This window comes from Patagioenas fasciata, chromosome 4 (genome assembly GCF_037038585.1).
Source record: "Patagioenas fasciata isolate bPatFas1 chromosome 4, bPatFas1.hap1, whole genome shotgun sequence".
In the NCBI taxonomy this organism is placed as follows: Eukaryota; Metazoa; Chordata; class Aves; order Columbiformes; family Columbidae; genus Patagioenas; species Patagioenas fasciata.
Genome location: NC_092523.1, coordinates 42,537,602 through 42,660,234, shown reverse-complemented (window position 1 = coordinate 42,660,234; position 122,633 = coordinate 42,537,602). Strand labels below are relative to the sequence as shown.

General features: G+C 37.6%; 1 protein-coding gene across 1 annotated transcript; it reads left to right on the top strand.

The window, feature by feature from the left end:
• The first annotated feature begins 6,914 nt into the window (after positions 1 to 6,914).
• Positions 6,915 to 66,004, top strand: CPE (carboxypeptidase E). The gene is made up of 9 exons (XM_065836795.2): positions 6,915 to 7,244; positions 45,905 to 46,101; positions 47,939 to 48,106; positions 49,028 to 49,145; positions 50,112 to 50,294; positions 57,122 to 57,261; positions 59,646 to 59,745; positions 62,031 to 62,149; positions 63,273 to 66,004. The coding sequence occupies exons 1-9, from the start codon at positions 6,956 to 6,958 to the stop codon at positions 63,369 to 63,371; spliced, it is 1,413 nt and encodes a 470-aa protein (XP_065692867.2). The 5' UTR covers positions 6,915 to 6,955; the 3' UTR covers positions 63,372 to 66,004.
• The last annotated feature ends 56,629 nt before the right edge of the window (positions 66,005 to 122,633 follow it).

Below are 122,633 nucleotides of genomic sequence, written 5' to 3'. Positions count from 1 at the left end.
ACTTCCTGAATTCATATGCACTGCCAGCCTGAACTCTCCATGGTGGAGTGACCTCTTTAATTAGATTTCAAAGATGGCCATTATCCACCTTGTGTTGTCAACTCCCACTTTCTTCCTCCAGCTGCAACTATACTTAGCTTTATTTTACAGAACCCCTGGGCTATAAACACAAGGAGCTTTCAGTGCTCTGGATTTTCCCTGTGTATACGATTCCATTCACTGGTTCTCATGCCACTGGCTTGTGCCTGGGCATGGACCGTTGCAAAAATTCTGTACAACTGTGAGCCATTTGCTTAAATACTCCAGTAAAGGCATTTGTAAAAGCTTGGTGTCTCCAGCTACTGGAGAGCTCAGTTGGAACACTACAGGTTTGTTAGGGTGACTTTAGAAGTTCCAATGTATATTCCATTCTTCAAGAGGTTTTGAAAATAAGGAATGTACGTTTAACACATTACTTATGCCCTCTTTTTAGGTAGCATGCATGTTGTTGTTTGTGTTATGGTTTGTTAGTTTTTTGTTTGTTTTCTTCATGACTTGAATCCATATTTTTCTGACACCTGATGCTATTTCAGTTTTTTGTGTTATTTTATGTATATACTTAGTGTACAATGTGATCACATCATTGCTTTTGATCCTTTCTTTAACAAATCCCTAGAGAATTATGCAAGTTGTGCTTTATTAATTTTGTTTTTCTGGAAAAATGTGCCCACTGGACCTCTCTCAACACAGGAACCACAGGTTTTTGTTGCAGGACTCAGGTAGACCTGCATTTTATCACCACCCCACCACCTTTTCAAATGCAGAACCTTGTATTTATTACTGAAAATGATGCTGTCTACTAAGTGCCCTACCTCATTACTATGTATCTTTTGTGCATATCAAGAACTATATTAGGCAATTACATTTTTGAGATTTTAGGCCTTTATTAAGTAAGACGTCCTTGATTTTATTTATTTATTTATTTTACCTATTTAGAAAGAGAGACTATAGAATATGCATAGTATTGAAAAGTAAGATGGTTTTGTCCAATTGAAAAAACAAAAATAACATATGGGTGACAGTTTTTGGCTGTTCACAAGGCACAACACAACCTTACACAATCTGTCATCCTTTATCCTCTTTAGCAAGGTGACAAAATTAAAAGTGGTAGATAGGAGAATAAGTGGGAGAGCGACATTTTCCACAAGTCAATCTTTTCCTGAAAGTCCAGTTTAGTTTAAGTAAGGCTCATCTGTGGGCAATAACAGCTTGTACTGTTCTTTTGGAGAAGACAAATCGTGAAGTCCTGTGAAAGCAATGAATTAGTTTCTTGGGTTTTGTGTCAAAAAAAAACCTGTGGAAACTTGAAAATTATAATAAATTGTTGAGATTAGGATTGCAAAATAATCAACTGCTTTTGGCTGCTAATATGAAATACTAAATGAGGAGGTTTATATTGCACTACAGCACAGCTTGCCAGAAAATAATGATTGATGCTATATTTGTAGATTGTTATGTATTTTCCTCACTGAGTTAATAGTAAATGACCGCTGAGTGTTTTAAGATAATTTTAAAGAAATGTGTGCTATGTTTCTAGATTTTCCACGTTTATTTTTATTGAAAAATTATATTATTGAAACCTACATTATGGCTACAGATAAGTTGTTGCTAACTACAGTGTCTGGTTCATGGCCTTCAAATCTCCATCCCACCACTGCTGCCTCTCTCAGCTGCAGCCTTTGGTAAATCTCAGCCATTGGAACATGTAACTGGCAGGTCCAGGGAGGAGACAGCTTTTTACTATTGGTTCTTGCTATAATTTTCTGTTTGTGAAGGTAATGAACACTGCAGTCAAATTGCTTTTCAATTGTATTTTTCACCGGCTAACTGGATTATATCATGTCCTTCTGCGGTAAGGCGTTTCCTTTATTTTTCTAATCACTTCTGTGTCTTGTCTCTGGATTTTCCATGTCTTGTTTCAGCTGTGTCAGAAGTGCATGTCCAGATCATTCTCTCTAATACCACCTTGGTAGTACAATCACATCCTTCCTCTTCACCATTGTCCTTCTGTCTAAACATGCTAAGATAAAAATAGCTGTTCTGCAGCATTGCACTGGAAAATATAGTCAAGTTACCCAACTATTGTGATCTTTCGATGCTTCTAGCAATACAGTTTGGCAGACTGTTTTATATTTCTTGCTCTTAAGTATAATTTGCAATTTGCTGCTCTGAAATATTTGAATGTGCTTGATTTACCAAGTAATCTAGATCACATTCCAGAGCTGCTATATCCTTATTATTCACCATTCTTTGTCATCCACAAATTGTAATCAGTTTTGATTCACATTTATGTCATCACTGAATAAATTAGCCCCGCGACTTCAAATATCAATCCCTGTGGAAGATGAGAAGAACACTCCTGTTAGATAATGACCTGCCATTTTTAAAAAAAGCAATCCTGTAAGCCAAATTTGCACACTCTCGCAATGATACTGCATGGTCGTTTCCCTAGGAGAGTGTTCGCTGGCTCTCAGAAACAGAATTTGCAGTTCAATATGCAGGACCTTGTATAGCCCCAGGAGCAGTGATTGCTCCTGCGGTTTGAAACAAGGGGTGGAAATAAGCCACTGCCAGTTGTGTAGCTATGCAATGTGTAAGTACGAATGTCAGGTATGTTTTGTATGAAATCTAAGCCACAGTCTATGAAGAGGCTCCACACAGAATTGTTACGTCTATAGGATGTTCACCACCCCAACAAGAGCAGAGGGAGTTCTTAAATACCCCATAGGGCTGAGTTTCGGTAACATGGGTGAGCCATCTAACACGTGGAGACAGTAAAAGATTGAGCCTTGCAATATGTAACTGGAAGGTGTTTTTTTTTTTCTTTTCCCTTTCTGTATCCTCCTGTGTAACTGCCTCATCTGCATTTGGATTCTTAAAAAAAAAAAAAATCATTATTTGTTTATATTTTCTTTGACCTACTTTATGTTAAGCCTGTTCTCAAGGTACTGAAAAGATGCAGCTTTCCATATCTCAAGCTTGTTTTGCAAGCATCCAAGAAATAGAGCCACTTTGTGCAAGGTATTTTGGATGTTGGTAACAGAAGCTTCTGTCTTGAAGATAAATCTTCAAGGGACCACACCTGCCAGGTATGTGTATGTAATCAGCATTCAGGTAAGTTTTGTAAGAGCTTCTCACATCTCACAAGTTATCTTTGCCTACTTGATTGATAATTTGTTAACACCAACATCAACTCTTCTCTTTTTAAAATTGATTGGAGCTATTCTATTCCTATCATTATTTTTTTTGACTGAAACCCTTACCAGCTTTTACCTCATCTTTTAGGATACATATGGTCTATAGGTTTGTTTTTTTTTTTTCTGAATAGTTGTGCTGCATTAATACCCTAATTAGGCTTTCAGAATTGTTCAAGGGCTTGAAAATGTGATAAAACAGAATATTAGCAGGTCAAAGATAGCACTCCTGAGAGGGGGGTCTTAAAGACCAACTAGTGGTTTGGTCTTGCTCATCTGAAGACACCTCTCCCTTATGCATCATGTTCAGCATCCTACTTGGTTATTTCTCTGTTAGAAAACACCATCTTCCTCATGCAGGATAGTGCAACCTCTCACTTCTTACCAAATATAAACCAGAGAAGTTTACTGAGGATTTCTATGGTGTCATTATTAACATTATGTTATTTTTATTAACATAATGTTACTTTTTTATTCATAATGTGAATATCTGATCTCTATCATAGAATGTTTTTAGGGTTTCTGTTGTTCCTAGTGGACTTCTATTGTTCCAATGGTCATAGCTTTAGGGTTCTCATTTTGGGTTATGAAAGAAAATGGCTGCCTCAGCTGGCTTGTCTTGCCACACAAATTGAAGAACTGCAGAGTTACTCAAGTCTTGTAAGCAGAACTCTGTGAGTGTGAGGGTTTTTTGTGTTTGCGTCTTTTTAAGATTTATTTAGATATTTGCTGGTAAATCATTATTTGCTGAAAAAGACAGATTCAGGCAAGTCAAAAGTGTTTGAAAATTTGAATCACATTCAGCAAATTGTTTCGGTCTAAAGAATGGAGTGATATGTAAAGATATATGAATATTATATGTATGTTTCTATATGTATTTGTCTGTACATAAGTACTTTAGAAATGTCAATGAAGTTTCTTTTGCCATTACCAAATTATTTAGGCTGTGTCTGGTGGTGAAATATAACCTACTATTCAGGGTAATATACAGGCAGAAGAGAGAGATTTGAAATGTGCTGATCAGGACATTTTCTGGACATGGAGCACTTGAGCTCTCCTCCCTGCTTTAATTAGTATTATTAGCTTACAAGGCCATACCCAGGAGCCTGATTATGCATATAGCCTGAGAATGCCTTTGGGGTTAGAGTATATTCCTCTGCAACGATGGCAAGTGCAAACCCTTTTTCCAAATTATAAGAAAATTTGGCCTTTGCCTGTGACAATAGTTGTTTTCTCCAAACTATGGAAAGTAAGAGGAGGGGTTGAATAGAAAGGAAGTCATCCATTTATTTCTCTCGCTCAGTTCTGCAAATGCTCCTAAGCTCTCCGAGAATCAAATTGTTGTTTCTTAATCCCTTATTAAAACTAAATTAGTATGTGTGGACTCAAAATATTTGAGACTATATAAATTGCTGTTTTACACAAAATGTGCATGTTCATGTGTTTATAAGTACTCATTCTCTTAATATATCTTTTTTGGGGGGGGAGAGTTAATAAGTATGGAAATTAATGTAAATCCATTCAGACCTAGTTGTGAGACATTTTGTGTAGTGGAATAGGAATTCACTCCTTGAAGAGAAGAAAAGGAATAGATGATTTCTTAGCCTACTTTATTCTTTTAGTGACACTGTATTTTGGACAAATAAATTGAAGGGAAGCCAAGAAGAGTTGCTACACTTCACAAACGTTTTTTTGACTGATCAGACAGTTCTCCCAGAAAATGATACTATAATTCTAAATCACAGCATCAGCAGGTTTGTTTACTTTGTGTATAAGGCACAAGAGAAAGTGATGAAGAAAACAACAAATATTTAGCCTATGATGAATGTAGCCAACAAAACTGATGAAGAATGTGAATCTTATGAATGCTAGGTCAGCTACCTTTGTTTGTAGTTCATTTTGGAGCTCTGAAAGTGTTGCACATATAATTCTAAAATGATATGAAGTCATAATATAATCCATACTGTTAGGGAGAAATCAGAAATCTGTGATCCTAAATCTGAGCAGTGATCTTAGTAAGAGAAAACAACATACAAGGCAGTCTCTCTACATCCAGGTCTTGCAAAATGCTTACAGCAAATTTGCATTGTCATAAACGCAGAGCTAAAGTGCCCTGTAATGATAGGTGTCTCCCAAAGTTCTCTAGGCAGTAAGAATGGAGAGCTGAAGGCTCCCAGAAGTGCTCTGAAGGTGCCTTTGCACGTAGTTGCGTTCTTATAACCCTGGAATTAAGCTGGGCAGAGAAGCTTTTGAACCTGGTTGGCTTTGAAAGATGGTGAGAATCTGGGTGAGCTGACCTTTGCTGGTTGCTATGAAGAAATGCACCAAATAATCCAGGAATAATATTCAAGACACTGAAAGATAACAAGTATAGGTGAATATAGACAAATAGATATATAAATGTTTATATATAATAGTTGCATTTTTAAGTCTGAGTTTCAGATGCTAGATATGTTTCTGAGCTGGTAAATCACCAAGCACTAATGAAGAGGTTCTCCTAGAAGACGTTATTTCCATTATCTTCTTTGTTGGAACTAGACAACACCTAATTTAGGAAAATATCTATAGGATCACAAAGGATTATTAACAAATCTTCCTGAAAATTGATTCAGTATAAATTGGTGATAGAAAGGGATGTTATACAGACCTTTTAGATTAGAAGATCAGGGTAAAAGTATTAAATTATTGGGGACAAGATTCTATTTGTAGAAGGCTGAATTGGATGTGTGATTTTCAAACTTTTCAAAAATTTTAACCCCTCAAAACTTTCCAGTGAGGCTTTTTGTCCTTTAAAAATAATAATTAAACTGATATGCAAGTTGTTCGTTAGCATTTAGCCTTTTGCTTTTATTGGTGGTCCTTTACAGACTGCTTCGATGTAGTCTAAACATCTATGCCTATAACAACAGGTTGAAAAAACAGATGGCTTCAGAAGTCCTGTAGTATCTGTGGTCTAGAAGACACTCATTAATATATTGCAAATGGTTCCTCACAAGAGCATTCCAATTGAACATAACAGAATTTTCTCTCCAAGTGAGTATTCTCAGAAAGTCTTCCTTTATCCTTTGCTTCTGTAATGCAGCACAGCTACCTTAAAGATAATGAGCTATTTTGTTTACAATTTTACTTGAGAGGTCGATCAAATACATTTGTGTTCTTCTGCAGTAGTACTATTTGAAGGTGCTGTGGACCGGTCTGCCTGGTCCATTTAGGTTTTTGCCAGTGGGTTAACTCTTCATGAATGCTGCTGCCATGTGGGATAAAAGTATTTTGCTGGAGCAGGTTCCCCAGGGAGACAGCCACAACTCCAAGCCTGACAGTGTTCAAGAAGAGACTGGACAACGCCCTCAGACACATGGTGTGAACTGTGGGGTTGTCGTGTGCAGTGAGAGGAGCTGGACTCCATGATCCTTGTGTGCCCCTTCCAACTGAGGACATTTTATGATTCTGTTTCACCAAATAAAATAAATAAATAAAAACAAACAAAAACGACAGTGGACATCCTGACCCCGGACTCGTGCTTTTCTGCACCTGGTTGACGACAACAGCTTTGGTGCCTTCGCTACCGCGGGGCCCTCCGCGGGGCGCTGTCTCTCCCCGCACCGCGGCCCGCGGAGCCGGGCGGAGCGGTCGGTCCCTCCCCTCCGCCCGCCCCCCGCTCCTCCCTCCCTCCCTCCCGCCGGGACCGGCGGCAGCTGCGCGGCCGCGGGAAGGCGAGCGGGATGGCGCTGCGGCTGCTGCTGGTGCTCTGCGGGCTGCTCGCTGCCTGCCAGGCGGCGGAGCCGGCGGCCGGGCCGGGACTGGGGTTGGCGGCCAGCCGGCGGCGGCGGCTGAGCGCCGAGGAGGGCATCTCCTTCGAGTACCACCGGTACGCCGAGCTGCGGGAGGCGCTGGTGGCCGTCTGGCTGCAGTGCCCGGCCATCAGCAGGATCTACACGGTCGGGCGCAGCGCCGAGGGCCGGGAGCTGCTAGTCATCGAGGTGTCCGACCGCCCCGGCGAGCATGAGCCCGGTAAGGGGGGCGGTGGCAGCGGCGGGCGGCCCCCGGCCGTGCCCGCACCTGGTGGCAGGTAGCGGCGGGGCGGAGCGGGGCTGCTGCCTTGGGTCTGGGGTCCGGTGGCACTGAGGAAGTGCGGTCCCTAAAATATTCTCTCTGGTAGAGGCACCGGCTGTCAGCGTTCGCCTTGCACTCAGCGCAAAGCTGAGTCCCTCATCTCGCTGTCGTTGGATTTAGCGCCCTATGCTAAAATCGCAACGAAACATCCGAAGATGCAGCAGCAATCGGGAATGTACACGCTCCCATCAGCTCTGCAGGGAAGCAGCTGGTGCAGATGTGCTGAAAGGGAAGGCGTCGGCCTCCCCGTTCCCTGGCACGAACCAGACTGCCGTGGAAAAAACCATCGAATCTGAATGTGCCTATGTGAGGTTTGTAACACGGCCAGGCTGCCTGGAAACCCTGTTACCGTGGCACACTACAGGCGTTTGCATAGATGTCTCAGGGTATGTGGTTATGTGCACCTGGGGTTTGAGACATTTTTTATAAAAGAGGATGTGATCGATGCTGTGCCTTTTGATGCTGGGCACACACCTATGAGTGTGCATTTTTCATCGTTTCCAATTTCAGATTTGATAGTATCACTTATGTCTATACCCGAAAATGCTCAATCTTGACAGCCGCTCAGTACCTGAGGCCCGACCATAAGCCACCTGCAGTCATAGCCTCACATTTCCCTTGGTAGGTTGTAGAACAGGTCTGGAAGTCCAGGATTTTTAGGTGGAGACATCGCTTCTGTGGGGATTTGGTCTATAAAATTAGTGCTCAATGTTATGCTATGTGACCTGAATATAACCTTGCTTTGCATCCTCAAGAGACTTAGATTTTTACTGATTGCATTAGGACTACTGATAAAACCTAGAGGTTATACGATATTGGACATAAGGAACACAGAAGAGGAAGGTAGGGTAGCAAAGCATTGCATTGAAATGGAAAATGTAGGAAATTTGAAAAATTTCTTCATGGTTTCTTGCCATATTGATATAAAGGGTGATCCTGAAGCTAACTATATACCACCACAATGTAATTTACATTCTAGAATTACGTACAATTGCTATTGTGACTTTGTGTTACTGTCAGGGTACAGTTGTTATAGCTCATTTTGTTGGCACTTCTGTCAGGCCAGCTGAAACAGGGATAAGAACCCTCTGTGCTATCTGAGATGGGGCTGTAGCTCTTCCTAGAGAAACGGTCCTTCTCTTTTTGGTGTCAGGGGCATGAGAAAGGGTTTCTCATTGAAAAACTTAATTGCTCACGCAAAAGAGAACCCAGCTTTATATCAATGAGCAATAACAAACCGCAGAAAATTTCCTACGGATTGCATCCACGTACAAACTACAGTGAATGTCAGTCATTTCCTAGAATGTGCTCGGTCCCTCACAAAGGGAACCTTATAGAGGAAAATGCCACATGTTGTAATGTCCAAATCACATGTCAGGGAATGTGATGAGTCCTGACAATCTTTAGTGGTGGATGCTGAAAGTGCTGTTTTTCGCAGAAGATTAACCAGGGTTTGAACCAGAGCAAATTCATTGTTTTATTTAAATCCTCCGTTTCATTCTGCGAGGTGCTGAGCATTTATCGAAAAGTGGAGAACTACTGCAGCTTTTGCTATTTGCAGTGACGCATGAGAGAAACTCAGGATCTTTTTAGGAAGGGCAATGATCCAGGCCCTATGCCTAGTTATGGTTGTGCTCTTTGAAATAATTGTAAAGGCACTGCTAACATCCCTGCTGCTTTGTTCCAAAGTCTAAGCACCTAAGGTTGTACTAGAGGTATTTTCTTCTTAGTAACATACTCTTTCTTCTGCTATGTAGTAAAAGGTAACCCTGTTTGGTTTTCTATGTGAGTTTTTTTTTAAGCTGTGCAGTAAAAGAAGTGAAGCCTTGTACCAGCCTTGGCAGGAAAAATGAGCCTGATTCTGCAGCTCTTACCTGAGGGAGGATCCTGGCTTACTCTGAACGTCCACACTTGATTCCCAGGGCAACAACAGGAATAAGGATATTTTGTGTGATTGAAGCTTACAGGATCAGGACCCAATTTATCTATTGTTAAAAAATAACAGAGAGATTCACAGACACACACACATACACATAGTTATTTTTTATTTTTTTCACAACAGGCTAAGAAGTTGTTATTCCTGAACATGACATGCTCTTACAAGATATACTGAGTGTCACATGGTTTATTTTAAATTATAAATAAGTATAAACAAAATATATGCTGTGGCTAATAGGTTTATGGTCTGCAGAGAGCTCACGCTTCTAGAAGCCTGGTGAGTATGCAGGGACAGTATCTGAATTATGTAGTGAGCTGCTGTGAAAACAAAAAAAAATGTTTCTGTTCACTTAGTGAGCAAGTTGATGACAAAATAAATCAGGAAAGTGTCAGCAGAGCATCCATAAAGACACTTTGTACTGGATAAAGAGGCTTTGTACTGAGTAGATCAACTACTGCATATACATGCATACATTGCACAATCACGCGTATTGCATGGCTGTGCAGCATTGTGTGTATGCATTTGGTTGTATGCAAGCACATAAATTAACTTTTGTTTTAGAATATCAATGATTTTTGAAAATAAATTTGTAATGTATATGCAATATTTGAAAAAAATATATGAGAGAAAATAGGAAATTTTTAGAAACATGCTTTAGACTTCCAAAGCAACTGGAACAAATACTTAGTGAATGAAGCAACTGGAACAAATTGTTAAGACCTCATCTTTTGCTGAGGTAAATATGGAGTATGAGGATTTTTTCTTAAGGACCTGAATTGGAAACAAGCATGACTGCATATGAGCCAGTCTGTTTTCTTGTATAAGCATGCAAAGGCTCTTGGCAAATCTTGGGAACCTGGATTAGTCACTTGGAAGATGAGCACAGCCTTTGCTGAGTTCTTCCCAGAGATGTACTAAATGCCAAAATCATGGGACTGCCTAAAGTTTCTGATCCTGCCTTAAGTGTTTGGAGAATGTGCTGCCTTCTCCACAGACTTGAACACCACAGTACCTGTGCTTCCCTTCTGGTTTATGCCAAACAGTGTTTGGCCTAATATTTTGCCTTTTTTTTTTTTTTTTTGTGACAGCAATTTCTTTAGGCTGGTGCTGCACCTGTATGGGATATTAGAGCTTGCAACTGTTGATGGAAATGAAGCTCTTGAATAAGGAGAAGCAAAACCCAGAAATGAAGATATTTGAACTTTAACAAACAGTTTTGTATAAAGGCCCCTGTTCCGTGCAGATAACCTCACTTTGAGTTGTTGGGTGCTAGGCAGTTAAGGCAGAAGAAGACTTGAGTGAGACATTATCAGCAGTTACGTGTAGAAGGTGTTATGCGAACCTGGACTGGAAGTGATCAAAACATTTTGGAGTAGCTTTGATTACATGAGAAAACACAATTTTGTTCCAATACTTGCCAAAAATTAGCGAAGTTGACAGAGATGGGGGACAGCAAGGTGATAAACAAGGAGAAGGAGATTGTGGGAAGTTGATGGTACACCACGGGAAAAGAAAGGATAGTTGTTAGTAAAGCACGGTTTATTTTTGGGACAAGCTAATCAATCTTTTGCCTTAATTCAGGTGCAAGAGAATACTGGCTTCTGAATTCCTCTCCTGAGAGTAGAGATAGGCTCTTGCTTTGGATATCTGATTTTCTCTTGAACAAACACCCAATGGATGCTGATCTCTTGAGGCTTTTTTATTACCATAACTAAAATTATTTTGAGCATAAATTTGAATTCTTTAATAGCAATGAAATATGTTTGGAATAGATTAATGCCAAAAGCAGTTCCTCTGCCATTAACATTCAGCCACTTGTTTAGGCGTGCTGCCACTTCTGACTCATTTGTACCATTGATTTTGGTGGTGTGAGATCAGTCCCCTCCATTACCATTTCAATTTGAATGTGAAAATTAAACATTCTGACACTTTCAAGACTCTTAGGTATTATTTTTCTGTTTACATAAAATTTTGTCTCAACTATCTTTTTTTTTTTTTTTTTAAATACTGAAATTTTTATAGTGGTTATTTTTCAGTGATTAGTTTTGTGAAGAAATCATCGAGTTAAGGCTTATCGATTGACTGGTTATGTGTGTTACAGATGCAGACTCTGAAAATTACTTTTGCATCAAATGGAGGGGAGAGAGGATGAATGAAAATACCGATTTTATGACAACAAAATGATCTGTAGATTCGTGATGTTTTCATCAAATTGTTCATGGTAGAGGAAAGGAAACAGAAATCCTGAATATATCAGAATAATGGAATTTTGGAAACAAAATTTTTTGTAGTTTTTCAAAGTTGTTTTCAATGTTAATGACAAGCATCTTTTATAATACTTCAAATAGGAGGAAAACATTTATTTGTAGTTGACTGAGACATCTGATTTTCTAGAAAATTGCATGCTTTGGACTTGTCAGTTTTGAACAACAATGAAACACTGTGAACCAGGGAAGCAGGTCTTGGGTGAGGCAGGAGCACATGGCGGCTGAGGCGAGCAGCACAGTTGTGACTCGGAGCATCTGTAGGACCCCACGGATGTGACTTCAGTCGGTTTTATGAGGTGCGACTCAGCTACATTAATCCTTGGACCCATCACTTCATCAAAGACCCTACTTGTCATGGTGAGGAAGGGGGTTAGGTGGGTCAGTGCTGGCACTGAGCCTAAATAAGCTGCTTGACCTCCCAAATTGCAGCTTTTCTACTGGCTCCAACAAAAGCCACCCATCCTCAGGCTCTCAGTGTCTCCCACTCCAGCCCTGCAGTGCTGGAACCATTTCCTCCTTAATAAACACAATTAAAGGCTGACTAAGAGAGAAGTGAAAATCGTGCCTTTACTGTATATTAATGAATGGGGAAGTCCAAGATCTGCTGCTAATACGGAAACCATACCTAGGGTTTTTTCTGTCATTGAAGTACTCCTTCATTCAGCTGTGGGCACCAACCATGTGAGCTGATACTTTCTGTGATAAGAAACTGTGATAAGTAAAGCCAACAAATTCTCAGGGAAAAAAGTTTTTGCTTGTAATGTTTGTATTTCACTTTTGCACAAAACAATTTTTTAATACTTTAAAAATTATTGTAATTTAAATGACTCTGCAGCCTTTCCGGAGAACTGTGAGCAAGTGCTGCTCTTTGAGAAAAAAAAAACAAAACAAAAAACCACAAAACCAAACCAAAACAGCAGCAACAAGAAGAAACAAACATATAGCAGGCTACTGTGATTTCAGCCCAGTGTGGGCAGGAATCTGCTGTACCCCTTGGCATGGTAGTCCTGGAGTGGGGTGACCAGTCTTCACCACTTATGGACCTGATGGGTGAACGCAGTGCTCAGGTGGGTGGCAGGGCACTCTAACAGTAATGTAAGAAAGCATGCGGCTCGTCTCTTGGTTACAGTGATGTCATCAGATGCAACTATTCTAATTTTATCACTTACAATTAATTTCACTTGATTTTGTAAAGCTTCTTTTCCTTATGCTTGGAATTTGCAAGTAAAAATCTTGTGAGCTCTTTGATGGGTCCTGTTAATGTTTCCCAGTTTGCAGAGCATCAACAAATTGTATATGGCAAGAGCTTGTTATTAAATCTAGATATTAGAGAGTAAGCCTAATCTTTGTATGCTTTAGGTTTAAGCAAGCATCACTTTTTTATCAATGGCCACTTGTTTAGTGTTCCCCTTCTGAAGGAAGGTGTTGAAGGATACAGACTGCTCACTGGTAAATGCTAGTGCACAGAGTTCATCTCCATCCAGCTACATTGCATAAAGGTGGGGGCTGTAAATGGGTGAATATAAGCAAAACACTTCCTATCAGGAATACAGGAGGTGCTGTGCTGAACACAATATGCTGTCACATTTTTCTGTCAGCTGTGGTTTATCTTCTCTCCTTCTCTCACAGCTTATGTTTGCAATCCTCTTTAAAGGTGAGCTGCTCTTTGGGCAGCGCCAAATTGAGAGCCTGAGCAGGGCAGCTGCTGGTGTCTCTGCAAGGACGTATAAAATAAAATGCAGAATAAAACGTGGTTGAGCCTGTTATTCACGTAGCTTTGTGCATTTGGATTTTTCTTTGCTTTGTGCATCAGGGAACAGATTTTTCTTTCAGAGCTTGTGAGGATGTTCTGGCTTTCCCATCAAACACTACAGGGGATCTGCTACTGACTTGCCTGTGGGAGTGCAAATCTGGGGCTGGTTGTACCTTACTCGTTCTGCAGAAGACAGAGAGGCTGTAATTAACTTTCCAGTGAGATCCCTGATGGGCTGTAGTGCACTTAGGGTAGTCCCCCGGAGTCTCCCAGCCAGGATTTGGCCTGGAGTAGTCTCTGGCAGCACAATTTTAATGCTGCCTGAATTCAGAGTGGGACGTCCAGTGTCCTTTGCAGATTCTGTAGGTTGCGTGGGTCTCAAGAGTGCTGTAGGATTTGCTGGCAATAAGATGTCTGGCTGGCTGTACATGCTGAGCAAGTTTCTCAAAACATCTGTTTTATTTTTAAGAGCCTTGGATAACTATATTTTTTCATCATGTACTTGGTAACACTCAGTTTTTTGAAAACAGATTTTTCTTCCTTAATACTTTCTTTCCTAAATAAATAATCTACCTGAATTCATCCTACCTTCCTATTTCAGTTTTAGTTTTCAGCTAAAAACAGAGATGTAGAATACCAAGACAAAAATGTGCTCACAAAACTGATGAAAGTCAAGGAGATGTATGTACATTTACAGATCACATTTGCAGCTAGTTGTTAATGCCATTCACGTTCCCCGTGAAGTCAATGGAAATTCACAGTAAGTGTTGTTAGGCAGCTGTGCTAGGCAGTGTCTGCAGTGCTTCCAAGAGATACAACAGCCTTACTCCAAATTGTTTCAATGGCTGAGGTATTTAAATTTCTTTTTGTAAGATCACTTAAAAAAGCATGGAGCGGCTGTGTGCTACTTGCGAAAACCCTATAGAAAGCCCTATTGGATCCCAGCTGCTGCATCTCAAAACTTTCTCTTTTATTTGCTGGAATAACACAAAGGACAACCAAGTTGTAGTAAAAAGGGTCATAATTGTTAAGAATAAACATAGCTTTACGGAAGGCAGTTATTTTTTCAGGCTTACAATTAGTCTGAGTATGTAGAGCATTCAGAATTTGTTGATTCGATCTAGGCTGGTTTTGACAATCTCACTGCTTTTGAAAGAGTTGATTACTTTGATTTCCTTTGAAGAAAAGAGTTGTCATCACCTCCCACATCTGTAGAATGCCTTAACAGTTTCCAGTGAAAACAGGAGGTGAGCCTGCTTTGTTGTTGATTAGGATTAAAGGGACGTTTTATTATGGTGACATTAACAAGAACTCCAGAGAATTGAGAAGTATATAAAGCACAGCGATTTCCTGAGACAATTTGTTAAGGCAGTAAATTGTAATAATGTGATTTATCAGAAAATGACCTTGCTATTGTATTAATTCTCAATTTACTTCATTCAGAAGAAACTGTTTAGTGATCAATATCTCAAGCCTTTAAATTACATAGAGAGTGAAAGTTGCAAGACAGGTCTTCCTATTTCATAATAAACACAAATTTTTGGTTGTAACAATGGACTTACTACTAGGCTCAGCCAATAACTTAGTATCAAAACTAATTCAGAATTAATTCTGTGTTTATTCCAGCTAATTTTTTGGCTTCAAATATGGTACTTGATTTAGAAGCCTACATGCTAAAATTTCTCTTTGCTCATTAGTAGGCAGACCACTCGATTGGGCTGCACTGTCCTCTGAAAATATCTCTTTTCTCTACTGACTATAAGAGGAGCTGACATTGGGCAGGCTTTTAACTTAGGAACATGTGCAAGAGCTTATGGATAAGACCTGAAGAATCCCAACCTTCATGTGTCATCATGTAAAGTACCTTGTTGTGCTTTATATGCTTGCTTTGTGAAACATACTGTTTATGAACCCTATCTGATCTCAGCAGATTAATTTACATTAAGTCTTCGAACCTATTTAATTCCTGTTCCTCCTTAAAAAAAGTCATATGTCGTCTTTTTTTTAGCCTACATTTTGTTTTTAAACAAAAGTCTTGCTCCTGTATTACCCACAGACTTTTTAAAATTTTTTAAATTTTTTTATTTTTCCTCTGATTGGATTGGCAATTAAAATGGAAAGAAGATTTGTAGCTGAATTCTCTTTAGAAATGTTGTGGAATCAAGGAGAAGTAAAAACTGCAGTGTGTACTTCAAAGCTTCTGGGTCAGTTAATTAAGGTAATAGGTAGGATCAGGAGCAGTGGAGTGAAGGGTGTATAGTTCATCTACCGCGTTTTGAAGTAAGTCTCAAATCAAAAGCCAGGGTTCAGTTAATTCAGTGGGAACAGAATGTTATATTGGAAGCTTACTTTCTTGTATGCTGAGGCTAAATGAAGACACCAAGACTCTTTGCAGTTAAAAGGCTGAAAAAATAAAAATCCTTATCAGTAAAATGGTAGCAGGGTAGGGAGATTTGATTTGTAATGTGATGTGAATCTGAGCTCTTTTGGCAGCCACAGATCTGCGTGTGTTAGCTCAGGTTTAAGGTTGAAAACTGGTGCTGCACAGAGAGTAGATTAGGAGCTCTGCAGAACAGCAGTGCTGGAGAAGGCTGCTTGACTTGCTGGGATTTGGGATTTTGGAATCGGAGTTCTGCCATATTATGAAGAAACTAGATGACTGGATCTCTAGAGGTCCCTTCCAACCCCAGCCATTCTGTGATTCTTTGAAACGATGGTATGTACTGTGACATGATAGCTGGCCTGTGTCACTGAAGTTGTCACCTTGCTTAGTCCTTTCAGGTGCACTCTTGGGGATAAGGACTCTAGGCTAAAAGTGCAGTCTTTGCCCTTTGGAGTGGAGGTTTCTTGTAGTGTGCTCATTTTGTCCTAGCTGAATCAGCACCAGACACATCTTCCCATGACAGCAGCAAATAACAGATTGATTGTTAGAGGGGTTTGGTTCGCTATGAAGGCATATGTTAAAAACGTGTCTGTGTAGCTACAATGGCCAGGTAAGAGAGAAACTTGAATCATAAACCTGTGGTTGGCAGTTTGTTCGAAGGCAGTAAACATTTGTTTTTAATTAATTATTTTTCTGAAGTGAGACATTTACAACTGTATAAGCTAGTAGCTGCTTCCTGGTAGTTGTTCATATTGAATTATGAGCAAAACCTGACATCCTTGTTTACTCATAAGTCCTGTGGAGCAAGCTGGGATAGTCATTCTTTGTATGGAGCTGTTAATGACCATGGAGCGTGAGTTGCCTGATTTATAACCAAAGGTACATCCTGCTTTGTCTGCAGAGCCTGCCTGCAGTGGGATTGGGAATACTACCATTGGGAATACTTATCCTTAGGTGTGGATCTGCCTTAATGCTAAATGGAAAGAATTGTTTGATCAGGTGGGACATCCAACTGGCCAAGGTATAATGAGCTGTTTTCTTGGCAAAGGCATCCTTGCTGTTATATCAGCCTAATGACCCAGTAGGTTTTTTTGGTGTTGAGAAAGTGTGAGGTTTCTGGCTATGAAACATGTCATTTGAATGTCCTTTTGTGTCCATCAAAAGGAAAAAGGAGCCCACGATGTGACTGTCTTTCAGTTACATATTGCTGTTCTTCACTGTTACGAACAGTGTACTCCTTGCACATGAATCATTCAAAATTAGCCTTTTTTTCCTATGCTAAACTGAAGGTTTTATAGTTTTGGCTGGCTCTGCATTTTGGCTTACTGCACAAGAGCACAGTTTTAGAACTGTAAGCAAGCCTGGGGTGAGTCTACAATATAAATACACACTTTTTACACATGTACAAGGTCATTACTTCGAAGGGAGCTTTATGGTTACGGTAAGCTGACTCTCCATGTCAGATTTTCGACAGATATAGACTAGACAGGGGTTTCATTTCTTCTGCTCAGCTGCTGAGCATCTACAGATCAAACCGAAGTCAGTGGGAGATGTGAATCTTGGTTATAAGCAAGAGGCTTATAAATTCTGATGCTCAAGCCAACTTGTGTGTGTGCCCTTAGAAAACAGGGCTAAATCTGACGTCAGTTCTCTAATAGCCTGCAGTTAAGGAATGAGTGATCAAAGTTTATGCCTTTCTGGATGAAATTTCTTCTTTCTTTTTGGTGACATCAATACATAGTGAGATGGAGAGAAGAAAAAGCTATGGGGTTGAGAGCTGGACTATCACATGTTTATACATTGTCATTGTAGGAAGTTGTTTCACAGAGAAAAAAAGTGGTTATGTGATAAAGGATGTCTGGCTTCTTTCCTGGCTCTACTGTGTATTTCTTAACTTTCTGGAAAATAACATCCTCTCACTGTGCCTCAGGTTCTCATCTATGTGCCTAGGTTCTCATCTTCCCATGCTGCAGGTTAGTGTGTGGCTATGCCATGTACAAAATATATAAATAGGTACTTAATAGATTGCATGTGGTTCAGCATTTGATCTACCTTTAAGATGCAGTTCCTACCTGCTTCCTGACAGATTTTTCCTAGTAGCAAGTAGCACCAATATTTGTGCTGACTCAGCTATGCTAATGGACATAAGGTGAGGAGGAGTCAAGAATTTCTCTCCCTGTTTACCTGCTGCAAATATACAATTTATTTTTGTTGTTGTTGATGATGTTTAAAAGTCTGCCTTGTTAGCAGAGGAGTGTGAAGAAAGTACTAATTCTCCCTTTTCTTCCAGTGCTGGTAAGAAGAGTGGCAACAGAGACATCTATATTTGTAAGGTTTCCACGTGTTACAGTTAGGGGAACAAATCCATAGTGGAAATAAATAGTACAAATCTTCAGTGGAAATCTTATAACATAAATCTTGAGTGGCAAAGTCTGTAAATAAATAGAAACAGAGGAGCATGAGTTCTTTGATACTCCATGGAGTGGCTGATAAAAATATATTCTGTAGTATAACAGTAGCCAATACAAAGTGAAAAAGAACCTGACAACATGCTCATCTGACTTGAAAACTGAAGAATTGACTGAAATAGATGTTGCCATGGAGACAAAGAGGATTAGCAGCCCAAGACTGATTTCATTGGTCTGCTGCAAGCGCAAGTTGCTTGTTTGAGTAGCATTAATATGTTGTCTCATGCTGCTTTATATGCTGAGACCATCTGGCATTAGTGGTATTTAAAGGTACAGTTCTGTTAGGGAAACAGTTGGCCAACGTGGTTTGATTTATGTCTCTAAGATGAGTTACAAGAGTCAAGAGGTCTTTAAAAAGCTGCCTCATGCACTGAAAATATTCTGAGAAGTCACAGCCTGTACAGAGATGAAGCAGGGCTTTGGGGAGCGGCATGGGGAATTTCAGAAGCTTGTTTTATATTCAGTGCACATTTGAAATATTCACTGCACAAACATGCACTTTTGCGTATTTCTTCAGGTGTGTTTGTGGAGGCAGCCATGTTTCTCTTCTAAAAAATAAACCTTTTCACTGTACACTGTGAAGCTTCTTGGGAGCTCCACCACCTAGAACAAGCACAAGATCATATTTCTCATTGTATTGTGTATTAAGGAAAAGTATGTCATAGTGTTAAATAAACAAAATAAGGTCTAACCAAACAGAGTCTCTTTAGGTTACTTCGGAGTCCACTCTTTGAAGAAGAAATATTTTCTTTTAATTTGACTGTATACCACTGAAAAATATTTTGTAGCAAATTATTTGATAAGAAAGGCAGTTTGTAAAGACCAAGATAGATAAACCTTATCTGTGATCTATTTATGGCTGTGAGTCTTCATCTGCTTTTCTTAATACCACTCTGGAGTGGGAGTTCTCTTCCAAAGGAGCTTATGTGACAGCGCTGACATTCTTCAGAGGCTTCTAAATTTTCACTATTTTTCTCTTTGATAATTATTATCTTGATACTTAATAATTCTCAAGAGTTTTTCCCCAGACAGTGATGGATGGTTAAAGAGTGACCAAATAATAGCCAGAAAATGTTCCTGTCTGAGGTTATGAGTTCCAGTGTAGAGGGCTGTCTGTGGTTGAGTGTTACAGGAAAAGTGGCTGGAGGGAAAACTAGCTGGAGGCTTTGTTCTCCTGGACTGACTTAAAACTATTTGATGATAAACACTGTGAAAGCATAGGGATGGAAACATTTTTACATTCTCAAGTTACCAGTGTTCTGAAGTTACTGATCAAAAGAATTCACAATGGTGTTCTACAGCCGTGTAACACTTGTCCACAGATACTGATGTGATATTCAATGGATATCGGTAGTGTACTGTGTAGTACAATAGTAAAATGAAATGAGGACTTGGGATCTATTTCACAAATCTTTAGGTTTTAAGCTTTTATTTTGGAGCTCTGACTTTGATGCCAAAATAAATTCTTTGTATAATTTCACTTCAAATGCAAGACCCAAGAAATACATAGCTGTGTATGTTCTAGCTCTTTCAAATAGCTTTAGCATGATTATATTTGATGCTTAATGTTTTTACAGCTTAGTTCTGTTTTAATTCTGTCAGAATGAATACAGGGCATATGAAGAAAGCCAAATATAATAACTTATCTCCCCAGCCTATTCTCAAGCACCGGTTACTTGTTTGCAAGTTGATTTGCTCCCTGGCTTTTTCTTGAAACTTGTCATCTGGAGCGTCCAACCTGATTCTTAGAATTCGTTGTTAATGTGAAGTGGAATTAACATAGATCAGTTTATCATATATTTTGTTATCTATTTTACTAAGACCTGCCTTATGGTGATGTGGACAGGACTGCCGCAGGACTGCTTGCTGCTGTGATCCCTGAGCAGTCTTCCGGTGCTACCCCATCATGTTTTAGAGCATCACGTACATCTACTTATTTTTGCAACCCACCCAGAGTGTGCCACACGCTTTCACGGTGTTGTGCTGTTAAAATCAGCATGAGAGGCTGTGGCACAGCCCTCATGTGATTGCAGACACTTCAAACTAGATAAACCCACAAATAATTACTTCTTAAAGACACCTGGTAGGGCCCATTGTAGCCTTGTCCCACTGTGGGGGTGTTCAGAAGGGACCAACCCTGAGGAGTGAGAGTGTAAGCCACCAACACCACTTGGCGCAAGAGGTCTCCTGGGTGCCCTTAGCAATGCAGGCATAGCTGTAATTGTTGCTTTCCAGTTTTATAATCAGAAGTTATAGTTTCTTGGAAAATATTTATACTTAAAAGCTTAATTTCTGGAGCCATCTATTTTGGCCAAATGCTGCTTCATACTTTCACAGTGTCTGGTTTGTTTCTGTTCTTCAGATACTGAAATTTGATGTATCAATATTTACAGTCTGGGAATGAACTTTTTTTTTTTCTTCATTCCATCAATTTCTAGGATGGAATGATGCTTCCATCCTTGCTGCATTTCCATAGCACTTAAATGAGCCCAGGTTCTTTCAGTGTGAGGAAAGACTGAGAAACGATACCATCTGGAATGGTGTTTGAGCTACTTAACATTATACTGAGTTGCAAAGTCTGATGACTTGGACTGTCTGAAATTGAAATAGTTGCAACCGGGCTTTGTCATCTGGAGCGTCCAACCTGATTCTTAGAATTCGTTGTTAATGTGAAGTGGAATTAACATAGATCAGTTTATCACATATTTTGTTATCTATTTTACTGGTAGCCCTGAAAATTAATGATATGGAAATGTGCATTTAAAATAACCAGCCGTAAGTGGCTAATGACAAGTTCTTCTCACAGTACCATTACAATAGGTCTGTAGATCTAATAGATCTATTTTAACAATACATTTTCTATATTCAGTGGGTTACTTTAATTAATATAATTCCCTATTATGGGGGCAATTTCAGAAACCTGTAGTTAGAAACAGCTGACTCATCAGAAGGTGGAATGTCTCCTGTACAAAGAATCAATAAACAGCTCCAGATATGCTCTGCTTAAATATGAACAGAGCTACTATTAGATATACGCTTCCTAAGCTTTGTCCCAGGTAAATTACTGCTTTGGATAGCATTCCAGTGCTATTCCATTAATCCCAGTGAAATCACTATGTAAGGCCACTCGTGTCCTTAGGTATTACTCAAAGACTTGACAAAGATTTAGTGCCTGTCTGTACCTCTGGCTTCCTCTGCAACTTTGAGAAAGATGTTTGTTCTGCTTGTACCTCAGTTCACTCTCTGGCATCCTGCAGCAATAGTCCTTGCACAGCTTGCAGGCATCCTTTGGTGCCTTCGTTGCCCAAATACCACAGAAACTGCAGATATTAGTATAACCCAATCCATTTTTCATTTTCTCCTTCCTAGGAACTGAAAAGTTTAGGATAATCTAAACCAAAAATATGAATTTGACATGGCTGGAGGTGGTGGAGTCTCCTGTTGCAGGTCCTGCTTAAGGGCACTTTAGCATCCTCTCTAGTGACTGGTGGTGTTTTCTTCTGCTCTGATCCATCTGCTCTGTAACTACCTGCTACAACAAAGCTTGTTGTCTCTGCAAGTTCCTTACTTGCTTTGTAGCAATGTTTACTTTAGATTCAGTTAAATATATATCACGGATCTCATGTTTTTTTCTTGGTATGAGGCAGGACCTTGAGCATCATTCTACTAACCTGACTTAGGAAGAGCTGTATTTTGCCAAGGACAGGTGAGCATCCAGAGCTGAACAATTTAGGATTCTCTTATTGCTGGTGTCGTGTCTGTCACCTGGGAGCACTTCCCAGACTGTTTCTATTAAAATTAATTGCATGGACATTGAGTCAGGTAGACATTACCCTATTGCTAGTATAAAAAATGTAGGTTGAAACCTTTATGAGTTCCTAGTTCTAATTTAAACTCATTGCATCCTGGAAAGGTGTGAACAGCATATGTGGGTTTTTTTGATACAGGGACTAATGTAAAATGTTTTTCATGTCCCCCTGCCCCCCACATTATGTTGTTGTTGTTTTGTTTGTTTTTGTTGTTTTTGTTTTGTTTTTAATCAGTGCAGTTGTCTTTTAAAAACAGCCTCTCAAAATAGAGCAAAGGTGAAATAAAAGAGAGGAGACGTAAGATACTAAAGAAAAATGTGTTTTTTCTGTAGACTTTCAGTTTTCTCCAGCCTTAAGGCTGCATTATAGTTTGTATCAAGGTTATACTATCCAGAAGGAAGCTATAGCTGTAGTTTGCAACAAGAACATGGCACATTAGTCATCAGTCTGCTTTTAGCATTGTGGTTTATAGCAGAACTTGTCCTTTCTGTAGGAGGATCTCCGGCAGAATCTCAGGAAAATGGAAGCAGCTGTGGCTGTAAAAGGAAATGTACGTTAAAAGTGCCAGGGAGAAACCACAGGCAAGGATCCTCCTATGCTGTTTATAGCCCTGTCATTAAATGTCCATTTCAGAGCTTTGAACGGAGGTAGCAGTTATGTTTACATTTGGATACATACAAGGAATAGACAAATAGTAACATCAGTGGTTCAGCTGATGATGAAATGATTGCTGCAGTCATAAACTGTTGTTGCAGTTGTTGTCTGAATAGAAACCTCTGAGAATAAAAGCGTGGGAGTTCAAGAGGCAGTAAGTGTACAGGATCTTACCTAGTGTATAGGAGTGGAAGTGTGCTAATAAAATATTGTGATAATTTCACAATTAATATTTTTGCAGAAAAATGCTGATTTGGTTATTGAGATTTTCATAAGCAGCCTCAACAGGAATGTGGTCAAACTCTTCCCTCTGATTGCTTTCAGTGAGGGACAGGCAGATTTCAGTGAAGTTATCATCCTCCTCAGTTACTTTCTATTTCGTTGCCCTTCTTTTACTCTCTGTTGTTTAAAAAACATTGAGATTAATGCGGCATAATTCCTCTTTGTGTACACTTGACAAATTATGTAGTATGTTTAATTTTTGGAACAGTTTATCAGAAGTGCACTAAGTGCATTTCAAAAAATGTGTGTCATGAGTTATTTCTTCCAGCTTTCCCATTAACTGGTTTACAGTGATGAATGCATCTTCCAGTAAAGCAGTCAAAATTAAATAGCATGAAAATCTACGTGGGTTTCAGTTCTGCACACACTGAAGTCCATTGAAGCCAAGGGATCCAGAGTTTAACCTATTTCTTACACTGTTAAGTACTATGGAAGTGAGATGAGAGGGTGGGTTATGTGTGCCTTCATAAGCCATTATTAAAATATGAAATAGCTTATAAAAGGTTAAAATTATACATGATTGCATGTGCATATTCATGTGTATATGTATATTTTTTATTAAAAAAATCTTTGAAAAGGTCCTTGTAGAAAGGAAAATGTGAAATATCTCAGCCACTGGATGTGGAGGGTCTGGTTTTTGGGAGCTGTAGTAGAAGCTTATCAATGCGGAAGTGAATATGCACCCATCAGTGGGGTAATTGCTGAGCTGGTCTTTAAAGGTCATTGAATACTGAAGAAGAGAAAGTAAATTTAAAGACTGGAAAAACTTACGCTAGTCCTTATCTTACATAGGATTCCACATTAAAAGCTAGATACTTGGTAAACTTGCCAGCCCTTCATATTCACACTGCAATTACCTTTTCATAATGCAATGACATTAAATGTGAAAAGAAGCCTGGTAAATAGTCAATTTTAACATTCTTAAAATAGCACTGATGGCATTCGTCAGCCACAGCAGTGAAGTTTCATGGAGGCTTCTGAATTATTATCATTGAATCATAGAATCATTTCCATCATTTGGAAAAGAGCTGCAGAATCATCAAGTCCAACCATTAACCTAACACTGCCAAGTTTACTACATTAAACCATGTCCAAAAGTGCCGTGCCTACACATCTTTTAAACACTTCCAGGGATAGTGACTCAACCACTTCTGATTGATTTCTTTTTTTCCTGTATCCTTGGCTATACCTAGTAGCAACCATCATTTCAGATTACTTCAAAAAACAGTCTCTTACTAAGCTCTTGAAAGAATTAACAAAAAAGACCCAAACCAAAACACAACACCAAAACCAAACAAGACAGAAAGCCTTTCCAAAACTACTTTTTATTTTCAAAGCCTTACAGAAGAAGAATGTATTTCTTGGAATTTGAAATGTCAAAAGTCACAAGTCTTGTCTCTTTTATTTGTATTCCTTCATTTCCTGGATGTCAAGACTGTTTTGGGAGTGGTCATAATTCTCTAGTGGCAATGTTTCATCTTGGGGAAAGATATTTTTTTCTAATATAATTTGGTTAAATAACTTCTAATAAGAATAAATAATCCTGTAAAATCACCCAACTACTGATCAGATTTTTCAGCATGAAAGTATAGTTGAAATTCAAGTCTTAGTTTGCTCTTCTTGGTGCATGGACATTCTCAGTTGTTTACTAAATCTTTTTGCGGATGATTTCCTGACATATGTTGACCCATCCTTCAAAACCTCAAGCACTATTATATGTTACAGAGAAAGATATTTTGAACTTCTTGGCAACTCTGTAAAAGTTACAGTGTGCTCAAGGGAGGTTTCTCAGGTCAGCCTGCTTGCTCTCCTTGCAAGAGTGAGGCCGGTATCTGCAACACTGCAGACACAGTGATCCTGTCTCACCAGAAGTTGATGAAAGATACCCCTAGAAAACAGAGTTTCAAATGTTCCCTTTGGGCTCAAAAGCCTTTAAGATCTACCAAGCCTAAACTGTGTTCAAGTCAAGAGCTTGCTTCATTTGCAATTCAGTAATTTCAAAGGGGGAAAACATAAATAACTTTAAAAAGGAAGTGGTCTTAGAAAATGGGAACAAAAATATCAAAGGTAACTTTCTAAAACTTTCTCATGTATTGAAGAGGTAAGAGCAGATAGGTTAGAGGCATATGGTGCATCCTGAATAACTGTTTTATTTATTTCTCTACAAATAGAGAAAAGAAGTAAAAGAATCTACCTAATGTTAAAGTCTGTGAAAGCTCTTAGGATAAAAAGAAGCAAAATTCTTCCAAGAGTGTTAGTGTGTTGCTATGTGAACAATTACAATGCAGTAGCAGAAAATGTTTACTGAGTGCCCACTATTCTAGGAAGGATTTTCTGTAGGCTATATCGAAAGAGAAAGAAGTGTTTTGATGCCAGGTAAAAAGATCTGTCCATGTTGTGAGCTTAGTTCAGTTGTGTTTACTCTGAAGGATCATGGCAAGCCTATTTACTAAGACTCAGACAGACTCTAAAATTGATGAAGAGTTAGGGAGAAATTCAAGGACAATTTCATTATTTTTAATATTAATATATGGTAATATATATATTTGTGGAGGACAAATTGATTCAGAAGAGAGACCCATAAACCCATCCTTTCATTAGGGTGTCTACCAAAGAACTAAAAGTGCAGTTGTATCAAAAAGTATGCTTATACTTTTTTAAATCAAGTACCTGAATCCTATGGTGTTGATGAAAATATGTTAATGGAGCTTTTCCTGAGGGTGTTTTGAGCTGACTGGGATTTTAGGGTGCTCTTTCCTGTCACTAGCCTGTACTTAAACCTGCATCTTCATCACTGTTGTCACCCACTTAGATAGGTTAAATTTGTCCATGCTGCTGTCACACCTCCATTGACAAGATTTCCTTGTGCAGTATGGTTGTTGAAATGGAAATCTGGAGAGAGGACCAGGATAAGCAACCCATTCATTAAGGAAGTGTCGCAGAATTTTTAACAAGGACAGATATGCATTTATTATGCTTCCTAATAATCTGGAGGTTGACACCCCCAAAAAGAGATGACCTTTAACGAGGTAAGGCATTCATTCCCAATGGGATTTGAGGTATTGTAATATGCAGGTCTTCTGTGAAAATAGGCAAGGAAAGAAATCTTTGTTGAAACATCTTGTTTTGTCAATGCTGATGGCATTATTGATATTAGAATTTCCTTGATATTTTTGTGTGAAATAATGTCCCTAGCTGATATCACAAACATCATATTGAATGTTCTTATTGTATTGTTGATGCCTCTATGTTATTAAACTTCTTAAAATGGATTTTTTCATGTTTCCCTAATAATTAAGATAAATATACTTAAAGTAGTAAAATCGAATGTAATTATACTTCTTATGATTTAGTTCGTGTTTTCTTTTTCAAGTATAAAACTTATAAAAAGTATAAAACTTAACTGTAGTTTTAAAGGTTTTTCTCTGTTCCTTCATTCTTTACATTGTTATTATGTTGGTTTTTTTGTTTTTTTTTTTTTTTTTAATCAGAACTCTGGAAGGAAATTCCTGACCTTTTGATTTTTCCCATGTAAGTGCTGAACTGACTTTGACATGTCAACTGATAAAGTTGTCATAATGTTGTGACTGTGGTTTCAAACCTGTGCCTCTGGGATTTCCTCAGGAACCAGGAATTGTAAGCGGTGTTTATAGATACACTCAGTGGAATTACATTTCACTGATAAGTAGAATGCAAACAATGAATGAAGAACTGTCTTTAGTTAATTATTAAGCATTATCATTTTTTTGAAAGATCTGGGCAAAACTCTTCATAATTCCAGTAAAATGGAAATCACAATATATACGATTTTTTAAATTAATTTGACTTTTGAGAGTGATCTGTAAATGAAACATAATTTTGGCCTGTATTGTGGACCAAAACATCACTATTAGGGATATTTTTTCCTTAATTCAAGTTTATTCTATTTATAACAAATATAGATGCATTACTCGTGTGTACCTGTAGAAGCTAGAAGCTAGAATAATTTCACCTTTTGACACATAAACTGGGACAATGTATATCCCATCATTGTACCAATGCATATGATGTTCCACCGGTTCCTAGCACTTGAAAATGCAACATTATGGTCCTCTGGGAGGCTAAGTGCTGGTTTTACTTTACCACTTGCCAAGACCATAAACTGAATAAATGCAAATATATTAGTTTGGCAGTAATTTAGGAGGGCTAGCTGCTTCTGTCTTGGATCTCCAACAGGTCTCCAGTGACTAGATGCTAATTACTGTGCCAAATGGAATTTTTTTCAGGGTGGGTGGACAGAAACCAAAGGGTAAGGATTAACATTAAGCAGTGGTGAGGTCACATATAGAAACTACTTTTCAGAATAGAATACTTAATCAGAGAGAAAGTAATAAACCATGTAAACTTAGTAGCGAGAAGACAGTTTATGAGAAAAAGGTGAAAACATGAAATAAGAAAATAGTCATGCAAAAAAAGACAGGGGAAACATCTAGCAATATTCAAGTTAGGAAATTAAATTATGAAAACAAACGTGAGCAAATTCCCAGAAGTGTTCCCTGCCCATTTATTCATAAGCCAGTGTCTGTTGGTCTTGTTAGATCTGTGGCATTGAGAAGCCAGTGAAGACATTTTTCCCTGCTCTGTCCACGCCCTCCTCCCCCCCCCGCCCCTTTTTTTTCCTTCTGATTACCAGCATAACAATTCTTTGCAATTTTAAATTATGTGAAAATGGCAGGATGCTGTGGATGTTGTGATCTCACAGGGTGAATGATGATGGAAAGATGGTCCCGCTGTCACTAGATTATAACAAGGTCATGTAAATATTAACTTTGTGGCCTGATGCTGCCTTGTCTCTGAGCATAAGCACGACACTTGGACTGGACTGGCCAGTGTCCATCCCATCTTCAGGAAGATGCAACGCTGAGGAACCACTCGCGTGAGGGCCACCGGTTGCTCAGCCCCTGGCACCTCCACTTGTCTGGCTCCAGAGAAGAGAGAGCCTTGTTTGAGCACAGGCTGCAGGGTTTGCATCTTCTGCCTGTTGTCCTCCCTGTTTTTGAGTCATGTGTGCTGCAACTTCCTTCTTCCTCACCCTTTACTTCAGAGGAACTCCAATTTCTTCAAAGTATTTATTTGCTGTTCTCAAGAACATCAGTTTGTATCACAGAATAGCCTTCTGGGTAAGTGACTGAGTTTCAAAGTGCCATTTTCTAGCCACTGTGATGCTGTGGGACCATTCACTCCCTTTGTTCGCCCACAAGCCTTGCAGCAGAATTGAACTCATACCTTTCAGAGCCTGACATGGTATGTTATTTCTTATTTCATCTTATTGTCTGCCTGGGGCAGCTTATCTGGTCTTGTATTCTTCTGCATAATTGCTTTTATTAATTGACCTCTTACGGCAGCTTAGCTTAACTCTCCCTGAAGTCTGCAATAACTTCTGAAATATTTTGACTTGGTGGAGATAGTCCAGTGTGATTATCTTCTGCATTGCATTTTAACCTCAGAAAATCCTGGCCTCCTGTTCCCCAAAATGAAGGACGTGTAAGTGCTATAGGAGTACAGCAGCATTTTTATTTCCGTGGTGATTTCCAGAGTAAAATCTTAGCATGTATTAAGTATTTTCTTCATTTTAAGAATTTTTAAAAAGTACGTTCTTTCCTTCTCCTCTAAGTTATTAGTTTAAATATGCCTGTATTTCTCTTCCATTTCTAACATTCTGTAAAAAGGTAAGATAGATTAAAAATCCACAAGTGTTTCTGAAGGAAGATGAGTGCTTGGAACTTCTCGGAAGAAACATATTTTGTTTTAATGCAACACCGTAAATATATGAAATGGTTGATTGAAATAATTATCATACCATAGCCTTAGAATTTTTAAAGGAGAAAAAGCGTATTTTTCTATACCTTCTTCACACTCATTATGATGTGAAATGAAGATTGTGTGCACTGCGATGTATAGTAGGATTTATAGCTACTATATAAACCTTGATAGGATGCTTTTGGCGTGCTGAACTGTCCCATACTTGCTTCATTGCTTTGTGGATAGTTTCTGAAATGTATAGATTAAGTGGAGAGATTTGAGGGCATATTAGGCATAGTACATTAGACGTGGTGATAAAAAGTCATAGATTCTCTTCCTGACGTCTAAATCTTTGCTTTCCTGGTAGATAGCTATATATACTGTAGGCCATATATGAATAAATGCTGCCTTGTCTCTGCTGTATGGCAGCGTTCATTACTCTAAAAAGTGAAGGTATATTGCAATTCCTCTTGAAGACAATTGAAGTGCACCATATAATGGAGAGCAGAATAGATCCTGAATCCTATACTGAGCCTCCCCAGTGTAGCAGGGGGACAAAGTTGTCATGATCCTTCAATGTCTGTTGCTAGATTGACAACATAGCAACTTGCATTGAAGAGGCCCTTTTAAGAAGTGGAGTTTAGCTTGGTCTGCTACCAAGTATCCTGCTTCCAGAATAAATCTGTGAAATTACCTACATCAGGGTTTGTGTAAGAAAAAAAATAGCATTAGGAGTTTGTGCCAGCAAAATGCGACAGGTTCACTATCCAGTATCCCCAGGCATAGAATACTGATGCCAAAGTAAAATCTAAATTTCTTATATCTGTCAGAAAAATACATCTAATATAGAAAATGTGCTCTGAGGGAAATCTGTCTTGCCTCTTTAGTGCTCTGAAATGTACAGTGTTACTGAAAACAGTGGATCTTCAGAGTGAGTTATTTATGGAAAGAACATCTGTGTTACATGGGTGCTCACTGGACCAGCAGTGTGCTACTTCTGTGGTTTGCTGCCACCCATACTCAGCCATGTCCATCATCTTTATGTCTGTTATTCCTTTATAGCAGATACCTAGTTGCAGGCAGATCCCAGAGTAATAGAACAATCCCATACAACAAAACTGAAAGAGTAAAAACACCAAACTAAACCGTTACAGAAAATCCAGCATGTCAAACTTCCAAAGAGCAAAATGCTCTTTCTATATGAAATAATATAGCTAGCACCAAATGTAATGGAAAAAACCAAATCAAACCAAAACCACCACCACCAATAAAACTTTAAAAAATGGGAAATGTTACTTATCAAGATCTTGACCACATACTTCTTACATATGTACATAGATCTGAAGAGTGGAGGTTTTCTACTTTCAGATAGCTGGGCCTTTTCCTTTTATTAAGAAGTGGGTACTGAAGTTAAAATAAAGAAACAAATAAATAAATCACTATTGCGAACCAGTAGGGTGATTTCTATGCCAGCTCTTATGTAAACTTAGTTCAGGCTACTTTTCTGCTTACTGTTAGAAACAGGTTTATGTGCAGTATTGAACTGGAGTCTGATTACTTCAGGCAATGATCTTTCTTTGATTTGTAGACAATTTGGCACAGGATTTGAAGTAACTGGTTTCACACTTTTTTGTCAAATCTCAGATGTGCTAACACACTTCCATAGAATGTTATTTTTCTCATGAATTAATGTTTCCAGGCCTTCCATAAATCCAAACCTGCTTTTTGAGTTTGCAGACTCAAACAGAAACTGTAACAGACTCTCTAATTTACATATTAAGAAAGATGTGATTCTGAGCTCTCATAATAAATTTGAATATCAACATTTACTCTCTTACTGATGGATTTAACAGGCATATTCAGTTTAAAATTGTTGTGGCATGAACCTTTTTCTTTGACAGGTGCTTGGATACTGGCTCTCCAGGATGCTTGCAGTCTCTTAAGTTGTTCACTCATAGACAAAGAGACTTGCTTTAGCTCTAGCTAGGATTTGTGCTACATAAGAGCTAAAATCTTTGCATGGGAAGAGGGGTTCCATCCATATAAGCCACAGTGGGAAACTGTGAACAGCAAGGCCGCTTTTTTTCTGCTGATGGTGCTGAGTTGTCAAGCTGCAAAATTTCATCTGTTTCTGTTTGTTGCCTTTCTGAGACTCCTCTGGGGCATGACAGACAGCTCATTCAGACTGTCTGTGGTGTCACACTTGAGTGGTGCCCTTCAGGGTGATGTGTCCACTCTGCGCTCAAACGGCCTCATCCTGAAACCTTGGTTAAGATCTGGAGCATAGCTGTGAAAGTGCAGACATCACGTTCATGCTTTTGTGTTCCCTTTGCTTTCCCCAAGACAGGGCGCTTGTGTGGAACTGGAAGAAGTTTTGCAGATTATAAATTAGAGGAGAAGTGAAAGAAAATGGCAGTGAGAAACCTACATAAACTGGCACAAGTATCAAGTAGCTCAGTACAATGAATTGTTATAGTGGACGAAGTGATAAAGAAAAATTTCCTGGAAGGTTCATCAGACCAGGGAGTAGCCTACAAAGAGTGTCAAGAATTAATTATTTAAAAATAAATGGATGATCCTTGAAGGACACTTAGAGCAAAATACTTTGGCAGAAGGAGAATATACAATGTCCACGTAGACCTTGCTAGTTTCTCTGGCTTCTTCACTTACCTGGTTTAAAAAAAATAAATAGTTGTCTTTCACTCTTGTATGTTGAGATTTTTCATGGGATTTAAAGGAAGCCACACATAAAGGGCATAATGAAAACACATTCTCTTATCTAGTTTTGTCTGATTTACCTGAAATTATTTTCACTAGGTGTGGCATCGCTTCTCACAAAGCTTGCGTTTTCCTTTGTAGGTGGATTTGTGTGTGTGTGATCACAACTCAGCAATCCTAAAATAAAGCCATAAGACTGCACATTTCCGTCCTTTCTTTAAATAGAAACATATAGCTATAAAGCCTAATGATAAGCAGCAGCTGAACATCATGTCATCCTGCTTTCTGTCATGCGTGTCAATGTGATACCAAAATGACATTTGTTAGGGTATTTCTGTAGTGAAAATCCATGAAGAAAGAGCTCTGCAGTACAGCTGCCCATACTTCAAGAAATGTTATAGTAACACCCTTACATTTTTGTTTAGTGGAAATGTGTTTATGATACAAGAGCAATTGCAATGTAGTGAGAAGTGAGCGCTGTGAATTTCTTCCTCTGCTGAAAGCCATGTGCTTTTATAGTAATTGTGCAATGAACTGATATTCATTTTGGACAATCTTGCTTTCCCTATACAAACCACTCTGTTGTGTTTGGTTGGTTGGTTGTTTTCTTTTGGTTTGTTTGGTTTTTTGTTTGTTTGTGTGTGTTTTTTTTTTTTTTTTTAATTACATCACAAAATGAACTGTTTCTTAAGAAAAAAAGTATTTGTATTCAGTTGTCTATTTGAGCTGCCTGCTTTGGAGGTTTCTTTGAGTCCAAAGGCTTGCAGCATCATTTTGTTGCTGTTGAGACATTAACTGCCAAAATGTCAGTAAATATTTAAATATTAATTTGTTCTTCTAAGCCATTCATGATCATTTCTGTTATCCACTGAGCAAATTTTCAAATGACCTTCTTTGTACTTGCTCCTGTGGTAACATCTGTGGTAGCAAACAACTTGTCCACAACAGTGTCAGATGCCATGATTTGATACTTCTCTTCAGATCTCTCCATAATATTTGCTTTTATCACAGCAGTTCCTAAAAGTAAGGGTGGAAAAAGGGTTAATGGTAGGATCATTGTCTACTCTGTGCCTGCCATATGCTTCTATTTTATTATTTTGCTTAGATAGCAAATAGTCTGGGAGCAGGTATAATCTTTGTTCAGTGAGAGCATGGTGGTGTCTGTCCTGTTGTGGAGATAGTTAAGGATTCATGATAATAGTAGTAATACTTGTATGGAAAGGTTTGTGCTGCTGGAGTGGCAGCTGTGAATACCCGGGGTTAAGATCCTGCGTGGCTTTCGGCACCGTGACTATCCCTTGTAATCGTGCTTGCGTACATGCTGGGAAAGAGGGTCGTTGGCTCCAAACCATGTGTTGATTAAAAAAAAAAATGCCCCTCATTAGTGATCAAAGCAGTAAATGATATAGGTTTTTTCATATGTCTATACACAACTCAAGCCACTCACCATTAATGAGCAATCTAAAATAGGAGCCTCTCTTTTTTGTGGGAAGAAACATCATCGTCAGACCATTTTTGCCTGGTTGGAAAGAGCTGTAAAGCAAAGCATGAACTGCTTGACACAGGCATGTATAATAACATAGCTTGGAAAGCCTGATAAATTCTGGTTTCCTATATTCCACAGCGTTTTAGCTCGGTAGTTTCTAAGTTTCGCAGCTGTGACAGAACAACATCTCAGTGGAAGTCTGTGAGCCTTTCCTAGTCAGGAAACTCCTTTAGTTCCTGAAATTATCTCTTGTTGGTGGTGAGTTTGTTTTGGTTTGGTTTGGTTTATTTCCTTGCCATAAAATACTTAGGTTTGCCCTCATATCCTGCTTCCTTTGACATGTTGAGTTGATTATTTGTATCTAACGGGGCTTTCTGAATAGTGTGAGACGTGATAACAGCATTGTTCCCAAGATTAAATATTTTATGAGTAAACCTCAGTTTTGAGTTTGTTGCTTTCATGGCATTATAGTAGTAGATTACCATGCCCAGTGAGGGAAATAAAGATTATCCTGAGAGCCTAGCACACATTTGTTCCCAGCATAGCCTTATTGCTAAGGACTGGTTTGTTTTCCCTCAGTAAAAAAAAAGTGTTCTTCTTTAATATCTTAGCATAGAAATAGTGTAATATAGATATAGTTTTACTTTCTGTCTCCCTTTCTAAGCAAAATAAGAGAAAAAAGGCTTAATGTTGTACTAACCTTAGTGTGCTTTTCTACAGTTGATTACCAGCTATGAGTCTGCAGAATAGACAGTTAAGCATCAGCACCCCACTACAACTGTGAGCCTAGCACTGGTGCTTTATATTTACCTTTTCTAGTAGCTTTTCAAATAGTGTCATAAATCTAAGTTTCATATTGCCTACTGCCAGATGGACTTTTCAAGTTTTTATAAATCTGTTGTTTCATATCTGGTTTTAAGAGAAAGCCTCAGTGAAAACAGACTGCCTTGAGAATTTTAACATGAAAAATTAATTTGTTTTCTGGGTTACACAAGTGCAAAGAAAATATATTTGCAAAAAAAGATATTGTCTTAATAGGGTCTATATGATTTACCCTCAGATAATTTATAAATAGGTGAGAGGCTTTTGCTTAAAACAGTAGTTAAATGTGAACAGAAACCAAATAGGGAAAAATTGCATCCAGAAAGAATTTTTTCAGAAATAAAGACTTAATCCAGAATTTATAGGAGTCAATGGAAAAGCTCTTCTCAATGTTGTTGCTTTTGCATGAGACTGTAATGCCTTATTCTGGGAAAATCGGGTGTATGTGCTTGATTCTGTGTTCTAGACTAAGCCCTCTGATGCTAATATGCCGAAGCATATGTTTAATGTGCTTCACTGGTCCAAATCCTGAACTCTCAATGTAGTTTCAGTGGTAGTTTTTACTACTAGTGAAATTAAAAGGGAAAATGTCTTTGTTTTACAAATATAGAAGTCTTTATGGTTAGAAGAAGAGACATACAAGGTCAAATATCCCTTGGATGTTTTGGGGAGAAAAGTATCATTCCTACCTGCTGCCTTAGTAGCATGTGAGTTTTATGTGCTGACTGATCTTTCCCAAATCTGTTGCCTTTCATTAAGTGCAGTCTTTATTGAACAATGTGGTGATCTTCAGTCCCTTTGCCTTCATATTTCTATGTTCCTCTAAAGTGAACACAGTTTTCAGATTGTTTTACATTTTGTAACTATTTTTTTTTCTTTATGGCTTAGCAGACAGCTGGAAAAAAATATACTGAAACATGCTTTTGGCAGTCATCATGCTGTGATCATAAAAGTTAAATCCAGGATAAAAGAGAAAGTTAAGTAAAATACATATTAAAAAGAAGTAGAAAGCATGGCAAAGACTGGATAGCTAATACTCTATAGAAAAATTCAAACAGCTTTAAGTTTGTCTTTAATGCAAAAATATAATTATTTCTTTAAAAGTAGGCTTTTCCTTCACATTTTTTTATTAAATAAGGATGAACTATTGAATCATAAGGTGTAAGAGGGTTAATAAAGACAGGGAATACTGGGTCACTTTCTAAAGGATTCAGTTTCTTTCTCCCTTGGAGTCATGTGGTTTTGATTTTGTTTGTGAACTGTGCCAAATCTGTCTTTTCGTATAATTTTGAATATCTGCAGATGTAATTTCTTTAGTTAAAATTAGAAGTGTGCTTTAGATCTAAGAAGATGTTAGGAAACAGAAACATGAAAAATATTTTCCTGGCCTGGCGATGACCTCCTTGGTGCCTGAGTCTCTCAATGACGGACGCTGGTGTGTGTCTGTAAGATGTACATGTCGTCATACACACACCATAGTACAGAAGTGCTTGTATACAGAGTCAGAAGATTTTGTATTCACACTTTCCAGTACTGTTCCTCTGTTTTTATTATTATTATTATCATTATCATCATCATCAAATGAATATTGGATCAGACATCACGTATTGTTCTTATTTAATTGGAATCAATATTTCCTGGACCTGCTCTTCTCTTCATTAGAGATTTTTTTCTTCTCAAAGAGCCCCAAATGCCTGAAACTTCAAAGTGAAAATATTGCTGTAGGGCTTCTCAGGAGATGCCTTTTGACTGTATTATTCTCTCCTCTGTGGGCTAGCTACTTAATGGGGTCTCTAGCCGTGAAGAATGACAGTATGTATGAAAAAAGTAATTGCAACAATCTCAGAATATTTGTTAATAAATAAAGGTACAAAATGTGTGAAATCAGCTTTTTAAAAAAGTTACAGACTTTACTGTACTTTTTCATTATACCTCTCCAGCCTTCTGTATGTGCATAAAACTAAAATAAATCTGGAAGGTAGGGCACAGTTTTCCTCTCACTTTCGCTGCTTCAATATTCATCTGAATTACGGAAGTATGAGAAAATATTTCAGCTCCTAGTGTTTTACTACATTTATTAAAAAATATAGATGACTACACAGGAATCGTAGTGCATACGCACAAACTGATGCCAAATACCACTGATACCAGTAACAAAAGCCCTTTGGACTCTTATTAGTGAAGGAATTTGTCCTTGTATATTTTGACTGACATTATGTTTCCTCCTGTGTTGGCAAGAAAGGTTTTATTTGATGTGCTGCTAGTAACATAAGAAAGTTTCAAGTGAGATGAAAGGGACCACAAAAGATGGATTTGTTGTAGCTTTTTGTAGTGCTCAGAGCTAAAAATAATTAGCCAGTGCTAGAAAGAGCTACTCAGTTTCTGATCCTACTTGTCATTGCACTTTAACGTGCTTGGCATGTTGGAGGCATAGCGGGTATAACTGTAGGAAATGGCTCCTATTGTGAAGAACATGTCTTGTACCTTCGACCTAACCTTTCTGTTTGCACTGAGAAAAAACACAAGGTAAGTTCATTTTGTATCAAATTGCACAACACTGTTGCTGTACATAGAGCTCATTATAAAATATCTAGTTGATCAGCCACCGGTTCACTTTCTGCACTTCTAGGTGCTGTTCAAGGATAGGGTTGCTATTTCTCTTGTCCCTGACAGTAAACCATATGGACAACACGTGCCCCTCTCTCTTTTTTTTTAATGCAGAACTGTCTTATTGCTCTTTGGAGGGAAAACCCAGTAGAAGCTCTGAGGAAAGCTGAGAAGATACCAAGCTTTTATGTTTGCTTCCTATATGAGGATAAAATCTGTCTGTTTTCAGGACACTAGGATGTATGTCCCTGAGCAGACCTAAATGCCATTACAGATTTTTTTGTGAAGTATTTGTTTCTATCTTATGAAGACTGTTCTGTGTCTTGCAGCTATACAGCTGTGCTGTGACTTGCAGTGTCAGGCTCAGTATCCATATGGGATTTTTGTCTGGAACTCCTTCATCTAAAGGCAAAATATCTCTTGAAAGCCTTCTGAATCCACTTCCATCTGCTATCAAGACAAACAATTTGTCAGGTTCCATCACCTCTATCATTATTCTTGAGTCAACAAGCGGTTGTATGATTCACTCCTTCCTCTTTCGCACCAAGCTTGATTTTATTAGCCTCTGCACCAGTTTAGCTGCTTCTCCTTGTACTGTCTTGCTAGGAGTCAACACCTTTTTTTTTTTTTTTTTTTTTTTTTTTTTAGTGTTTAAAATTATACAGGGGGCATTCTCTAAAGGGTATTCGTATTTCAAACATATGTGAGTATGAAGAGATGGATGCCGTCCAAGCATCCAGGTCTGCATTTCTACCTAAGCTGGCTATAAATAAATACTCAAGGTGTGCAATAATGATTTTAAATAAAATTTTACATACCACTGAAAAATTCTGAAGCCCAGTGTTACAATGTTTGGAGATGTAGTGTTACACTACCAATCTTGATTACTCTCTTTCCACTTAAACTGTTTTTTTTACTTCTGCTTCATACTGACCTGATTTAACTGTTACTATCTCAAGAACAAGTACAATCAAGATTTACTGCTGCTTATCACATAGAATTCATACCTGAAATGCAGAAACTTAAGAGAGTATTACCTGCTAAAATCAGGCTGGTGGTGAAGTACAACAACAACAAAAAAGATATCAATAAGCCACTTTTGAATCAAGGTTTCACATAGCTTCCCAGGTTTTTAAGCCTACACTGCAGCTGCAGTTTTTCTGGTGAAAAAGCCTCATAACTCCCAAAAAGATGGAGTTATATTTTTTAAAAATCTTTATATCAGAAGCATGGTGCGAAAAGAGTATCAGGACTAAAAGAAGCTACCTGAGTATTTGTTGGTTTCTGAGTATATTGACATAAATTGGGTCATTTATGTTCTGACGTAAATGGTGTCCTCTCTTAGTCATCACAAGTCTATTTTTCATATTTTTTTCCACAAAAGAAACAAAGTAACAGCGTAATAAACTTCAGCAGTTTGCGAAGTCTTTATTTCTGTAATTTATTTTAAAAGGGCACTTTAAACTCTTTCTGTCAACTCTATGGCCATAACCACAGAAGCTAAGATGGGTAAATATTCAGGCTCATCAAAGCAAGGGAAGCTAAATAAATATGCCAGTGCAAATGCCACTCTTGTTCTGTAACATGTTGTATAATAGATATGAGGGACTTGTTACAGATGTATATTTATGAGGAGGTTTTATCCCTCTCCATCTGTTAAGAATGACCAATGCACTTTAGCATCATCTGTTTCAATCACAGATCTGCAGCCCACAGGTTTTTTCACACTGTGACAAAACAGCAGTGGAATAAAATAACATTCCAGTCACCGGTAAAGAAGGAGCATCCGCTACGTGTAGCCTTGGTGGAATAACATGTGCCATTGTGATGCCTCAGAAAGTCTCCTGGAAATCAAGGGAAGAAATCTAGGGGCTTGCTACTAATTGTTCCTAGGTGCTTAAGCACAGAAAGTATGTTTCCAAGGACCCAAGTCATACTCTTGATGGGAATTGTAATACTTTTCAGTCAGAAATAACTCTCATCTATTGAGAGGAAACACAAAGAGTTTTGCTAGGTGAAGATGAACCCTGTGAGTGCTCTTCCCTTGGACACACTGGTGCCCTGAGAGCTGCCCTAGCTGGCTTTCCTCCTGAACCACAGCTTTGCTGTGAGTTCTGGGGCATGAGGCTACAGGGGAGGAACACTGGTCTGACTTTACTCTCTCAGCACCTCTCCAGATTTGCTTTCTGCTCTGGGGAAATCACAGCACCCATCATTTCCAGCCTGGAAACAGCCTCCGGTCAAGCTCATGCCTGCAATTCCATGCTTTTGGCCACCCATTTGGCACAGAGAAGCCTCATGGCGATGATGAATTTGGCCTGTATGACTTACTGGAAAAGAATTATTGACACTTTTAAAATTGATTTTTTTGTTTGTTTCTGGTAAAAAGGGAGAGGTACTTTTGTTTCTTCACCTTCTTTTGTCCAGCATTTCTGTGTACCTGTTTGACTTTTGAGTCTGGGATCTGGAAATGAATGAGTTATTTCCAACTTTTATTTCTTGTCTTTGTGAAATTAGGATGAAGAAAAGCAGAGCCCAAATGTGTCTCCTGCTGTTAGGAGGCATTTGAACTAGTTTAGCTTTGAAACTTCCTGTATATTTGTTGCATGCAAAAGGAATGAGATAGACAAGCTCAGTGCTTTTGAAGTACTCTGATGGCTGACGGGTACATTCATAATTGAAGTGAAAAAGCCAGTTCTAGACTTTGCTGAAGAGAGAAAGCTTGTTAAGTGAACTTGATGAGGACCCATCATAAATACATGTCTAAATTACATATCAACTTTCTCTTCATCAGAAACTCCATTTTGATGATGGATTTAAAAAGTATCTTTTCTCCATGTGCCAAGAAAAACTCAAGGGACACAGTGAATGTCTTTGAAATGAAAATTCACTTGGTCACACATACTTCTAAATGGAAAAGTCCCCCTCTTACTGAGTGTAGTGGAAAAAATGAATTGAATCAGTTGTACCCTACACCTAACATTGCCGTGGACACACAGAGAGTTGTGTCACCTCCGTACTGCCAGTGCCCTTCACAGAGAATCACAGGGTATGATTTGGTTCATTTTTTCTTTTTCTTGCAGCGAGAGAAAAAAAATAGGAAGTGGAAAAACTGTACCCGTCTCATACTCTGCCATAGTGTCTAAGCGGGGGGTTCAGGACAGTTTGTTTCATGTTTGATTTCTGAGGAATCTCACCTTCAGTGCTGAGCTTACCATACCTGCAACTGTAAGGCTGTAATGAATTCTGTAAATGCAAAGTCCTATTTGGTTTTCCTAGAGCATGAAAAATGCAATGAAATACTAATTTGGTTAATCTGGTTGTATATATAGACGGATATTTGTTACTTCTAAAATTCTGATGATTTTAGAAATCTGCTTTGAACTTCAGAGAGTGCTTTTAAACACATCTACACAAAATGAGAGTTTTGTGTGTATCACATTTCAGTGTTTCTTTTTAAGTTAAGGGTTTTGATTAAATAAGTATACTTTTTTTTGCTTTACAAATGATTTTTTATGGTTTAAAGAATCATCATGAATTCTGTTGGACAGCACCATCTGTTCATGTGCATTGACAAAAATCTAGTAGGCAAAAGCTGTTCTGCTCTCTGGTAAAGCAAATTGGCTTGACCCAAAACACTGATCTCAGTGCTACACCGTGCAATGCTTCAGTGTAAGCATGGGGTGCTGTGGAGAGATCAGCAGCGGGATGTGCCAGCAAAGAGCTGTAGGTGGAAACCATAGGAGCTAAGCAGATGCTTTGCCCGTTTCTGTGCTGCCAAGTCCTGTAGCTGCAGGGGTGAGAGTGGGCTGTTGGAAACCTGGAGAAAGCATCAAGTCATGTAGAACCTTTTTGGTGGAAATAAATGTCTTGAGCGTGAGGAAATCTGTCTGAGGAATTTAATTTTCAGCACAAAGACATGTAAGATCCTATTTTGCAGCCCAACCGACAGACTTTATGCTGAGTAGTATAGAGATCACGTCTTAATTTGTATGTGTCAAGGCCAGCAGAAACGTAACTGTTCTTGGTGAGCTTTTACTCTGGGTTTAATGTGCTCTACAGAGTTCATCGTTAGCTTTTATTTTATCTAATAGCATTTAAATGAATATGAAAATTTCCAGAAAGAGCTTGAGACTACTCTTGAATCATAGCTGTTAAAAATGCATGCATTTGTTTAAAGCAGGAAAGTGCCAAAAGATCCTTGATTTTATTTTCCTCTTGTTTTCTTCTCAGTGTATTTTCTAGCAGTTAGTGGTAAGAAAGTGAAAGATTAGATTTTTCAAAGGCCTTCAGTGTTGACCCATTTCCGCTTTCGTATAAGACACCTGTGAATCTTCCAGTAGTTTCTGCTGCAGCAAGGTTAGGCTAATGCTTCATCTTAGTAAATATCGCCCCCAAATTATATAAGGCCCGTACAATGATACAGAAACTAACGCTGCATTGCAGTTCTATTATTTTTCAATGCCATTTTCATAGAAGTCATGGAGATCAATGTTTCTATTGAAATGCTGTTAAGGCAGGTTGCAGACATCTAGTATACAGGATGATAGAAATCTGAATTTTCTAATTCTTTTACTTTTCTATCTTACCTCCTTATTAATTTTCTTCTTTCCCTCTCTTACTTTTTTCATATTAAAAGGAGAAATTTGTTTTATAATCTTTGGTTTTCCATGTAGTTGATCTCCAGAAAATTTCTTTCTTTTTAAACTTCTAATAAAAATGTGGACCATAAGAAAGTCTTCAGTCACATTTAATGAATGAATTTCTTGCCAGCAGAGGTCCTGAGATTTTCCATGCCATTTATATAGAATAAAATTTCACTGGGTGCCATATTAAAAATGACAAGCAACTGTAAGTAATCAAAAACACTAAGTCTGTTATTTCAGGATCGTTGCTGGCTTTTCCATAAGAAATGCAGGAAAGTAGAAGGACTCTAGTTTTTAAGGGTCTTTTGAGGCTGATTTGCAAAACAGTTCATTAAGCACTTAAACTTTCCAGTAGTTAGCTGTTTTTTTTCCATATGGCTTGCACTCTCATGAGTGAAATACTCTACATTTTAAGGCTAACCGTTTCACATTAGACCATGACTAGTGACGTGACACTGCCTTGACTCATAGTATAGATAATTAGTAGGTGCTAAACTTTTTGTCCCTACACTTTGGGAAATTACTGTATAAGTACAGCCTGACCTCAAAATGGCAGTGGTTACTCATCTTTAATTGGACAACCTGTCTAATATTAATGATACACGTGCGGTTCCTAGGAAACTGCAGAAGACCTGAGCTGACAGTTACTGCAGAAGTGAATGGTGACATTTCACGATGTTTGTCAGGCACCAGAAAGGCATGACATTTTAAAATACTTTCCCGTCAATCGTTTATCAGGCTGTAATGTACTACACATTCAATCTAGAATGGATGTAAAAGCCTTCTAAAATGCATAATGGTGTGATGGCTTAGGTTTAACCAGAGATACTGAGATATTTATAAACTTGACTGCTGCATTTCATTTCTTACAACTTGCCCCAAAAGATGTTAGTATCCACCTATTCATTTGTTATCACAGACCTCTATATCTGGGCTGAAGTTACATTTACGCATTTATAAGCATCATGCTCATGTTTTTGACACAAGACATACTTTTGCTATTGAAAATGAGAGATTATAGTTTGAAAATATATTGTCAGAAAATGAATACAATTAAATAAGACTTAAAAATATTCAAACAATGGAAAAATTCCTTTGTCTTTGTCACATCTTGGACCATGGGAATCTATTAAAACAATTCCACTTTTTTGTAGGGGTCAAATAAATGAGAAAAACAGTTAGATTTCTTAATGCCGCTTCTCCCTTAGAGCTACCTCCAGTTATCTGTAGTGGAACAGGAGTGTATCTGCTGTTTTGGAGAAACTGTTTAAAAGTTGACTGTCAACGTGAGATTTACTGAGCCTTTTCATTTAAAAAAAAAAAAAAAAAAATCTGTGAGGCAATTACAGTTACAGAATGCTATGAAGGGTGATTAAGGTCTGCATTAAATGACTCATGAAGGATTAATGGGAAGAGCAGATCTTCCTCTAGCTGAGTAGCCTGCTAGCAACAGGTGACTGAAGGCTGTTTTCGCCATGGGGTGGGCTGTTTTCCAGAGAAGCTTGAAGCTTTTAGAGATACTGTGGCAGGAGGTATTCAATTAATAGACCAGGGAATCCATAAAGTGATGAGCACTGGCTTCAGGACTGGACAGCTGGCATCCTTGGTGTTTGAAGGATCTGTGTTAGCCCATGGGGTGGAGGAGATTGAGCTGGTTTCTTTGGGAGGTGTAGTGGGCCTGGGGTGCTGGCTGCATCACAGAATCATTCACTAAAACTTGGGCAGCTGGGTCTGCTTAACTCAACCCACAGAGCAATGGCCTCAGCTAGCTGTCTGCTCTCCAGCCTGGCCTTCATTGTCCTAGAGAGAAAGGGGATTAGGAAGGGGTTTAGGTAAAAACAACTCACCCAAAAAAAAGAATTAAAAAAAAGGTTTCCAGAAGGTACATCCTGAGTTACGGTTTTTAATCTAATATGAAATGGTGAAATGCAAATGAAGGGCTTCATTAACTGTGAAGTCAGCCTGTGGAAGCTCCCTCAGCTTTTCGGGCACTCTGATGATGACTAATGACTTTAGTAGCATTGTCCCTTTTTCCAGGTTGGAATCCCTGACTTTGCCCATGATGGGCATGGACAACTAATGAGCAAACTGCTAATTGCCCCACAGCCAGCTTGTAGCAGTAATGTAATTTCACTGAAGTAAACAGTAAAAATTGAGTTTGTTTCCCAAGAAGCAGCTGCAAAATTTAGATAGAAGGACCAATTCTTTTCCATCATATATTTAGTTGTAAATAACACCGTTGAAATGATGAAAAGTTTTCCTAAAATTGTTGGATATAGTCTGAAATATCTTTAGTATTGAGCAGAAACCCAGTATTTCTTTGGTTGCTGCGCCTGGAGGTAAGAAAACAGGCAGCGCTGGGGAGCTGGCAGAGAACAGTTCTCATGTGTGTGGACCATACAGCCTTGTTCTCTGCAGCCAGAGGTTTGATAGGAGTTGGATTCCTCCTCTTTGGAGAAAGGTGTAAGAAAATGCCCGTGGGAGCTAAAATATGAACACACAACTAAGTTTTTAACAGGGCTGTCATTGGGTGATCTGTTATCTTCACTTTTATTTTGCATTCACTTTTAGATTAGTTTTGGTGGGGTTTTTTGTTTTTTGTTTTTGTGGTTTTTTTTTTTTTTGTTTGTTTGTTTTTTTTAACTCGTGGTTTGTTGTCAAAACTTGGAGCTCTGTTGACATCTTGCTGCCAACAGAATTCTTTCAACACTGCTTCCACACTTAGTGTTATAAGAATGTTATTTTTCTTTATGAAAATGATCATTGTTTCTTTTCACTTAAAATCACTGTCTGCTGCTTTGTGGTGTAGGAAGGTGTTTCTTTCCAGACCGATTCCTCCATGCCACAATGGTTGATATACTTGCCTGTCCCTTATTATTCTTCCTGAGAAACTAAGGCTGATCTCTTCGATCAGTTCTCACAGGAAAAACTTTCCATGTTTCCAATCACTCCCTTTATCTCTTCCTGAATTCCTTTTAGCTTTTAGTGCTTATTTGTGATGGGTCATTACCACTGAAGATAAACCGTAGATGAGGCTGTATTCTTGATTCCCTGTAGACTCTGTGCCTGTTTTCAGGAATCTTTCTAAATACTGTTAACAATTCTCTGAGGGGGAAATCAAGCATTAATATATGGAAAACATACGTTTCTATTTCTTCATTTGAACCAGGCCTGTAAAATTAAAGTGCTAGAGAAAGGTAGGTGATTAATGCATAGGGCTGAGATTCCGGAGAAATGCAGGCTTTATTAGTGATGTCCTAGGGAAAACCACAAGTGCAAAATGCAACTGTGTTCATATTTACTGCAGTAGCAAATTTGCTTGCTATCTTGTGAAGCTCTTTTCCTATGAGTAACATGCCAATATACATATTCTTGAGTATTCTAATTATGAGACTATGTGATGTGCAGTGTTGCATAATTTATTAAATAGTATCTTTCTGTGTAAGTGGGATTGGGTTGATTACATAGTCTTGATGATTAGACCTCTTGCAACAGATAAGAAAAAACAGGCAACAGGAGCTCAATGCCGAAAGAGGAAACAGAGGTTTTTAGTCACAGTAGTGGCACTGTGTGTATCAGATAAAATGAAGCTATTTCACAGAAACTTGAAAACTTTTTAACCAACTTGACAAAAAATTTCAGGGGTGAATCCATAGGGACAAAACCATCTTAGCTGGAAGGCAAGAAGTCACAGTATTAATAGTCCTCTCTCTGCTAGTATCTTATTACTGGATTAAGGTTAACAAGCACAGGCTGACGAGTCATAAGTAGATATGGCTCTGTGCTTGATTAGCAATTATTTAGGTCTTGTTTGTGTAACATTCTTCCTGGCTTGAATTTGCCCCTGTGATAGGGCTAAAAGCTGTTGTAAAGTGTGCTCAAAGACTATGCAGAGCATATAATCAGCAGAATGTTTGATTAAAGCTGTTACAACAGAATAACTGCATTAAAAAGGACAAGACAAAAGGGCTCCAACCCAGAAAACAGCATATTCTTCAATTTAGTTCTAGGACAATCCTCCAAATCTCATTCAGGTATTTACATTATTCTAAAACCTCTCTGGAATTAGGACTCAAAACATCATTGTTTGAAAGTTTTGTCCTTCACAGCTCTATAAGACCTATTTTGTGTGTTTTTCATGTCTAGGCTCATGAGAATGTGACTAATGAGCAATTGGGCGTACTGGACTGCTTATTTATATATTGAGCATATATATGGGTAAATATCTGGAGTATGTACTGAATACACGTTGAATATTATATATTCACAATATATATTAAATCAACATTACATTTATTTATTAATATATATGGAATGCTTACACATATATTTAATACTGGACTGTTTATTGGAATGTTAAATGGGAATGATTTGTTTTATGAATTAGGTTATTGCACTTGCTTGTAAAAGCTGAACTGAATATCCAACGCAACTGCTGAATAAGGTTTTTCAGATCACTAGGATCAACAGCTGTTGACTGGCAATGCTTTGGTAAAAGACTTGCAGTTTAATACACATGTAGTGCAAGAAGCTTAAACTAATCTTGGAGAGAATATTAAAGATAAGAAGCTCTATTAGTGTCAGTTTATATATTTTAAAACTACGTAATCAAGACATCCTTTTGTAGAATTGAAGCATCGATTGTATTAAATCTCAATGATAGTGATGTTAACGGCAGCGCGTAGCATTTGTGTTGGCATGCTCTGTTGTCCTCTGTTATTCTTTCTCTGCCTTTGACAAACAGCTGATTGTAAATTACTATTTGTTTAGCCAGAGTTCAGAAAAAAACCTTAAATCCACTTTTCTGAAGGAGGCTTCTAACTTCCTGGGCATTCTGTGACCAGTTACAGTAATAGTGATACCCACATCTCAGATGCACTGTGTGGGCCAGTCCATGGGTGATTTTCATGTGTTCTAAAACATTTTTTTTTTTTTTTTTTCAGGAGAGCCAGAATTTAAATATGTTGGCAATATGCATGGGAATGAAGCTGTTGGAAGGGAGCTGCTCATCTTCTTGGCACAGTACTTGTGTAATGAATACCAGAAAGGAAATGAAACTATTATCAACTTGATCCACAGCACACGTATCCATATCATGCCATCTTTGAACCCAGATGGCTTTGAGAAGGCAGCATCCCAGGTTTGTAAGGCTACACATATAGAACACTTATCAATGTCTAAATCAACCTTAGAATCATAAGGACACTTGGACCAGCAGTTTTACTGGTAGATGAACTCCTGGTGGTGATTGTTGAATGAAACAGCATAACTGAAGTATTTCCTAATAGTACAGTTGCTTGTTCTATTTAACAAAAAGGATTTTACTCTTGTGTTTTCAACAAAGAGCCATCTCTTTTGTGGGGTTACTGTATTTTAAAATATAATGATGATTATGTTTCATGATTAGTCTTTAATCTAAGTTCACTAATTGAACTGCTTCCTAAATGAGTAACTTCTAGTAATATGTGGTGTTTCAAAAGTGGTAGAAAAGGGAAAGTTGATGTTTTCTTTAAGAATATTCTCATGTAAGTACACTTACATGAGTTATTCACATTTGTCAGAGCTTGATCCCCAAAAAAGCAAACTTTGTGAGCTATCTATTTTTAATACAAATAACTTATATTCTGATTCTACATCTCAGGCATGAAGTACTTTAATTAAACTATTATTCAAGAAAATGCAGCATGTATTTTAGGATGATAACTCAGTCAAGAAACATGTAATGTGTTGATGCATAATTAGCAAATAGAGGCCAAATAAGACCCTGCTGCATACAGCTTCAGGTGCATATTGTGTTCTAAACAGAAATAAGAATTTTCTTGTTTTGCAAAGTGTGGTGTTTTTAAATTAATATGAAAATATTGAATATTTTAATGTGATTTTTTATTATTCATGATTAAATAAGTCAAACCTTAGTAAGATATTTTAAAAACTGATTCTCATGAAATCTTAAAAAAACCTCACAGTCACAGAACGCTCTTAAACCATTTTCGGTCTATGTTTCCCTCTAGTGGCCATGAAGCAGAAGCTGCGCTCAAATTGGTGCAGTATTTCACTACTTTTAAATTTCTCTCCAGAGATTCTGTAATATTATTTGGAACTTTGGCTCCTTACTTAAAGCACACTTACTTTTACCTGGTTGCATTACAAATCACACATGATTTATTTTGCTTTAGTTCCACTGTTATTTCAATTTAGAAGTGTTTTGATCCTGTTAACAGTGTGTGACAGTAGATTCAATATGCTCCAGTAATCAAGCTAAACCTACTTTACAGAGTACTGAAAGCTTACAGAGGCAAGCTAGGGAAAACTATGTGCTCTGAAGGCATTTCCTTAATGCAAACCAAAACCTATTTTAGAGAATCAGTTTAAAGAAAAGATCTTGCAGAAATTCTCATTGCATCTTTATTTAGTGTTACCATTTCAGTGAACAAAGCTGACAGACGCCATAAAAGTAAAGATCTCAGGTAAATAAAGGTTAGGGTCCTTCCTTACCCTGAAGACATTTAGAGGAACTCTGAAACAAGTGCAAATGTTCCTTGTGGGTTACTGATAAATCTTCAGCTGTTCTCAGGCTTGCTAAAATGAGGTCTATAATTTGTGAGCACGGGCATGAGGTGATAGGGAAAAGCCAGGTCTCAGAGGGTGGCTCAGCAGGCACTGGAAAATCTCACACTGCTGGTAAGTTTGCCCATCCTTAGTCCAGATCTGCTGCTATGAGAATGAGCCTCTCCTCTGAGACCCTCAGTGAGGCAGAGGTTTGTTTTGTTCCCACAGAGATCTAGGGAGAAATAGAGGTGACTCACCCCTTTGTGCTTCACAAGTTTTTACTCCCACATGATTCCTTCTTCTTCTCGAGAACATGAGGAGTAAACCCATGATTTGAATTTACATGGCTAAATATACCATTATAAAGCTTGATATGTAAGCTTCTGAATCTGCTCATCTCCCCTTTCTTTGTTCCCTTTCCTGTTCAGCCCGGTGAACTTAAAGACTGGTTTGTTGGTCGAAGTAATGCCCAAGGGATAGATCTAAACCGAAATTTCCCTGATCTTGATAGAATAGTCTATGTTAATGAGAAAGAAGGTGGCCCAAACAACCATCTGCTGAAAAACATGAAAAAAGCTGTGGACCAGAATCCTAAGGTAAGTAGGGACTGAATATCAGGTCGCTTACATGCTCATCTCTTCCCTTTTACACGAGCAGACATGTAGCAACCTGTAAGAGATGTGTGTATGGTCTTTATGATTCGCTTGCTTTTCAATATTTTGTTCATTTTGTTAAATTTGTTTGTCTAATGCTTCTTGAAGTTTTTCTCAAAATGGCTTGCTGTAGTGAACCCTTTTGATGCATATTGCTTAATCCTTAGATAATTTCTTATTCCAAGCATGTTTTATTTTTAAGGCCAGAGATTGCATAGCCTTCTCCCTTGGTTTGAAGCTATTCCTCCAGATATTCTGTATTGTTACCATTGCCAGAAATTACCTTGTATATTGTGCTTAATTACATTGCTGACTAGATAGCTATTCTCACATGTAACATATATATTTTTGTTAAAGTTAAGCCTTAAATATGCAACTGTATATCTGAAGGGATTTTCATCTTCTTGTGTTTATCCCCTCATGAGGTTTCAGAAATTACAGTGTTGTGACTGCAGTCTCCTAGGGTTGTGGCCTTAATAATCATATTCGGTCTTCAAATTAAAATTTTAAAATTTTGCTTTCTGTGCAGAGAATATATGATTTTTTTTTTTTTTAGTTTGTTTATTTTATTGGGTAGGCTTTATTTATTTTTTTTTTCCTAGCTGTAATGAAAATAAGTAAAATATTGAGATTACTTTATCTGTGGTCTCATTCTGAATTTACACCAGTTTTAGTCTTATATGAATCTTCTCAGATGGATTCTGATATAAAGAACTGATCCAGTTCCCTCTGAAACCAAAATAATATTGCTGTTCATTTAGCTGTCTTGCACAATGATAATAATTAAGCTAAATATATATAATAAAATAAGTTTCTGCATTGAATTATCGGTTGGTAACTGCTGGCATTGCTGTTTTGTTGTAGCTTGCTCCTGAAACGAAAGGTGTCATTCACTGGATTATGGATATTCCCTTTGTGCTCTCTGCCAACCTTCATGGAGGAGACCTCGTTGCAAACTATCCTTATGATGAGACTCGGAGTGGTATGTAGTATGAGTTAACGTGAAATAGCAGGAGATACAAATCACATTCTATACTTATTTCCCTGCTACCTAAGATCCACCTTGTAAATATCATGCTGTTGCTTTGTAATGACTTTATTAGCATATTAGTCACGTTTAAAACTAGTCACTGTATGAGTGTATGTAGATAGCTTGTTTCAGTAGAGCCTCATCACGTACATGATGTAATACCTGAGAGAATCATGGTCACTCAGATACTTTAATTGAGGGAAATTAGCGTTTAAATTAGCTGAGGCTGTTTGTACCCTGTTAAGTGAAGCAGAAGTCGTGTGCCTTCACTGCCGGTGCAATCTGAGTTTTCTCTGCTTGAACCTTTAAAAAATGAATTTCTGAAGGCAGTAGTGTGCTAATAAAAACAACTATCATTTTTTTCCCCTTTCTCAGTATTGGTCCCAATTAAAAAGGATCACATTGTTGCAGAGATGTTATCATTTAGCAGACAGTAATATTGTTTTTTTCTTCTGCTAGGGGATATGCACATGACTGAAATGGTCATGAGATGATGTTGTTTGTGACTGCTTTCTCACAGTTTAATTGCAAATCCTTTTAATATCAGACTGTAAACTCCTTTAGGGAGAGACCTTTTCTGTGTACTGTGTGTTCTTCTAAGAAAATATCTAAAGCCTAGAATACCTTGGTCTTTGTGATGCACTTTGAAATTAGTATTTTTATAAATATTGAAGGCTGATATTAATAGTCACCTTAATAACAGGGCAACCTGATACAGGCAATTGATGAAGTATTGGGGAAATGTTAGTTGTTAAGGTAATGCTATGTTAGTTTATGATGCTGTAGGACACATACCTGCGTACAGAGAGTTTCCAGGCACAGTCCTGCTGTGCAGTGCTGGTAATCTAGGCTGTGAGCTCAGTCAGTATGACTTTCCTTTTAATAATCCTTGTTCCTGGACTTTTTTTTCCTCCCTAGGCAGTACTCATGAATACAGCTCCTGCCCCGATGATGCAATTTTTCAAAGCCTGGCTCGCAGTTATTCTTCCTTTAATCCTGCTATGTCTGATCCAAACAGACCACCGTGTCGCAAAAATGATGATGACAGCAGCTTTGTGGATGGAACAACTAATGGTGGTGCCTGGTACAGTGTCCCAGGAGGTGAGACCCACTGTGTGGGGATTCAGTGTCACTGGTGCTTATTTTAAGCTTCATTTTTCACTAGTTTAATTATAGTCTGGAATACCACCACTTTATCCACAACTTTTGGTCTGGTTAAGGCTTAATCAAAGGCTGATGATTCACCACAGTATATCTATAAAATCCCTTAAAGCTCGTTGTGACCCCTATTAAAACATTCCTCTTTTATTCATTTTTCTACAGTATTTCTTTAGTCAGGGCTCAGGTCATTGCAAGTTTAATAGTCCTACAGTGGGCGAGCTTAAGGTGTGGGTTTTTGTTTTTTTTTTTTGTTTCTTTTGTTTTGATTTGTTTTTTAAAAGACAGAAAAGAGTAAAAATTCTCTTAACATGCCCTGATAAGAGACAGCAGGCTACTGACTGATCACTTAAACCTCAATAATGGAAACATCCAACCTTGAAAAAAGTGGAAAGGCCTGATTTTTGCAATGTTATCACCAATGGGAGTTTGGCCTTTGATTTCCGTGGGAGAAAATCCAGCTGTGAAGATACTTGTGTCTCCATACTTCCTAGCTTTATTAGAGACTGATCTCTGCTCAGGTAGTGTTCCCCTAGACTTTGGTAGAACCTTCTGTGCTAAGAGGAACAGCAGAGCTTCAATGCCCGCTTCAACACTAATTTTCCAGGAGAAGTCTTGAAGAGTAGCCTGAAACGAGACATTTAATTCCATTTTGCCAAGAATTTTTATATGTCATTTTCTTTGTATGTTGAGGCAAAGCAGATGCTGGCATATCTACATCTTTTATACATCTTCTGTATCTGCTAAACTTGGACAAAACTTGAAAAACTGAGCTGGGGATTTCTGAGCTAGAAACTCAGCTTGTGTGATTTGCCTGTTCATTTGCTTTGTTGATTTGGATCAGATAACTTTGAACACGTGTACCAGTTTTACTGTTTGTTTTCCTCTTACTACTCAATTACAGTCTCTGAATGAACTTTAGATTTTTACTTGAAATTAGTAGGAATCTCTCAAAGCACTGGGGCAGCTTAGGTGGCAGCTCTGCTCCTGTTACAGTAAAGGCGGTACTAGAAGAGAAAAATAATTAAGCTGATGTGAAGAAATTAGAAGCAGAACAATGACTGGTAGTGCTCACAAAGCCAGCGATCACCTACCTGCTTATTCATAGAGCTGTTATCACCAGTCATCACAGGGGCAGCAAGTGTCCTCTGCTGTGGTACCACACGTACCAGGGACTGGGTGTAATGTAAAATGCTGACATTTCTGAATATGACTGAAAACCAAAAATTTCCCTTTGTGTGAGGCTTTTCGCAGACTTTAAATTGGAACCATTAAAACACCCTAGACAAAACCAAGTTTGCATAATTTGAAAAAAAAGAAGACTATAAACAAAGTATTGAAAGGTTTAATAGTTGAATTTTGTTTCAATTCAGTCCAAAAATTATCTTATGAAATATTAAGGATTAAATATAAAAACTTAGATGTATTGAATTTCAGCTTATTTTTCCTTAGGAAAATGCTATAAAAACAGTCTTTCCATTGTTTTGATGAAATGATTTGATTCTAACTAAAGTGCACATGCCAAAAGCACATTTTTCCATTGGAAAAACTTGTTGGACGGTTTGAATTATTTGACCCTTTTGGATCCTATTTTAAGTTAGACTGCAAATTCCCCAAGTGAGCCCTTTCTTTTTCTCATGTATTTGTACAGAAGTTAGTAGACAGGAGTCCTAGTTCTAACCAGGGTCTATGATCCTAATATGGTGCAGCTCATAAAAAATAGAGAGACGACAATAAACTTTGGATCATACAGCATGACTCTGTTGTTTGTTTGGGTTTTTTTTTTTTTTTTTTTTGCTTGCTTGTATTTTGTTTTTTTGAAGTGTAGAAATCAGCTGGCAAGCTGTGGCTTTTGAATGAAACCTCCATGGTTATGTTTGCCACAGGCTGACTTTAAAACAAAACAAACAAACAAAAACAAACCCAAAAATATTTTAGCGAAAACAGATCTGTTGTTTCCATGCCTAGTGAAAGAAAAATAACTAAACATTACTTAGTTCAAGTGAAAATTTTCTTGGAAGCTTTGGTCCAAAAAGCTCTGTCTCAAAACTGAAATGTGGCACATAAGTTATATGTTGTCTCTGTGGCCTTTGCTATCCATATGATAATACACTCAAAGTTAGCAGTGGTATAAGCCATTGAAAAGCCCTGTGTATTACTTCAGGAAAAGTATTTCATTGTATATCCTTACCAGAGATCAGAATTTGTCAAGAGAAACTCTCCAAAGGCTTTGTCTCCATGGTATCCACTCCGATTCGAAGCTAATGTGGTGCTTCTCTGCCTTTGCACCTTTGGTTTGCTGTGGGCTGTTCTGGGTTCTGTGAGGGGACGTGAGAGTAGCTCAATGTCCTGTGGGCACCTGCAGGGTGATCTCCCTGGGCTGAGTGGCAGCAAATAAAAGAGGGCTTGCCACAAACTTGTAGAGAAGGAGGGGAACTGGAACAACGTGACTGGAAATAGAGAAATACGTGAGAGTGGGTGCTGGAGCTGGTTTTGGTGTTGAAAGTAGTGCAGGGGTTTAGCAGAGCCAGTGGTGGTGGAAGGAAAAACGAGTGGGTGGAGGACAGCTGAGCTAAGTAAGGCTGTGGTCTCCTAGATGCTGCCTTTGACAGTGCCTCATCAGACTAAGAGCTCTGAGCTAGGCTGATTTCTTCTTTCTAATAAATTACTGAAGTTGCTGTTGCCCTATAGAGCTCATTATGATTGTGCTGCATAAATTCCCTTGCCCATATCATTTACCTACAGGAACTTCTACCTTTTGTAAAACATGATGCTGCATGATGGGCCAGCAGAAGTTTTCATTAGTTCCTTGGTATGTGGGATAACATATAGGTGGCCCTCTCGTGTGAGTATGGGTTACTTTGTGTATGTTTTTCTGAAAACTGAAGTTCTTCCGATAGGAAGGCTGAGCATCTGGTGACTGGTAGAAGCTGTTGTCTCAAGATGGAAGTAAGGATGAACCCTCCATTGCATTCATGTTCTGTCCTTGCCATCTTGTAGAACTTCAGGATTTCTTTATTTCTCTCAGGCAGGGTGGCAATTCTCCATGCAGGTTTTGAGGTGGAGAGCGCAGATGATATAAAGGAATATTTAACATTTGCTTCTGTCTCTTAATACATTTTGCTGTGAGGTTTTTCTCTCCATGACCTGCTTAGTATTTACTTTCTTCTGTGGAGCAGGAACAAATAGAAGATAACTGCCCCAACAGCATCTGTGTGCTAAATCTCAGACCAGAATGCTCGTTACACTGTTTTGTATTCGTGGTCGTCTCTAATTATTTGATCCTTGTAGGTTTTTTGGAGAGCAGCAAGCAAAGGCAAAGGACTCATTCTTCAGTGTTCAGGAAAGACCCTTTTAGCCACCAGACCCTGGGGAAAAACAAGCCTATATATAAAATCTTTTATATTTTAAACACTAGTCTTGTCCCTATCAGCAAGTAATTAATGATTGCACATATGCACAAGAAAGTAAAATTTAATTTGCACAGACAGCTTTAATTTTGGTATTTCCTTGGCTGTTGAGTGCATAACTTTTCAACATCAGCATGGGCTTAAACTCTGCCAGGGGAAATTTAGGCTGGATATTAGAAATAAATTCTTTATGGAGAGAGTGATCAGGCATTGGAATGGCCTGCCCAGGGAGGTGGTGGACTCACCGTCCCTGGAGGTTTTTAAACTGAGATTGGACATGGCACTTAGTGCCATGATCTAGTAAATGGACTGAAGTTGGACCAAGGGCTGGACTTGATGATCTCTGAGGTCTTTTCCAACCCAGTTAATTCTGTGATTCTGTAATGGTTCTTTAATGTACTTTTTGTGTGGAAATATAAATGAGAAGAACATATAGTAATGAATTGCTAGCTAGCCACATGCATGTTCTGCTTGTTTTGTTACTGCAAAGTCACCTAAGTCTAATCAGATTTGTGTCACTACAAAAATAGCATTTCAAAGCAGCTTACATTGCTGTAGTATTAGTCTATTGTTTAAGTGTCTTTTTATTTTCAGATACTCTCAAATCACTCTTGGCACTCAATTCCTAACTTGAATTATCTTTTGTGTTACCAGTTTTGGAAGCAACATTAGACAAATTTTTCTAGTATTGTATACAATATATGTAGGAGGCATGAGTTCTCTGCATTACATGCAAGGCTCAAGTTCATCCTGCCCTACTGAATGTTACTGTCTTTATAAGTGTAGAAGCTCAACTAGCCTAGTGTCTAGGTAATTCTGATGCCAGGAGCACACCCTGCTCATTGGAGTTACTTTTTTAAAAGCTGAAGAAATTTATTTTGTCCCATATTCTAAGCTTATTTATGTGTGTATTAGCATAAAGACACTGTAGTCCTTCCAGGACAGTGAAGCAGTGCAACACAAGAGTTTTTGTGTTGCTCAGTTTCAAAGAAAAATCCTACTCATGGTCAGCAATGCAGGGCATTCATTGCTGAATCTCAGTTATATCTGAGGTCTGCTAAGCCTTTCTGATCTTCAGAGAGTTGTCCCTGTTAAAGAAAGTTAGTTTTGTGCTATTCTTTGTTAAAATGAGAGGCTTTGGGAATGTGATGATATACATCCATGTGATGTATGCCAGGGGCATAACAAGAAGGAATAGGACAATTAGAGAGCTTGACCAGTGGCAGCAAAGTTCTTGCAGTGTTGAATACATCTTTTGGATAGTATTGATTTCTTGGATATTGCACCTAATTGCCATATTGAAGAGGCAGGTAAAGAGTGCAAATTGTATGTAGCCAGCCCGATGCCTTCCAGATTATAGATGTTGTAGGCCACAGTTTAGATCTAGGCTATCTTCACCCCATTCTCCATCCCAGAGATCCAGGTCATCACTGGCAGCTCAGTGATGCAAGCTGAATTTTTGCAGGAGCAACAAGTATGAACTGTGGACCAGCCCAGGAACTGGGAAACAAACTGTAGGATATGGACATTGTGCACAAAACAGGAAAATGTATTGCTTCTTTATTCCGTTCTTGAGAAACTAGGGCATCCCTGAGTATCACATTGCTTTGGGAGGTGATGGGGAGGGAGAAATTTCCTGAGAACTGGAGCAGTAATGGTCATGAGTTGTTGGCATCACAGTAGAATTACATCATGTCCTTCGGCTCCCACTTCTCCTTTTATGGATTCTTTCTTTCTTGTAGAGGAAAGGCAAAAATCAAGAAAAACAACACTATCTAGTGCCTGGAACAGATGTCTAGCAGTCAGCACCACTGTCAGGATTTTACTCATGACTCCACTGCTCTTTTGCTGTTTACTGCTGAATGGACCATCTTGCATTCTACCTGTCAGGACATCAGAGCCATGCCTCCCAGGAGCACCTTTGCCTTCTATGTCCTCATTTTTCAGACACCTAAAAAAGGTTTAGAAATACAAAGTTTCTTTTAGGAGTGTGAAAAGTCCCTATTCCTATCAGTAGCTAGGAATCTCATTGCCTGGTTGGCAGAAAATAGACTCTTTACACCAATGTGCTGGCAGAATCCCACCTGACTCAATCTGTTTGTTGCCATTGGGGTTTTCTTTTGGATATGACATAAGCACTCTGGACATTTCTGAACTGGTGAACACCACTGGTGCTTTGGTAAGGAGACTGCATTAAGTTTAATATGTAGCTTACATGGGGGAACATAGGGCTGAATGAATTAGCTATGTTTGAGGCACTTTTCAATCCCTCAGTGACCTCCATGGGGATGCTCACATTGTTTGGTAGCCTTTTTCTTTTCAGTCCTCTGTTTGAGAATCCGTTGACTCTGCCACCCAGATAGACTGGGAAGGCAAGAGCTAATTCCACATCAGCTTCTCCAAAGAATATATTTATAACCCTCCTGGGGACAGCCACAGTCCCTCTACAGCTGGTTGATTAAGTTACAAAACTGGAAACTACTTTGGTTATTGGTTGACTGATTTGAGAAAAAAGTCAACATTTCCATGTAGTAAAACGAGGGGCTTAGCAATGTAAAAGAGTGTGTCTTTCCCATCAAGTTTTTATTATTAGTGACGATGCAACGATACATATTTATTTAAATTCCTATGACTAAATGATCTTTCTCTTCTCTATAGAAGGCTATCCAGTGTTGATTTTGCAGAGATATTGAGTGGGGTGGGAAATACCCCTATCCATGGAAAAATTTCTATGTAGATAAAGTTTATAGGAAGTTTGGGTCTGTATTTTTTTTTCTGTGGAAAATGTTTGGAATTTATGCAGAAAAGCTTGACAAAGAATATTCCTTAGCAAACAGATGTTTTTCATGTAAAATGTTATGGATTTGAAACTCTATATTTTCAGAAGAAAAATAACCCAAAATGTTTTTGACCTATCTTTATAAACTCTTTTTCAAAGTCACTTTATTATATTTAATGTGCTTTGTAATTAATTGTCATTCCTCCTGGCTTACAAAGTGATCACCTTTTACTTTGATATGTAAATATTTTAGCCATAATCACAAATCATTTCCATTCCTGAAGCGATAGTAAGTAATTTATATGTCAACTGTCCAAAAATGTGTCAGGTAAGAGTACAGAGTCCAGGTGTCAATTCTTTTCCAAACTTTGCCTGGAAATAAAATATTATTGGGAATTAATTGTCTTTTTGGTTTCTCTGACTTGAAGTTTCTGAATTCCAAACTAAACTGAGTACTGGAACTGCATCAACTGTATTTATAGCTATTCTTTTCTTAATAGCTGCAGCATCTCATGTGTCCCTCTTTATTTACTTCAGAACAATGCAAAATGCATCACTAACTCTCTTTTCTGGCATTGTAGGAATGCAGGATTTCAATTACCTCAGCAGCAACTGCTTTGAAATCACAGTGGAGCTTAGCTGTGAAAAATTCCCACCTGAAGAAACTCTGAAGGGCTACTGGGAGGACAACAAGAACTCCCTTATCAACTACATTGAGCAGGTAACAAAAAAGAGGATAACAAAACTCTAGTAATTGTACATAAAACTTATCAACTTTGTACTGTGTGAATGTTAATTCAGAAGTTCATATAAATCCAACTCCATAATTCTTATACGTCTCTAAGGTGGTAAATCCTGTGTAATTTTTTTCTATGTATGTAAAAGAGGAGGGGAAAAGAAAGATATTATAGTATGGAATTAATCTTGCCTTACTTAAGCTGTTGCAGACTTTTAATGTAAAGGATTTGTGTTGACTTCATCAATGGAAAGAAATGCACATCACCAGAGTGTATAACTCATTCCCCCAGCACTGATGTGTGTATGAAGAGAGATGAATTGTCCTCTGCAGGTGTGGAAGTGGGTGTATAGGTGTGGGATGCATCGCTCTGGATGTACAGGGCCCGAGATGGCTGGACCAGGCTGTATCTGCCTGGCAGCTCAGTGTCATGTCAGTGGACATCTTTAATCCTGGTTTTGTAGATACTCCACTGCTCTCTGATTGCATGGGCTGTTGATACTCAATGTAGAGCTGTCCATGTGATAATTCCGTTAAAATTTACACAAAATCGGGTTAGAAGTGTAAAGTTTAGTCATGGGTTTAGATAATTTTGTGCTAATAGGTTGCTAGATGTTGAGATTCCTGAAATAGATCTGTGAGTGTATTTGTGTATTTGGAGTGAGACGCTGCTTCTCTTTCCCCCTGATCCCCCAATCATTTAAAGCAAATGTAACAGGCTGCACTGAAATGATGGTTCCAAGCAGCGTGAGATTATTGAATTTCTGAAACCTGGATATTCTAGTTAAGGATCACAAATACATTTGAGATTATTAATGGCTGCACACCTGGAATTGGTAAATCAGAAATCTAGTTTGTTAGCAAAGCTGGTCAATTAATAGATTTGTTTATTTAATAGATTATTTGTGCAGAAATGCTTTAGTTAGCTAGAAATCTGAAATATTTGAATATTTGAAATATTTTAGTTATACCATTCTGTTAGTAAGTTGCATGTGGGCTGAGGAAAAAGCTGTACCTACCCTGCAAATTTTTACTCATTTATTATGGTATCCATCTCAAATTGTTCAGCTCCTTTGTGCACAGGTTAATTTTCTCTGACTCATGAAAACCCATGGTGTCACTGCATTTTCAAAATTACTAATGTGTGAGAGATTATTTTGCCAATTTCCTTTGCTCCTGCAGAGCTGCTACCTTTATCCTTGAAGTTCAGATGGTCTATCTGGAATTAGTTTTTATACTCTTACAGGATAGGAGTCCAGCTCTATGTTTCAGCTCCCCTGTGATTGCTGAGGACACTACAAATAAGTACTTTCTGCTTTTCTAAGATGCTTTGTGTTAGCCATCTCCCACAGTGAGATTAGAAGAATCTGGTGAACGATATAGCAGCTGAATATACCATACAGGTTCTTAAAAGGGAACATCAAAATCAGAAAATAAAATTTGTAATCCACAGGTCTTTTCAAATATCACAGAATCAGAGAGAAGCCTGAACTACACGGCACTTCCTGTTCAGTTTCCAGGTTCCTCATGAAATGCATCTCTGCACAGGTTCAAAATGCCCTATTCTCCCCAGCACTGAGAGCTTCCTATCTCAGGCTGTGGAAAAAGTAGTTGATCCTCAGTTTCTTGGCTCTGAGGAGCTCAGTCTGCTTTCAGGCCGTGCTTAAGAAATACCAGCAGGACTGTTCAGCATGGTCAAATCAGTGCTTTAACTTCATATATACTGGGAACAGACAGATTAAGTATTGAGGGTGCTGTTGCCTAGAGGATGTTGCCTTAGAGGCTAGAAGGAACTACGATGTGACCCACCATCCCATTTCTCTCACAGAGTATGAAGGGACTGTTGCTCAAAGATGTAGATGTTTTGGGTGCACAATAGAGAGCTCAAGCATCTCAGACAGGGATTGCCCATCAAAATCCAAGTACCCACAATTAACCTTGGTAATGGTTCACTTCTGAAGCAGTTGTGTCCATTATCAGCCCTAAATTCTTACAGACAATGAAACTTAAAACAAAAATAAGTTGTGGGTTGTTTTTTTTTTTAAGTTCTTTCAAAGCTTTTCACTACATTCATTAATTACCATTGACAAAGACTTTCAAGTCAGCGTGCACATATGCTATGATTTGCTGCATATTTCTGATAAATGTGTGCATTGCAGAGAAATTAATATAACTACCAGCTGAATTATTTTTCCTCTTCACGATTTTTCCATTATAATGTTTAATAACTATCCTTGATAGTTGCCGGCCTGTAGACTGTGAGATCCATAATGTATATCAATAGATACTTCACTGACAAAAATGCCATATTTTCTTAAGAATTTTCCAGTGATTTCTTGTGTGTTGCTGACTTTATTTATTTATTTTAGATTCATCGAGGAGTGAAGGGGTTTGTTAAAGATCTTCAGGGCAATCCAATAGCAAATGCTACAATTTCTGTGGAGGGCATAAGCCATGACATTACATCAGGTGAGCATTGCACATCAAGAAAACAAGAAGTGTTGGAACCTATCACCTTCTGCTTGGTGACCTGAAACCCTTTCAGATCTTATTAGCTGAAGCCTGAAGGGAGCAAAATTTTGAAGCCAGGAAAACATGTTGTTCCTCAAGCAGTTTGTTGCCTGAAGGATTTAATGAATTTTTCTCTCGTATTTTGCTCCCAAAGTAGCTGGATCTTGGTTGTTGGGACTCCATGGATTTCTGCCATGAATTGGTTCTGGTGGCTCTTGATTATTTTTGTTTGGTTTGTATTTTGATTTGTGGTGCAAGTAGTATTTCACAATGCTGCCAAGATTGAAAGTCTGTCAGCAGTGCTGTCTTGAATCTAAAAGCTAAAATGACACCCAGACCTGTTACATTACTGAAGATGTGATCATACCTTTTGGTGTGTAAATTCTTGACACACTTTCAATTTATATATCTTCCTCCTGCGAAGGTAAATTCTCTCAACTGTTTACGATTGTGTGACTTTTATTTTAGAAGGGTGGTTCTAAAAGAGGAAAGTATCATGCTGGTGTTTATAGAAAATTATTCTGAATGGCATTTTTTTGTTTGTTTGTAGAAGACAGCGATTAGAAAAGCAATACTAATATACCAGTGCTTTATGTATGATGGAACATTATGGTAATTTTCTCAGTGATATGTCTCACTACCCTGTTAGAGATGCAAAATACTATGATAAAGGAATGGTAGACTCTTCAGTTGACTTTGATTTTTGTTTTTTTTTTTTTTCTCACATCACCTGCAAAGAGAGCAGCATTTCTGTCAAGCAGGAGAACAGTCTGTGATAACATTAGCCACCTTCTTTCACTGCAGAAGCCAAAAAGTATAAAGGCTGGAAATCAATTTTCAGGTATAATAGGAAGGGAGGGGATAAGCTGTGCGAAGAGATACTTAGAGGTATGAGGGAGTGATGCATATGATACTGCAGCTCTTGCTTCTATGGTACAAGAAGCATCTAATCATGAAGCCTTTCACAGAGTTGTGTTTGTATAAGCCTGGAAGTCATGTATTGTCAAAACAGTGAGCAAAACAAAACAAGTACTCGAATTTTAGCACATTCGAAAAGAAGGATAATTTTTTTTTTTTTTTTTTTTTTGTTCCCTGCTCCTTTGTTCATGAGTTGAAGTTCAGCTTTGTTCCAGTGCCAGGCATTAGAATAGATCATTATCATAGCACTGCAGCAGTATTTTTTTCCTTTCTATTTTATGAAGCATAAAGTCTGGGAACAACTGGACAGACTACTGACGTTTTTTGACCATGTGAATTGCAGTAATATTTCCTTCTGTGTGCTGTGTAGCTGCAGATGTGCTGAAAAAGTGTTGAAGGAACTAGCAGTAAGAGCATGGCCAAGTGCTTTAAATGGCACTGCTAACTGACCTTCAGAGTAGCCTTGCAATGTTTTATGAAATTCTGCGTGCAGATAGAGAAGTTCAGAGTATTAGCCTGTGACAAGTTAGATGATTGCCTGGTACAGGCAATCTGGTACAAGGACAATATGATTCTTTGTGAAAACAAGAGATAGTCATTTTCAGATAAGAGAATGATGCCTTTTTATTCTGTGTGTGAAAAAGATGGTCTGCAGTAACACTCAGTACAATAAGAGCCTTTCTTTGACCTGAGTGAATCAAAATGTAATGTCTTTTTGGTTTTTTTTAGCTAAATGGAAGAAAAAATGCCCTAGACATTGCCTGGATATTGAAACATGTAGATCATGATGCTTCAGGGGTGGCAGATGTGGAATAATCCAGGAAAAGATCCTTTATAATTTTTTCTGCAAGATAAATTGCGAATGGCAGTCCTATTTATCAATGAGAATAACATTTTTTTAAAATTTGGATTTTCAGAATGCAGAAGGACATTAAAAATCCACATGGCATTGCAAACTGAAACTCAGACACTTAACAGTAGCTGCATGTTGGCCGGGGCATGCTTCTAAAACAGCATAATGTCTCAGATTGTCCTTTTCTTCATTGTGCTGGAGGTCTTTCAACCTCAGCAGGCAAAATGTTTCATGGAGGCTACAGCACAACTTCAGAGTTTAAATTTGTGTTTTGGTTACCTAAAAAGGAGAAAATCTGTATGATATATTTATACAGCCCTTACAGAACAATCCTTTCAGGTAGGCAGAAAGAAAGAACTGATACAAATATGAAAGATGTTGACAAGTTATACAATCCCTTTTCCTTAGCTGCATAATTAGTTTTACACTTTTTTTTTTTTTTTTTAATTATCATTATTATTATTCTCTACAGCCAAGGATGGTGATTACTGGAGATTGCTTGTGCCTGGAAATTACAAACTTACAGCCTCAGCACCAGGCTATCTAGCAATAACTAAAAAAGTGGCTGTGCCGTTTAGCCCTGCGGTGGTGGTAAGTGCTCATATGTATGTTGGTTTATCATCTATTATATATTAAAAAGTCTCTTTCTTTTTTTTTTTTTTTTTTTTCCTCCATGGTGTCCATATAAGCAGGAGGTGGTTTTTCAGAATATTTCAGAATATGCTGATTTAGAAGACAGACAGGAAAGCTACTCTTCTAGTACTTGCTGCACAAGCCACCGAGGGTAATCTCATTGTAAACTCATTTAAACTCTTGTTGCTCTTATTTAAAATGAGAAGACACACAGAGAGGTAACATTAAGATAGTTACATTTTTTTAATTGGTTAATATATGAATAGCTAATGAGAAGATTACAAAATATCATTAAGTATTGCGACATAAAAAGTGTAAGAGGTGTTGAGGTTTTCATTGAGACTTCATATTTTTAGTCTAAATTGTCAAGTGACTACCTGCAAAGATTAAAACCAGAGTTCAGATATGTGCAGAAAGGTAGTGGTGGAGCTCTGCTTTGTGTAGATACCTAATATATATAGCAAATAAGACCTAGGCTGCATCTAAGAGTTCAGAAGCATTTTTAATTCATCCTCTGTACAGCTGCGGATTCCACTCGTAACAATTAAAATAAATACTTATTTCTCTAGTGTGTATCATACTCTAGGATACACTGCACTAGCAAATCATATCTACACTAGTGAGCCATTTGTCAGAAAAGCTCCCTGTATCTTCTTGATGGTATAAAATTGATTGTTTTGATATACTGGTGGTCTGCATTGGTAGGTGTCAGACATCAATACACTGATGATACTTTTTATTATATGCTAGAAGACTTATACGGCTAGCTATTATTCAGTTTTAATTTGATTGGCTTATATTTTTTTAAGTGTTTAGACAAGTCAAAGTCCAGACAAATGTCTGGTTTCTTTTGGAAATTTTGCTTACCTATGTGCGTGTTTTAGATAAGTTTATTGTACTCATATGCCGGTATTGTGCATATTTAAATCAGCCTTGAGACTCTGGAATAAACCTAGCCTAAAATGGAAGCTACTTCCCTAAGCCCCATGTCTATGTTAAACAACTTCTTTCAATAAGTGACTTATAAAAGCCAACATTTCTCTCAACAAATCTTACTGATGTTTTTGATTGTTTCTTTTAGATTGATTTTGAACTGGAGTCATTGTCTGAAAGAAAAGAAGAGGAGAAAGAAGAGTTGATGGAATGGTGGAAGATGATGTCAGAAACACTAAATTTTTAAATGAAGATTTTGGCTTTACAGCTTTTAATCTATTATATGTTGACTTAGCATAATGTACTGTGGAAAGTCCCTATATTCTAGATTTTGTGCACTTCACGATAATTAACTTTGAATTTTTCAGTCATCTTTTGATTAATATGATCATAAATAACTACTAGCCTCCTAGCTAGATAAGTTATTGATTTTCTTTCATATTGTTATAGAAAGTTACTCTTATATACAAATCAGAAAAAAATATGAGTGAATGTCTCTGCGGCCTATATGGGAGTACAATCTGTTGTGTATTATTTTCAAGTTCAGAATATATAGGTTAACTCTTGATTTTAAAAAAGAAATATGCTGTAGTCAATTCCCAGTAATGCCAGAAATATTTGACAATACATAGTAGTAGACAGTGCTCTTTACTGAGTTCTATATTGGATGCTATTGAAAAGATTTATAATTACAGTGTGGTGGTGTGATAATGTTTTACAAGGCTTAAAATTCAGTATAACATTTTGTATGTCTCTGGTGTTGGAGCTATTTAACTATGTAGGAAACATAAGCTGACTTCATTTTAGTAAGCAGAAGGAATCTGCATAAGCTCTTTTATTAAATAATGTCATGGAATAAATTCAGGAAATAGCTGAGCTTTATTCCTTAAACTATTAATGACGTTTCAGGATCAGGTTTTAATTATTTCTTGTTACTTATTAACCAAATCAAAAATTCTGGATGGGTGAAGAAGAAGAGCTTGTGCATCTTGTTAATATGCTGTTAGTGTTTGTTTTACAGCAAGGTAAAAAAAAATAATCATTTCAGGTGATGTCTGTTTTAATTAGATCACTACCTTTTCAACAGTCTTTACATGTCAGTGGTGTCTAGATAATCACCCAAAAGTTCATATGTTCAGCGAAAGCTACCAAAACATTACAGTTTAGACAATGAACTGGAAGTCTACTGAGGGCATTCATGTAGTCTCACAAGTCAAGAATGGGTTTGTCAACAACTTTGTTTCTTCTGCTGGTTAGTCTTATCTAAAACTAGAAGCAAGACAGATAGTGAAAATTTTTTCAGTGTGGTGAAATTTTCCAAATATACTTGATAAAAAAAGCAATCTTAGTTTTCAAAAGCTCCTTCTTCTTCCCATTTTTCTTGTAGTGTGCTTGAGTATTTTGCCCAAGATGAATGAAATTTGTGGAGTCAGAGAATATACATGAACTGTAGTGGGGGCAAATTTGGTATAATTCTTCTGAAACCACTGCTCCTGTGCTACTTGATAGCAGCTGAGCATCTCATCTGTTTGAAGGATTGCATACTTTTGCTGGTCTATTTTAATTCAAGATCAGATGTTCGATATAGATTTCCTTCCTCTGTTTCTTTAGTACCACTGTCTGTGTCTGGATTAGTATACTATTCTACTTGATGCTGTAAGAGTCCAGTACTGTTCAGAACCGACCAACAATGCATTATCAAGTTCCTGCCATAAGTGAAAAATCACATGTTTAGGAGTAAGATCCAAATTTACCTCCTTTGGGCATTTAAAAAATCTGCTGAAAATACTGTTTTTTTGAGAACCTGAAATTCTTCAATAAAGATAGCATTTGATTCTTTAAACTAATTGTCTTATAGTTTCAGACAGATTGATAAATTGAACAGCAATAAAAGGCATAAATTTTCTCTGATCAAGATTTTGCTATGTAGCCTGTGTCTCATTTGGGTAGGAGATATTTAATTCCAAACTGGAGGGGAACTTCAGTTCCTGTAAGTTGTGTGATGACCTTTAAACCTCTGTTGTGATGAGGAACCCCTGTGGAAAAAGAAGAATCTTATCTGTACATGTCTTGGTAACAACTTGTGTCTAGTTGCGCATGAGAATGTGAGTAAAGGATGCCCAGTTACACCAGCTCGGGTGTTTATGACAGTTTGAAGGGCTGAGACACATAACACAAAACACGCTCTGGGTCTGGAAGTAATGATGCAGTTTTCAATAGAAGCAGGTGAAATCGAAACAAACTGTATGAAAATGAATTACAGCAAGACACCGCTGGCAGGTGGGCAAATGGCTATAGGAGTGTTTCTGACCTGTAAACTAATGTAATAAGGCAAGTGTATATTTGTATAGAACACCCTGCTCTGCCCCTTCCAAACCTAACAATTTCAATCCAAACAATATTACTGCACGGTGCTATGCCTGTCATACGTCCAGTCTGTGTGGTAGATTGTGTGGCATAGCTAGTGCAGACATTACACCAAAGTGATCTCATAACACCTAATCTGGACTTGTATTGTGTGTGTGAGATCCTCTGGTCTACTGTTCCCTGCATTTGCAATTAAATGTGGTGTCCCTTAGACAATCTTTTCATTTTGCTCTAGATACCTGCTCGCTATTACTGTGCTGAGAACAGGTTAAAATGATTTAATGTTACCACACCAGAACCACTGCCACTGTTCTTGCTGTAGGTAAACATCCTTAGCAACAGCATAGCCAGGACTCTCAATAAATTAATTCATTATGTAGCTTTCTTAGCTGAACTGTGTTGTAGGACTATGTATGTTTAAATGGAAGATTAAGATGTTGTGTGATGCTGAGCTTTTGGTTAAAAAGGCACATGCTGTACTGTTGTACAATAAATCTACAGGTTTATTTAAAATGTAAAGTGTGTGAGTAATTTCCAGTTTAAAACATGACCTCTTTGGCTGTGCATGTCTGCAAAGTGTGCCATGAAAATCCTCAGTGAGGTGCGTGTGCCAATTCCTTTGCTGTTTGAACAGAGAAACGAGACTGGGATTAGTGCTGGTATCCCACTGAGAGCCACCCATAACCCTTAACTTTGTGCCAGAACATTCTTCTTTTGCAGTATACATTTTTCTGAACATTTTTCCTGTGCAGAATTTCAAGTAAAGTAATGGATAAGAATGAGATGCTCTGCATCTGTACAGGGTCAGTGAGGACAAGGCATACACTTTTGTGTGTCTTTTCGCAATATTTACAAATTTATCCTTTTTTTCATCACAGTCCTTAGGATTAGAAAGCACAGTGTGCAGTGTACTTCCAAACCTGTGGTACCAGGCATTCCTTATAACTACAGTGGTCAGGATTATAATAATGAAGTCAAATAAAATCACTGTGTATGAACTATATTTCCCTTTTCCTAGGTTGTGGTATTTGAGTCGATAGGTGTGAATTCACTTATAGTCCTGGATATTCCTGAGCTGATAATGACATATATTCAAGTGTAAATTAAAACTGATATGGTATGTAAGAAAGAATTGCTACCAAGTTTCTTTCTCTGAGGTTTTTTAACAGCTCTAACAGGTGTGTAGGGAACACTTAATAACTAGCCCATGAAAGGGAAGAGAATTCAGAGAAAGATGACAAGTAGGTTGAGAGAGGCTAGAGTTTAATTTTAAAGGCACATTTCCCATAAGCCTGATTCTTTCCCATATCTGCGCTTAGTTTGACTCATTCCTGCAGAGGTTGTAGGATAGCAGCAGTTTAATGTCTGCCTCTCTAAAAGTTAAATCAACCTTCTAGAGCTTCCCAGTAAACCTGCTCCACTGGAAGAGTGCCTTGTTTCCTACCTGTAGTTAGCACCTAGCACCTATGTAGGACCTGGAAACATCACTGCAGCACTTGCTTTGTGCCTTCCTGAACCTTGCAAAGAGCTCATTCTGATCATCTCCTTGGAGGCATTTGCTTTTATTCCTCCTGTACATTTTTATTTATGTAGAGCTACATCTGTTGTGAATAGTGTACTGCTTGCTAATTTGACTCATAAGTTTGGCCATTGACACACCCTCAGTTCCAGTTTTTCTGACTTCTATAATTAAACCCAGAATATAAAAATACTCATGAGATTTTTTCTGAAATTCATGGCATAAAAAAAACCCCAGCGGGTTTGTTTGTTACCTGGCTTGTGAGGGTTTTGAGTGAGCTTGCTTCAATATCCATTTTTAAAGCCTGCATTTTGGGAGGAGAAAATTGCAACTGAGAAATTGATGTAATCCTATGCCTGCAGGGGCTAAGGTTTTGAGTAGTACAGCAAGTATTGGAATAGGCAGTATAAAAATGTGATATTTAGAAACAACTACTCTTTACTTTTACCAACTGTGATAATGGAAGTATATTAATTGAGTTAAATGGCCTTGCAGTCCTGATCTTTCTTCAGCCCTCCTCTTTTGCCTCTCTATGCCGCAGGCATTGTATTTCAGCAATGACATAAACATATCCATGATTAGGCATCATTTATCACAGTGCTATATTTTCCCTGAATTAATGATTAATACTTCATGTTATTTTATCTTTATCCTACTTCCATGTTCAGTTAAAACACCACAGATTTTCGTAACCATGCATCCCTTTGTACACAGTGGAAACTGTCAAAGAGAGAAGCTGAAGAGTGTGGTTCCTGCTTTGGGAATATAGAGGGAATCTGGCATCTGGGAATGTGCTGGGAGCACTTCAGTATTGTGAAATAAGTAGATTTTGTAGACCTTTTTGCTAATCGTTGATTAGTAAAGGGCTCAATAGGGTTAAGTGCCCATGGGATTCTAGGAGATCAGTATGTCTGTGCCTTTAAACTTCAGGCAAAGCTACTCTGGAAGGATTCCCATTAGTTTCGCTGAGGTTTTTATCAAACCCTCAAACCTGGAATCTGAGTGGTTAGGACTGTCTGGTGCCAACAGTACTCATTTTTCATTTGCAATAATTGTTCTTCATCTTTTCCAGGAGAAATATGCAAAATAATAACCAACAAATGAAGTCCACTTTCACAAAGTGCAGAATTGATTGTGGAACTTGTTAAGAGCCATTGCAAGACCTAAAATAGAAATAATGGACCAGTGGCTACCTACAGCTCACTAAGCCTCTGAACCACTGCTCAATGGAAGATAGAAAGGTAACTCAGGGTGCCATTTTTGTTACATTCACCCAGTGCGGATATGATCAGGGCCATAATTTATGGACAAAATGCAGAGCTAGATGAAATGCTCACCTGACTGCAGCAGGGCAGCAATAGAAGAGTTCACAGTGTTGCAATACCATCCAAAAATGTGATATTTCGGTTCCTCAGCCCAGAGGAGCATCTCTTCTGCAGTCTGCCCCGCTGTGTGTGCTGGTGTCCAAGGGTGCAGAACCAACATTCCTCCACATTCCAGCACCTCTCACACAAAAGGTAAATTAAACACGTTTCAAAAACTATGGATGAGATTCAAGAGAGGATTTGACTGCCAAGAGCAGTACAAAATTACAGTCTGACTTCCCTTTCTTCAGCTCACTAAATATCCGCTCATGTGGCTTTCTTTGGCTGCTTCCAGTTCTCTCTCTGGGTGTGTCAAAAACTAGCCCAGCCTGAGCAGCTCAAGGATGACTTGTGCCAAGATTCATCAGGAGTGGATTACAGGGCTTGCTTGTGTCTAAAGATCCTAAGTTTGCACTTGTACTGTGAGGCAGGCCTTCTGGCATGGCCTGGCATCCTGAATCTTTGGTTGTCCAGGATGGGGACCCCACCAGTAGCTTGCTCTTGGCCTGCATGCTTAGAAGACAGATTCTTCACCTCCCTGGTGGTACAGGAAGAAGGACCTGGTTTATGCCTTTGATTCCGTGTCAGATTGTGGCAGGCATACATTAAGACTAGGAGGCTGGGAAGTACTCCTGGATCTCATAGGTTAGACATGGTCCAAGGCATCCTTTCTGAGATGTGGTCTTAGAAACTCATTCTGAAAAGGAATAGCAGTAAACCTAATACTGTGTTCTTTCCTCTTCAGATTCAGGTAATTTATTTCAAAGTTTATAATCGTAATAAATTTATCCCTGTATATGCGTGTATCAGCATATCTACTTTGAGTTTTCTGTGGGGTTTGGAGTGCTTTTTAGTTTAAAGAAGTTTTGGATAAAATACAGAAACAGCTTTGGAGCGAGCACACTGACACACAACTGAAGGTCATGTGCTGTGCAGCATTTGTTATTACTGTGTGGCAAATAAGGGGCATTCGCTCCAGTCCCATTGTTGCTAGGTTTTAATAGATGTAATAAAAACTGTTGGGAGTCGGCTTTTGCAGATGTTTAGCATATAAAAAGTCAGGGCCCGGAAAGATATTATTGCAAAGAAAAGACTTAGGTGCAGCAAAGTTTATATATTTGATTCACTGTGTGTATACATACATAAATTGTGTGTGTGCATACATACATAAATGTGTGTGGGAGCGAAGGAGCAGGGCGAGAATGTATGTAATCCTCTGTGGGCTATTTTAGGCATTTAATTGCCCAGAAATCCTTGAAGGCACCTATTCTATTTGCTGTTAAGGGAACGCAAACTCCTGTTTTTATGAACCACGTCTAAATCAAATGCCTATGTTAGACAAGAGAACCCCAGATAGACCCTTGTGTTATGGGACTGAGTGCCCCAGAGAGCAAAGCAGGTGCCCCTCAGTGGGGGGGGGGCAGGCCACTTTACCAGAGGCCAGGTGAGCCTGGGGTCCAGTTACTGCCTACAGGAATATTTTAAAACATTTAACATGCAGCTCTAATGTAGCTGGTGTCTATGTCAAAATGCCAGCAGTAGCTGCTGGCTCAGCATGCAGTTGGTCCTGCATCACGGCTGATGCACCAGATGCCCTTCATGCACTACGCTAAAGCCTGTAGACCTGAATATTTTATTGCATTTTGACCTAAAATTCCCATTTGTTAGCTGGTTTAGTAGGGTTTTTACAAAAGAAGCTTCTGAAAGGAATGCTTTCTTGTGCCTTCTTCAGGAAACAGAAAGACTAAACGAGAAGCAACTGGTTCTGAACTTAGTTATACCAGGACATGTGCCTTTCCAAATAAATACAGATTCTGTCTTCAGCTCTGTATTTCCACATACATCTGACAGGCGTCAGCATCAGATGCCTGTTACGATATGTGGTAATGTGCAAGATGTTAAACATCTGCAAAATCTTCTGATAATTTTTGTAATGTCTCAAAAGTTAGACATAGCTTGCAGGGGATTTCCACTGAAAAGAAACCAAATTTGGAGGGCATTCTAAGTTAAGTCATTTAATATTTGTTTGCCAGTGCACTGAATGGAATTACAACATGCCAAGATAAATTCAAATTAACATGAAAAATATTCAGTACTATAGGTTGTGGGTTTACATAAGTTACTGGCACATTATGTTAAGAATTCTTGGATAGATAGTTGCGTGGAAAACAAAGTCCAAGCAGCAACAACAAAAAATTACATATAGGACACTTGAACAAGTGTCACAGAAGAATGACATTTTTACCCAGTGGAATTTTTCTTCAGCAAAGCAAACGTGGAGATGTGTTCACAGACTGTTTTAAAATTAATTGATCTCAAACTCCTCATTTTAAATTTAAGAAAACTGAAGCCAAATAAAAATAGAAAACACTATGAATTCAAAAATAAAAATACAATAAATGCAAATTTAAAAGATTGTGAAAAGATCACAAGTGAACATTTGTGTACCAAAGCAATTCACTTATGATAAAACTTCATTAGGTGTGTTTGAAAACTGTAGGTCAAAAAATAATTAAAAAAATGAGTCACTGAAAGGTAAACAGTAAAATTTTGAAAAACATACTATTCGGCTTCCACTTGGATCTTTCATTCGTAAAAAGGTCAATCCAGATTTTTGATATTTTGTGGTATCATACTTATATTCAAAAGCATTTTTACTTGCTTCATAGTTTTTATTAAAGTAGCCACATAATTGAACCCGCAGTCTAGCAAAGAAAGACTAAACAAGATCAAATGGTTGGCAGCTGAAACTAGGCAAATTCAGAGGCAGAACTAATGTTCATTATTTTCTTAGTGAGGCTAATTCACCTTTGCAATAGTTCATGTAGCTGTACAGCAGATTTTTCATCACATGATTTTTTAAAAAATAAGACTGTTGTCCTTACGAAAGGCTGTTTAAATGCTGTTTGTGTTCCTTGGCTGAACCAATCCTTTATTCTTCATGGGTACGCCCTTTCAGTTGATTGTCCCATCTGGTTTAATTGTTTCCCAAGGCTTTAGACAATCACACATCCCTTTGAGCTTCTGCTTCATCAATCTAAGAGCATTTTTGGATGCATTAATTATGAGATTCTGAGAATTCAGGCTTGGATTCCATGGGCAGTATCTGTATGCCATTAAAAATATCTAGGTATTGATTTTCCATGTTTGCTTCTGGGTTGGTTCCCTCGCTATCTGTGCTCTGAATGAAGCCAAGTGAGATTTTATCTTTGACTCCGAACTGAATTTTTAAAAATAAAAGAATCTCCTGTAGTGATGCGTTTGATTTTGAGATCAAGCAAAATGCATAAGAGGGCTTTCCCTCCTCCTTCAGTCTTAGAAGGTTCTTGTTTTTCTTGGAATTACAGTATTCCCAAAATTTACTAATTAAAGCCTGACTTACTTGCATGATATTTCTCATGTGAGCAGCTTCTGCTCCCATAATATTCAAGAAACTCATTTGTACTGCAAGTCTTCATTCCTCTGAAATCCATCTGTTTCCATGCAGAGGGATGGGATGTCAAAGCCATGCATTATTTGTTCCCCTCTTTAGGAGCTGGTAGTTGTTCCTTCTCCAAAACCTACTTTTTTTTTTTCCCATTCCAATGGCCCTGAGATGCATGCTAAAATCCTGATATGGCCTGTGCACTGCAGGAGGTTCTAGTTTCCAGGTAAGTAAATGTGAAAGAGATTGTGATATCATTAAATTTATAATCTAAAAGGTGAAACTAAGTTGCTTCTGGTAATAGGTTACATAGTCAAAGAACATGCACTGCTTTTTCATTTCTAATGAACAACCTTACTATTCTGAGCCTTTGAACAGAAATTATTGAAGGTGATGAGTAGTCTTGATACTTCATGTCCTGCCAGATCATCACTCAGGAATTCTTCTCCTTGAAGATAAGGCTAGAAAGGTGTGATCATAAACTGCAGTTCAGTTCCTTTTCTGCTTCCTTTTACTCTCAGTTCCTCATACCATTAAGTCACTTATACTAGAGTAGACTACTTCATGACAAGTTGACTTTATTTTAGACAAATGGATACTCAGGGGGATGTTGTACAAACCATAAATAAGCGCTCACAAAAAGGAAACAAAGATCAAGGTTATAAATGTTTTATTTATATACATATATATATAGGTCTATACATATATAGAGACATATTTAGTCTTCTCTGAATTTCCGTGCTTCACTTTCAAGTGTTTTATTCACATAGTCTTTTTATGAAACAGCAACAGCGGTTATGTTAGACCTTTGTATTTGTTTGGCAATAATAAATTAATAGCTTTTTCTCTCACTAGACAAGTGAGGGGTGCAAAGCCCAGCACTTAGCATATTACAGTCAGCTGTAGATAGCTCAGACTTCAGAACTGGGGATATCGTAGTTTTATTAATATTCTATTTATCACTTTGCCTTGCAAGGCATGTTTTTCTTGCAAGAAAGGATGGCCCATGAAATAGCTTTGTTTGACCTACTGTAATCACTACCACATCAGTTTTAATGCTTGAATAATTTGTTCATCCAAAGAAATTGAGCTGCTACTTCGTTGTCTGATAGTCTCGGATTAAAATCTGGATAGTCTTAGTCTTAGAATTGAAGCCATGCTTAGTAATAAGAAGAAATATCAAGGTAAGCTTCATTAGCTGTGGGGCAAGCAGCTAAGAGCACAACCATCCAGGAGCACACCCGATGAAACCCTTTCTTGACTACAGCTGAAGCTGAGAACTTGAAAGCTGCATGTTTGTGGGAATGCTCAATGTACAATGAAGGAAAATAACAAAGTTGCATCACACTTTTAATTTTAAGCCATGTCTTCCCCAGGGCATCACACAATTGTACAATGGATTTTCACACCTGAGTGAATTGTTTGGGTTAGAAAGGGAAGCTTAAATGTCATCAGCTAAATAACTAATATTCTTTAGCAATAGTTCCTCTCACAATTACTATTACTGAGATCCTGTCAATCTCAGTACGTAATTTTCATTTGATGTTTCCCAGATATTTCTTCTAGATACTATGTTGGAAACTTTGACACCTGACCATGTATCGAAACTTTGGAATGCTGAAGTTAGGCTGAAGGTCCACAGCAGCTGCCACTGGCATTGCTGCAGGGAAGCCAGCAGAGGCATGTCAATGTGTAACAGCTGTGGCTCTGTGCCAGGCAGCCAAGCAGTAACTTACTGGAATATTTTGAGACAATAGCTCACATAAATTTCACTTTTATCAAGAATATATTTTCTGCCTCTTTGTAATGCATATACCCACAACAATTTGTTTACAATGAGGGTATGAAGAGAGGACATGAAGGGACATGATTGGAAAAAGCTGTGTGGACATGACAGGCCTTTCACAAACAACCTTGCTATTCTCATTTGTGTTGTATGTTCAAGGAATGTACCTCATTTATTTCCCACTTTCAGAATCAGAGTAGGATATAAACACAGAGGACTCCTTATGACCAGGTAGGGTAAAATCTGTGGTTTTCTTTAGCTGTTCAAGTATTTTGTCTTTCCACTTAGGGTATGAAGTTCTACCTGGGATGAAGTTCAACAAGGCCAAGTGCCGGGTCCTGCACTTTGGCCACAACAACCCCCTGCAGCACTACAGGGTGGGCACAGAGTGGCTGGAGAGCACTCAGGCAGAAAGGGACCTGGGGGTACTGATTGACAGGAAGCTCAACATGAGCCAACAGTGTGCCCAGGTGGCCAAGAAGGCCAATGGTATCCTGTCCTGTATCAAAAACAGCATGGTCAGCAGGACAAGGGAAGTGATCCTTCCCCTGTACTCTGTACTGATGAGGCCACACCTGGAGTATTGTGTTCAGTTCTGGGCCCCTCAGTTCAGGAAAGATATTGAAGTGCTGGAGCAGGTCCAGAGAAGAGCAACAAGACTGGTGAAGGGACTTGAACACAAGACTTATTGGGAGAGGCTGAGGGAGCTGGGGTTGTTTAGTCTGGAGAAGAGGAGGCTTAGAGGTGACCTCATCACTCTCTATAACTACCTGAAGGGAAGTTATAGCCAGATGGGGATTGGTCTCTTCTCCCAGGCAGTTAGCAATAGGACAAGGGGGCATGGGCTTAGACTCTGCCAGGGGAAATTTAGGCTGGATATTAGAAAGAAATTCTTTACAGAGAGAGTGGTCAGGCATTGGAATGGCCTGCCCAGGGAGGTGGTGGACTCACCGTCCCTGGAGGTTTTTAAACTGAGATTGGACATGGCTCTTAGTGCCATGATCTAGTAAATGGACTGGAGTTGGACCAAGGGTTGGACTTGATGATCTCTGAGGTCTTTTCCAACCCAGTTGATTCTGTGATTCTGTGGTATAGGAAAAGAACAAAACAGCCATCTCGGACAATAAAATGACAGGAAAGCTACAGTATGGTTGTTTATCTGAGGAATCAATAGCTACTTAAAGATAAACTTTTTTTTCTTTTTCTTTTTTTTTTTTTTGGTGTGTCTCAAATTCACCCGCAATTCTAAAATGGGAAAAAAAAATATTTCCCATGTAATAATTTTCTAGAGTATGTTTTCCCATTAGAATATTGTGGATCAAAATAACCAAAAGATAAAAATCAATTTGTGCAAACATTTCCTGTTACAGTTTTCTGTTACAGGGTTGTTGTTTTTTTTCAAAAAAAGTCTTTAATATTTGAAAACTTACTTTGAAAATCTAAAAAAAAAAAAGCTACAAAAAACTTAGATTCTAAGTATGTGGAAAATCTATGTTTAAAATTAAGCACTATGTAAATGCCTTAGATACCCTTTAATTGATACCTGATGACCAAAACTTAAAACAAGATCTGGACATCCATGCAAACTGTTTACACCTTGAAATTCTGTGAAGTGGGCAATGCATTGTGACTCAAACCACCCACCCCAGCTGCTGGTTATCATCCTCTGTAAGACAGACAGAACAAATTTTGTCTGATGAGGTGACTTCTGTATCACCCCATAAGCTAACACTTCTTGTGAGCCAGCAATTCCAGGTGTTTAGATACCTGTTTGCTCCTGATCCTAGGTGTCCCTAGAGAGGTGACTAAAGTAAAGGTGTGCTGAACTGACTCTCCACCTCCCATTGTGTTTAAAAAGGGATAGCAGCTACAGTCTATTTGCCACTCCATATTTAAAACCATTGACTTCAGTGGAATTATTCTGGATTACAAATGCCATCCTTCGGAGCAGAAAATGACCTTGTATCCCTTCTCTTTCCACCACAAAGATCTCTTTCCCAGATTTCACACATTAGACAAGAGCAGTTTGGCATGTGCTACTACTGCGCATTTCCCTCCCAATTACCTGTTTCCTCTCCTGTGTGCATTTTTGGCATAACGTGTCATGTTCTGAAACTTCACATATCTGAAATATTTGGAACCGGTGAGTTCTGGACACATCTGGTTATTAGATTGGGGATGGCTGCTCCTTTTGTGAATAAAAACTTCACACTGTTGTAGGAAATTCGACTACGATTTTATTCTCTAAATTATAATTTTGCATCCAGTGTTCTACTCTTCCTTTATTAACAAAGGAATACTATAGCAACTATGCAAAACACTGCAGAAGCTTAAATGGAAGGTGTTATTTTTTAGGTCAAGAAGGTAAAATCCTCTTCTTCCAGGTGAGGACGTACATCCTACACAGCTAAATTCAGTGGCAACTTTTGCCATCCGTTGTGGTTAATGCTCAGCAACTGGCATGGTCTTTGGAAACAGTTCTGTAGCTGAATGGCTAGAAATTGTAATTTTCTGTATACTTTTACTGTTAAAACTTGTGTGTAGCCACAAGATCAGCTAACACTTTCTTGTAAAGCTGTAGTCTGAATAACTTGAGAAACCTCTTGTTTGACTTCAGCCAGCTACAGATGATTGACATCAAACTGGTACACATAAGTGATCTTGGTACAAGCTTCTTCTTGTGCTCTAGTTTAGGAATTAGTAGGACAGTGTCTTCAGAAATTTATTGATCCTCCGCTACTTCCTTAGAATAACATTTTTCCCATGCTAATAGAGTTCAAAAGAAAGGCTGGCTGCTAACTTAAATGCTGAATAGGCTTGCCAGAGCTAGAAAATAAATTGAAGCTTATTAATAGGATGCTGCTGAAATATCTGTGTTATTAGGAATCTAACCAGAGGAGTTCTTTCTACACACTAGAAATCATCAGAAAAAGATTCAGTTATATATATCTCTTATGTTTGGAACAGCTTTTTCTTTAGTTACAAAAAATCAGTTTTGTTTTAGCAAAAATAAGGAAGATAGTATCACTTGTTATAGATAGAATTACCTTCTTTTCATATGTTGGTCTCCGAGGAAAATATACTTTAAATATACTGCTTAATCATGTAGTAAACTAGTGATCAGCTAATTATTTCTAAGTTGTTTTATTTTAGTAAATGGGGAAAGTACCAAGCTGTAGGTAGAGCAAAACCAGCTTTTCCTGACTACATCCAAAAAAGCTACAGATATGCCTGACCTATCTTGGATTATGCTGCATCTGCCTATGAAAATTTGTGATTGTAATGCTGGGAGAAGTTTAAGGCTAGTGATAGAATGATGGAGACACTCCACAGGAGAGAATGGAAGAGGTGTACTAAAATCTCTCACTATTTCTGTATCTGTAGATTATCACACTAAATACTTAATTCAGTGAGGTACTTAAGTACTTGCTTCACTTTTGTAACTGAGTTGGTGTTTTATTAAAGAGAATGGGAATATTTACATGATTGGTGGTAGGTACAGGTATCAGTATCTTGCTGAATTACTGTTCAACATATTTAGAAAAAAAGGAATTATAATCATTCTGAAACTCTATCTACACTTGCTACCTTTTTTTTTTTTTTTTTTTTCCCCAGCATAATGCCCAACAGCTGCACTAACAAGAGAAGTTATCAGCCCTAATTGTCCTTCACCTTCCCCCCTGCTGGTAGAGACTGGCTTCTCTGATCTGCTGACAGAGCCAGTGTAGTGTTTCATTTAAAATGACATTGGTTAGCCTGAACAGTTGGGTTTTGCTAACTTGGCTCTTTTAGATTGAAATAAATTAGGGTGCTAGCTAGCCTCCTCCCCTAGTGCAGCTGTTTATGGGCTGGATATGTGTCAGTATCCTGAAGCACAGTGTAAGCAATATATGTGGGTCAATAAAAAACCAAGACTGAACTTGATAAAGGATGTATTTTGAATATTAATTGTAGGCATAACAACTACAAGTGTGTAACGTAGTAGCTAAACAAAAGTCTACAGACTATTAAATACACCCTGTCCAATATTTTGTATGATAAAACCAGCAAAACAAGTGAATGTGTTAATAAACAGAAGCAATGATTCAAGTCCCAACAGTTAGCAAAAAGAAGATAAAATCTACTGGTTATGCATAACAGCAGGCTCTTGATATCTTGCTGAAAAGGTGAGGCACTGAAAAGAACAGCTGTAGCCGATTCTTATTAAACGTGATATTTGTAACTGATGTTGGGGTTAAAGGAGCTTCTTCAGTTCTTTAACTGGGGAGTCTAATTTTGAAAGGAAAGACTTTTTTTGTTGTTGTGGTTTTTTTTTTTTTTTTTTGAGATACCGATCCCCTTTTTGATCCTAGTAAGAATTCTTTTTCTATTCTTTCTTCCCAGTGGGGAGCCTTTTTCTGCCTCAGGTGTGCTGCCACAGTACGTATCCATTTTTTTTTTATTTTTTGCTGCAAGGAAGGTGGGAGTGCTCAGTGCCAGAGTGGTGTGAACCTGTGGGCAGGGGCTCTCAAATACAGTGCCAGTTCATTCAATTGTTCCTTTGTAGCCTTGTCTATGTTCTAAGTTAACCTTTTTGTTCTGCATTTGGGCCTGTTTGTGTTTTGAAAGAACTCTTCCAAAAAAGATAAATCTTACCATAAAGGTTGGCGAAACGTGTTTCAGAGGTTTTAGTTTAAAAGCCTGAATTCTTTAACTGGAGTGAGACCTGTGCATTCAAAAATATGGTGGGGCATTCCTCAGTACTTGGTGTTCCAAGACTTCAAAATGGCCAAGGACCACTCTTACAGGCACCCAAAAGTCTTTTGTTTTTAACCTGGGTGTGCTGTGCCTCTAGCAGTGTTCACAGCGGTGGATTCAGGTACTCTTACCAAGTATATGCAGGGAAGGATAGTACTCCAGGGTGGGATATGTAACAGCTAACAATCCACACAGGGTGGTGTGCTTGTGGGAAAGCCCATTTTCTCCTGGAGGAGGAATGGGAGACTCCCATGCAGCCAACTGGGACAGTGGCTCAAGGCTTGGGGACCATAGTGGGAACACATGGCGACTCCAGCATGGAGCAACTGGTCTATTGCCAGTGCAACACGGACTGTGCCTTCTTGCCATCCAGGGACTCATCAGTGTGACTTAGCTGCTGCAATTTTCTTGATAAAAGTTTAATTAGTTACAGAAAACAGTATGAGAAACACTGGGATTGTTCCACTATCCTCAACCCAGTGTCACTCCAGAGCAGGGTGGCTGTGATGCTGTCAGGGTTGAGGGCTCACATCCCCTCCAGGGGAGGGTCATTGAATCCAGAGTACTCTTTACTGCATGAGAACTGTTGAAAATTCTGAAGCTTTCAGTGGGTGTGCCTACAAAATGCAACAGGCTGGGATTCAGCAGAGCAGCTTCTTCTAGAGTAGTGCTTTCTGTATGGTGCTGAATTTCTTGTAAGACCAGTTGTATGTTTCTTGGGATTGAGTAGCCTGGTGGAAATCTGTCATTCTGCAAGATAAAATGCATTGAGGAAAGACAGCTAAGGAGAAAATTCAGCTGTTTTATCTGATGTATTTCTGTGTTTCCTGGGTTTACAATACACATTATATACACTAGATGGCAATGTAACACCTGCAGAACGAGGTTAGCACTGAATTAAACAAAGTGCTTTCAGGCAGGTACTACAAGGTCTTTCAAAGTAACAGCTTTATTTCAACTGTTTTATTGTGAGCAAATATTCTAACACAAGGGAAAAACCCAGGACCAGTTCAGGTAAGTAGAGGCCCACTGAGTTTAATTCTTGCTTGTTCCCAGTTGTTTAATAATTTTCATGACTATGTATATATTTTTCACATGGCTTAATAATTACTTGATGAGGTAAACCTTGTTATTATGTGGTTTAATGTCCTTCTTTAGATTTTGCATCTTCTATCCCTGTTTGACACTAGCTCAAATAGCTTTGGAACATCCTTCCTGTATATTCCCTTTAGAATACTTTAGACATTGCAGATGTTCCCCTTTCATTTCCTCTTTTTCCGATGAGCAAAAGCCTGTGTAATAGCTCAGTAATGTCTCTGGGACAGAAGGAAGCTCTGTTGCATGTGTATTCCAGGTCCACCTTTTTCTCAGGCTTTGCTGTGGTTTTATGGATTCAGCCCAGGCATAGATAAGCCTGTGATAATATTGATAGCATTTGATTTAACACACACTGTACTGAACTTTACTTACTTGTATATTTAGGTGATTACCTCATTCAAATACAGGAATGTCAGTACAGGAAGGCTTAATACATTTGAGTGTTCAGTAAGATTGTGTAATATATTGAGAAGCTTTTCCTCTACTGTATTTGTGGTGGTGTTTGTTGTTGTTGCTTTGTTTTGGTGTGGTTTTTTTTTATTTATTTTTAAAAATTATTATTATTTATCTGTTTTACACACTCTTTAAATAAAGTTTAAGGGAGATCTGCTGTCCTGACCTCGTAGCAGGAGTTCTAATTAATTCTTTTGTAGTGCCGCTGTCATTGAGAATCAAACAGGAAAATACCTGTGTTGTAGCTTTCGAATTGTAAGCCAAAAAAAGAATATTTCAATTATACTGTGTTGAAATTTTAATCCAAGTTTTGATTAAATTCACACTCTTTGCAGCCCTTTTTATGGAGTAATGAGAATGAAATTCTCCTTAGTGAAATTCCGCTTTTTGTTTTCAGTCAACGAAGGATTAGTGGGAAACTCCAGATGGTGTTCTCCAGTATTTCTGGTGTCTAGGTATGAAGAGCTACTTCAACCCAATACAACGACCACATGACCCTCAAGAATCTACCCTGTCAAATGTCTTTCAACATCCCATATAGCTGCTTAACTTGGTTTCTCAGGTCTTCATTTTCTATCTCCCAAATAATTCTTCTAGTATTTCCCCTGCTAGAACACTCACTCTCTATTATTTCCATCCTGGCCACCCATCTATGTTTTTTTTAGCAACTTTTTCCTTCCTCCTGCCTTGCCTCTGTATAGAACATAATCAGGGGGAACAAGAGCTTCTACAGTGGCTTGCAGGGAATTAACAGAAGTATTTTTCTCCTGTGATATCTTAGTTTGATATTGTTATTTCTTTATACCCAAACTTTGACCCTATTATAAGATCAAATAATTATTTATCAGAGTATCTGAATGTAAGCATGCACATTAAAACTATAGAAATGTTTAACATTACCTTTGAATGACTAATTGCTGTCATATATTTAGATAAACTGTACCTCTTCCTTCTAATCTTCTAATGCGATGGAAGCTCCTGTGCTATGCTTCCTTCCTTAGTGTTTTTTTTTGTTTGTTTGTTTGTTTTTCTTCTTTTTTCTTGCAAGGACGTGGTCTTGCACTTGAGGTCAACAGTAGAGCTATCCTTGAACACAGCCCTCTATTACAAACCAGCATGGCTTTGCATTGTTCTGCAGTATAGCTAGCCTCGGGGTTTTCTTTTAAAGTGAAACAGAAAGCAAAAGTGAAAACTGAATTAAGCCTTAATTTATGGAAAATGCCTCCCTTAATCGGATAGTATGGCCTTAGATAAAAGTCAGTTGAAAATTTTCCATAAAATCCTTTCAGTGCTTCTGATTGCTGAAGAGGTACCAGGACAAATTCCTCCGTTCCTAATGCCACACACACTGTGAGGCATCTTGCATTTGAGACATTACATCATGTGATATTGTCAGCAAGTTAAAAATATGCATTTTGAAATCCTATTAAATATATATTAAAAAATCTCTGTACTTTAACCACAGCTGGTTAGAAAATGTATTTTAACATATGTTGTTTGATTTATGTTTTGATTTGACACTTTGACACAAGGACATTTGTCCCTTTGGTTTCTGAGTGAGCGATTCCTTTGAGATATAAGGTTAGCAGCCTTGGGTGAAAGATGTCTTCACACCTGCATATACAGCAAGAGATTAATATATATATACACATATATATATATATTTTTTTTTTTTTAAAGGAGCAACAGTTTTCACTTGAGTGAATAAAACCAAGGACCTATTGTATCCACTATGATTTTGAAGCTATAGACTTATGTCATCACAATATTATATATCAGATAATTTCCATGCTTTGTAAGGTACTGCACAGTTCCAGGTGTTAGAAAAAAGCAGGGGTCATTCCATATGTTTTTTTATTTTTATTTTAACATATAAAGAATGTATATTAGCTAAGGAGTGAAAGGTCAGTGTAACTGGTTTAGCCTCAAGACATAAGTCTTCCATGTAAGTAATTTTCTCAGTTTTCACTAGCAAATTCTGTAGGGTGGCTTTCTCAAACAAGAGGAAAACTAACAAATTGAAATTTGCTTCACTGATGAATGGATTTGATCCTGGAATGACTGCCTTATTGAGATAAAAAATGAAAACTTGCATGTGTTCCTCTTTGATCAAAAATTCCCCAACATAAATCAAAACTAAAAAACATCCAATAAGTCATGGTTGACTGAAACGCTAAATCAACTGTTTTGCAGTGGAGTGTCAGCTCTGTCTCTATGGCAGTTACAGAATCTAATCCCATGACTGTTTTGTAATTTCCAGATGAAATTTTGTTTTCATTTTGTTGTTATTTACAGTTTATGTGAAATATAACAAATTTGATGTGAATTTTTCTTTGTTTTGTGGTTAGACACATAGTCAGATTGTGGTGATGGCAGTGGTATGTATTTGTTTTCTGTTCAGGTTGGATTTATACTAGCTCAACATGTCTGTGGGTTGTTTGGTGACGTAGTGATGCTTCCTTTAAGTTCAAAGCCTTCCCCATAAGGATTTTTCTTTAATTATGACATTCTATTTCCAAGAAGGAAATCAGTTGTACAAATAACTCCCACTGCAAATCTTTTGCATCTGGCTAGTTACAACATTGAGACTAGACGGCTTTGCTATCCAACTTCCTGTTTCTCAGGGTGAAATGGATTAACCGTGAAGCTGAAAGCAAATCTTGACCAATCTAGTAAGAAATGCCCATAGTGCTTATGATGATATGCAAAGGTTTTAAGTTTAGAAGACACAAAAGTTGACTGAAATTCCCAGAGAGAAAAGACACACTATTGTTACCTCAAAAACAAAAGAAATAAAAAAAATCCAAGTAGTAACAACTTTCGCCTCCACATTTCCCGTAATTTGACCCACATATTTTGGAGAAAGTTCTGCAACTCTTTGTTGAGCAATTGTTTCTTCGAGGATTTAAGTCTGCCTTGACGTCTCAGCTTACTCAGGAGGCCTGTCTTGTGAATGAGTTCACTAAGAGCTGTGGTAACTGGATGTCAGTCTGCCCTTCAATGTGCCTGTGGATACAGGTGGGCAGTGAAGAAGTATGTTTTTTTTTAAAGAAACTTTTTTCCAAAATGATATTAAAAAAACAACCCAAAACAAAAAACTTGCCGAGCTGAAATGAATAACTAGGTTCCCAAAATGAATCAGGCATTCAGCTTTATTTAAAAAAAAATCTCATTGTGAACCTTTAATCTTGATGCCCTAAACACTGGAGAAGAGAGGAAAAAACGGAACAAACCAACCCAAACCCATTTACCCCGGATCAGTACCACCCGCAAAACTCACAAAGAAAACCAATATGTCTCTTCAGTATATAAATATGTAGTTCTCTTTCTTTGGGATAAAATGTCTTTAATGTTTTGGTATATTTAATACACTGATTTTTTTTTTTTTTAAATGAGGTTATTGAAAAATGCATTCTGCTTATGTTGTATGCTGAATTCCCTCTCCCTAAGTAAAGTTGTATTTTTGCTGTACATAACACTCAGGTGTCCCTTTTCTGAAAAGGCATGGTCAGCATGCTTGCTAATTCTTTCAGTGGAAGGAGATTCAAATGCAAAGATAAAGGATTAGAGATGGTAAACCTAAACAATAAAATACTAAATGTTGATAAACTTGTGATGTAATATGTATGAATTAGGTGAAAATAGTTTTGTGGGTTTTTTTGTTTTGTTTTGTTTTGTTTGGTTGTTTTCTTCTTTCTCTCTTTAAGAAGCTGCATTTTGTGACTGCTTGTAGCTGAAATGTCTTTAGGATTATGAAAAGTTTTAGAACCAGAGGAAATCATTTGATAATTTGAGTAACTGCGAAGCACCAGGTAATTAAACTGTCTTCCTTTCTGTCTGGTAAAGGAAGAGCAGTAAGTACTTCAAACTTATTTCTCATTACATTTCAGCACTCTCTTTTGACATCTTCTACAGATTCATTGCAATAATTAGATGGATGAGAAAGAGGCAGTTGCTGTAGCAGCCAGCTGCTGTTGAGGGATGAGACAAACTTTTGGGGAAGACTAAATAATGGAGGGGACCTGGGAAGGGTGCTCAGGTTTAGGAAGAAGTTGCTTGTTGGGGGGAGGGCAGTGATATTGCAAACTTGAGGACGAGGAGATACAGAGAAGAAAATATGGGGTTAAGTTGGCAGTGGAATCTTAATGTGGGAAGGATAAAGTTTAGGAGAAATTTGGGAAGGGAATAACAGAGGTAGAAGGTTTGAGGGTGGAGGAAGCAGTAGCTGAAGAGAGTAAATGGAGAATGAGCAGCTTTTCAAGGCAGAGGGAGAAGCTGGAAACTTAAAACAAATATCAACATCCCAAAGATTAGTGGCAGTCACTCTAAGCACAGTAATGACAAGGCAAGCGGGGGAGACAGGCAGCATCCTGTGTTCCTTCCACGTGCTGAACTCTTCTGGCAAAATTGCTGTGGTGGTGTGTGAAAAAAAAACATGGTACAATATAAAAGGGTTGGGGATGGTGAGGTGTTAGCTCATGTTGCCCTAATTTGCCCAAAAGTCCAGTCACAATTTTAGCTAATATAACTCTTCCTGTGAAAGAGAAGACGAGAAGCTCAGGGGGGAAGCCACAGTGGCCAAGGCCTCGTGTAGCAGCACACGGCTGCCTGACTCAAGTAGCCACGCCTCTAGAGCAGTCTTGTTTGCACTTCACCTGGTTTCTGTGCTGCTTTAGGCAGTATCCTGCTGAACTTGAACGGTGTAAGGCAGAAAGAAGCGGAAAATGTCCAATCCAGAGTGCTAAGAGAGCATTTACGGGAAGCGGCTAATGGCAGTGCAAGGTCTGGTGATTAAAAAACTTGCTGCAGCCTCATGTCTTTGATCTTACCGTGGTGCTTGTCCTATCAATCATTCCAATTTATTGCCCTATCTATGCACATTTGCTCTTTGTGGAACTCTTTACACAATCCATCCTCATTAGATTATCAGGTGATTTACTCCCTGTCTACACAAAACCAATCCACAATGGGTGATTCCATTGATGTGCAAGTGGGTTTTGTACAGTTCAGTTGACACTGAAGCAAATTGCAGCCATAAACTCACAAGTTTATAGTGTGTGTGTGTGTGTGTGTGTGTGTGTGTGTGAATGTGAATGTGGATTAAGGGGTTGGCAGAATCTCAATTACACTGATGTTGATCACTGTACAGAATAAATCCTCAAAATAAAGAGAAACTTAGATGTGAAATATTTCAAGAAGACTACTATTTTACAGCATGGTGACACAAATAAAACTTACCCTGAAGCAGACCTTTCTCTCCGTGGTTTAATAACATCTAAAACTGAATCTTGCTATCGACTGTAAAGAAAAAGAAGAAGAAATAATAAGAAAGTTAACATTTGGAGCACTGGTTTCTTTTTTTTTCCACCTTACAAATATGGAAAAAAATCCCCCAAAATATAATCTTTAACTATAAAGAATTTATTTGCATAAAATATTGCAATAAAAGCACTTTTCCCAATCTCTGTGCCATAAAATAACTTGGATACTACCCAACATGCTTTTAAATTTCCCAAGAATTTAAATCACTATTTAATTTTTGGTATATTGATTACTGAAAAGAATCAAATACCTAATAGAGGGCTGAAAAGAAAAATTCCTATTAGAAGTTAAGAAAATAGAACCAACACATCAGGACATCTGCAGTGAATGCACAATGAGTGCTCTCGAAGCCAGTGAACGGTAATGGAGGCTTCTGTGAAAGTGCCAGTACCCCTTTTGTGTCTCTGGTCTGCTTGTGCTGCTCAGGAGAAAATTCTCTTTTCTGCATTTGAAGGTGGTGTTTCAGTATTTTGCTCTTATATCTACTTGCTAGAAATTGAAATGGGTCTACCTACCTGGTTTTCTGTTTGTAGGGATTTTGCTGTTTGAACTCTTACTTCTGGTTCAAGTGATTCAGAACTACTTTACTTTTCTTAGTCTTGAGTCTGATCTTCATAAGAAGAAACAATAATGATAATATGTCGTTTTTCAGCTGATTAAAAATGAAATATGGTACAGTGGAGGCAACAAGATTGCAGTGCTATTTCTTTGACACGTCAGTTCAGGTTACTTTACCAGGAAACCTCAGCAATCTGGTGCTGATATTGAATTGGATTAAGATGCTTGATTTTTTTGTATTTGAGGATAGGTAATAAAGAGGTAAAACTCAGCTCCACTGGTATTATTTTGAAATATTTCATGTCATTGCCTCTCTTAGACAGTGAGTGGGGAATAAGCATTTAGCAGTTGTACTCCAAACTGTGTGTGTGTAGCTAGATTTTGAATGGACATAAAATATTTTGCTATTTATTTAGTATTTTAGCTGCTTGGGCTTTATTTTTCCCAAGAAAAAAGTGGGAGAAAAAAAAAAATATCTTATAAATTAGCAGGAGTAGGAACCTGGGTTTCACAGAACAGTCTCCAGTAGGGGAAGATACATTTTCGGATAATGGCAGTATACTTTGTTTCTATAGAGAGCAAATTCAAAGAGCACTTCAGAGCAAATATTGAGCCATACAATATGTCTCTTGGGATAGACAATAATTTGAATCCTGAATGATGTATCACTCTAATAAAGTCAAAGTCAGAAGGAGCTGAATAAAGGATGTCCTTCACCTGCTGCTTGGCCTGTCACGCATTTTGGAGATGAAGTGGTGGATTGCATTCACATAGCTAATGAAAGGCCTTAACAAATGGGAGGATATGCTAAACAGACAGAGCAGTGTTCCCAAAGTGCAGCTTTTTTTTTTTTTTTTCCCCCTTCTGCCCCATGATTAATTTGTATTTGAGACTGTTGACCGAAGTGATCATTCCCAAATGATCATCTTTGCTTTCGCTCTGCTTAGTCTCTATTAGTCTAAATCTGGGGACTCTATACTCCATAATTTCACTTGTTCTGCTTGTCTCAATAGGTGTTTTTAGAAGACATGCCTTTAATTAAACTTGGGAGGACTTCAACTAAAAATCCCAGGGAGGGTTTAAGCACAAGGAATGAAAAACTGCTAAAGTTTAAATATTGAAACATTTTGGCAGAAACAGTAAAGTACCTTCATTACATTTGCTAGGAAGAAGGAAACTGGAATTCAACAAACTGAACAATGGCAAAGATTTAACACTTGGATATAAGAACATTTTAGAAATAAATGTATAGGGTGGTGATTTTCCAAGTGGGATTGGAAGGAAAATTAAAATCAGATCAAGATGCATGAAAATATATTTGAACTTGTGTTCTGTAATGCACTGACATTATTTTGGCAATATGAAAAGTAGCACTTTCATAAGTGAGTTCACACTCTCCTACTAATTCCAGCCATAGAGCTATGACAACATAACTGGTGAAGAAAGATAAATATGATGGATTGGATAGAGTGCATGGATTAATAGGTGTCAGAGCAGAGAAAAATGTGCAATGAAAAGAAATGGGGCATGGGAGGAGAAGGAAAACAGGTGGTGAGGCTTACTAGAAAGTTTATGGAATTTGGCACAGAGCACGATCCCATGCTCACTGAAGTTGATGGCAAAGCTCCCATTAACTTTAATCATGCAAATTCCAGACACTTCCCAGGATATCCAGAAGTAAGAAGGAAAGATTGAGGGGGAGCAAAATAATAACAAAAAGAGGGGAACCTGGAGAACAGCTACACTGAAAAATACGGTGATTTATTAATAATCTTATTCTATCTCTTTGACCAAGTCAACACAACTTCAAACAAAGGTAGAATGAGTTTAAAGAATTCCTTTTCTGTCATTCACATCTATCTAAATAAATGTCCAAATGTCAGCTTCTGTGAATTAGCATGTGTCAGAGCAGGATGTCTATTATTTGTTGGTCGACTGTGGTGATCCAGAAAGACTCTATTTCGTGGAGATGCTTCTAGCAAGGATGAATGTGAGACAGTAGTCACTCATACTTTCTGAAGGAACAATAGCTTGTCAGGCAGACATACACTTAATTTTGTATGTTCATCTTATTTGTGTGTCCTTAAATTGGGTCAATTCTCTGCCCTATCTAAATGATCTTTTAAAGGTGGCTCAAGGACAGCTGGTCAGGACCAGTGACCTTCACTACAATGCAGATATTTTGAATACCGTCACTTCAGTAGGAGAATTACTTCAGTTTTCGTGCTGAAACCACAGTTCTCTCATCCTGTTCAAAGCCACTAGGCAGGGGGTCTTAAACAGTTGGTTTTACCATGTATTGGTGAATGTGACTTCAAGATATTTTTAACCTCTAAGCCATCTCTGAGAGTACTTGAAAGTTATGCACTGTAAATAATCTATACACATCATATAGCAGTGAGGAAATCTCAAAAAACAGAGTAAAAAGAAAACAATCTGATTTGCCCTTAAACTATCACTCTTTTTTTTTTTTTTTCATTAGAAAAATCTGAATCACAGAAAACAATGGAAATAAAAAAAATCTGATTAAGGGGTTATGAAACAAGATGCTTGATGGTATTTTCAGAGTTGGGACTGCTTAAAGGAAGGCTTAATGAACAGTGGAGAAAGTGGTATTGTATTAACTGTTATTATGTGATATAGCCACATTCAGTGGTATATATCCTTCTCTTTATTAGATTGCATGATTCTCGAAGCAGTGATATATGATCAGAAAAAAAAAAAGTCTTGAATTAGTTTACTTCTAAAATTCAATTTTCCATAGTCAGAGCACTATTAATGGTTCATAATTATTTTTGAGAAGTACTTGCATATAGGAAACAAGATTTTTTTTTTTTTTCTTTAACTGGCTTGATTTTTAATTCCGAAGGTAGCAGTTCACAGGCTTACTTTCATGGACTGTACCTACTGGATTTAGGCTAAGAGCCTTATAACAAAAGTAATCTATGTCGTGGTACCTTTTTGTTCAATATCAGTTACAGGATGCACTCAGTGCCTGCAAGCTTACAGCTGGGGAGAATTCAGCACCATTTCTGAATGAATTGTTGAGGGGAACTAATGCGGCTGACTTTTCTAAAAAATATTACAGGCAACTTAACTTTCTGTCTCTGGCACCTGGCTTTGTCCTCCAAGAGAGCGGCCAGTGGGAGCCAGGCCTGCTCAATGCATCCTGGTTTTGGCACACATATGGGAAACACTTTCCTGTCCTTGCACAGCTCTGCTGGTGTCACAGCCAAATGCTGCTGGGGCTTGGTGGCTGCAACAGTTGTGGCAAGCAGCTAGTTCTGCTGAGGAATGCCACAACTAAAAGGCCATGTATAAACACCATAAAAAGGATTTGAAGGTTGCAGTATTGGCAACCCTGGGTTTTGAGTAGTATGAGATTATTTAGTGTTAACTACAAGTTAATTTTTATCTATCTTAGAACTTGTGGTAGTGTATAATGGCTTGAGCCTTCTTGAGAAGCAAGGACATTGCACTATTAACCATAGCAAAAATGTACATATTTTGCATTAATAAGTGCTCAGGATCAATGATTATGTATGTCTCTATTTCCCATTATTACAATCCAGTTATTTTTACTCACCTGAAAAATTGGTTCTTTTTGGCTGATGTATTACTTGAAAATCAAAGTGCCCAGTCATTGCCATCTTTACAATATATTAATTGCATATACTTCTGTCTACCTATAATGCAGGTAGATAGATACATCCATTTTAAACCCCGTTAAATATTACTTTTTTATGTGGTACATTTGTTAAACACTTGACCTCGTTAATGCTGATAGAGACTTCAGCTAGCTGAGTGCATGCCAGTACTGACTAGACAGTGATTATGACCTCTACTGGGATTTGAATGAGCCCTAAATCATGGATCATCAAAGGCACATGCGTATTGTCAGTGTCTGGGATTGCATGTCTGGACATTTGATTACAATGCCAACTGTCCCCAACATATTCTATGATCTAGCACTGGAAAGTTCAGCATGATGAATAAGACAATAGCAAAATTCTGCAATCAAATATGAATTATAGCTTTAATTCCATATTTCATTATGATAGTCTTCAATTTCATTCTGTAAGGCTGTAGAATTTACCTTATGAAAGTTTCTGTGATGAAATATCAATAATCTGCAGCACCCAGAATAGCTATTTAATTATAGGTTTTAATTGAGTGACAGAAGTCTCTTGATTTTAGTAGAGCAGTGAGTTTCATGTGATTTTGAGTGACACTTTAAATGAAGTATTTTATAGCTTTCTGAATGACAACAAGAAACCTACAGAAAGTTTGTCTCATTTGAGACTTCGATATAGATGTCTGCATGTATGCAACCAAAATAGTTTCCTCTCTCTCTGTAGTGAATAAAAAGGTTAAACACCAGCATGTCACTCATTTAAAATTATTCTATTAAGGTGCTTCTGACATATTGTGTGTAAATAACTCAGAGCTATGTACTATCTTCTCTTGAAAGGAAGATAGATTTGAAAATGTGCTGATGGCAAGTGTAAGAGACCAGTTCTTGGAAAGTGCTGCTCAAACACTTTGTGTTTACTCCATTTCGAAGTAAATGCTCTGTTTCTCCTCTGCCTGCCTCAGACCTTATTTTGCTGATCGTAGCTGAAAAACAGAGTCCAGTAATCTAAAATGACATTAAAGGGCAATACCTGTTGCTTTGAAGTGGCAGTAATTGTACCTTGTATTCAAGATTTATGGCAGGCCAAACTTGCTCATCAACTTTGCTTTCAGGGGACCATTTAAATCTTTAGTATGAATGTCTGCAATCCAGAAACATTTTTGCTTTATCTTACTTGCAATGCCCCATGCCAGTTGAGCAATTCCACCCTGCTGTGAGGATAAACATGTTACATCTGCATTCAGTGCAGGATTTAAATATACCTCAGATAGTTCTGTAATGAAAACACAGTGTTCTTATAGAAATGCTAAAAATGAGTCTCTGTGTTGTTATTATGCTCACCTCTGATCTATTTTTCTTCTGGTGCCCAATTAATCTACTAGCAAACGATAGGTTTACAAATGTGCCTCTTGTTAGAATTATGATTCCTAAAGTTTTCAGCTTAGATTTGTGAGCTGTTATGCTAGGAAAAGTCAGTATTGCTGAAAACACTGGCCTTGAGGGAGCGAAATAGATAAGTCACACAAAAGCAGGAGGGAGGATGTATTATTATTCTAATCTCAGTATTTAGATAAAGAACCTATCCACCAAAACTGAATGACTTGCCTCAATGTCATCCAAATTTTTTGTAGCAAAGTCAATGACATTATTTTGATTTCTCTAGTCCTTAACCCCACCCTTTCTTCACAATATCCTTTATTTTAAAACAATCCCTAAATCCTGTTCATATCAAGTGAGAGCAAAAGAAGTTTTTGCATCTTGACATGGTCATACTTTGAATGTCCAAAGCCTCTACAGTATAAATCCTTGTCACCAGGGTCTTTTGATACAGAGATTTATAAGGGTTTTTTCTTTCTTCTTTTATCTACATGTAGAACAATATCTATATGTTAAAATGTTAAATCTGCTTGCTCATTATTGGCAAGAAAAACAAATTTTGAACCTTCTTCTGGCACATCTTCACCTCAAATCTGCTGCACATAGCTGTTCTAACGTTTCCTTTTTTCTCTGGAGTAGGCACAATCACTTTGTCCTCTACAGAGCAGATCAGAGCACAGGGAAATCTCATCTCAGCCCCAGTACAACCTGACTCCTGTGGTGTTTTAGTACTGAATTCTGGCCATCTGTGTCTTACTGCTTCAGCGAGTTTCCTCTTAGCATTTTCTGCACGCAGCCTTTGCACTTGGAAATGAGCAATGTTGTGTTAATCTAATTCTAGTGCATCGGCTAGACTGTGTAAATTTGTAGGGACATGTTATTTGGACCAGAATACGTATTTCCTTTCCATGAAAAAAAACATTTCTCCCCCCTTGTTACTAGTCTTCCAATTGCTTTATATTCAAATGTATGTCCTACTGCAGACTACTGGTTACATTACTCAGAAAGGAAACCCTGGCTTCCTCATGAATATAGTTCCTCTTTATTACTAAAAATTATTCAGCAGACCCTTTCCATTATAAGGCAAAATACAAAGACATTTGTGCAAGAGGAAAGGGTCACAAAGCAGTTTAATTTTTGGTGTTCTTCAGCTCGGATCCATGTTACCTGCTGGATATTATGTACATAATGTCCAGTGGTATGACAATATAAATGTACTCTTGAAGGAGATAAGCAAGCTCCTTTTACACCTTCTTTTTAATTGCCATTCTGCAAAAGTGCATTGTCTTATTAGAAATCTTTAAAAACAAAATGAACAAACAGGAAAAAAACCCACAAAAACAACCTATTCAAAACAAAATACAACCAATAATGCATTTTCTGTTGGAAAATGAAAAGCAAGATTTCTTCACTGTAATTATTAGTGAAGGAACAACCAGATATCCCAGTTAGTGATGTGATAACTTTTTCATTAGCTATTTTTCACAGCAAACAGATGGTTCCTGACACAAAATGCTGCACATTTGAGTACACGGTGAAAAACGAGCAGATATGGCAGTCAGGAAATGCAAAGAAACTCTCTACAAGGGATATTGAGTGTACAACCTGGGTGGGTTTTATCCGCAAACCAGCACATGCCTTGGTTACCCTTTCAACTGCAGTAAAAGTGGGGGAAGATGGAAGTGAATGGGTCAGTAACTCAAACTGACAGCTTCTGTATAGACCAGGGCATCAACTGGCTCAGCTTGACACATGAAAAAGAGAACAGAGGGCTTCTGGGCACAGGCCTTCTGCTTTTCCAGTGCTACAGGGTCCTGGAAATTGCTGCAAATACTTCCTCCTTCTGGAAACCTAGTGTTCTGTCTTCTCTATATTATCCATCAGGTTTTCCTGTGTTTGTTGAATGTGAGTTCAACTGAGGGCCTTAACTACACCCAAACCAAAACTTTTGGAGCTGGTGAATCGTGGTCCAAGGAAAGACACACTAGTGAATATGTTAATGAATTTGTTTTCTTTTAGCTCTGGAACACACCCGGTTTTGGTAAATGAATGTTTTGCAGAAAGAGCATGAGGGGGTTCCACTAAAGATTCTAACTGCTGTAAGAACAATTGGTGTCATCTTAGTGACAAAGAAGACAGTTGTAGTCATACAGCCCTGCCATCACATCGGTCTTCCCATTAGCTAGCTGGGCTGGCAGGTGTAGTTTCATCACCTTGCTTTTCATCAATAGTACAGATTCAGAAGCTTATTTTGTGGTTACTTAAACCCCAAGTTTTGTTCAGTTTCATTGCCTTTGCTTGTCTCACTGATGGTTTTCCACTGCTTAGTTGCATGATTAGGTTGGTAGGCTGCACACTTTTCAGTAGTTTGTGGACATGAGTTAATGCAATCTAAATATTCAATGGGATTTTCCAGCTGCATATGATGTAGAGATGCTGCTTAATTTATGTTAGTCATACTTGGTAGTGACAAAGACAAAGTAGGCAGGTATGGAGAAAACAATTTTAGCCTTATTTAATAGTTGTCTCATATCTCTGCACCATGTAATAAGCTACACAACCCTACTGAGCAGAAATGACTTGTTTAACAAAAATGAAGGGAAAGAAATTGCTTCAAAAGAAAGTAGTTAATAGTGACCTGCACGAGATTTCCAATGAAGTGACTTAATCTAATATAGACTGTCCCTATTGAAAAAAAAAAAAAAAAAAAAAGAAAAATCATCTCAGATGAATGGAAGAATTCCTCCTGATCCCACTATGTGTGTTGGATCAGAGCATTTGTGGAGGACTCCAAAAACTTGTTTAGAAAATCGTAAATTGAGTGTTCTGTGAATCTCCCAGAGTAGAAATTGAGTCTCATACTTTTTGATTATATTTCATGTTGTATGAACTTGTGAATTTTTTGTTTCCTCTGAGGATGAATGTGTCAGAAGAGCTAAATTGGGCATAATGGGTGCTCCACAGCAGCTGGAAGTCCTTGGGTGAAGGACTCCAACTGCTGGCTTCTGCTGTGGTCTGGCACCTGTGAGCCAAGTGTGATGAGAGCCTTGAATAATGAGAGAGGTTGATGAATGTAGGATCATTTGAGAAAGATTTTTTTTTTTTTAATTTTCATAACAGAGCAATTCTGAAAGTATACAAATATATTTTAAATGTTTAGCTCATGATGTCAGGTTTATTAATTTTAGGTTATTACAGATGGTAAATCCTTTTAATCTTTCTTTTAATATTCTGTACATTTGGTTAGTGATTCCTTAACTTTAGGAACATCTGCATTATGTTTTGTCCAGTGTTATTTAAGTCGTGTCACGTGCATCAGATTTGCTTTCAGAATGTCATTATGTGCAGCAGTGCCACCAGATTAAAGAGATGATCATGATTATGAACTACCCATACATTTACTTCTCAGTTTTATGATGGTCTGTAAACTGGTTGAGTGGATCTGATTTGCAGCATGGCTTTTTTCTGCAGTATGCAAATGATTAATATGTGTAATTAACTAATGATCTATAGAGAGATTCGACATATTCTTTTGCTCTGATTTTCTGCTCCCCACAGAAGCTTTTTTCTGTAGCTTCACAGAAATTTCCACTACTGGCTCCTCCAAACCTCAGCTATGAAACATATTTTAATTTATAAAGGAACTTAACATTCCTCTTTATAGTGGTGGAGGTGGCTATGCAAACCTCAGAGCTTAGATGGAACATGAGGAGAAATAAAAACCCTAACAGTCTCTAGATAAAAAGAGAGACTTTTACAGCTCTCCTACAACTGCAGCCAGCAGCAGTGTCAGTCAGCCAGCCTCTGCAAAAGGTGAAATTATAAACACCACTTCTGAGGGCAGAGCAACCCGGCATTTGTGAAGCAACTGTAACATCTCCTTTAAGTGACAAACTGAAACAATAAAGGTGTCTAGGGAAACAATGGACTGTTAAGAGCAAGTGATGCTGGAACATGGGGAGCGTTTGCTGTCCTTGACTTCCTGACAGCCCTGGAGCCGGTGAGGAAGTGCAGATGGAGCCAGTCTGCACAGACCTCTTCACACTTTTTTTCTTTTTTTTTTTTAAATGGCAGGAAAATATTGAACAGTGCCAAAGCCCAAGTGAGTCACTTCATGTATGATAGGAAAAATCGCAGAGCTCTGAAGACCACCTTAGATGTGAGTTCAAAAGAAAAATATGTGTACACATCTTGCAGGTATCACTGATGTTCTTCCTTTAAATCCCCACTATGAGTTTTCCAGGAAAACATGTGACAAACAACAAAGATAAAGTTATCTGATTTATATTGTATTCTAGAATGGTAGTATAAAATGTCAGAAAATAACCAGGGTAATGTTTAAAAAAAAAAAATGGGGGCGCATCTCAGAAAAGTTGATTTAGAGCCCTATCAATCTCCTGTTTAAATAAGTGGCAAGCCTCCAAGTGGCTTCAGAGAGAGAAGGACTCAGCATGGAGAAAACAAACTGTGAACATATTTTTTAGCTTAGTTTCCACCCCCCCTTTAAATGACTGAAAATGTAAACCACATTTAATGCAGCTGGTTCTCACAGGTAATATGGAAAGCACACAGTGGTGTTGAAGCTAAATATTTCTGCTTTGACAATAGCAGAAGCTACAATAACCCCCAAAAGAAAAGTATATTAGTAATTACTATGAAGGATGGGTTTCAGTCACTAGAAGTAAACAAGAAAGCTCATGTCTTCAATTAGAGGAAAGGTTTGGAAGAAAAAGCGGCTATGGAAAAACTTACTGAAAGGTATGGAAGAAAACTGTGGTTAAAACCAAACCATCTGTAAGAATGGCAATCAAAGACCTGAAGATCAGATTTCTTAAGGCCAATGAAACCTTTGACATCAAAAGAGATGTGCTGATTGATTTCAGTGGCTTTCTATTGGGGCTTTTAAGTGGATTGAAATTATTATGTCAGAATGTATACAGCAGCAAAGGTCTAAAAGTAGATTTTTGCAGGTTGGTGGCCTAGTGTATGTGAGCAAGTCATGGTGGAACCAATAAACTGGGAGATGGTTGTATTTATTCTGCATGTTGAGTCATATTTTATGTTTTGGTCTCCAGGCTGTTTTGCTGCACCTTCATACTCCCTCAGCATTGACTGAAAAGATATTCATGGTTCACAACAGTCGGGCAAAAAATGAATTCCATCTGTTTCTTCCATAATAAGTAACTGGAATGAAGGTCTTAACAGAGAACTCCTCCCTGCTAAACATCACATCGATGTTATTTGTGGTTTTATGTCTGAAACTGTTGCTTAGTGTATTTGTGCAAAGAAAAACTGCTTTCCTGTGCAGAAGTCCATATGATCAGACAGAATTGCCAGCTGATCATTCAATCTGGCACAAAACCCACAGCCACTTCTGATGTGTAGCAGCTCATGGATTTTTGACTAGTATCTGAAGACAAATTTAGTAGGATAAGATTTTTCTATGAAAAATCAAAAGGATGAGAATTCCAGGTCTCTCTAACAAGTATGTTAATTGTGACAAATATAGAGAGAAATATGTGTAGGTTTGTAAAAATGTATCTAATTCTTTCACAAGTTAAACTCTCTAAGGTTTATATATATATATACAGTTTTAAATCATGCTTACTACTGATTTGAAAGCCAAGTAAAATTTACTGTTTTCTGCAAGGACCTCAGTGTTAGTTATTTGGATGTTGAAACTTATCTGTCATTGAAACTCAATCTAGTAACATAATCAGTTTCTATTATTCGAGCAGGATATGGATAGACCGGTAATACAGAAAGTAAACCCAGGAAAACTATAGTCATAGGCACTGAATACCTGCAGCTCTAGTGACCCTTGGGACCAGACAGGAAGCAAATCTGATGTGTTTCAGAGCAAAGACAAAGGAAATTGGTAGTGAATATTACATTAAAATAGTTTTGTGTGTCTGATACAACTCAGGATAATGTGAGCTAAATCTTGAATGTTATTGCATTTCAACAGCCTCACCTCAGATTACTCTGTTATGAAGCTTACTTCCAAAGTTATGAAGACATTGGCACAAATCCATTGACAGTTTGTTCTGAGTGATATTAGAAACGGATAAACAGTTCATAGGTATCTCAAAGTAAGCATTGGCAGCCCCTGTTGACACAGAACCCAGAAGTGCAGTTCTTACATCCCAATCATTTCCTAGTCATTGCCAGAGATATGTTGCTATCTCTAGAGCAAATATTAACTCTGCTGCTAGATGAGATGCTTGTCATTACAACAGATAAAACAGAAATTTAAGCTGAATATAACTATTCCTGACCAAAGGAACTAAATGGCGAGTCCAAGAACTCTGCAATATGCTGTTTTACTCTTTTTCTGAGAAAATGATGGATTGGAAACTATCACACATTAATGGTTTTTATTATATTTCCTTTCCATGTCCCTCTTATACCTCCTTTCTGACTAGTTTATGACTTCACATACAATTATAATCTAAAGGTGCAGGTCAACATGTTCAAAATGTTACACCCGTTTCTGGCAAAGTCCTCATAAATAGCCTGAAGCATATGCTTCCTGTATCGTCCCCCTCTCTTAGGGAGAAAGGCTGTTATTGCTGATAACGAATCAGCTCCTCTGTGATTCATGGGAATAAAAAGCCAATACAATCTTAAATGTTTCTGTCTCACCCACAGTCTTACCGCTTGATACTGTGTCCTTACTCAGGACTTCCTAGAATGGTGTGGTCATCACCTCCTGATGCTCTTTGGCACCAGTGAAGTCCACAATGCCCTTGGGTAAAATGACTTTACTTTTTGGAACAGAACTTTATTTCCTACATCAGTAGTTTTCACTGATTCTATGGAAACTACTTTCAGGATCTCATTTATTTTCTACTTGAATTTATGGGAGATTTGCCTTTCAGCATTGGAATGATTTTTCCCATCAAATGTTGTTTCTCTGTGGGCGTGTATTTTATATAACAAAAATCTTTTAACAAACTAACTCCTAATCATCAGAGAGGTGGTAAAAAATATTTTCAAGAGCTAGCTCCTCTGTCACTGGCTGTGCTTCAGATAAAGTGTTCTGGAGATCAAAATAGTGAAGGAAAATGCTGTGTTTAAATCATTTGAAGCTCATGGAACATGAAGGACTCATCAGCTGAACTAGTAAATGTTCTTTCAGAGAGATTTCATCTATGTCAGCTCTGCACAGCGTGTCCTGTGGATCCTGCACAGTGTATGCTGTGGATCCTGCACAGCAGGAACTGGGTATTAGAATGAAGATTTCTTTTGATTTTTCAGCAGAATCTCACAGGTTCAGGTCAACCCTTTAAAGCTGTCTTTGTTACAAGTCTAGTATAATGATGCAAAGCAAATCACATTTTAGCCTAACGCTTATTGCAGGTATGTTTTACACCTAGAAAGCAGTATTGTTTAAACCTATGCCTGCCTCTCCCACCTTACTCTGCAAAAGAAGAAAACCAAAGAAACCAACCACGGATCTGATCTTGAAAAGGTACCAAAAAAAAAAAAAAAATCCTAGAAAAAGTAGCGTTGGAAAATTATTTTAATACTGTACTTCAAAACATCCTATGAGCTCCTTCCCCTTTAGATTCAACCTAAATATCTAGTTTGAGAACCTATGATATCATTAATTGCTGCTTTCAAACAGAAATGGCATACTACCCTTGCATTTCTCAGTCCTTTTAGCTGAAGGATCAGCCTTACCTTCTGAAATGAATCCAAGGATCATTTCATAGCACGTTGTCACTATGCTTTCCATTTACAAATTAATAAATATATATATATGTATTTTTATGCAAAGCAGACTGAGAAACAGAAGTTCAGTGAAGACTGTGTTTGAGAGGTCTGTGACTAGCTCTGCTGTAATAGTTTATAGCCCACATAATCTCCTGTGTTTTGGTAGCTCATTTGTCTGGATTTGTCTCACATTCTCAGAAGCATATTTGTGTAGCTGTCTGCCTGTGATCATTTTTTTATACACTTTTTACAAAGTCCAACCGAAACTGCTAGAATCTGAAGTTATGTAGCTTCTTACAAAAGATCAGGTTTTTACAACAAATATGTTGGGTCATTTGTTAATATGCTGTAGCTATGAAAATATCAGTACCTGAGAGGCAAAGTTGCTACTCTTTGCTTCAGATTTTTCTTTCCATATCATCTGAACTCAATTCTATTTAAAAATGTCAAGGGATTGGAAAAAAAAAAAAAAAAGAGGCCAAATGACCCAGGAATTTCAACAGGGAAGCCCAATCATCTTGTTAATAATTGCAGGGTTTTTACTTTTCAGCAGATAGAAGCATTTGTCCATACAGAATGAAAATTGACAAACATAAGCTCCATTTAGATCAAATTTATCACATTCTCAGTGTTTTACTGTTTAGTTAAAAGACCTCAGCATGTCCAATGGCACGAAAACTTTAGCATATCTAGGAATGGCTTTCTGAGCAGGATACACTCATGTCAGGGTTATTTTCTATCTTTCTCTGGTACTGATCCTAGTTTCTGCATTATTTTTAGAAAGTTGTCGATAAAAGCTCAGTAAGAATGACCTTTGAAGAAGCCAAGATGATGCTTTTCCCCTCACACAGCAGACTGTCTCCCCACCTCAAAGCAGATGCTCCTGCTCCTTGATATTAAAGAAGTCCCTATCTGACTTGATACTGTCACTTTCACTTTCCCAGGGATCATAGGAAATATCACACATTTTTATGTGTGGTATATTTTTCAGTTATCTGCTTTGTCCCACAGATTTTGACTTCTTTTCTGACAAGAAAGCTGGTTTTCACACACTGGAGCTTCTGGGGCAGGGAACAGTAAAGCCTGGAACCTTCCCCCTCTCCCAGTTTAAAATTAATCTTAAAAAAACCCAAAGTAGCCAGCAGGCTTCCTGCAGTGCATCAATGAGCCCACTTATTTATTTATTTTTTAAACATAAATGTAAATATCCTCTTTCCTTACCACCAGAGGGAGGGATTTGAAGCCCTATCTCAGCAGTTATTGAGGTATTCAGTGGAGCAATGTAACATTTTTCTTCTCACTGTACAAAGAGGAAGAGGAGTTTAGATGTCTGGTGGTCAATATGGGCTCTTAGCTCAGCAGATTCTCAGATCAGCAGGGTGAGGTGGGCAGGAGGCTTTAGACAAAGCCTAAAGATACACAGCAAGTCACAGCAGGAGGAATCTGATGTGCTACTGCTGAGATGAAATAGGGTCTGTGGAGCTGTGCTGCAGCTTCATGGTAGCTTAGGAGAATGGATAGGAGCATTATTCGGTAATTACCATTCAGTTTGATCCCAGAAGGTTCTAACTGTGAATGCTTGTCCAGGCTTTCCACAAGATGCCTGAGCATTCAGCACCTCAAAGTGTCAGGGCCAGAAATGGGAAGAAAAGGGAAATGATTGCTCATGATGACTCCCAACTATCTGTATTTGTACAAGTCTGGCACTTTATAAATAGCATGCTGCGTCCTTATAAGAGTTTAAGAAACTAGAAGCATTCATTACAATGTTTTCTAATCTAAATGTGATGATTAGTTGTTTTATTTTTTTTAAGCTTCAAAACAGGACAGACATTCGTTAAAACATTGATGGAAGTAGAGAACTCTTTCCCTGCTTATCTCCCATGGGAAATTGGCCCATCAATTTTTAGCTCCTATAAAAGGCGATAGAAGACAGTTCCCAAGGACTAGACTTGGAGAGCAGATTGCGGAGGTCTGTCTCATCCTACTTAATGCAGTTCAGATGCAGGAGGCTCCAAATACTCTAAAAGATGGTTAGCTTCCAGTGATTTTCCATAACTAGTATAATAAGATCATTTTTAGTGCTGTAGAGTGTCTGTCTGCAGTGAAATAGTTCTGGTGAAGGAACTGACACAGATTGTATACTAGCACACGTGTGCAAGAGAAATTATTTTCTGTCTTCCTAGCTTGACCTCCCTCCTCCAGAATTAAATTTTCAGAAACACCCAAATTTACACTGATCCTTAAAAAAACCAAGCAGTTATGTTTAAAGGAACAGAGGAAAGTACTTATATTTTCAACCAACTCTTTGACACAGACAGTGGCGATAATAAGCTCTGAAGAACTGCAGTATGAGTAATTCCAGTAAGAAGATTTGTAATCACAGGCTGTGTATCTTGTTAGTTAATTTGGAGTATAGGAACAAAGTTCCATCAAAAGTTTGGAGCAAAATGATTTCTCTCCCTTAACCACCCAAATGAATGCTCAAGAGAATTTGAAATTGGACAATTACAGTAGAAAGTGTGTCTGGCAGCCCTCAAGCACTTATTTGCCTTAATATGGTTAGCAAACGAAGTCACCACAGTTTTTGTTACCTTAAATTGATTGTGAAATGTTGCCATGTAGAATTTTGAGATTTCTTCACAATGTTTCCAATACACTAGCAAAGGCACTTTCACACGATTTTAATGCAATTTGATCTCCATCTCAACTGGGGCTAGTGATTTGTCTATTATCCTTTTTGTTTGGATCAAACATCTGCTTTCAAAGTGAACCTTCTGGTCATCCTCTCCTTTCAATGCATTTTCATTTGTATTCAGAAGCATAAGAGTCAGACTGCATTGCTCATCCAGTGTAAGCACCCCAAAACCCATATAGCACCAGTGGCAGGTCCTTTGTACCATTTGCACACTGAATCACATATTCACATAACTGAGCATGTACCCTGGAGCAGTTTTCTGTTCTTTGTAATTACTTTGGGTTTAGTCTGGCAGGCTGGTGCACATTTCCTAATACACTTAAAGCATCTTCCTTTTTGCAAGCATGGAAGAACGAGATGTCAAACTTTGAGGGAGCTGGTACTGTGCAGCACACAGCATGCTCTTCCCAAGCCGCTCTCTGTGTTCACGTGGCATGGCAACTGCTGCCATGGAAACTGCTTCCATGATGACCAGTGTCATAACTCTCCTATTCTATCAACAAGCTATCACACTTTCAGAATATCAAATCATACATTTGCCTTAATGAGTAGGAAGATGTGAGAAAGTCACTAATTCAACTTCTGCTAGTAAATGTGACTGATTCTTTTTTAGAGTGTGCATTACAATAATTTCACTGTTTCTTTCTTAGCTTATCTGCACTACATTCAGTTTTGTAAGTAGTTTACCAAGTACTGAGTATGTTAACATCCACCTGAAAAGCTTTTCGCGATAGCCCCGAAAGCTTTTCCTCTCTCCCTTTGGGTCCTCAGTATTGAATTCAAACAGTGAAGCTGATACAGATGGAAAAGAGAAGGGGAAATGTGAATATGTAAGAAAAATATGTAAGAAAAGAGGCATTGCCAAAGTCCTCTGCACAATACCAAGTACAGAAGCCTGGTGTTAATTAGCAACCATCCCATCTTGCAGAACTGAGGACTGAGAGTGTCCTTTTAATTTTTTTCTCCTCTGTGATGCTCCTATTTGTATCACTGTGAGGTATCTTGGGGAAATCACTGCATAATTCAGGAGCAGGAGAATTGACTAAGCAATGAGTCACTTCGCTGGCTTGCTGTCTTACCTTTTATTGTTTTGCTGCTGTGGAATATTCTTCCCTCTCTAAATTTTGTTTAAAAATAAATATTTCATAAAGGATTTCTGAAGTGTAATTAACATTTACAAAGGATTTTGTTTCACACAGAAAAGCAATGTAATAGCATCATGACATGAGACTTATTACTTGGCTTTATGCATTTATTATTTGTCTGCAAATAGCCTTTTGGCTCAAGCAAAAGGAGTGCTGGATGCAAAAATTCAGTGTCAGCAACTTCATATCCTCCCTATTGCCTTGTTTATTTCTGTTTTTAAAAATCCCACTTATGTTCTTAATTTTACTGGGTGCTCACTGATCAGTTTTCTCATCACAGCAGATTAATTGTGCTCTACAGACAATACTTTCACATTCATGGGTGGCAGGGATGGAACCATGTCCTTTTATCAGATTTGCAAATGTGATCTAGAAGAATTTCAGTTTGTCTTTCTAATCTCTGTTTTCCCATTATTGTTTTCTGCTTCCTTAACTGATCTTTTAAAGAGCTGCCTTTCCACATGCTTTTCTTGTTTACTTATCGGCATAATTAAAACTAACATAAAAAGAATCTGGCATAAGACACTGCTTTGCTTGGTGCTGCTGTATCAGGGAGTGAGGATGGTACAGTGACACCCTCAGGAGGGTGTTGTATCTCCTTGTGTGTGGGATAGAGACACACTGCAAAAGTCACTGGATGATCTTCAAAATACCAACAGCAGTCAGTAAAGATCTGCCAAGTACAATGACTGGAGGATTGCACAAAACACTGTTTGAGGACTACTGGAAATATCCATGAAACGTGGGAGATGTAGGAAAACAAAAGCAACAACAAAAAACCCCCACAAAACACACACAGAAAACACCTGAAAAACACTGCAAGTTGTAAGCTAAATGTTTATTAATGATTTGTGGGTATAGAGGGATCACAGAAATTTGAGGGAAGCTTTCCACAGAAAGAGTATAAGATGATGTTACAACATCTGATGCCTGGAACATATAAAACACTCAGGATTTGCTATGCATAATTGTTTATACATGCATATGTCAACTTTCTTTTGCGTATCATAGATTAGGTGTACATTGGACAGCCTCCTTCATTCCAGATAATAATTATCTGTATTTTAAATATGGCTGCAGCAAAGAAAATATTAAGAACAAACATAGGGCTTGGTTCTTGAGTAGAAAAAGGCTTTGTAAAACAATAGTAGTCCTTTGCTTAAGGAGAAACTAAGCAGAATATTTCTGCCAGCTCTGCTGGTGTAAGGGATTCAGAAGCAGTGTGTGGCCAAGAAACATAAAGAAGAGTGACCTTGGTATCCTTAAATTTGGTTCTTTCTTTTTCTTCTCTGTTTCAGTGAAGCAGTGCTAATTTGGGGAATTTGTCTTATTGTGATCCAAAAGAGAAATAGTATACCAGCTGAAGCTGCAAAACAAAAGTGAAGTACTTTTGAAGTTATTCAAATTACTTTAAATACATTTTTGAACACTTTTCTTGGTAGTTTTACCCTAAAGAATAAATCTTGAATATGGTTACATTTTAAAAGGCATTTTAGATCCAGGTTTGATAATACTTCCTTTCTTCTACTTGCTCTCATTCATATTTTTTTTTTTTTCCCCCCCTTCCTGCTGGTTATTTCTGTTGTCTGTTTTCTAAACGCTTTTTATAGAATTTACTACTTGGTCACACCTTCTGTTTTCCTTTTGATTCTTTCTCCTGTCAGTTTTACCTCTTTTTTTCCCCTCCTATTCTTCTTTTTCTTATCTTACAGATTTATTTCTACTTTTTTTTTTTTTTCCTAGAACTCATTTTTTTCCTCTTGCATGGGAACTCCTAAAAATATAACAATTATTGTTTTATCTTTTAATCTCTATTTTAAAATAATTTATTAATGTTATGTGTAGCTATGTATACCATATAGAATTGTGGGTTTAAGTGATTTTAAGTGACTGTACTGGTTTTTAAGTGGTTTTAAGTGACTATATAGAATTGTGAATTTAAGTGATTTTTAAATTGTGACTTACGTGAAAAATTAAATAACTTATTTTTTGACATGATCTAACAGGATCAAGTTAATTGACATGATCCAACAGGGTCAAGCAGAGAGTTTGTTAGTAGTTACAATTTGCCTAGCAGAAAAATGGAATAGATTTTTTTGACATCAGGGACATTGACTATTACTCCAAAATGGAACAAAATTAGAAAGTTACTGTATATCTTTAAACGGACTGAAAAAGTATTATTATCCATGAGTCAGCTTTGCTTCAATGCATGGAAAAATACTGGAACTAAAAGTCAAGCCAAGTATTTGTAAGTACTTTCAAAAAAGGAGTGTAAAAAAGTGGGAGAAGTTGTAGTCATCACAGAAACATGAAAAATATATTAAATTTATTTAATTTCCACACAAGACTGGCTAATACCCCTTGTCAGTAGAAAAAAAGGTATTAAATACAGTTACATTAGTAAAGCCATGGATATTTTCATAAGCAAAGGAAATATAGTCTAGACACAAGATGAATCATTAGAAGATGAATTCAGACTCAAAGACTATATTCAGCAATTTTCTGCGGTCCACTGTCAACACTTTTAATTAGCTAGCTGGATAATAGCTTAGGGAGTGTTCTTATTATCTTTGTAGACGGCACCCTCCTGGGAGGGTCAGCAGGCACTTTCAAGAAGGGTTTGCACTTGGACACAAGCATTAGCGTTGGGGACATCGTGGTACTGTGTCTCTCCCCCAGGGCAAAGGACATGACCACCATCTTTTGCAAGAAATCAGTTTGGCTGATACTGATCCCAAACGAGCCTGGTTTACAGCTAATGTCATGCTAAGATCTGTCAGGGGGAAGTGCTATAGGTGTGACAGGGTGTGCAGTAGCCTTCTCTCAGAGGTGAGAGTACCTTGGAGCTGGTTCGTTTTGTCAGCCTTGGGGCACCTCGCTCTCAGGAGAGATGGACTCTGGGGAGACAATGGTTGGGTAAGCAATCAAGGTGATCAGAACCTGTGAAACTGGGGAAGGACTGGGCAGGCTGGGCCTTTGCTGAATCTAGAGGAGACAAGAAGGAAACACGGAATATTGTGTCCAGTTCTGGGCCCCTCAGTTCAAGAAGGACAGGGAACTGCTGGAGAGGGTCCAGCGTAGGGTAACAAAGATGATTAAGGGAGTGGAGCACCTCCCTTATGAAGAAAGGCTGAGGGAGCTGGGACTCTTTAGTTTGGAGAAGAGGAGACTGAGGGGTGACCTTATTAATGTTTATAAATATATAAAGGGTGAGTGCCACGAGGATGGAGTCAGGCTCTTCTCAGTGGCAAACAATGATAGGACAAAGGGTAATGGGATCAAGCTGGAACACAAGAGGTTCCACTTAAATTTGAGAAAGAACTTCTTCTCAGTGAGGGTGACAGAGCACTGGAACAGGCTGCACAGGGAGGTTGTGGAGTCTCCTTCCCTGGAGACATTCAAAGCCCGCCTGGACACATTCCTGTGCGACCTCACCTAGGCGTTCCTGCTCCAGCAGGGGGATTGGACTAGATGATCTTTTGAGGTCCCTTCCAATCCCAAACATACTGTGATACTGTGATGTTGAGTCTTCAAATATGTACAATGTTTCTCCTGAAGCTGTCTGCTGTGGCTAAATCAAGAAGCAATGAATTAACTACAGTGTGAAAGGTTTCTGTTAGATTTTAGCAAAATGTGATGGCTAATCATGAGGTTAAAAGAGTATTGGGATACATTCTTGCAAAAGGGTTTCATTACTAAGGGTTTTAACAGTGAAATGAGAGAAATATCTGTCATGCAGTTTGATCCTGGTTGGTGGAGGCAGAGAGCTTAATGAACGAACTTTTTATTTCCCTTCCAGCTTTATGTTTTAAGAGTTTTATGATCAGAAGAAAATATTCTAGAGCAAAAAGATAGCTTTATATATCAGTCCTGCTGCTCACCGAGATTTTGAACATGCAGAGTGTTCTGAAAAGCTGAAAATTACATTTTGAAAAAAAGCACATGTGAAGTTTGTTTGACAAGGTACAAGAAATTTTAAAGATGGGCCCATGCAACCCTTAGATGACCTCTATCTCCTTTTCTGTTATATGTTAGCAATTAGTGTGACTCTTCCTCTCTGTAATGCCACAATGTCATTTGATTTATGGACAGGCTGACGTTTTTTTCTCTTTCAAAGTTTTTTCCCCAACCTTTGTCTATAAAAACAGCTCTCTTGGAGGCTTTTGATGAACCTGGAGCAAAGAAAGATTATTTCACTTGTGACAATATTTCTGTGGTACTAGAAATGTTCTCAAGAGTGTGAACTTTACGGAGAGTATTTAGCAGCATGGATTCAATCTATTTTCCCACATTTGCATTGTAATTTGAAGTCTGAATTTAAAATTCAAGCATTACCACTCAAAGTTTCCCTAGTAAAACCCTATTTAAACCATATTTCTGAAACAAAAATTGTACTCTGTCTAAAACAGTTGGAACATTCTCCCTAAGGCATATCTGCAAGTCAATAGCTATTGGCATTTTATATTTATGAAGGACCTGATGTGAGACTTTCACAAAACAGAACTTTTGATCTATATATTATTAATAATAAGCAGAAGCATGCACTGGAAAACAAATTGCATAATGTGATCAACTAATGAAATGAGTATTTCTACTATAGTAAATTTCTTGTGCCAAATATGATTGTGCATTTCTATAATGACTTAATTTTCTCATAAATGGTCAGAAAAACACCTCCCAATATAAAATTGTATTTTGCTTTGCTTTGAATTTTTGTTTTTAAGTTTGCAGGATGAATAAGTATGATGAAACTGCCTTTCAGTATATGCCAGGAATTAGTTCTGTTGCTGGTAATCTGCTGTTATCCATGCGATCTTTAACTTAGGAAAAAAAAAATTTTTTTTTTTTTTTTCCCAAATATGGGTATTCATTAATTGTTTACAGAACTATCAGAAGAACTATTGAAATTAATTCAGTTGTTCAAGACAGCTTGCCAGCTCATGCATGGACATTGACATCCATCCAGTTCTCCTCTCATAGGGAGTTTCCTTTCTATTTCTCATTAGTAATTAGTTCTACCCAATATCTACCTGATTCCACACTGAGATTTATCTAAAAATTTAGCAATACTATTTTAATAAATATTTGTTTGCCTTATTTTTTAATACATCTTTGGTTGGGATGAAAAGTTGGAGCACTTTATAACATACTTGTAATAGCCTATTTCTGTACATGGGAATATATTATTGGCACTGTGAAGGATATAGTTCATTAAATAGATGTAAGTCCACTTCCTTTACGGAAGAACCATTTGGAAAACCAAAGTACTCACAGATTTCTGGTTTTTAAAATGCCATTGTCTGATGTTGACCTAGTTTCTATAATCAGATTTATCTAAGTGTTCTTTTTCACCTAGAGAGATCGTCTATCTGATCTTCCACAATTTTGCGACAGTACCAGGGGCCCAAGTCACATTTATTGAAGACATAAAAAGGATTCCACTGACTGACTGGCTGTAGTTTAAATTCTGAGGCAAAATCTAAAAAAAATCCTCAGCATGTTTAAGTACTATTAGTTACAAGAATAGTAGAACTGGCTTATATTTTCAAAATATCTTGTTTACTAGAGCACGTGGTTTAAGATTGTGATACCAAAGTATAATGCTGCAAATGCATATATCATCATATGGATATGAACCATCATTAAGACTGTTACTTTAGTAATTAATAAAAATTGTTGTAGATTTGAAGTGGTATTTAAAACAGTCCTATCTTCTGCAGAAAATTTTATTTGCTGACTTTCTGCCAAATTGTCCACCCTTCATCCCAAAAAAATATTGCTTCTCTTTCCTTACTACTGGTGTCCAGTGGCATGCTCTCTCATTCTTTTGTTATGTTTCTGGTCTGCCTTTAGATTAAAAGTGAGAATGGTGGTGAAATAGCGTTCATCAGTGACACAGCTCTTTTTGATGTCAATAAATCCATACTTCAGTGTTCTTATATTTGCATTTCAGGTCCCATGTGGATGTATGGCATTATATAGGTAGTAATCTCACATAGGTCTGTGCTTGATAGCTATGGAAATTTAAGATTACAGTATAAAATAGATGCTTAACAAATACCTATTTGAAAAAAATAAATCAGAATTCCAGTGCCACAGGATTGTCTTCTCAAAACTGGCTATCTAATTTTGCTTTCTATGTTTGCATCTCAGAAAACAGTAAAAGAGTGAATAAGTACTCACTCTGTCTCTTGTCCAAAATAATTTCAGGGAATGAAATGCACATATTGAGATCAGTGGGCTTTGATTCACACCACCTCTCATGCCTACAAGGATTGAGAGATGCAAAATAGATAAATATGTAAGTTTAATGGGCAATAAAGTTAGAAAAATATCACCCTGCATGATTACTATCCAGCTATGACTTTCTTGCTTATGCAGTCTTTAAGTCTCTAAAACCTTCATGAAAGTGGCATGAAAGATGCAGAGCTTTCCTTTCTGAGTGTTTCAGTAGAATGCTTGAACCAAGTAAAGGTGCACAATGTTATCTGACAGTTTTGAAGACCATTAAAAAAAAATCTATGTAAGAATTTATTGATTTCCATGGTAGTAGTCAAAGCTGTTTACTGTAAAATGGACTGAAAATTTAAATTTCACTTAAAAAAGAAAGCTGATTCTTCAAGAAAGCAGGTAAAGAAGTAAATTCAACTCTGTAGGGTATATTTAGTAAGCACTCCTGAGAGTTAAATAAACTGAGCAATCAACAATATCTAGTTTTGACTAGTTTTCAAAATCTGATATCCCTGATATTTGGGAAAAACGTAACATCAAAATTTTTTGTGAAATTCATGTTCCTATTTCAGACTTATTTTAAATGTCTCTCTTTCATGTTAGGCCTTTAATCTAAAGTGCTGAGAATGCTGTCTTTCATCTACCAAAACTCTGAACTTCTTGCTCATATTTAAAGATGAACAAAACAAGTTGTCATTTGTGATAGGGCTGAGAATTTCCTGCCAGCTCATCTGTCTGTCAATAAGAAAATATTATCTTTCCAATATGGGCCAGCTTCTGCACTGGTGATCAATAAATGCCTGTGGTGACACTGATAGCACTTTTCAAAGACAAAATAGTGATAGAGCTATTAATGAACATTTATTTTAATAATTTGTCTTTCCTGACATGGTATCAATAGTTGCATGAATCCAAATTATTTCTCTAAATAAGGATCTAGTCTACTCCCTTGAGATTTTAGAAAATAAATCATACCTCTCTCTTGCTGTATTTCTCCATTTCATGTGTTTGAAAAATCTGATCTTAAACAGGACTGTACTGCTTCTGTCTTGGTAGAAAAGGAATATTCTGGGGAGCAGGAAACATCTCAAGGTAACTGTAGATTCACTATATCCTAGGTGAGCAATATCTTGATGCTAATTACTTGCGTGGAAGTTATGGTAATCCGCTATAAGGAAAAATACATAATCACTTCATACATATTAAACAAAGTTGTATACAAATTTTATTCAGAGAGGTAATGAAGCTTCAACCTACCATTACAATCTACTTAGTGACAGATCGAACCAAAGAGATATCATGTGGTCAGGCTCTCTGCTAGGTGTTTTGTGGTTGTTTGGGTTTGGGATTCTTTCCCACTCTGTGGCTGCCTTGCGCAGAAGCATCCCACTCCCTGTGGAATGCACTTGTTTTTATTGCCAAAGTGTCTCTTGGAGCCCTCCAGGGATTTCATTCAGATGCAGACTTTTCCTTCCTATTTATCTGTAAATTTTTGGTGGAAAGTTTTCATATACCCCCATGAAATTACAAACAACCTTCGCTCCCTTGGGAAGGAAAGTCTGAAGTCTTTATGTCTGAAGTCTAGTCTTCATCCTATGTATTTGACTAGCTTGCAGGTGACTCCATGACTGGAAAAAAATCCTCATCTTCCTGTCACTGGCTGAGAATATCTTCTCTTTCAAGAAAAATCTGAAGTGAGAGGCTTTGGTTGGTTATCAGAACCATTCAGACAGGGCTCTCACCTTGATGTCATCTCAGATATGGTTACAGCTATCTGTGTAGACGTGTTGTAAAACAGATCCACAAAATAATTTAAGTTAAGAGTGAACTCCTCAAGTTATTATTATCCAACAGTATAATTTCTTGATAAAGTGTGCATGTTTCCGTGCAAAGATTCTCCATCCTCTGAGACCTGTAATTGGTCACCTAGAGATTGTAAAAAATACTTCATGTATACATCTAGATGAGATTACTGCATGTGCCCTAGAACAGGCTTATTGAATGAGCCTAGACGTATTAGTAATTATACGCTTCAGGGTAATAATGTGTATGAAGTAACGACAGCCAAAATCCATATTGAAGAAAGCCTTCAAGAATATTGTTTGCAAGTAAGTAGTAACACCGATTACCTCTGCAATGTAAACCTAAGACCTCTAAATATACAAGAGACCACATATCAAGTAAATATGAAAGAAATAAAAATTAAAATAATTATATTATTAGATTATTATATTAGATTCTCATTAATTTTTTTGTTTGTGGGGGTTGATTTTGTTTTGGTATTTATTTATTTATTTATTCATTCATTTCCCCTGTACACGGGTATATCTATTTCTCTCCAGTTTCCAAATCTTGTACAGTCTCAGAATAACATCAAATCAATACACATCCAATACTCTTGCTTTTGCCTCAACAGAAAAGAGCTAATGGTGCTGACACTCTTTGAAAAGCTTTCCAGTTGGCCCAATATGGAATAAATTATCCTGAAAAAGAAGTAGAACTCTTTTCCAGCTGTGCTATTATTGTAGTACATTCCATCAGCAATACCTTTAAGTGTTTAGTGATACATTATGGCAGAGAGAAAAGGCAAATGGAGAAATCTACCTTTATTATCGAAAAACTGGTGCATGCTTTGTGTTTCCTGCTTTTTCTAAGGGAAGTACTCCTCGAAGCAAGAACTGTGATTTTCATATTTTGGCTCCAGACATTGGCTCTTTAAGAAAAAAAATATATTTAATGTAAAGTGCCTGTGTAATTTACTTAGGAAGTAGTTTAGGAAGAAAAACTGGCACAGCATTATATTATGTTTTCTAAACATAGGTGTTAACTATGACTTTATTTCAAAAGAGGTCTTAAGCATGTGTCTAAATTTAATTCTGTAAATCTATTGAGGCTATTATGACTTCTTATGTATCAGGATGACACACACGTGTACTAAGGGATGTGCTCTTGTGACTGAAGGAGAAACAATTTAATCTTTTCTTTCTCCTCTCCTGTCTTTTCTTTGCAAATGTCCTTGCAATTATATCCTCCTCCTCACAGATTTGGCTTCATTTTCTGCTCTTCTGGTACCTATCTTTCCACTTACTTCTCCAGGGAGTTCATCACATGCATTTTGTTGATCAGAAAGGTTAGATACAACATTCTTGGGCAATATCTGTTACCTTATCACTATTCACAGCCCTGTCTGCATTTCTACCTTTTCAGCAGTTCCAACACAATTGTTTGTAGAGTTGTGCAGTGAAAGACCTCAATGAGAAAAGCAAACAAACAGCAAAAACAAGCACCCCAAAACACATAAACAGAACTTAATAGGTATTATTCAATAAGTTCTGGTTTTGGACTACTCATCTGGTTCATAGTGCAGTCCCAGACCTGGTTTGTTGGCACAACTGAGCTGCAGTTAACTACTGCATAGCAGTAGAAATAAATGGGCAGCCATGGAAAGGGCCAGGACTGTCATGGGTTAGTACTTAATGTGGTATTTCTGATAGTTCCGACCCTCAGAATGAGGCCTGAGAGTGACACTTTAAGGTCTACCAGAAATGAATGTTTCCCCCAAACTCAGCACCCTGAAGTTACAAAATAGCTGAAAAACAACAGTGTTGATATGTGATTTTGTGTGTGTGAATCTTTAAAAATGCAGGTTTTTTTTCCTACTCTTTTTGTATTTTTTCTGATTGTATAGTGAGTCTATCTGAATGTGCCTAAGGGTATTCATCTGTAGCTTTTGCTAGTAATACAGCCTGCACCAGAGGATGATGGAAATTTCTTAAGTCTAAATTTTGAGAATGTGTTTCAGAGTGAAATTCACCAGATAGTTATATAAAAAATTATAAAAATGGATTGTTCCTTGTTAAGAATCAGAAACTTTTCCCACCAAAATGTATGGTGATCTTTTGACAGGACCTGAGTTTTATTATTTGTAAGTTATCAACAAAAGGATTAATTTCAAAATTTTATTTAGTTCACATGTTATGAAGAGAAAACATAAGTAGTCGCAGGATCAAGTATTTATTCTGGCCAATTTTCAGCTAACATCATTCTATATATTTATTTAAGTAAGAAAAAATGATTTTTGTACATGTTCTGGTTTGTGTTTTTAAATGCTCTTGGCAGGAAGGTTAGGTATAGCAAGGACATTTTGCATGAAGCTCTTTGCTCTCAGATTTTAGGATTTGTTCTCAAAAGTTAGGTATACAGATTTGGGAGCAAAAGAATAGCAGGAAATAAAAATAACACCAAAGACACCTAAAAGCAAAAAAACCTAATGAACCTATCAAATATTCCCTAGCAAGAATGTTTGTGGGGGGGTTAAATCAGATGATTGACTACCATAAGTAAAGAGCTGTTATTCTTTATCAGTGGGTGGCAAATGTTTCATTTCCACTTATCTAGCATTGCTTTTGGTTTTCAACCAGACCATGGCTATGTTTTACACAATTAGAATTCACTTGGGTAATTACACCCTATTAGCATGGTTAAAAGGGCAAATAGACAGAGTGGGAGAAATAAAAAACATTGGTGGTGTTTTAGTGCCAAGAATGGATGGGAAACTGCATCAACTTTACAGCGGAACTCTGGGATATAGCCAAGGAGATGAAGAGTTGAAGGCATTATTCCTGACCTTTTTTTTTTTTTCAGTAGAAGTCTGAACTGTAATGGTAAACTCATATGCTCCAGCTTGTGGGCATGTTATTGATGGCTGTGATATGACATGTTTTCCTGATGTCATGGTGGTAATGTTCTTCTTCAGTTCCTGGATTTATTACCACACTAAACAAGTTTCTCATATGCTCATCATAAAAGAAGCCCTGTCAGATTTTCCAGCTGTACCCAATCTCTTCTAATGAGCAAACTAATTATCCAAGTGTTAGGGGCGGAACATTGCTAACTCTGTAAAGAAACAAGTTTAAAATTATCATATATGAAATTTTCAAGTTTGATTCTAAATTTTGTCCAGTTTTTTGATTTATGAAGTAATCTGTTTTTACCAAGTATATCTGTTTACTTAGTCGTGAAGAACATAAATTTACTTCAGTCAGCTAGTTTTTTCTTACTAAGAAAACAAATCATATATCCCACAGCACTTCTCATTCATTCTTTTTTTTTTTTTATTTCCAAAGCTTAGCGTCTTACTATAGATGACAAAATTAAGGCCACAAAAGTAGTGTTGCATAGTGTTGCTTTTGCTTATCCATTCTGCAGTTTCCATGGTTCAAGACAATTGCATTTATTCTTTGTGAAGGCAAGAGCATTCATTTATTATTTACTTGGACTGGTAGTTTACAGCAAGGCTGCATGAAAATGAAAGGATGGACATCTGAGGAAACACTAGCTAATATCTAGTTATCATCTATATCTGCCTGCAAGTTATTAGAGCTCTGTATAATTTGTTGAAATACTTGGGAAAATTTCTGCTCAACCTTTCTTCCTTATTATTTTGTTTTTAAAAAAATTACTTTTGACAAGCAACTGAAAATCTGGCAATGAATAAAAAGAAGTAAAAGGGAATAAAATGTAAGTGGAGAGATGGAAAAGAGCTGGAAAAACTGGAACAGAAGGAGTCCCTGAATTTTCTTACTCATGTGACATTTTCTCAGTTTCAGCTTTCCACCCAGATACTTTGTAGGACTATGATCACACTCTGTCTGCTAAGGCATACACTCGCCATTTCTTTTCCTCCACTTAACTGTTGATGGGAAGTACGATCCATCTCCCTTGTACTTGGTGCTGAAATGAAGCTGCAGTTTTAGATAATAGTTCATTGTTTAGCTTGGTGTTGATGGTTGTCTTCCACATCACCCAAGCGGAGTTCTCCTCACTGTTTTGATAAGTTGTAGTTGCCAAAGGATCCTTTCGTTCCCTTTCTTCAGCACTGCAATCTAGCTGTCTATTGAGTACAAAGAAAATAGCTGACTGCCCAAGGTTAAAGCAAGAAGGACATTTTGCTCTTGCTGGAAAGTTAACAGTGAGCAGAATAACTCTGCCTGAAGAAAAAGGCTTGTCCAAAAGAGTTATTAGAATATCTTTTAATTCCACATGACACTCATGTATGTGGTAGTGACAGTATTTTTTCCCTAAAAGCAAATCAACTCTAGCGGAAACTCAAATTTTTTCCAACAGTTTTGACATTGCTTTAACACATGTATTTGCCTTTAAGAGTAGCTATTAGACACCATTTTGTTTCAGGAAATATTTTTGTTTAAGATGAGTATGATTAAGTCTCTTCTCCTTTATGGCAAACTGGTACGCCACCTTATTAAGTAAGGCAAATCTGAGATTAATGGTCTTGAAATAAATCTGAAGTTTGATTCTTATCATCTAGTCTGTACTCAACTTGAGGATCTTGTCATTAGAGGTCACATTTTGATAAACCACAACTTCAGCTTAAGCACTGAATAGCAACAGCAGACTACAGTACTTCAAGGCACTGATATGTATGTTTTGAGTTGCAAGAGTATGTAAAAGTAATTATTTACATAAGAAAGAAAGTTAAATGATCACAAAATACTTGCTCAATATAATTTCAGCTGCTGGATTTCTGAATGGTAAGCACTTGCTAGAGATTTCATGCGTTGTTAGTTTTGAAGAGTTTTGTCAAGTGATAAGGAGCTTTTAACTGTCAGAGCAATTGAGTCACACGAGAGATTCAAGTTGACTCCTAATGGAGCTGCAAATAAGAATAACCTCTCTTTGTACTACTGGTTCAAACTATGTCTTGCTGTTGATCAGCTTAATTTAAGTTTGATCTTCATTGCTCTGTAGTCAGAACTTTCTGCTGAAGAAGAAGAGAGCCAAGAAAGTTTAACTTTCTAACATTATAATAAAATTTTCCTGCATCAAACCTATGGAAGCAAGTTGCTTTAAAATTGTTATTTCCTTTAATGACCTTGCTATAAGTTCTTTGGTCTAAGATTTTAAAACCTCTGCCATAGCCTAACCACAAACATTCATAATCCCATATGACATTCTTCTGTTCTCTTAATAAAAATATTAAAATGAAAAAAACATTTTTGCTTAACTCTGCTACTGTCATATGCAGAAAGCAGGTGAACAGTTAATGAAAAAAGGGAAAAACATAAAGAAAAGCTTTTTAGCATGTGATTCAAGAGCTTGCCAGTTAGTGAGCTAGGAATTAATATGGAGACAAGGCCAGAGTAATTCTGATATCTTGCAGTGAACTAATAAACCTTTGCCTACTCACTCAGTGGCTCTGCATGAGGTTGATTCAAAGATTAACATCCACATCAAATTGAAATTTGACCCTAAACTTATGCTTGAACTGATGCCTGTGGTATTTGCTTGCTAGTGCTACACTTGAATTCAATCCCAAGTGATACATTAGTTATAAAGGCACTCCTGAAAATATAGTCTCTGAAACATAATTCAGAAATTTAGAAAATAAATCACAATGGCAGGCTGGTATAATTTTCTTCATGGTTGTATCCTTCTCAGAATACACCTTGCTGTAGTTGAAGGATGACAAAAGGTAATGGTGGAAGATCTCCTGTTACCCTTAGACCTAACTACAGATGTTGCTTTTACAGATTGAATTCTGGTCTTTCAAGATTTGAAATGCTTGCCAGAGGGTACAAAACTAACTTATGTATCTCACATGTAATTGACATTTAAGCACAGTTTTAAATCAAAGCTGATTGTTCAAAAATCTCTAAAGAATGTTCTGTGGATAGTGATTGTTTGTATTATGAGCAAGCTTTCTGCCAGTAAAGTATTACTTTTTATGTTCTTGATATTATTTGGGACTGACTCTGTATGGTGGATATAGTTCCCTACATCTCGGTTCAATTTCCACTAAGAATTAAAAAATTATTGAGTGTATTTTTTTCTCTAGTTTCAGTGAAATATGGCCTAAGCACTAAAATTGTTGCTCTTGCTTTAATGTCATTGGATCATACTCAAGTTTCCTTCTTATATTGAGTAGTGAATTAAAAAAAAAAAAAAAAAAAAAAGTAACACTGTACAACTCTTACAATTAAAAAGGGGTTCCTTTTGAGTCTTGTTATCATATTGCGTGGCTGAGTTTTTTAAAAATAAGTCAGATTTAGCCAGAGAAGATTAAAGACTGAACTCATGGTGGAAGAGCTGTATGTGACTCTGCAGTAGGATACTCCACTTTGCCCTGTAGCTATCTGTCTCCATTTAAATTACCTGTCAGCAAATACATGCAGTTCTCATTTATTACCATGAAATTATGAATAAATCTTGGGCATTGCTTCATTTCCATCACTTGCTTGAGGCTCAGCAAGCATATCACATTGCCACATGACACTTTTACTGACCTGATCCCCAGAGAACTTTGAATATCTTAATATTTAAGCATGAATGATGCATAGCGAGAGCAAGCTGGTCAATCAGGAATCAAACACTTCTGAAATAAAACTTCTTAGTTTTGGTATTGATTTTCTGTAAACCAGCCATCGCCCATTTTACATGATTGAAGATTTCTGAGCAATGAGCATGCTAATGTGTTAAGCATGTAGCAGAATGACTAGGTATGCTGTATTTTAGAAAGGCAATTTTAAAAATGTGATAATGAATCCTTAGATCATGACAGAGGCATAAAATACTTGTGAGTCTGGCTGCAGGCAGTGAATTGTGACCCAGGTACAGATCTGGCCTGAGATGTGGGTAACTAGCTGAAAACTTGAGTTACAATTTAAGAACTTAAAAGCTCAGTATGTGATTTCTGTCTCCTAGAGAAATAACGAGAAAGGTTTCAGCACTTTAAATGCAGAATCAACTACCAAGGACAAAATTTACATGGTAAAGCTGCTATTTGCTACCTTGAACAGAGAAGAACTGTTGCCTCAAACGGATACTGATGCCCCATGATGACTCTCTGGGTTACTAAAGACAGATGGTTTTGCCCACACTCCACCCCTACACTGGTGTTTAAAAAGGCATATAACTAAAAGCAGAAAGAAAGCCTCATGCACTAACAAAAAGCCTAGCAACGTCTTGGACTCAGTTTATCCACCCCAAACTTCTGGGTTCAGCACAGCTTCCCCTCAGTAGCACTGTGTGGCCTAGCACGTCCTTCAGTGCACTGGGATGGGCTATTCCCTTGCCCTTTTCCCAAAGTGTGGTTGTGCTGCTGTCAGGGTCTACTTGCTCGCGTACGACCTTCATCTCTCTTCCACCACACTGACTAGTGCTGAGTTGGTGTGGAGCCATCACGGCCACCCCTGCACTTGTGGGGTGGACATGCCCTAGCCCTAAGGCGCTCCAAGCCACAAATCTCCAAAGGAAAAGCTTCATTGAAATAATAAAGTGATTATAGTTTATCTATTTCTCCCTGCAATCTTCTTAAAAATTTTAGTGCTTAGTATGAAATAATGTTGCTATTATGTATATCTTCTCAACAGGATTAATTATTCATGGGAAGTGTGATTTTTTTTACATTAAAGTCTTAACACTAGTGACAATATTAGGTGTATGTAATCACAGAATTTCACTGCAGAAATGGCAAGTGTTCTTGTACATTCGAGAAACATTTTTTTCTTTGTGCATTGAATGCATATTTATATGCAGCAAAGTGTTACTCTACGCCAGTGTGATTTGTTCTTCAAATTAAATTTAGTATCTTATTAGAAAATACCACTTTTGGTACCTTTGTATACCTTTATGTTTTCATATGAATTTAAAAATAGTTCCTTAAGGAACAAAATATTTTTTAAAATAATCAGTTACTTAATGATGTTTTCAGCATTTCTTACCTTTATACAGTACAGAAGAATAAAAGGGTTTAGGAAATTTCTTCTTTTAAGTCTGTAGAAAAAGCAGAACAATTGAACACATTGCTACTTAGATTGTAGTAAATTAACTTATTTTTAATTGGAAAAAATGCATATAGAATTGATCATATATAACTATAATATATAGCATTATTTTTACTTAATCATGTAAAAAGATCTAGTATTTTTCAAAGATGGCTGTAGTGACAAAATCAGCAGACTGTTAAGGCATAAATGCTAAGTGAGCTCATGCTTCTGCTTCAAATACCTTTTCATGAAGTATTTTATAGTGTTCATGCAGCTTTACTCTGGACCTTAAGACTGCTGCTAATACCATAGCTTTATTTAGCCACTTGAAAAGAGGTGGGGGGAGAAAGATAAAGACTTCTGCTGCTGAGTGTATAGGCTTGACTCATCTCTTCTCCTCTTGCTACTATCACAGAACTGGCAGGAAGAATCCAAACTGGTGAGGGAAAACAGGTATTGATACTTCTGGGCAACAACTACAGTGTTGTCTACGTTGTTTTTTCATCCAAAGCACTTTTCTTTTTAAAATGAATAACTGTCACAACAAATAATCTTCAGAGAACATTATTTGCTCTCTTGAATATATTCAGTGATCTTGATTCAAATATTGAAAACTTCACAGAGATGGGAAAGTCTTTTCATTCCCAACCTGGGGAAACAATTTTGGTGGTATAGCAATGAAGACAGCTTTGCTTACAAAAAGGAATGAAGTTCTCCAGTCGCTATGATGGAAAAAAAAAATTAGAAGTAATTTCTGCTGTTGTTCTTGTGGCTGTGGTTTCTTTTTCATGGTTCTGTTTCAATCTCTGTGACCTTGCAGCTGCTGCAGCCATGTTGCTTGGTCTCAGAACTGTGTATTTAGCATTTTTTCCTGTATGCTGTGAAGACCATGACACATTGACTTAAGACTTTTTTAAAAGCTCTCCATAGAATTTAATCCAGTTGTTCACATCTGGAAAGTAGGAAAAGAACTGTCAGATTTTTATTTTATTTATTTTTCTTTTTTTTTTTTCCAGTAGGGGGAATGAGCAGGGGAGGAGAGCTAAAGATCAAGATTTGGGTTTTAGCTGCTTCTATGGTTTACTGAACTAGTATTAGTGGTTTGTAGAAATGTAACCTCCACAGAAAGAGCGGCCCAATTCTATTCTTTAGGTAACCAAAGCCTAAACCTGGGAAAACAGCTTTAAGGTCATTTTGCCTGCTCAGATATGGAAACACCAATGGAGAAAACAGAAGAAATTGTAGTATTAGTAGAAGATTCAGGGGCCAGACAGACCCTTTATAAGGAATCAGTCTTCTTGTTCCCCCAGCCACTTCAGAACCAGGGCTGCACAGCAATGTCCCCTCCGACCATCCCTCTCCATGACAAAGGTGTCACAGCCTTTCAGAGCCACCTCTGTGTGAGGTTTGTTGCCATTTTCTGCGAGGCCAAGGCTGCTTCAGAGTTTATTTGGCTGGGCTTGGTGCAGCACTTCATCTCTCCCATCAGTGTACCCCAGGAGTGAAGTGCAGCTGGTGAAGCAGGAGACATGCTCTGGTATCAGCAGCTGCTATCTAATCCAGGAGGCAAGCTACATTTCAACCAAAAATTGCAACAGGAAAGTTGACACCCAATTATCATACCAAAGCAGAGTGAAATTCAATGAAGATGAAAGGTAGATACCCTTTAAGATATAAATCTTGAGGTTTCTTAAGTGATTGAAATAACTTTACTGTATAGCAAGACACAATTAAATGGCTGCCAGCTATAAAGAAAATAGCTCACATTAAAATATGCCTTCATCCAGACTAAATACAACTTTCTGAGGTTACTAGGTATTTCCGTTAAAATAAAATGACTCTGTCAAATGTGGAACAAACACCTCCTTACAAACCTTTGTTGGTGGGAATTGGCTTTACAGGGGCTTGATCCCTCAATGGCTGCACTCCAGCAGTTAGCTTCTTTCAGACAGGTTGCAGAAAAAAGCTTGCACCCCACCTCTCTTATTTTTCAATCTTTTTTTGCTATTATTTGAAATAATTTGTTCATTTAGCCCTCACTTTTCCAACCCCATCCCCCAGCCCCAAGCACTTCCCCCATTTCTGGGAGGAGAAATTAGTTTCAGGGGGAGCCAGTGAATTGGACAGCAAGACCACATATTTTACAACCTAGATGTATTTGTTGTACTAATTTGAAAGTAAGAGTTGTAATTGCATTGCTGACTGTCAGTGCTAACAGTACAGGACAACATCACATACTTCTTCAAGTATTATAAAAGCAGAAACAAGAGAGAGAGAAATGATTTACAAACTAGAAATCTCATGTGGTTGACATTTATTGGCGCTATCTGCAGGCTGACGCAACCTATAAATCTACAGTGTTGATGAAAGTTTATTTATTACTGTGCAGTTAGTGAAATTAATAATGTTCTGGGCAGTAGTTTTCTTACTGAAACAGTAAGAAAATTAGATGCTTTTACTGGCAAACAACCTGAAGCACCAGGGAATTATACAATGAGGTCTAGGAAATTTAACAATTTGTCGGTAGTCTAGAAGTGGTAGAGCTAATTTGGGAAAATGCAAGTCAACAAAAATACTCTTAGTGAAAGAAAAAATTATTATACAACTTTGACCTGTGATAAGAAAAGACAGGATTTATTTGGCTGCAACAATGAGGTGATATTCATTCCTGTATAATCAGATGTAATAATATCTATGTTAATAAATTTGGTTCTGAACATCAGAAAAGCAGAAAAACACTAGAAGAAATACCTTAAGAAGTAAAGAAAATGATCAAACATAAACATATTTGTAGATATGACTAGGTGACAGATAAGGAAAGTTAAGATCAGTACAGCTGCACAATGAATGGCACAGAAGAAGAGATAATATTATATTCTAGAATATTTTAGAAGTTTCATCATCAAGTTCATAACGAATTTTCATTATCATCCTAATCTTCTGAAAAAGAGTGAGTTCTAATATTTCTTAGCAATAATAAAGTGGCATAACTTAAAGCCGTGAAAATAAACCGAGGGGGAAAATCTAATATTTTTTAAAGTTACAGTAAATGAATAAGTGAAACAGTTGCATGCATCTTTGGAACTACTGCATGTGCATTAACTAAACTGAGCTGTTATACTTTGCATATTTTGACAATTTATTCATTGTCATAATTTCACAAGTCAATTTTCTCCACTTTATATTTTTGTGGTAAGATTGTTCAACATATTTTTGACCTGACATTCTATATAGCAAGATCTGACCCTGAAGTCTTCTGCCCATCTTACATTGCAGTTATACTAAAATGAGGCATTATGAAATATATTTAAAAGTTGTGAGCTGGCTCTTTTTTCTATGAAACTTGTTATACACGTATTTCATTAATTCTTAATAGTTTATCATCTGATCCTTTCCAAGACTTCTCTCGTATTTATTAATTCATTCATTCTGAAGGTAAGAAAACTTATGGATAACTTGGACTTACTCTTAAAAAAAAAAAAAAGTACTATATAGAAATCATTTTACAGGGACACACACCTTGATCATATGCTGATGGTGCCTGAGCTATAAATACGCAACTGTGTGGGTTTGCTGTTTATTCCAACAATAAATATGAGATACAAATCTTATTAGGATAAAGGGTGAATAGAAAGAACTTCAGAATGGAGGGAGTTAAGGTAAATGTAAGGAAATTAAAAGCCAAAGATGTCAGTATTTTTTTCTATTAATGTGTTTTTGTTCCCTTAATGGTGAAAAAAACCTGTCACTAAATTTCCTCTCAAGTAGTGTGTTCTACATATTAATGTTGTAAGATTCAATCTATTTGGACAAGAAAAACTCTGAAGTGATATTTCTACCCTGGCATTTCAAAATCATATGTGGATTTTGTTGATATTTTTTCTGGCAGTGTTCACTTTTCCAGTAAGTTGGACATCAAAAGTTCTGTAGCTGCACAAATATGAGAAACATGAAGAAAATACTTGATTTTACTTTAAAATGTATCCATAAAAGAGGGTTATAGAATATGTTTGAATATCTCTTAGTGGATATTACTGGGAGCATGGATTAATTTGAGAGCACAAAAGTTCTCAAGTGTACCATCTGCTATTTGTAGATTGTACCTTTATTAATGAGAAATTTGCTGAGTGAAGATTTTGAACAGAGCTTAGATAGCACAATCAAATGGGACCCCCATTCATTTATCAGTGGTAGAAATAGGTGGTGTTGCTGTTGTTTTCTTCACTGACTAGATCAGTTCTTGTTTGAAGTACCCACCGTAACTCTAAAAAAATACAGGTGTTGTCAGA

Excerpts from the sequence above, each read along its gene's own strand:
- CPE (XM_065836795.2), top strand. The coding sequence starts at position 6,956 with ATGGCGCTGCGGCTGCTGCTGGTGCTCTGCGGGCTGCTCGCTGCCTGC. Across the intron at positions 7,245-45,904 it reads CCCCGGCGAGCATGAGCCCG|GAGAGCCAGAATTTAAATAT; the intron begins GTAAGGGGGGCG and ends TTTTTTTTTCAG. Across the intron at positions 57,262-59,645 it reads TTATCAACTACATTGAGCAG|ATTCATCGAGGAGTGAAGGG; the intron begins GTAACAAAAAAG and ends TATTTATTTTAG.